The sequence below is a fragment of the Cervus elaphus genome, chromosome 20 (genome assembly GCF_910594005.1).
Source record: "Cervus elaphus chromosome 20, mCerEla1.1, whole genome shotgun sequence".
Classification (NCBI taxonomy): Eukaryota; Metazoa; Chordata; class Mammalia; order Artiodactyla; family Cervidae; genus Cervus; species Cervus elaphus.
Window position 1 is genome coordinate 39,782,052 of NC_057834.1, and position 135,304 is coordinate 39,917,355.

Genomic DNA, 135,304 nt, shown 5'->3' on the forward strand with positions numbered 1-135,304 from the left:
TCTTCAGCCACTTGTGTATCAAGGAGCGCTGTCCCCAAGGCAGACCTCCAAGCTCTCCCTGGACCATCCTGACCTCCAGTGCCGCTGGGCGTGGACTCCAGGAAGAGGCTTGGGGAGGTCGGAGGAGGGGCCTGTCTGCACTTGATGGATGGTACTGAAGAAATGTCTGGCACTTTCTTTCCCCATGGGGGAGGTGAAACTGCAGCCACCTCTCCCCCGCATTCACATTCCTGCCTGCCTGCTCAGGAAGGGGGTGGGGAGGGTGGCCAGAGCAGGGAAAGGAGGGCCCTTAGCCCCACTGAGAGTTGTAAACTATCACTCACATTTGTCTACACCGGCAGGGGAACGGATGGGCAGGTGGACAATTCCCACATTTCAACTGAGGTAAAAAGGGATCCCTATGTTCCCACCGCACCCTCCTTCTTGGCTCCCAGACCTCCTGGGGCAGGTGCCAGGACTGCCCATTCAGTCTGCACTCATTATATTTCTACTGTATGCTGGGCATTGGGTAATAGAGCAAGTAAATAGAGGTCTCAAAGCATAGTCCACAGATTCTGTGAATCCCTAAGATCCTTTCAGGGGATGTTGCTCAGTCAGTCAGTTCAGTCATGTCCAACTCTTTGCAACCCCATGGGCTGTAGCCTGCTTGGCTCCTCTGTCCATGGAATTCTCCAGGCAAGAATACTGGAGTGGGCTGCCATTTCCTTCTCCATTTCAGGGGATGGATGAGGTCAAAATGATTTTCATGATTATTCTCTGACAGTGCAGTGGTTAGGACTTGGTGTTTTCACTGCTGTGGCCTGGGTTCAATCCCTAGTTGAGGAAGTAGGATCCTGCAAACTGCGCAGCATTGCCAATTTAAAAAAAAGGTTTTTTTCCCCATAATCCTACTAATTATATATTATTTTCCCTTTTTTTGGCTGCACTGAGCAGCACATAGAATCTTAGTTCCCTGACCAGGGATCAAACCTGTGTCCCTGCATCAAGAGCGTGGAGTCTTAACCACTGGATTTCCGGGGAAGTTTTTTATTTACCTTATTGACTGTTGTTATGTGCCCTGATGGTGCAAAAACAATGGGGTTAAAAGGCTGGTGTCTTAGCATAAATCAAGGCAGTAGCACCAAACTAGTCATTGTAATCTTCAAAAACAAAACAAAACAAAAAAAAGCCAGTTTCTCTCAAGAATGTCTTTGATAAAGCAGTAAAAAATTAACATGTGATGGGTTTATTAAAGTTATTTTAAATGAGTTAATAAAGACTTGTTTTAATTTCTAATACAGAATATATCGATAGATATAACCCACATAAAAGCTCTTTGGGGCCCTCAGTAGTTCTAAAGGGTGTAAACAGATCCTGAGACCAACAGAGTAGCACTGCTGGGGTCACTCATAGGCTGTTACATTGGTTCCTCAAAGTTGAAGGGAACTTTCTCACATATTAAACTGCCAGCTTGAGAAACGTCTTATTTAAAGTTGAGGGTAGAGAATATGGTTGTGTTTCCTGGCAACCCTGGCTCGAGAAAAGACACTGTCACTGGAATAAAGATTTTAATGGTCTCCACTCACAGGAGAAGCAAGGCATACAAGCCCACAGCCCTCTGTACTTCCCTTTCTCCCCTATGTGCTGAATATCTTGTGTTGGGTCATGGGGGATTCGGGGTGTTTGTGGCCCATGTGGGCTAGGCCCAGATGTGGGCTCCCCCCAGCCCCTAGATTCATCTATAGTCCCTTCTATTCCCACTCAGGGGGCTCTTCCTGCCCCCCCCCCCAATAATAGTCACAGTGTAGCAAGGTTGAGGGGTAGGGCACAGGGAGGGGCAGGAGGATTCAGGAATTCACATCCCAGCCTGGCCTGGCGTGGGATAGGGTGAAGAGTGAGTGTGTGTGCCTATGTGTGTGTGTGTATGTGTGTGTGTGTGTGTGTGTGTGTGTGTGTTCCCTGGGCATGACTGTGAGTTTTGGTCCAGTCCTGTGGGCTCCAAGTTCTCCCCCATACAAGTCCTCTTTCAGAGGTAGTATCTGGTGTCACCACTGGGGTCAGCACATCTGAGTTGCTCAAGCCACTTCTTTGGCAATGCGGGGTTGCTGTGGGCGGGCTGACGCTGGCATCTCTCTGTCATCTCCGGCCCAGGGAAGGGGGGAGCGGAAGGCCAGGAGGGGAGCCAGGTCAGCCTCGGGTGCTACTCCCTCGCTCCCCCAGGAGCCAGTAGGTCCGAACTTTGCCTTTGCCCTGGAGGGAAAAAGAGGACATTGGGGTGGGGAGTGATACATCCACTTTCCCAAATGATGGGAATGGGGATGGTTGCTTGAGAAGGGGCTTGGGGGAAGGTGAGCCCTGCAGGGACCTCAAGGGGTCGTGAGGGCAGGGACTTTCTACCTTCATTTCTACATCCCCTCGAAGCTCCAGCTCGAAACCACCAAACTCTTCCAGAACAGCTTTGGTTTCAGAAGATAAGTGGATCTTCAGGGCTGGGTAGGATAAAGGAGGAGAAGGGAGACAAGAGATGCAAGAGTTGGGAGCAAGAGATTGGGGGCCATAGGGCTAGAAAGATGCTCTCCCACCTTCCTTTAGCCCTGAAAGCCTCCTAATTCAGAGTCCCACCCACTTCACGTGGTGTCTGACCACATAGGCCTCACCCTAAGAATTTCAGAGCTGTGCTGTCCACCATGATAGCCACTAGTCACATGTAGCTATTTAAATTGTAATTAAAATGAAATACAGTTAAAATGCAATAAATAAATAAAACGCAATGCCTCAGAGGCTACCATATTGGACAACACAGCTTATAGAACATTTCTATTACTGCAGAAAGTTCCATTGGACAGCACTTCAGAGCATCACCAGGCTCTAGACAGATAGTAGAGTGTAGAGGTCAAGGGCTCAGACACTGGAGCCTGCACTGCCTGGTACGAATCCCAGCTTGGACACTCGGCTGGGGAAGTAATATTAACTCTCCGTGCCTCATTTTCCTTGTCTACAAAATGCTGAGAGTGACAGGACCCATCTCAAAGCTTTCTTGTGTGGATTAAATTTAATGTTACTCAAAAAGTATTTTAAAAGAATCTGGCACTTAGGAGGCACTATACAATCGGTTGCTATCATCGTTTTTTAACTTAACACCCTCATTTTAGGGTTGAGGGAACCCAGGCCTTGGAGAGGAGATCTGTGCAGGCTGCTGAGGTCAGGCCCAGGCTTCCTGACTACTGTTCCCTGCAGCCCTTCCTTGAGTCCCTAGCAAACTGTGGTCTAGGTCATCTTAGTATTCCAGGGCCTGGTATTCAGTAGTTGCTCAATAAATGGTGACTGAATTGAATTGTGTTGACTACAGCAGGAAGCAGATCAACAGGAAGCAAGCCCAAGGGAAGAACTGGGAGCAAGCATTTATCAGGTACCCATTGTGTTCCAGGGGTTGTGCTGTGTTTTTTATAACCCAAGACATCACCATTTTAAAGATAAACAGCTGAAGCTCAGACAAGCTGAACAATTACTTGCTAGTCATGTTATACGACTTTCTCAAATAACTCTTCTGAGGTAGATGTTTCATTCTCATTTTCCAGATAAGGAAACAGGGGTTCAGGGAGGTGCAGCAAATTGACATGAAACATCAGTTGTAGAACTGAGATTCACACCCGAGTGGGCGGCTCTGAAGCCCTCTTGACCACACTCAAGAGGGCCCTAAAGGTAAGATTCCTGCTGGAAACTGCCAGACGTTGGTCTGGAAAGACTTCTCAGTCATTTGGCAAGAGGGGGCAGCTGGGACCTGCGTCTCTGATTAGACTCAAGGTGACCTGGCCAGGTTGAACCCTTATAAGAAGGCAACTCGGGAAGAGAGAGAACAGGGAATGGAAGGTATCCGCTGCCAGGCGGGCAACTACAACCCCCCTGCCCGCCCTGTCCCGCCCAGGGGACCCAGAGTACCTTCCCCATTAGACTCCATTCTTGAGGCAGTGTTGACTGTGTCCCCAAAGAGACAGTACCGGGGCATCTTCAGCCCCACCACGCCGGCACACACGGGTCCTGAAGGGAGTAGAAGCCCATCAGTTCAGAGAAGCAGGTGGGAGGAATGGAGGGTGACCTAGGTGGGGCCAGAGGGTGAGGCTAGGGTAGGGTGCCCCAGGAGAGGCAGCAGGTGGGGTCTCTGGTCGGTGGGAGCCCAGGGGTGTGTGTGGCGGGGGTAGGTGAATGCGCGCGTGTAGGTAGCGCTGGAGAGAGCTGGGGCTGGTCTCCGGTCTTTCGGCGGCCTCACCCGTGTGGATGCCGATGCGCAGGCGCAGCTGCTCCTGGGGCCGGTGGCGGATGCGGAAGGAACGCACCGCGTCCAGCAGCGCCAGGGCCATGCGGGCCACCTCGCGGGCGTGCAGCCGCCCGTTCCGCACCGGGAGCCCGGACACCACCATGTAGGCGTCACCAATGGTCTCCACCTACGAGGGTCGTGACAGAGTGCAGGACCTGAGGACTCCAACTTTCTCTTCCCAGTGTGGGCTGTCACCCAGAGGGCACTGTCTCCTAGTCTACCCGCCTACCAGCCATTGTGTTTGCTCATCCTCCATACTCCGCCCGGTTTTTCTGCCGGATCCTGGGTCTCCTTGTGACACCTCCTCGTGACACTGTCTTTGCCCATGTCCCTTAGTCTTCTTTCTCCTTTTTTTTAGTTCTACCTGTTTATTACCCATCTCCCTCCACCCACCTCATGCTTGCATGCTCAGTCATGGGGACCCCATGGACTGCATCCCACCAGGCTCCTCTGTCCATGGACTTTTCCAGGCAAGAATACTGGAGTGGGTTGCCATTTCCTTCTTCAGGCTAGTCTTCTCTCTTAAGGCTCTGTGTCATTCTACCCTTCACTTTTCTGTAACCCTGTCCACAACTGTCTGTCTGTCCCTTCCCATGTTTACTCACCTTGTATACATCAAAATTGTCTATGACAGCATCAAAACAAGTGTACAGGTCGTTGAGCAGGGTCACCACCTGGAAGAAAAGAGCATCCACAAGGGGTGAGGAGTAAGGGGCCCCACCTGGGCTCAGGTGGAAAATGCAGACCCAGAAGGCAGACCTGTGGGATGGAAATGAGAAGCCAAGCACACCTGGCTGCTCTCACCCCTGTAGCTGTGCCTGACTTACCTGCATGGGCGTGCTCTCTGCTGATAGGGCTGTGAAACCCACGATGTCACTGAAGTAGATGGTGACGCTGTCAAAGGCTTCGGCCTGGACCGTCTCCCCACGCTTCAGCTGCTCAGCCACTGAGCTGAGGGCCAGGGACAGGGGCAGGATCAGAAGATGAGCCGGGGCCAGGGCAGGGGTGGCGGGGGCACGAGGCGCAGGCACTCACTGAGGGAGAATCTGGTAGAGCAGGGCCTCGGCCTTGCGCTTCTCCTCCAGGTAGGCCTGGGTCCGCTCCTCCACCAGCTCCTCCAGGTTGTTGGCGTACTGCTCCATGCGTGACAGCAGGTTGTCCAGGATGTTGCTGCTGTTCTCCCTGAGGAGGGGGGTGGCGGAGGGGGTGGTGATCAGAGGGGAGCAGCATGCCCAACGCTGCAGTGCCCACCCCAGGCTCTCACCCTCCCCAGACTTAAGTTAGCTTATACTGCAGCAGAGTCCCTGGAGATGGTCAGGGTTGGGGGGCACAGCAGGATGGGAGTGCAGGGGAAGAGTGTAGGAAGAAAGTCCAACTCTTCCCTGAGTCCCCAGGGTCAAGTCTGAAGCTTCAGATGTATTGGCTCTTCTGCTCATTTTGTTGAACACAAGTAGGCTAGAAGGAGGTGGAGGAGATAGAGGGCTTCCCAGGTGGTGCTAGTGATAAAGAACCCACTTGCCAATGCAGGAGACCCAGGAGACGAGGGTTCGATCCCTGGGTCGGGAAGATCCCCTGGAGGAGGGCATGGCAACCCACTCCAGTATTCTTGCCTGGGAAATCCCATGGAGGGAGGAGCCTGGCAGGCTATACAGTCCATAGGATCTCAAAGAGTCAGACACGACTGGAGTGACTTAGCACACATGCACACAGAGGAGGTAGAAAGGAACAGGGATCAATTGAGAAGAGTGAGGGCACAGACTAGCTAAGGGGTGTGCCTGGAGGAACCGGCCCCCATAGAGCACACTGGGAAAGGGGATCAAAGGATGGGTGGGAGCTCCCATGGAGGACAGAGAGGCAAAGGGAGGAGGTGCAAGGCCATTTACTCTGCTTACCAGTGAAGACTGTGGAGCAGGGGCCAGGGAGGACACTGGTATGAAAAGTGGGTGGCTGTGGGGACAACTGGGTCCCACAGTATTCACAGAGGGGGCTGCGGGGCTGTGGTGGGCTGGAGCAGGCTATGTCTGGGGGGCTGTGCATGGGCTCTGCCACCCACCACAGGGATAAGACTTAAGCATGGGATACACAGTGGCTGCCGTGGGTGGAGGAGGCTGGGACAGCTCAGGACTAACGCCAGCGACCTGTTAAATTTTCGCAACATCAGGCGGATCTGCTGGAAGGGCGGCCGCTCCTGTGGGTCCTCAGCCCAGCAGCGCTGCATCAACTGCCCCAGTTCCTCCAGGTGACTCTGCAGGACCAGGGAGGGCCGGAAGGGGGGCTGCTCGCCCCGAGTCACACGCTCGATGATCTCTGTGTGGTTGCGGGGAGAGAGGATGAGGGATGGGTTCAGCCTGGGGTCTGTTGAGTAACGAGGTGGGGAAGCCCAGGACCAGAGCAAGGGCTGGGGAAGCCCCGCAGGGACCTGGGCCAGCCGTGCTTGGGGTCACTGGCCACAGTGGAGGAGAAGGGGGCAGTGTTTCCAGGGTTCCCTCTCTCTCAAGCTGGGGTCAGTGGAGTGTGGCGGCATTAGGGGAAAGTGTGGTCCTCTCACCTTTGGGACTGAGGTCCAAACCTTCCACGTGGAAGGCGCCACTCCTCAGGGCAATCTCCTGAAGGATGATCCCAAAGCTGTACACATCACCAGCCTGGGAGCCCCGGGCAGGGGGCGAGGCCATTCGCAGGAGCTCAGGGGCTGTCCACAACTTTTCTGTGGGTCAGAGGTCAGGAGTCACAGGGTGAAGGGCCCCAAAGCTAAGGGGTGACGGGAAATAAGGAAGTGGCTGGGCTGATCTGGAGACAAAACAGGGGGTGCTAGAGCTAGAAGCGGCTTGAGACAACTTCGTCTGACTCGGCTTTCTACTGATGATGAATTGAGCTGGGAGTCAGGAAAGGTGGGCCTGAGCCCATCGCAGGCCAGGGCATTGGTCTCCCCATCGGGATGTGCTGGCTGTAGGGGTTAGGGGTCAGAGTCATGCGGGGCTCACTGGCATAGAGGGTGTGTCCTTGCTCTGGCTCTGGATCCCTGAAGCTCTCCAGCCCGTAGTCGGTGATCTTGAGCACAAAGCGCCCATCTACCACGCAGTTGGATGACTTGAGGTTCCCATGGGAGCAAATGGCTCCATTGTGTAAGAACAGCATACCCTGGGAAGTTTGGGGAGGCAGGGGTCTGAGTGGGACCTCCAACCAGGGCCAGAGAAGAGGCCTGCCTGGCCCCTCACCCCACACCCAGTGGGCTATACCCGACCTACCTTGACAATGTCATTGGTGAGCGAGTACCGGAACATCCAGTCCAGGGTGATGCTCTCATTCTCCAGGATGTCCTGCAGGGCAGTGAGAGTCAGCCCCGTACCCTGCATGCGCCCCCAGGAGGAGGAGTGCAGGGGTCCCGCTGACATAAACTGGCAGAAGAGAACAAAGCTTCCTATTTACTCTGGTGCCACCACCCTCCCCCACTTCCATTTTACAGATGGGGAAAATAAAGGTCAGAAAAAAGGAGAGGCTTGCGCTTATAGTCAGTCAAGGGCGGACTCAGGGCTGGACCCAGGTGTCCTGACACTCCCTTGTCACCCTCACCTGCAGGCTCCCACGGGGACAGTACTCTGTGAGGATACAGATGTTGGGGGGATCAGTGCAGGCTCCCACAAACCTGGTCAAGTGTTCATTTTGTACATCCCGCATCTGCAGGCGAGAGCCACCATCAGAGCCTGGCAGAGACCTCACTCCGCACCAAATCGCCCCTACCCTCAGGGACCCCTCACTCATTCCTAAGTCCCGATGTATTCTCTCCAGACATTCTAGAGCTTCCCGTGATTCCCACTCTTGTTCGACAGAACCCGTCCCCATAATCCGCTCCCTATTCCCTCTGCCTCCTAAGCCCATCCAGCGGATCCCCTAGGAAATCTCCAGTAGCCCTTCTCCCACCTGTGATTCTACTCACAACGTCAAGGGCCCCCCCACGGCTCTAGTGCCCGCCCTTTCCTAGGATACGCTGTGGTCCCTCCATGCCGCTTCTGTTGGCCAACCTCCCCGTATCCCCAGATTCTTCCCCAGGCCACTGCCTCCCTCCCTCCCTCCGCACATTACATGCTTCAGCTCAAACAGGACTTCCCGTGTCAGCTCAATGCGTTTCCGGTTCACACGTTTCACAGCCACGAGGTTGCCCTGAAAAAGGAGTGGAGGTGGTCACTGTGAGGAAAGAGCCCAGCACTGGGAACCCCACCGCTCTGACAGCCCACCACTGCCCTAAGACCCTCCCCAGTCCTCCATCAGAGCACAACCCTGCCCCAGCCGGAGGACCAGTGGTCTTACGCAGACTTACCTTGTAATACGCTGTCTTGGCAAAGATTTGGAATTGGCCCTCTGTGGTCAGTAAGGAGCCATAATTGGAGCCTCTCTGAAGGGGTGGAGTGCAGGAGGGATGGTCAGCCAGTGGGCCTAGTTCTCCATCCCGGCTGGCTGAGCTCTGCTCTTCACTACCCTGCCTTATCTTTGTGTCACCCTGCCTCATCCTGTCATCCAGCTCAATGTGTGGAATTTCAGCTCATCCTGAAATCCTTTCCTCATTTACTTACTTTTTAAAAAACAAGATTTATTGGCGTGTAGTTGCTTTACAGTGTTGTGTCGGACCCTGTTGGACCGCAAAGTGAATCAAATGTATGTACACATCTATCCCTTCTTTTTCAGATTTCTTTCCCGTTTAGGTCACCACAGAGCATTGACTAGAAGTTCCCTGTGTTATTCAGTAGGTTCTCATTATTTACTTGTAAAAAAATGTATTTTCACATATGCTATCACTGACCTGTAAGGGAGGCTCTGTAGATGTCATCATTATCTGAGATGGTCTCAGAGAGGGTATGTGACTTGCCCAAGGTCACATAGCAAGTGAAGGCAGAGCTGGGACAAGAATCTTGCTTTCTACCCTAACTCGTCAGGTGCTAACCCCCATATCCGTACCTGGCTCAGCCCCCTTCTCCCCAGTAGTGGAGTCCTTACCCCGCTCAGGGTCAGCCGGCTGCCTGCACTCCGGAGATGCCTCTCAAGGCTACTGGGCTGCAGGTCCTCCCAGCGCACGCGCCACAGCTCTGAGGCCAGTTCCTTCTCCAGCTGCATCTTCCTGGGGCACGAAACCTGCACCTGAGCCCACGTCTGAGCTCCTGACCCAGGGCGGGGGTACTCAGCAGCCCCTCCTCAGAGCCCTGGGATCTCTGCAGGAGCTGAGAGATGGGTGGGGCAGTTACAGCCTCTCGGCTCGGAGTCAGGAGGCTTGGGTGAAATTCTGCCTCACTGGGGACCTTGAGGTAGTCATTTCACTTCTCTGAGGCTCATGTTCACGTCTAAATGTCCTCATGTGGAAACTGGGGATCTTGACATTTATTTCAAAGCATTGTTATAAGAATGAAAAGAAATGTGTGTGGAAGTGCCTGGCACACAATTTATGCTCAAACAGCCCTGATTTTCTTCTCTCCCTCCTTGCTTCCCTCTGTCATCAACTTTTCCTGCACCTGTCAGCCTCCCACCAGAAGGCAGGAGTGAGTCTTCCTTATCTCTCTTCTCTGCTCTGGGTTCAGCCCCTGGTACATGGCCGAGCCATCATCCTTGGTCAGCTAATATGGGTCCAACACATTGCTTCCCATCTGGTCTGTACAAACAGGAAGGGAGGATAGACCAGCCTCAGCTCAGAACCCACATCCTATGATGCTCCAAAAGATCTGCTCCTTCTTGGATCTCCCAGATCCTCCTTGGCCACTCCTATCTCTGGTGCCTCCTTAAGTCTCCTGCATTGGCAGGGGGGTTCTTTACCACTAGCACCACCTGGGAAGCCCTTTCCCCTCCTTCTTTGATGGAGGGCTTTTTAGTCTCTTTTCTCCCCCATATCCCTGGGCTTTGCTGTGCTGTCCCTTCACTCCTCCCTCTCCACTCCGGGCCCCTGCCACCTCCTCTGCTACTGGTTCTCCAGGCCTTCCAGCCTCAGTCACCACCCTCATCCCCAGGCTCACCTGTATATGAAGAAGGAGACGATCAGGATGCTGAGAAGGGAGAGGCTCCCCACCAAAGCCAGCACCTCCAGGGTGGAGAAGTGGTCTACAGAGGAGGACCGAGTTGCAGCAAGAGAGATATGAGACAGACATTGGACAGGAGAAAGAACTTTTTTATGTATAATTTTTTTTTTTTTTTGGCTGCCCTGCATGGCATGCAGGATCCTCTCCTGACTGAGATTTGAACCCATGCCTAAAGTGGAAGCATGGAGTCCTAATCACTAGACTGCCAGGGAAGTCCCAGCACTTTTTAATATTTAATCAGTGAACTCAGATGGTGGACGAAGGAACAAAAACGGCAGGCGGAGTCTCTGTGGGAAACCCTCAGTGCCAGAGAGCAGCACCTATTCGACCCCCTGAACAGGAAGCATGCAGTGTCTCCAGAATGGAGGCCAGGAAGGCAAGGGGCAGTCACCTTGGTTGCAGGCTGGGTCCTCATTGTCAAAGCCGCACTTGGGGACATCAGGAGGTGGATACCCCAGGGGCCAGTTCAGTTTGCGCCCTGACATGGTCACCAGTTCTTGGGAAGTCCCATTGAAGTTCAGAACAACCTATGAGAGGGCAGGAGTGGTGGGCGGGCAAGGGCCCTTGGTGAGGCCTCCTATCCGGGAAGCAGTCCTGCCCGCCACCTACCCCGCCTCCGCTGCCAGAGACTGAGTCTGCCCTGTCAGCAGTTCACTGAGCCCCTGGCGTGACTGGATACAGAGAGCCTCATACCCACGCCCCATGTTATCAGAATGGACAAACTTGACAATGACTTAAGCGCTTCTATATTCTGTATAGAATCACAGTCCCACACTCAGGAAGTTTGTAATCCAGGATTGAAGCACCCAGGAAATAGGAAAAGGCAGTGTTTTCAGTCCACATTCCCAGGCCTAAACCATATACTCCTCCTTCTGAGTATAGCCTGTCTCTGCTGGGAGGGGATCCTGCCTCCCTTCAGAGACATGGGGCTTGCTGAGGGCAGGGTTGTGTTCCCTACTTACACATGGGCTCCCCAAGGACAACACCCAAGTCCCTATCCCTCTGGTTGTTCCTCCAGATTGGCTGGATCGCTTTTATCCAGGGTTCGCTCTTATACACAGAGGTGGGAAGGTGAGATGTCACTCCCAGTTGGCACTGCCTTCTTGGGGGCACAACCTTACCCTGAAGGCGCCAGTGTGAGGATCCATATCCCAGAGGGAGAAGTCAGTCTCCCGGTCTCCATTGCTGTCCATTTTCAGGTATCCTGTCACACCTGGGGGTATGGAGGATGATGGCTGTGTTTTGAGAGTGAAAGTTCAAGGACTCCAGACCTCATCTCCACCTTTTGATCTTGTCTGTCTTGCCCTCCGAATACACACACACACACACACACACACATACACACACATAATAAAAGAGACAGACATGTCCTCAGCAGGAATGACTGGTGTTGGGACTTAAGAAGACTTGTAATGACACTAGGGAGATGGGGAAGAAAGCCTAAAGGCCGCTTGGAGGAGAGGAAGAGACTGGCGTGTGTAAGGACTACCTGCACTGCAGGCCCAGAGGCTTCTTGTTGCCTCCTGCCTGGGGCGCCCCAGGGTAGCCTATTCCTGCCACCTGCAGTCCCTGACCTTGGAAGCTTCGGTTCCACATCCGCTGAGTGATGCCCTCCCCATCGGTGACAGCTCCCCCGTGTGCTAGAGTCTCCGTCACCGCCTGGATGTAGAGCAGGAGCCCATCGTGGAAGGACGCTGGGATGGTGTTCACCTGCAGGGGCAGAGAGGGCTGGGCTGGTGGGGGGAAGTATGAGGGGTGCAGAATGGGGTGCTGCGGGGCAGGGAATGGGAGGGAATGGGAACTTGGAAGAGGATGGGCGAAAACAACCCTACCCATGTACGTACAGAGAGATTTCACTACTTATAAGACACATCTGTATACACCTGCTAGGCACATGGGGCAGGACGTATCATCCTCATTTTACTGATAAAGATTTGAGGTTCAGAGGTTGAACAATTGTCAGTGCCGCCCTCCATCATCAGGAGAGATGGGGAGCAAAGGGAAGGGAGAGAAGGGCAGATCGGGAATAGGGAGGCTGAGAAAGTGGGGTAGAGACCAGCAGAGGGCTGTGGAGTGGAGATTCGGGGTCCACATCACCCAGGACCGCCTCCTACCAGGCCATCCTCCATGGTGAAGTTGAACTGCTCAAGGGCCAAGCGTTTTAGCTTCTGTAGGAATTCCAAGTACTCGGGATTATCCGGCTCTTTATATGTAATGATTTTGGCAGCCTGAGGAGGAGTCAGTGGAGAGGGGAGAGCTGGTTGGATGCTGACTCTGGTCCTCCCTGTATCCTGAGTGCCCACCTCCCAGAGTTGCACCTCTGCTTAGCTCAAGGTCAGATTGGACCCCATGTCCTGCATGAGGTGCTGCCTGCATCAAAGCAGGGAATGAACTGGAATGGCATTTCTAAGTCCTAATGGTTGACAGGATGTGAACATTATCCCACCTCAAGGGCATTCTCTCATATTTTTAGCCTCCTAGTTCTGCAGTCTTCCGACCCTCTATGTACCCGTGGCCCCAGCCCCCTGTCCTTCTGTCACCTAACTCCCTACAAGCACCAATAACTTCTTTTCTGGAATCCTTTCAGACACTGAGGCACCCAGGACCCAGAAACGATGTGCCAGCAACCCAGAGCCCCACAGCCTGGGCTTCCAAGCTGGACCCTCACCTGAAAGGCCTGGTGGGCACTGACATCCTGCCCATCTCCTCTCTCCCAGGGCCTGCGGGGAGCAAGGCCGTGTGCACCTTGCAGGCTTTGCCCAAAGAGGTCCAGGTGGAAGAAAACATAGTTGTCCCCACTCAGGCCAGCTTCCAGGGCCAGAAGCATGAGGGCTCTGAAGGTATCCGGCGAGCTGCAGATGTAGATAACTGGGGGAGAGAGAGAAGCCAGGGAAGCCAGGGTGTCAGGGAATGGAGGAGAAACTGAAGCGGGGGCACCCAGGGGAGGAAGTTCAGAGACCCTGCGGTGGTTAAGTGGAACTCCCGGCTCAGTCTAGGCTAAGCAGGAGAAAGACAACAGAGAAGGCGGTGGGAGGGGGAGGAAGAGGGAGGCCAGACAGGGAGAGCAGGAATAGTGGAGCTGATGGTGGGGAAGGTGAGGGTGGCGCAGGGAGAGCAGGGGAGGGCCAGCTGGAGAGGGGCCTGGAAGACGAGAGGGCAGATGGAGCTCCGGGAGGAGAAGCTGGAGCAGGAAGGCGGCTGCTGGGAAAAGATGGGAAATGGGGGAGAAAAGAGGGCTAGGAACTAAGCCGGGGCCCCACTAGGTGTCAGGGTGGTAGCTGGAGGCTTTTTTACCTCTGTTAAATTAACTCCGGAGGAATCGGTGGGAAGGAGGCGAGGGAGTGGGGAGGTGAGAATCGAGGCGAGCCTAGGAAGAGAGGGGGCCATGGAGAAAGACAGGGAAATAGAAACTCAGAGGTGGACGGGGCGGAGGAGGCCGAGGCAGGAGTGAAGGGCCCAGAGGAGGAGACGTTTGGTGCAGCCAGGAGAGAGGTCACGTCCCGGGGAAGGCCCGGAGGCCGAGCGGCCAGACGGGTGTGCCCTGCCTATACCTCGGCCTTTACGCCGCACGGTGCGCAGCAGCATGGCGTAGTGGTCGCGGTCTCCCTCGGCGAATTCCAGGTGGTCCACCGTGATGTTGAGGCGGTCGCGAACCCGCATGTACAGACCCTCCACCACGAAGAAGCAGGGCTGGTCGCTCCCCGGCTGGTAGGCGTACAGCACAAGCGCCTGGCGCTCCCAGCCCAGCCGTCGGTGCAGCGCCGCCACGAAGTCGCCCAGCTTGGCGTGGCTGGGTCCCGCGCGGGTGGTCAGCGCGTACTCGTCCTTGGCTCCGAAGCCCACGGCGGGGGCGCCGGCGGTCAGCAGCGGCACCCGCCAGTGCGCGGTGAAGCGGCCCACGGGGGCGGCGGCGTACACGCAGCCGGGGCCCAGGAACACCGCGGGGCTGTGCTCCCACTTGAGGTCCACGGCGGCCAGGGGCGCGGCGGTGTCGGAGCAGACGCCCAGCGCGCTCTCGCTGCTGCCCAGCACCGTGCGGACTGTCCAACCCGGCAGCAGGTCCGGCCGCGCCTTCACCCGGGCCAGGGCCAGCTCCACCGCCGGTCCCACGCGCGCCCAAGACCACGGGTACGAGGTGTTGGTCAGAGGCAGCACCACGGCCACCGTCAGGTTGCCAGCGTAGCTGCCCGGGAGCAGTAGCAACGGCGGCAGGAGCAGAAGCAGGCGCAGGCGGGCGCCGGAGGGGCGCCCGGGGCGCGGCATGGCCTCAGCGGGCACCGTGGTGGGCGAGCGCTCCCACCATGGCCTCAAGCGTCCACTCCGGCTCAGCGGCCGGTACTGGGCACCGGGAGCGCCCCTGTGGGAGGGAAGAGGGGCGGAGCGGGGGCGCTCACCCGGAGCACGCTGCCCCCTCTAGCTGCGACAGTCCGCGCCGGGAGCGCCAGGGGCGCGCGACCTAGGGGTGTGCCCAGGGCTCTGCGGAGCAGGTGGGTGCGAGGAGAGCGCGGGGGCCGAGAGGACCCGAGTGTGAACCACAGGGGGTGTGTGTGTGTGCGTGCGTGTGTGTGTGTGTGTGCGTCTGTTAGGAGAGAGAAAGAGAGAGCGCGAGCGAGCGCTCGGTGGAGAAGGATGGGAGAGAGGGCGCCGGGGAGTTAAAGGGGAGTGTGAGTGTTTGTATGTGTGCCTGAGCGCTTGGCCCAGGGAGTGTGCCAGAAGGGGCGTCCGGCCGGCCCAAGTCTCCGACAGTCCGAGGGGAACTGGGGAGGACCCAAGCCAAGCTCCGAACCCTCCCTCCCGGCCGCTTCCCCTCCCAGACTCCGAGACCGTAGAACCGAGCCTGGATCTTTAACTCCTTCCTCCCCGCCCCGAAGTCGCGGACTCTCCCGAGCCTCTCAACCCGCGCGGTTTCCTCTAGATCCTCTTCCCCCTTCTCGGCGGGCCAAATGTGTTTCTCCTCCGAGAAGCGGTACCCGCAGAAGGGGCTCCCTCACGGGGATGGGAAGAACAGAGATGTAGGGAAGTAACAGCGTGCCTCTTGCGCCCCACCTTGTCCCTCTCCTCCTACCTGACTCCGTCCCGGGAAGAAAGAGGTGCAGGTTTGGGATCTTAGCCGGAAAAGGTGTGAGTGTTTGGTTGTGTGCTAGGTTGTGGGGCAGGAGAGTGACGGTTTCTGGAAAAGAAATTAAAGTAGTTGAATCCAGGGTCCCGTGACCACTCTATCTAGGATGTCACCCACCCCCCAGCTTCCAGACAGAGCGGCTGAGCGGAGAAAAAGGACCAGGTGGACGGCGGAGTTAACTCTTTAGTTCCCAAAAGGCCGTAGGAACGGGAGGGAGAGCTGGTGGGTGGCCGCTGAAGCGAAGAGGTGTGACCTCAGGGCCGCTGCCGGCGTGTGCGTTTGCTTTGTCTTAAAGAGGATTATTAAAGTGAGATTTGTCGGGACGGTGGCAGACAGTGTTGGAAATGACAAGCGGAGGCGTATATTGGGGAGTGTTTGGGGGGCCCTTGACGGCTGGGCCGGGGGCAGGACAGCTGTGAAATCAGTCTGCCCTCTAGTGGCCAGAAGAAGTCATTGGCGGTATTGCGCGCCAACCTCTGAAAACTGCCTCAGTTCAGTTCAGACCAGTCGCTCAGGACCAAAGATCTGCAAACTTGTACACTGTAGACTTTCAAAGGACCTAGTACATGTCAAGCACCAACTAGATGCTGAAGGCATAAATATGAAGATTCTGTGTGTGTATATTTGTCCTTGCTGTTGTTCTGTCACTAAGTCATGTCCGAATCTTTGCCACCCCAGGGACTAAAGCACACCAGACTCCTCTGTCCTTCACTATCTCCTGTCCATTCAGTCGGTGATGCTATCTAACCATCTCATCTTCTGCCACCTCCTTCTCCTTTTGCTTTCAGTCTTTCCCAGCAGTAGGCTCTTCACATCAGGTGGCCAAAGTACTGGAGCTTCAGCTTCAGTCCTTCCAATGAATATTCAGGGTTGATTTCCTTTAGAATTGACTGGCTTGATCTTCTTGCTGTCCAGTGGACTCTCAAGAGTCTTCTCAAGCATCACAGTCTGAAAGCATCAATTCTTCAGCGCTCAGCCTTCCTTATGCTCCAACTCTCACATCCATTCATGACTACTGGAAAAACCACAACTTTGACTATATGGACCTTTGTTGGCAAAGTAATGTCTCTGCTTTTTAATATGCTGTCTAGGTTTCATAGCTTTCCTTCCAAGGATCAAGTGTCTTTTAATTTCATGGCTGCAGTCATCGTCCATAGTGATTTTGGAGCCCAAGAAAGTAAAATCTGCCACTGTTTCCACTTTTCCCCATTCTACTTGCCATGACGTGATGGGACCAGATGCCATGATCTTAGTTTTAATCGTGTTGAGTTTTAAGCCAACTTTTTCACTCTCCTCTTTTACCCTCAGCAAGAGGTTCTTTAGTTCCTCTTCACTTCCTACCATTAGAATGGTAGTATCTGCATATCTGAGGTTATTGATATTTCTCCTGGCAATCTTGATTCCAACTTATGATTCCTCCAGCCTGGCATTTCACATGATGTGCTCTGCATAGAAGTTAAATAAGTAGAGTGACAATATGCAGGCTTGTTGTACCCCTTTCTCAATTTTGAACTGGTCTTCCCTGTCTGATTCTAACTGTTGCTTCTTGACCTGCATTCAAGTTTCTCAGGAGACAGGTGAGGTGGTCTGGTATTCCCATCTGTTGAAGAATTTTCCACAGTTTATTGTGATCCACACAGTCAAAGGTTTTAGTGTAGTCAATGAAGCCAAAATAGATGTTTTTCTGGAATTCTGTTGCTTTCTCTATGATCCAGTAAATGTTGGCAATTTGATCTTTGGTTCCTCTACCTTTTCTAAATCCAGTGTGTACATCTAGACTTCTCCGTTCACAGACTGCTGAAGCCTAGCTTGAAGGATTTTGAGCAAAACCTTGCTATCATGTTAAATGAGCCCAATTGTACAGTAGTTTGAACATTCTTTGGTGTTGGAATGAAAACTGATCTTTTCCAGTCCTGCGGCCACTGTTGAATTTCCCAAATTTGCTGACATCTTGAATCCAACACTTTCACAGCATCATCTTTTAGGATTTGAAATAGCACAGCTGGAATTCCATCACCTCCACTAGCTTTGTTTGTAGTGATGCTTTCTAAGGTTCACTTGACTTCACACTCTGAGAAGTCCAGCTCTTGGTGAGTGACCACATCATCGTGGTTATCCCAGTCATTAAGACCTTTTTTGTATAGTTCTTCTGTGTATTCTTGCCACCTCTTCATCTCTTCTGCTTCTGTTAGGTCTTTACTGTTTCTGTCCTTCATCATGCCCATCCTTGCATGGAAAGTTGGCTTGATATCTCCAATTTTCTTGAAGAGCTCTCTAGTCTTTCCCACTCTATTGTTCTGCTCTATTTCTTTGCACTGTTCATTTAAGAAGACTTTCTTATCTCTCCCTGCTATTCTCTGTAACTTTGCATTCAGTTGAGTTTATCTGTCCCTTTGTCCCTTGCTTTTTCGTGTCTCTTCTTTCTTCAGTCATTTATAAAGCCTCCCCAGACAACCACTTTGCCTTCTTGCATCTCTTTTCCTTTGGGATAGTTTTGGTCACTGCCTCAAGTACATGTTATGAACCTCTGTTCATAGTTCTTCAGGCACTCTGTCAGATCTAATCCCTTGAATCTATTTGTCACCTCCACTTTATAATCATAAGGGATTTGATTTAGCTCATACCCGAATGACCTAGTGGTGTTTCCTACTTTCTCCAATTCAAGTCTGAATTTTGCAATAGGGAGCTCATGATCTGAGCCACAGTCAGCTCCTGGTCTTGTTTTTGCTGACTGAATAGAGCTTCTCCATCTTTGGCCGCAAAGAATATAATCAATCTGATTTTGGTATTGACCATCCGGTGATGTCCATGTCCATCTCTTGTGTTGTTGGAAAAGGGTGTTTGCTATGACCAGCGTGTTCTCTTGACAAAACTCTGTTAGCCTTTGCCCTGCTTCATCTTGTACTCCAAGGCCAACTGAAAGTGAAAGTATTAGTAGCTCAGTTGTGTCCAACTCTTTACGACCCCATGGACCGTTAAAATGCCCACCAGGCTCCTCTGTCCATGGAATTCTACAGGCAAGAAAACTGGAGTGGGTAGCCATTCCATTCTCAAGGGGCTCTTCCCCACCCAGGACTCCTGCATTAAGGGCAGATTCTTTACCATCTGAGCAACCAGGGAAGCCACTCTGAGGCCAAACTTGCCTGTTATTCCCAGTATCTCTTGAATTCCTACTTTTACATTCCAATTCCTTATGATAAAAAGGACATCTTTTCTGGTGTTAGTTCTAGAAGTTCTTGTAGGTTTTCATAGAACCCGTTGACTTCAACTTCTTTGGTATCAGTGCATAGACTTGGATTACTGTGATACTGAATGGTTTGCCTTGAAAATGAACAGACATCATTCTGTTATTTTTGAGGTTGCACCCAAGTACTACATTTTGAACTCTTCTATTGACTATGAGGGTTACATACTTCCTTTCTTCTAAGGGTTTCTTGCCCACAGTAGTAGATATAATGATCATCTGAATTAAATTCGCCCATTCCCATCCATTTTACTTCACTGATTCCTAAGATGTCAATGTTCAGTCTTGCTGTCTCCTGTCATCTTGACATCCAATTTACCTTGATTCATGGACCTAACATTCCAGGTTCCTATACAGTATTGTTATTTACAGCATCAGACTTTACTTTTACCACCAGACACATCCATAACTGAGTGTTGTTTCCACTTTGGCCCCGTCGCTGCATTCCTTCTGGAGCAATTAGTAATTGCCCTCCACTCTTCCCCAGTGGCATACTGGACACCTTTGACCTAGGAAGCTCATCTTCCAGTGTCATATCTTTTTGCCTATTCATACTGTTCATGAGGTTCTTGCAACAAGAATACTGGAAGGGCTTGCCATGTCCTCCTCCGGGGGACCACATTTTGTCAGAACTCTTCACTATGCCCCATCTTTCTTGGGTGGCCCCGCACAGCATGTCTCATGGCTTCACCGAGTTACACAAGCCCCTTCACCACAACAAGCCTGTGATCCATGAAGGGGCTGGGAGGTTGAGAAAGTTATTCTGTACAGAGAGAGCAGAATACTGAAGTATGTTTCCTACATATTTAGGAGAATTTTGAATATTGTTATGGTCTAGAGCAAACAGTAGCCCACGGACCAACTTCAGATGGCAGGCATGTTTTATCTCACCTGTCCTCTCGCTCTCTCTTCCTCTCTTGGAATTGACCAAGAATGTGGGCAATTAAATTACACACACACACACACACACACAACTTGTGTGTGTGTAATTTAATTGCCCACATTTTTATATCAGCAGGTGGCACATGAATATTTGGACTTCTGACTTGTCTTAAAATATTGGAGAGCTGGTAATATAGATTCTGCATCTGTCTATGAACAGTCATCTGAAACCAAGGATCCAATATTTCTTTGAGATGAGTCTAGCTCATCACAGTCCCTATACATCGTGGTGACTCATTTGCATCACTGGCTGCAGCACTAGTGTATGTTTTCAACCCTGATCTAAGACGTAAGGTATTTGGGTGTAAGAGTGACTGAGGAGGAGAGGCAAGAAAAGGCAGTGGCGGGTGGATAATGTAAGCTTTGTGCGATAGGCGTGTCTTTATGCTAAAGGGAGGACTCCAGAAGCTATAGAGGTAGATAGGAGACAGGGAAATAAAAAAATAAAAAATAAAACAGTTTTACTGAAGTATATCTGTTATACCATAAACTGTACATTTGTAACATATATTACGATTTGATGAGCTTGGACATACACATATGCTGGTGAAACCATCACCACAACATCAAAGTAAAACACATTTTCATCACCTCCAAAAATTTCCTTGTGTCCTTTTGTGTGTGTGTGTGTAAGAACACCTAACATGAGATCTACCCTTTCAACAAAATTTAAAATGTATAATGTGGTCTTGTTCATTATAGGGTGATATTTTGTAAGTAGAACCAATTGGAATTCAGGAAAAGAAGGCAGCATACAAATAACTGAAGTCTAGGCAACGTTGACCCATTAGTTGAGAAGCTGAAAGGTTTTGGGGGGAAGATGACTATTTTAGTTTATTGGTTTTGAGATGCCTGTAGATACCCAAGTGGAGGTATCCAATAAGCCATTGAAATAGTGGAAGTGGAACTCAGGAGAACTAGACTAGAAATCTAACTTAGTAATTGAGCTTCCCTTTTATCCACGGTGGCTTAAATAATTTGTCCAACCCTCAAGCTGAGCTGAAGATAACTAAAAAATGGTAGATGAAATGCTTTTGAAAATCAACAATCTAGGAAGACAGTGAAAGCATGAAAGGACAGGAAAGCAGGAGACCAGAGGCCTTTTCCCCCTGGAGTCATTTGCTGATCCAAAATTGGTGGCAGACCATTATACAGAGTGAAGTAAGCCAGGAAGATAACATTGCAGCATACTAACACATATGGAATTTAGAAAGATGGTAACGATAACCCTATATGCAAAACAGAAAAAGAGACATAGAAGTACAGAACAGACTTTTGAACTCTGTGGGAGAAGGTGAGGGTGGGATGTTTCGAAAGAACAGCATGTATATTATCTATGGTGAAACAGATCACCAGCCCAGGTGGGATGCATGAGACAAGTGCTCGGGCCTGGTGCACTGGGAAGACCCAGAGGAATCGGGTGGAGAGGGAGGTGGGAGGGGGGATCGGGATGGGGAATACGTGTAACTCTATGGCTGATTCATATCAATGTATGACAAAACCCACTGAAAAAAGTAAATAAATAAATAAAGGAGAAATTGGAAAAAAAAAGAAAAGAAAAAACAAACAAACAAAAAAAAACAAAATTGGTGGCAGAAAATAGGCTACATGGGGCAAGTGAGACAGAAGGTTGGAGTCCAAATGTCCCCAAAGATGATCACCCGGGTAAACCATCTTCCTATTTAGGGTTAGGATCCTGAAAGGCTGCTCTCTTAGGGGAAACCCAGGAATAGGGGAAACCGGAAGTAAACAGAAAATCCAGTCTTGAAATAGTCAAAAGCCCAAACTTAAGAACCAACTGATGGGTTTAAGAGCAAGTTAGACTCAAGTGAGGAGTAAGTAATGAATTGGAAGAAAGCAAAGAAGAAACCACTCAGAATGAAGCATGGACAAAAAGGAATGAAAAATATAAAAGAGGAAGTTAGGGGGAAAAAAAGAGGAGGTTGCAGGTATAAACGATATCATGAGAAAGTCTGGCTCACCTTTATTTGGAGCTAAGGAGGGAGGGAAATAATAGGGTAGAAGCAATATTTAAAGAGACAGTGGCTGAGAAACTTAAAAAATATATACCTCAAGTCACAGATTCAAGAAGCTCAACAAATCTCAAGATTAAAAATAATAATCCAAAAAAAAAATAATAATAATCCATGCTCGCTTCGGTAGCACATATACTAAAATTGGAACGATACAGAGAAGATTAGCATGGCCCCTGCGCAAGGATGACACGCAGATTCGTGAAGCGTTCCATAAAAACAAATAAATAAATAAAAATAAAAAAATAAAAATAATAATCCATACCTGGAACCATCAGAGTGAAACTGCAGGAAATAAAAGATTTGTCTCTCAGTCATGTCTGACTCCTTGTGACCCCATAGACTGCAGCACGCCAGGTTTCCCTGTTTTTCTCTGTCTCCTGTAGTTTGCTCAGACTCATGTTCCTTGAGTCGATGATGCTATCCAACCATCTCATTCTCTGTCCCCACTTTCTCCTTCTGCCTTCAATCTTTCCCAGCATCAGGGTCTTTTCCAATGAGTCGACTCATGTCCGACTCTGTGACTCCATGGACTACAAACTCCAGGCTTCCTAGTCCTTCACTGATTATGGTATTAGGATCATAATTAAATCCATTAGTGAGTACCTGGCATCACTTATTTGTCATTGAAAATATTTACTGTATAATACAATTTGCTGGATGTGAGAGTGTAATTGAAAAAGTTTTGGTCTTACTTTTAAATCTAAAACAAATTAGTTACTGTGTGACACTATGATTGTTGTTCAGTCGCTAACTCATGTCCATCTCTTTGCAATCCTGTGAACTGCAGTGCTCCAGGCTTCCCTGTCCTTTACTATCTCCTGGAGTTTGCTCAAATTCATGTCTATTGAGTCGGTGATGCTATCTGACCACCTCATCCTTTGCTTCCCTCTTCTCCTTTTGCCTTCAATCTTTCCCAGCATCAGGGACTTTTCCAATGAGTCTGATCTCCACATCAGGAGGCTAAAATATTGGAACTTCAACTTCAGTTTCAGTCATTCCAATGAGTATTCAACGTTAATTTCCTTTAGCATTGACTGGCTTGATCCCCTTGCAGTCCAAATGGACTCTCAAGAGTCTTCTCCAGCACCACAATTTGAAAGCGTCTATTCTTCAGTGCTCAACCTTCCTTATGATCCAATTGTTAAATTTGTATGACTATTGGAAAAACCATAGCTTTGACTGTAGGGACATTTGTCAGCAGAGTGATGTCTCTGGTTTTAATATGTTGTCTGGGTTTGTCATAGCTTCCCTTCCAAGGAGCAAGTGTCTTTTAATTTCATGACTGCAGGCATCATCCCCAGTCATTTTGGAGCCCAAGAAAATAAAATCTGCCACTGTTTCCACTTTTCCCCCATCTATTGGCCATGAAAGGATGGGACCGGATGCCATGATCTTTGTTTTTTGAATGTTGAATTTTAAGCCAGTTTTTTCACTCTCCTCTTTCACCTTCATCAGGAGGCTCTTTAGTTCCTCTTCGTTTTCTGCCATTAGAGTGGGGTCATCTGCATATCTGAGGTTATTGATATTTCTCCTGGCAGTCTTTAAAATCTTTAAAGACAATCAGAAAAAAGAGGGTTGGTTACTCTCAGAAGAGCAATCATTTAACTAACAACTCTTTTTTCACAGCAAAAATGGAAGCCATAAATAATAAAATAATATTGTAAATGTGCTGAAAGAAAATGACTTCCAGTTTGGAATTACATATCTAGAGAAAATGTCCTTCAAAAACAAAGGTGAACTAAAGATGTATTCAGAGAAGCTGAAAACAAGAAAGTTAGCCACCAGCAGAAGGGCACTAATTCTGAAGAAGGAGTATTATTCCATAGTGTTGCGGATACAGGAAGAAATAAAGAGCTTTAAAAATGGTAAATCTCAGTGACCATTGCCTTAGTAAGCATTAATGTCCTATGGGATTGAAAATATATATGGAATTTAAATTCTGTAAACATATACATCTACACTTAGCCAACAGAAACAATTGCATCTCACAAGAATCTTGTACAAAAATGGTCGTTGCAGCTTTATTCATAAAGGCTTCAAACTGGAAACCACCCAAATGTATTAGCTTGTGTCTCAGCCAGTCAGAGGTCCTGTATTCAACACAGGAGAATGGGTAAACAAACTGTGGAATATTTATGCAATGGAATGCTACTCATAATAAAAGGGAACAAATTGCTGACAGACGCAAAACTTCAGAAGAATTTTTAAATGGATCAAACAAAAGAAGTTAGACAGAAAAAGAGTACATAGGATGTGAGTCCTTTTATGTGAACAACAGCAAAAGTAATCTCTGATAATAGAAATTAGAATAGTGATTGCCTCTAGGAGAAGGGCAAAGGAGTATCAGTGAATTTTTTGAGGTGATAAAAATGTTTTATGTTAATCTGTGTGGTGGTTACCTGGGCAAAATATATTACTCACAATTAATCGAGCTGTAGACTTAAGGTCTGTGCATTCTGCTGTAGTAAATAATACACCAATATAGTACTTAAAGGAGTTACACAACAATATATACAATTCTGGAGGGAGAGATGGTGGTAAATGGAATTAAATTATTCTTGCATTTTTCTCGAGAAGGGAAAAGATTTTATAAAGTTAGACTTTGACAATCAAGGAGGCGCGTCATAATTTTTAGGGTAACCACTAGAAATGTAGAAACAGAGTGGGAACTCTCAATTGACAGAAGGAGGGAAGGAATAGTAAATAGTAATCAATACAAAAGAAGGCAAGGAGGATAAGTAGGATTATAGGAAGGACAAAAAGCACATAGTAATATGAATTGATGTAAATGCAACCACAGTACATCCATATACGTGGCTGTGAAACTTTGCATAAAGGTGGAATCTGCCAGAGAGGTTGTAGAATGAGGAAAGGAGAAAGGAGAGGAAACTGGACAAAAAATGGCAGGGGGCTGGTCCTTCTCTCCTGTCGTTTCCCTTGCCCTCCTTTTCTGAGCTCTCTTTCCAAAGGCTGTCTCCCTGTCCCTTCTAGTCCCTCACCATCAGTACTTTCCCTCTCTGAGTCAATCAACACACATACATACTCATATCCGTTTCTCCTGCCTCAAGAGTTTCTATGAACCACATCCAGACATGTAGTGTTCACAGTCACCTAAAATCCCTTCCTACATGATTTCGCTTGCTTTTTCCATTTCACTCGCAGATGGCAAAAACAGCTTTTAAAGGCTGCATTTTTGAGGGAGAAAAAGTAGGATTACGGTAGTTACATTTACTGAAGAAATTTAAAACAGAAAAACTGTCCCTGTCCCAGGAGAAAAAGAAAAACACGGCTAGCAGAGGATGGTTTCGATCCATCGACCTCTGGGTTATGGGCCCAGCACGCTTCCGCTGCGCCACTCTGCTTCCACAATTTCGTCTCTCTCAAGAATTATATAGTCAGGTCTCTAGATGTCAGCCATCGTAACTTCTTTACACAGCGCTCCCTAGTGTCTGCAAAAGGGCGTTAATGTCTAACCCGTTCTTATTGGCTAGTTACTGACATAGCAGGCCCTTTTCATTGGCTCAATAAACCGGTTTGCCAAAGCAAACCAATAGGCACAGGCAGCGGAGTACGGCGGGAGCCAATCGCGCTGGAGTTTGTTGGGACACGCCGGCAAGCTGCCTCTCCAGTTCTCGGGTCCCCAGAGGAAAGGGGCGGTTGGTGTGGCCTCCATTGTTCGGGATCTAGGACGCCATGAGGTAAGGGCTGTGGGGTGCCCTGGAGAGGTTTCAGGTATTCGACCGAAAACTTTAGGAAGTTGGTCCGAAAGGAGTCGGCGGACTGGAAAGGGCCATGTACCTGGGGGTTGCACGGAAACCTGGGAACTCCGGGTCTAAGAGATTGGGGGAGGTCGGGGGCAGTGGAGGCGGGGAAACTTGGCCGGGGATGGGGGGTGGGGCCCAGGAGTCGGGAGGCGGTTTCGACTGTTCGATCTCTGGGGGGGTTCAGATGAGGGGGTGTCTTCAGGTTCCGGGAGGAGCACCTCCACACCCCCTATTTGGACTGAGAAGGCTGGAACGTGTCTCATTCATCCTCAATGTCAGGCGCTTGACATACAGATACGCCTGATAGATGCTTTTACTACATTTACTGCAATCACATTAGTCTCCGAAGTATTAGGGTTGGCGGGACCCGGCAGTTATGGGGTGTTTCTTGTAGGGCTCTCTGAGCCTCGTCAGTATTTAATGTGATTTGATGTGATTCAGTTATTCAGTCATGGGGAGTGAGCCTGGACATTTGGAAGGTGTAGAAGTGTAAGTGAGAATGGGATCGTTTGGCTTCCAAAGGGAAGCGCAGAGCGATAGAGGTAGGCTAACTTGAAATCATATGCCCGCTATCGAGGAGATTGCTTCAACGAGGTGAAAACAAAGTTAAAATGTGTTAATAATGCATTTCTAGGGGTGACAGAGGCCGAGGTCGTGGCGGGCGCTTTGGTTCCAGAGGAGGCCCAGGAGGAGGGTGAGTGCCAGTTTTTAGCATCTCTGTGCCCGTTGGTTTCCGTTTCAGTCATCTAAATAGGAGTTTGGAGTGGAGTAATCTTACCTGCCTTGTTGAGATCCAGCTGTAGTTTAAAAGTATTCTTCTCATGCTCTCTTGATAAATGAGTTTGGCCCCATGATGTGAAGTCAATTTGATTTATGTGGTGAGTAATCTGGAATTGTTTTTCTGCTTTTTAGGTTCAGGCCCTTTGTGCCACATATTCCGTTTGACTTCTATTTGGTGAGTACCTTGGCCACTATTCAGTTGTTGTTTCTTGGAACCTGGCATTTCCCTGTTAATGAAGTCATACGGTAGTTGAAGTAGAAAAAGGGAGGTTTTGAGTCATCTGTGTTGGTATACATACAGAAACAGTGTAACCTGGGTGGGGAAGATAGTTCCTTCATTACAATTGACAGTAACATGATTATAATCTTTGGTCTGAACAGTTAATTGTATCACTGCCTTATCTGTTAATATAAGGGTAGTGAGAGCATAAGTGTTGTAGAATTGTCTCTTTTTGTGTGTTGTGGCAACAGCAAAATCTGTTGTATATTATTTTTGGTAAGTAGTATATAGTAGTTTATTTCTTGTCTAGTGTGAAATGGCTTTTCCCCGGGTCAAGCCAGCACCTGATGAAACTTCCTTCAGTGAGGCCTTGTTGAAGAGGAATCAGGACCTCGCTCCTAATTCTGCTGAACAGGTATATTCTGTTGGTTTTCTTCCTGAGATTTCATGAAGGAAGCTAGAGAAGTAAACAGTTACTTGGTGAGGTTACTGTTATCAGAGCCTGAACTCCATAAGTTTAATTATTTTTCATTGTGGGTAATTTTTCATTGTGGGTGAGTGTATAAACAGGTTACATGTGCATTCATATTATCACTGGGGAATCTGTCTTTGGGATCAAAAAGTTTTCTCTTCTGGCATATTCAAGGCTGGGAGGGTCAGGGTGTTCTCAGAATCCTGTGTAGGTGTTGATTCATCTCATATTGAAGGAATTGGGGAAAACAGTCAAACTTGATGAAAAGTTGCTTAGTGTTTCACCTGAGGGTATTTTTGTTTCCTGCTATCTTTCAGGCCTCTATCCTTTCCCTGGTGACAAAAATAAACAATGTGATTGACAATTTGATTGTGGCTCCAGGGACATTTGAAGTGGTAAGTTTTTGAAGATTTAGTCCTAGGAAAGGGAAGCCATGGTAGTGTGAAAGTTTCCTTGGTTCCTGTCGCTTAATTCTTCAGATGCTTATTCAAAGCCACTCTTGGAATGGGAAAGTACAGTGGAATTCCTTTGTAGTGCTGGTCTTGGGGACCAGATTCATCGTGATGAATCAGGCTTTTCATTGCTCATTTTGGGATATGATTTGAACTCTGCTACTTCCAAATCTGGGTAATAAGCTTCTCACTTCTAAGTTTTGTTTTTTCTTTCTTAAATCCCTTTTCCAACAGCAAATTGAAGAAGTCCGACAAGTGGGATCATATAAAAAGGGAACAATGACTACAGGACACAATGTGGCTGACCTGGTGGTGATCCTAAAGATTTTGCCAACATGTGAGTGTGCCTCTCTGGCCACAGCAGCAGAACATAGCAGTTGGATTCGAGGCATAGGGATCTAAATGTGTGCTGTGTGTGAAAGAATGTATGACCAGTTACTGCAGGACAGACTTTGCTCCCCAGGGGACATTTGGCAGTGTCTGGAGATGTTTGAGGCTAATGTCTTCTGGTAGAGGCCAGGGCTGCTGCTAAGCATCCTACAATGGACAAGACAGACCCGACCTCCCAACCCCAAACAAAGAATTATCCAGGCCAAAATGGCATTAGTCCCACTGATAAAAATCCCTACTGTGGAAAAGAGGTGTGTGTAAAGGAGGAGGTGTCGCTGAGCCCTCAGTTTCTCTGTTTTTACAAACTTCCCCTTGTAAAAGTGTGTATTCAGTTGCTTATCCTTGCTCGGCGAAAATCAGAGTGCAGAGTTGCTTTGAGACATATAGAAAGTCTACTAAAATAATTATCTTTATTATCTCTTTTCCTCTCTCAATCTAGTGGAAGCTGTTGCTGCACTAGGAAACAAGGTCGTGGAGAGCCTGAGAGCACAAGATCCTTCTGAAGGTTTGAGTTTGTTGCTGAACATGTAACACAGTGGTCACAGCAGCCAGCTTTATAAGTACATCTTAACAGTCAGGTCAGGCTAGAAGGAAGAGTGAGTGCAGAGTTTTATGTTGGGGAAGTTTCTAGCAGAGATCACCAGCGTTCAAAATCTAATTGATTTCCCTTACTTTTAAAATTCTGTATTCTCAATTCTGACTCTGGACTGTTGCTGTTTTTAAAAACCTGGGACTTCCCTAGTTAGTGATCCAGTTGTTAAGATTCTGCACTACCAATGCAGGGGGCATGGGTTTGATCCCTGGTTGGGGAACTAAGATCCCGTAGCTGAGTAAATAACAAATAAACAATAACAGAGAGATAGATCTGTTAGATAAATCAATAGATAAATAAGTATCTGTTCCCCTACCCTCATCCTGGATTTACCTTTGGTCATCTAATGGAAATGTGAGTGCAACTTCTGATTTTTCTTATTTCAGTTTTGACCATGCTGACCAATGAAACTGGCTTTGAAATCAGCTCTTCTGATGCTACAGTGAAGATTCTCATTACAACAGTGCCACCAAACCTCCGAAAACTGGACCCAGAACTCCACTGTTAGTCCTTTATTATACTGCTGTGAAATTTGGGGGAAATTCAAAACATGGTATCAAATGCTGTTGAATTTACTTCATTTGTTGCTATTCCACATGATACCTTTTGGGGACCCAAGTTTTCCCCCAAACTTTGCTGTCTTCCTTTGTAATTTGGAAGCAGTTTTATCAGCTTGCTAATGAAGTTGTCAAAAACAGCCAGGCCAAGAAAGCAGTTTGAGGACTTAAGAAAAAGGACTGAGGAAATATTTATGGAGGGGGTAGACTTTTGGAGAAAATTGGGGCTCTCTCATGCTTCCAGATCTGGTTTAGGGAAGGAACAGTGATTTGGGGATTTGCTGATCTGAGGACATGGGGATTAGTTCAAGGAATTACTAAATCACCCTGTCCTCCTTCTGAGTTCTTGGAGCGTGGCAGTGGAATTGAATTGCTTGCTCAGTAATCGGAATGTTTCATCTTGGTGGATGCCATGCTTGTCTTCTAGTGGATATCAAGGTGTTACAGAGTGCCTTAGCAGCCATCCGACATGCCCGCTGGTTTGAGGAAAATGCTTCTCAGTCCACGTGAGTCCCTGTTTGAATGAAGATAGATCCTAATCCTTCTAACTACATTGAACAGCATGATAACCTCTGACAACTGTTTTTGACTGATTTTCTGTCTGGATTTTGATTTTTTTTTTACCTGAAGTACCTGGTAGCTCAACTGGTAAAGAATCCACCTGCAATGCAGGAGACCCCAGTTCAATTCCTGGGTTGGGAAGATCCCCTGGAGAAGGGATAGGCTACCTACTCCAGTATTCCTGGTCTTCCCTGGTGGCTCAGCTGGCAAAGAATCCACCCGCAATGTGGGAGACCTAGTGTTTGATCCCTGGGTGGGGAAGATCCCCTGGAGAAGGGAATGGCTACCCACTCCAGTATTCTGGCCTGGAGAATTCCATGGACTATATGGTCCATGGTGTTACAAAGAGTCGGATACAAGTGAGTGACTTTCACTTCACTTCAAACAACTTAGGTTGAGGGAAAGAAGGGAATAATTCTGGCAGTAGCTTCAGCTCTGTGCCTTAGGTATGGAAGTAAAATTTTATTGCTTTAATTTTTAAAGGTTATAAAATGCCCATCTTGTACAGTGTATCCTTGTAACATTTATTTTATATGTAGTAGTTTGTACCTCTTAATCCCATGACTCCTATTGTGCCCCTTCCCCTTCTCTCTCCCCATTCATAACCACTAGCTTGTTCTCTGTATCTGTAGGTCTGTTTCCTTTTTGTTATATTCTCTGATTTGTTTAATGATCTGTTACTGCTTTTAATTCCTGGTGCCTCTTACCTTCAGAGTTAAAGTTCTCATCAGACTGCTGAAGGACCTGAGGATTCGTTTTCCTGGCTTTGAGCCCCTCACTCCTTGGATACTTGACCTACTTGTAAGTAATGAAGGGCAACTGGAATTCCTGATCCACCCTATAAATCAGTAGTTAGTCTGAAACCTACCATAAAATGAAACTTGGTACAGATTAAAAGAAATCTTAAAGGAATGGGGGGACCAAAAAAAAAAGAAGAAATCTCATTAGTGGACAGGTAATCCAACAGATTCAATGTTGATTATTTCTTGGGCTTTTGGAGTATTCAGTTAAATGGGTCGTTATTACTGCTCCTTTATCTTTTTCATTACTATTGTCATTAATGTGGTAATGGAGAGAAATTACTGAATGAGCAGTCATTTCAAAGCTGCTTCTTGAACATGAAAGTTTTCTTCATGATGGTTTAAAGTTTTAATTTGTTTGAAGATAGAATTGCCACTTTATGGCACACTTACCGGCTTTTCTTGTAGGGACACTATGCCGTGATGAACAATCCTACCAGACAGCCTTTGGCCCTAAACGTGGCATACAGGTATAGCATGCTGCTTTGGGTTTGGGGTTTGACTGTACGTTGTCTTGTGTGTTCTTCTAATACCTCTCCATGTTTCAGACGATGCCTGCAGATTCTGGCTGCAGGACTGTTCCTGCCAGGGTCGGTGGGTATCACAGACCCCTGTGAGAGTGGCAACTTCAGAGTACACACAGTCATGACTCTGGAACAGCAGGTATATTGGTGCAGCTATGAAATGGTCCATTGTGCCCCCCTCTTGAACATCCTTTGTCAGAAAGCAAAGGAAATGTGATCTTAGTGGTCAGAGATTTGGGGGTTCTCACAAATTTTGGTTTTGAAGTTAAAAGTTTTCTTCATCTCAGTTGTCATGAAATGAGAAGGTATTTTGTTTCTCCTTGCTAATTTACTCTTACTTTGCCCTCCCTCAGGATATGGTCTGCTACACAGCTCAGACTCTGGTCCGGATCCTCTCACATGGTGGCTTTAGGAAGATCCTTGGCCAGGAGGGTGATGCCAGCTGTGAGTGACCACTGTGGGGCAGGGGTTCTTCATGATACTCTGTGATCTACAAAGTAACTGCACTCAGTGGTCTTCATGTATCCACTGTGTAGGTCATGACTTGGATGTTGGGCTACTTGTCTGAAGTCACCTTTTCTTCTCTTCTAGATCTTGCTTCTGAAATATCTACCTGGGATGGAGTGATAGTGACACCTTCAGAAAAGGCTTATGAGAAGCCACCAGAGAAGAAGGAAGGAGAGGAAGAGGAGGAGAATACAGAAGAGCCACCTCAAGGAGAGGAAGAGGAAAGCATGGAGACTCAGGAGTGACCTCCTTATCTCTTCACCACCCCCTTTCTTACCCAAGGGGAAGACTGGAGCCTAAGCTGACTGCTACTGGGCTTTATGTGGTGGCATTTCTGAGGGAGTAAGGGAGACAGGAAGGAAGATTTTTAAAGAAAGACTATAGAAGGAAGTATCATTCCACTGGGTTCTGAAACTGTCTTAGTAATCAGAAGTCTCCCGTTTATGACCTGTGCCATCCATCTACAGTGAAGCAAGATACCAACTTTTCTTCCTAATATTCTAGAATCCCCAGCTCCTGAAACCTCTCTAAGCCAGTACTTTGTTGAAATGTTGTGAACTGTTAGTGTTTGGATTTTTTTTTTCTAAGAAAAAAGATTAAAGTACTTCCTAGTAGGGCTCTTGGTACTGTTCTTCCTTGGCATCTGGCAATCATTTTGCTTCCATTTACTTTCTGTACTCTTCACTGAAAATGATACTTCAGTTTTTTTCATTGTTAATGCTTGATCTCAGTTTGAAGCTATATTTGAATTAATGTAGAAAACTCTTGGAACACTTCCATATACCAGAGTAAACTGGACTACCATTTAAGCATTTATTGAATGAAATATTTCTAGTAACACTGCTACAGTAGTCAAGCCAGTGCAGTCAACAAAAGGGAGTAGATGGGTCATTCACCTTGACTTTGCCTGTCCTTTCCTCTCAATCCTTAGTGTAAACAAAGGAAAACTGGAAGTCACAGAGGACATTCTGCCCAGGTCCAACCACCTGGCATGTAACAGGAAGCCCCTCCCTTGTTAATGAGGCTCAGAGATGGTACAGGAAGTGGGCCTTGACACAGCTTAGAAAAAAATGCAGAAGCTTCAACTCATTCCTGGAAGTAAGAGCCATAATAAATCCTTTGGGATCCTGAGTCCTGCTGTACACAGGTTTCTTTGGGCCCCGCATAAATGGGTAAGACTTTGAAGTGTTTCAAACAAACCACCGGGCTGCCTTTTTGATGTCCCAACACCTACAGGGCATCCTGGAGGAAACAGGCAGCTGGGGAATAGTAGTCGTGCTATACTGTGGCCATGGGCCATCTTCTGGCCTGTTACTTGCTTGGGGAACCAGAGGGGTAAACTCCTGAATCCAACATTGCTCTCCTTCGGGCTGTTTCCTTGGCCACGCTGTGGTTTAGCCGCCTCAGCCGTTCCTACAAAACAAGATTTGGAATCAGATAACTATCCTGTCAAAGGATTTAGAGCTCGCTGTCAACTAGGTGCTGGAAAATATCTTAGGCTTCATCTCAAGGTTAAGAACAGTAAGTTTTAGTTGACAGCTCTCTTTCCCCAAAGACTAAAAATGACGGTGACTTTCATTGTGCTGGGGACTTCATGACACCTTTTGAAAATCGGAAAGTTGGAGAAGGAGAAGGCAACCCACTCCAGTACTCTTGCCTGGAAAATCCCATGGACGGAGGAGCCTGGTGGGCTGCGGTCCATGGGGTCGCGAGAAGTTGGACACAACTGAGCGACTTCACTTCACTCACTTCATACTTTATCACTGGAGAAGGAAATGGCAACCCACTCCAGTATTCTTGCCTGGAGAATCCCAGGGACAGAGGAGCAAAAAAAAGAAAAAGAAAAAAAAAAAAAAAGAAAATCGGAAAGTACCTTGAATTACTGTTGGTAGGAAATTCCTTTACCTGGGCATTCTGTAGGATGTTATTGACCAAGACGACTCGTCGTCGGGCATTAAGGAGCTTCTTCACATAGGGGTCGAGATCCAGGGCCACTTTCTGATCCTCATTGATACGGCACAGTTCTGGGAAATGGAAGGAAGAGGCAACTAAACACCTAATGGCCTTGTTCTTGGGACAAGTAAGCTAGTAAATGTTATGGAAAACACTCTTTACCAAATGGATACTGTCACTAGAAACTTAGGAGTCAGCAGCCCTAGAAGCAAGTGAGAAAAACCCAGCCCAAGAGGTAAGCAAAACGGATAGGTACTGAAGTCAGTTGTAGGATCCAGGATACACAGGGATGCTTACTCACCGGTGGCTAGGTTGTCAATTTGTTCCCGGAGCTCTACTTGGCTCTCTCTGCAAAAAGGTACGAGGCCTACACGGTCAGACAGTTAATGGAATCAAAAACCTCCCCTGTGTGTTTCCCAAGTGCTTAGAGAAGCCAGCTTTTGCCTCCACCTGCACGCCCTCCCGCCAGTCGGCTCCGCTTCCAATGTTTCCCCACTTGTAGTCGCGCCAGAACGCCAGCGAACTCATCTTGTCTCCGCCCTTTCTTGGTCCCGCCCCTAAAAAGCCAAATCCAGGAGAGGCCCCGCCCCAACCTGCCCTCCAGGGCACCTGACGGCGTGGACGTGAGAGTCAAGCTGCTGCACAGCCGGTCTCAGGAACTCGAGGAGCCCCTCGGCGAAGAGGTCGCGGCCTGCGGGCCCCGCCACGGGCGTCCCTGCACCGGACACAGCGGCGGAACCAGCCCCCGCCATCACGAACTGCCCTTACGCCCGGAACCCGCCGCGAAGGCCGCCGGGAACTTAAGCCGCGCCAAAGTTCGCCGCCAGGGGGCGCGCGGGGAGTGCCGTCTCCGACCCTGCCAGGGGTTTCTGGGAAATGCAGTCTCTGGAGCCAGAGGGGCGGGGCGGGACTGAGAGAAGCGAAGGGACAGGACCTAGAGCTACTGGGAGTTGTAGTTCTCTTTAGGCTTTGAAGTGACTGGTTGAGAAAGTTTCGCTACTGGGAGTTGTAGTTCTTTGTAGGCTTTGAAGTGACTGGTTGAGAAAGTTTCCAGACTTCAAGAGCTGAAAGTGAAAGTGAAGTCGCGGAGTCGTGTCCAACTCTTTGCGAGTCAAAGGACTGTAGCCTACCAGGCAAGAATACTGGTGTGAGTTGCTATTTTCTTCTCCAGGAGATCTTCCCGACCCAGGGATTGAACCCGGGTCTCCTGTATTGTAGGCAGACGCTTTACCGTCTGAGCCACCAAGGAAGTCCAAAGGAACCGTTTTGGGAGTGGTACTTTTTGTTTTCTCCAATGTTGAAGAATAATTGCTTACATACCCTATTGTTCATAGCTTTCCCATGTTAATTTTGTGGGAAATCCAAATGATAGTCATAATATATTTCTAAATTTAAGTGTATTTTTAATGGCACTAAAATATATACAAAACTGAATCTGAATATCATTCAGCCTTAAGAAGGAATGAAATTCTGGTGTGTGCTATGATATGGGTTAAATGTGAAGATATTATGCTAAGTGAGATAAGCCAGACCCAGAAGATCAAATATTTAATAGTCCTGCTTATATGAAGTACCTATAGCAGTCAAATTTGTGGAGCTAAAATGTGGTTTTGTCTATCAGAACAGTGTTGTCAGGGGCTGAGGGGAATGGGGATTTGTTGCTCAACAGATACAGTTTCAGTATTTGTTGTTGTTGTTCAGCCGCTCAGCTGACTCTTTGAGACCCCATGGACTGCATCACGCCAGGCTTCCCTGTCCATCACCATCTCCCGGAGCTTGCTCAAAGTCATGTTCATTGAGTCAGTGATGCCACCCAACCATCTCCTCTGTTGACCCCTTCTCCTCCAGCTTCAATCTTTCCCAGCATCAGGGTCTTTTCTAGTGAGTCAACTCTTTGCATCAGGTGGCCAAGTATTGGAACTTCAGCATTAGTCCTTCCAATGAATGTTTAGGATTGATATCCTGTAAGACTGACTGTGTTGATCTTCTTGCTGTCTAAGGGACTCTCAAGAGTCTTCTCCAACACCGCAGTTCAAAAGCATCAGTTCTTTGGAGCCCAGCCTTCTTTATGGTCCAACCCTCGCATCCATCCTTGACTACTGGAAAAACCATAGCTTTGACTAGACAGACCTTTGTTGGCAAAGTAATGTCTCTGCTTTTTAATATGCTGTCTAGGTTTGTCATAGCTTTTAGTTCTAGAGATGAGCAGTGGTGATAGTTTCACAATAATGTGAGTTTACTCAATGCCACTGAACCTTACACTTAAAAATGATTAAAGTGCTAATTTTTATGTAATATAGATTTTGCCACAGGGAAAAAAATTTAACCTGCATGTTTCCATATTTGTATTTTTTTCTACCCTCAAAAAGTTTCCTTACTTTTGTTTTTCATGGCTTTCCAGAGAGTTTACATCTCTTGTTGAACTCTCAACAAGAGGCACAACCCTCTGTCTCTAAAATCCTAATGTGTTCCAGTGGCTCACAAAAAAATGGGCATCAAAATATTCAGTCTTGAGATCTGATGAAATAAAGTTCCTATTTTAAGACAAGAAAACTGCTTGGGAATTCCCCGATGGTACAGTGGTTAGGATTGTGTGCTTTCACTGCCAAGGACCTGGGTTTAATCCCTGGCCTAGGAACTAAGATCCTGAAAGTCTTTTTTTGTCCACATCTCATGGCTTGCCAGATTTTAGTTTCCTGTTAGTGTTGTTACTCAGTCATTCTTTGTGACCCCATGGTCTAAAGCACAGGCTCCTCTGTCCTTCACTATTTCCTGGAATTTGCTCAAATTCATGTCCATTGAGTTGGTGATGCTATTTAACCATCTCATCTTCTGCCGCCCCCTTCTCCTTTTGTCTTCAGTCTTTTTCAGCATCAGGATCCTGTCCAATGAGTTAGCTCTTTGCATCAGGCAGCCAAAGTATTGGAGCTTTGATTTTAGCATCAGTCCTTCCAATGAATATTCAAGGTTGATTTCCTTTAGGATGGACTGGTTTGATCTCTTTGCAGTCTAAAGGACTCTCAGGAGTCTTTTCCAGTACTACAATTCCAAAACATCTTTTCTTCAGCACTCAACCTTCTTTATGGTCCAACTCTTACAGCCATGTGCTTCCCATGTGCTGCTGCTGCTGCTGCTGCTGCTAAGTCGCTTCAGTCGTGTCTGACTCTGTGCGACACCATAGACGGCAGCCCACCAGGCTCCCCCGTCCCTGGGATTCTCCAGGCAAGAACACTGGAGTGAGTTGCCGTTTCCTTCTCCAATGCATGAAAGTGAAAAGTGAAAGTGAAGTTGCTCAGTTGTGTCCTACTCTTAGCGACCCCATGGACTGCAGCCTACCAAGCTCCTCCGTCCATGTGAGTACTGGAGTGGGGTGCCATTGCCTTCTCCCCCAGGTGGTGCTAGTGGTAAAGAATCTGCCTGCCAATACAGGAGATGTAGGATCCATGGGTTTGATCCCTGGGTCAAGAAGATCCCTGGAGGAGGGAATGACTACCCACTCCAGTATTCTTGACTGGAGAATTCCATGGACATAGAGGAGCCTGGCAGGCTACAGTCCATGGGGTTCTAAAGAGTTGGACATGACTGAGCAACTAACACTTTCACTTTAGTTCTCTGACCAGGGATCAAACCTGTACCCTCTGCAGTGGAAGCACAAAGTCTTAACTGCAGGACACCAGGGAAGTCCCGGGGGCCTCTTCTCTTCCCTCTTGTGTTCAGTGTGTGTCTGCATTATGAGTTAACCAGATCATTCCAATGTCAGAAATAGCTGCTCAACCATAAATTTTTCTTCCTCTGACACCAGCCTTGTAACTCCTTAGAAGATTACATTTCTTTCTCATTTCTGTAAGGCATCGGATGACTCACCACTCACCTTGTACGTGCAGATATCTTTGGTAAACTTTATGCACAATACCAATATATCATTCCCTTAAAGATAGCAATTGCTGCAGGACAGACTAAGTCAGAGACCTGTAGAGATACCTAATGAAAGTTCTTAGCTTAAATGCTTACTTATGACCTAATTAATATTACTAGCTATCTTACTTGTATTCTGCCTATTTTACAAGATTACTGTTTCTTCCATTACCAAATGTGTGACTAAGCTGCCAATAAAAATAGTGACAACTAAAAAAATAGTGACAACTAGGCAACTTGAAGCAATTGACCAAATGTATAGTTTTATAAGATTAAAAAATTGTAAAAAAATAAAAAATTGTATAGCATAACTCTAGATATGAAAGAAACAAGAGGGAAACATTATCCAGGCCATAACAGACTAGTAAGACAGATGGTCCAGAGGCTTTTGGATACTGTTAACAGGGGCCTAGTCCAGTAACAGCATCTTGAATGGCCCATCAATGAATTCCTTGCCTGACCTGGGAATGAACAGCCTTCTTTATGGTCTGACTCTAACATCCATACATGACTACTGAAAAAACCATAACTATACGCACCTTTGTAGAGGACTGGAAAATAAAGGATGTTGCCCACTACCCAGTTCTGTAAGAATCAAGTCATTAGCCACTGTGGTCAGTGATCTACAGTACATCCAGAAAGGAATTCAGGATAAGGATGAGGTATTTTGTGCTCTGGGAAAACTGGGAGAACTGGTCCTTAGTTCCATATTTTCAGGAGAAAATTTTATGAACTCAGTTTCTTGCATCTTCCCATAGTTAGACAAGCACTAAAACTGTACCTCTTTGTCAAAAATCACATAAGTTCAAGCCTTCCCCCTGAGCTTTTTGGAACAGTCCTCAGAGCTTTCTGAAAGACTGTCTCCAGCTTACAATTCCTAGATAGGTTCGAATAAAATTTTCCCGTTCTTTCTTGGATTGACCATTGATTAATTTTTTTCATTGACAACTTCGTCCTGAGGAATAAAGGTGTTTAAATCATTGTGGGAGAGTGGTGGTCAGCAGCTGCAAACCTGAGACCCAAACCATGGCAACTTTTAAAACCTAGTACACTTTTTGTTGTTCTTTGCGTTTGTTTCTCTGTATTGTTCCCTCTAGTGGTTAGAAGTAAAACTCTCAGGAGAGGCTGGGGTCTTATTTTGGGAGTAAGCGGCAAAGAAGTGGGTAGCTAGGGCAACAACAGCCGGCTTTCAGTAAAGGAAGCCCAGGGGATAAAGCAGTGTGTGTGTTGAAGAGGAAAGGAAAAAAGGTCAAGTCCTTGGGTCCTGTGCTGGGGACAGAGAACAGGGACTGGCCTTGGCTGGAAAAGAGGTGGATGGCCCATGTCTAGACAGGAAGCCCCCAGGTTAGACCACAGTCCTTTCAGCTACCTCTTCAAAGTAATGTCGCCAGATTTAGAAAACAGAACAAAAAACTCTGGGACACTAGGTAAATTAGAATTTCAGATAAACAACAAATAAATTTTTTAATATAACTATCTTATCTAGTAATTCTACTTCAAAGGCTGGTTCCCTGAGGAAAATCACTCTGTATTTTGTTTTTATGCTTTCTTTTTCACTCCTTATCACTTGAGTTAGCAATTTTTTTTTTTTTTTTTTTTTGAGTTAGCTCTTATATCTCATGAGGACATTGTATCAGCCTCCTGACTGATCTTCTTGCTCTCTCTATCTTCCAGGTCAGCCTGCATTCTAAAATATCAGTCAGATTACATAATAACCCTGCTCAGAGAAAATAAGTGCTGAAAGGGACTTGAGAATCCATGTTTTCTTGATTCCTTGGACAGCTCTGTGAAGGAGACTGGGCAAGGGTCTTCCAGAAACCCTGAAGTTTGATAACAGGTTGAAAGCTGGTGCTGGTTCAATTATTCATCCTCTAAACACTTGTCAAATTCCAGGGATAGTGGCACACAGCTCTCACCACAAACCCCACTCCTCCCCGCCTGTGCCCGTATCACATAGCGGTGATCTCCTAGTCCTTGGCTTTCCCCCAGAGGCTGAAGGAAATGAGAGTCATAAAAACTCCCTGTTTCTTCTGTTCCTGAGCTCCCCAGCCCCTTGTTGTTTTTCAGTTGCTTAGTCGTGTCTGACTCTTTGTGACCCCATGGACTGCAGCACACCAGGCTTCCTGTCCTTCACCATCTCCCGGAGCTTGCTCAGATTCATGTCCATTGAGTCAGTGATGCTATCTAACCATCTCATCATTTGTTGTCCCCTTCTCCTCCTGTCTTCAATCTTTCCCAGCATCAGGGTCTTTTCCAATGAGTCAGCTCTTTGCATCAGGTGGCCAAAGTATTGGAGTGTCCACTTCAGCATCAGTCCTTCCAGTGAATATTCAGGGTTGATTTCCTTTAGGATTGGCTTGAATCCTAAAGAACTGATTTTCCTTTAGGATTGGTTTGAACTTGCATCCCTGGACAGTGCTTAGGTTGACTTGTCCCCTCTTGCCGGATACCTGCAGATGGTTCTGGGGGTACATCCACGAGAAATCTCTGCACCGGGCTATGCTGGGTGCCGCTGCGGCTCAGGCAGCACAGCTGTGGTCAAATCCAAGTTTCTGTGCCTGATGAATAGTGAGGCTGAAACTTCACACATTTGGGAGCAGAGAAAGGTTTACTGCAGGGCCATGCAAGGAGAATGGGATGTTCATTTCAGTTCAGTTCAGTTGCTCAGCTGTGTCCGACTCTTTGCGATCCCATGAATCGCAGCACGCCGGGCCTCCCTGCCCATCACCAACTCTCGGAGTTCACTCAAACTCATGTCATTCTCAAAAGACCTGAACTCCCCAAAGGGTCTCAGGGAAGAGTTTTTAAGGAGAAAGTGAGTGAAGGGAGTTGCAGGTTGTGCACAGTTCTCTGACTGCTTGATCATAAGGTAATAGGGTAGTGTCTCAGGGGTTAACATATCAAGTCATCATGCTCTAGTTGGTCTGGCGACTACAGTCTCATAGTCATCAAGTAATGAATTTTTTCCATTTGGTGGGAATTTTGGCATCTGTAAAACAGCTCAGGAAATTTCCATCAGATACTTTTATCTAGGCATTTTTGGGGGAAACTTAAGATTCTGTGATTACCATATGGCTGATTTACTGTTTAAATTCTTACCAGTTCTCCTGGCCCAACTCCCGTATTTTGTCCCTACATGTTCACATCTTTTCACTCTTTTTTTTTTTAAATGTTTAGAGTTGTTGTACTGTTTATTTATTTACTTTGGCCATGCTACATGGATTGCAAGATCTTAGTTCCCTCACCAGGGATTGAACTTGTGCCCTTGTCATTAAAAGCACAGAGTCCTAAGGAATTGCCTGCCAGGAAATTCCTTCACTCAATTCTTGAGCCAGGATTTTGTGACCCAGGGGAGGCCTGGGAGACTACAACTTTTACAAGGAAGAGGCAGGCAGAGGAACTAGGGGGAGGGGTGTGTCAGGAGTAGGTCCTACAGGGTCTTGTTTTTTTGTTCAGTACAGTATCCTCTTCTGGCAGGCTCAGGCTTCAGTAGCTGTGGAACCTGGGCTATAGAACCCAGGACACCTGCATGTAAATCAGATGTTTTTCTATCATAGGCATTGTGGTATGCTAGTTTTAAAAATCAATCCAGTTGTTGGGTGTGTAGTCACTTACCTTCCCAGGTGGTTCAGTAGGTAGGGAATCTGCCTGCAATGCAGTAGACTTGGGTTCAATCCCTGGGTCAGGAAGATTCCCAGGAGGAGGGCATGGCAACCCATTCCAGTATTCTTGCCTGGAGAATCCCATGGAGCGAGGAGCCTGGCAGAATACAACCCAGAGGGATGCAAAGAATCACACATGACTGGTGACTGAGCACAAGCATGGGCTCCAGAGCACAGGCTCAGTAGCTGTCATCTGCACGGGCTTAGTTGCCCTGCAGCAGGTGGGATCTTCTTGGACCAGGGATCGAACCTGTGTCTCCTGCATTGGCAGGTGGATTCTTTACTACTGAGCCACCAGGGAAGCCCTAGCACTTTTCTATGTATGGGAAGAAGCAAGAGTCTGGGCTTATTGAAATAATTCCTTTGAGGGACTTCCCAGCAGTCCAGTGGTTAAGACTCTGCACTTCCACTGCGGGGAGCGTGGGTTCCATTCCTGGTGGGGAACTAACATACCACAGGGTAGGAGGGCAGTCAAAAAACAAAAAAAGGTGGAAACTATTCCCAGGCTCCTTAGTTATCAAAGGATAGGGCAAATATCCTGTTTCTCTCCATCCCGAATCCCCTCACGGTGCATCCTTGGGGCATCTGAAGTGGCTGAGAGATGGTTGATGGCTAGCCTCACCATCACTTGCTTCCTGAAAAGGCAGGGCATTCTTGGTCCACAGCAGGTTAAGGGCTGTCCTATAACTGCCACCAGCAACCTCCACCCAAATCTTTCCACTTTAGACACCAGCCTCTAGGCTAGCTCAGGTTTACCTGTACTTTTGACAGACTGGCTCTAAGAGATTCCCACGACCCCCTCCTGGCGGAACTCAGGTTTGGCTGCTTGCCACTCAAAAGCCAATATTGGAGACAAAGGATGGTAGGAACGGAAGGCTTGCTTTATTTTGGTGGCTGGCAGCATGGGGAGATGGTGAGCTCGCATCCAAAAACTAACTCTGAGGATTCTGGTTTGACCATGAAGGTTTTTAAAGGGAGAATCATTTGGGGAGGGGTTCGGAGTCTACATTCTGCTGTGTGCAGACTTTCTTCTAATCGCTTGTTGGTGATAGTGCGGTGTTCCTAGAATCTTGTGCTCAGCCTGAAGTCCCCATTCTCCACTTGGGTGGGGGCCTAAGTTCCTGCCGAAGAACTCAAGCGTATTTTGTTGGAAAGAGTGTGATGCTTCCATGCCCTCTTCAGGCATGACATTCTCCCCAAATCTCCATGTGCTCATCAGCTGTAAACTCTTAGAACCAAGAACACTTCTGGTTTTAAGGAAATTTTCAGTACATACACATGAATCATCGGCCTTTGGTTATGAATAAGCAACCTCCAGCCCTTCTCCCCTCCATGGAGGTTGGGGAGTGGGACTGAAAGTTCCATCCCTCTAATTACCAGGTTGGTTCTCCTGGCAACCAATCACTATCCTTTCGTTGTTGTTGTTCAGTCGCTCAGTTGTATCTGACTCTTTTCTACCTCATGGACTGCAGCATGTCTGGCTTCCCTGTCCAGTCCAAACCACTTCATTAACAAAACTCAACCTCCAGCCCCTCTCCCCTCCCTAGAGGTCTGGGGAAGGGAATGAGAGTTCCAAGGCTTTAATGATTTGATTGATTGCCCTGGCAACCAGCCCCAGTCCACCCCCTTAGATTACCTGGAGCTTTCAAAAAGCCACCTTATTCACATAAAAAAAGACATCTTTATTAGACTTTGTTGTTGTTGTTCAGTCCGTCAGTTGTGTCCAGCTTCCCTGTCCTTCACCATTTCCTGGAGCTTGCTCAAACTCATGTCCATCGAGTCAGTGATGCCATCCAGGCATCTCATCCTCTGTCCTCCCCTTTTCCTCCTGCCTTCAGTCTTTACCAGCATCAGGATCTCTTCTAATGGGTTGACTCTTCTCATCAGTTGGCCAAAGTATTGGAGCTTCAGCATCAGTCCTTCCAATGTATATTCAGGACTTATTTCATTTAGGATGAACTGATTTGATATCCTTGCTGTCCAAGGAACCCTCAAGAGTCTTCTCCAACACCATGATTCAAAAGCACCAGTTCTTCAGTGTTCAGCCTTCTTTATGGTCCAACTCTCACATCCATACATGACTACTGGAAAAACCATAGCTTTGACTAGATGGACCTTTGTCAGCAAAGTGATGTCTCTGCTTTTTAATAGGCTGTCTAGGTTGGCCATAGCTTTTCTTCCAAGGAGCAAGCGTCTTTTAATTTCATGGCTGCAGTCACCATCTGCAGTGATTTTGAAGCCCAAGAAAATATAGTCTCTCATTGTATCTATTGTTTCCCCATCTGTTGGCCATGAAGTGATGGGACCAGATGCCATGATCTTAGTTTTCTGAATGTTGAGTTTTAAGCCAACTTTTTCACTCTCCTCTTTCACTTTCATCAAAAGGCTCTTTAGTTCTTCTTTGCTTTTTGCCATAAGGGTGGTATCATCTGCATATCTGAGGTTATTGATATTTCTCCTGGCAATTTTGATTCCAGCTTGTGCTTCATCCAGCCCGGCATTTTGTATGATGTACTCTGCATATAAGTTAAATAAACATGGTGACAATATATAGCCTTGATGTACTCCAGAAAGGAGTATTTGGAACCAGTCCATTGTTCCGTGTCCAGTTCTAATTGTTGCTTCTTGCCCTGCATACAGGCTTCTCAGGAGGCAGGTAAGGTGGTCCGGTATTCCCATCTCTTTAAGAATTTTACACTATTTGTTGTGATCCACATAGTCAAAAGCTTTAGCATAGTCACAGGAAATTCTAAGGACTTTAGGACCTTGTGTCAGGAACTGGGACTGATGACCAAATATATAATATTTCTTGTGTAAGTCCCATCGTGGCACTCTTGTTTAGTTGCTAAGTCATGTATGACTCTTGCAGGACCAAATGGGCAAGAAGCAAAAGTTAGAACTGGACATGAAACAATGGACTAGTTCAAAATTGGCAAAGGAGTATGACAAAGCTTTTCATAATGTTCATGAGATTCTCGAGAATAGCTATGACAAACCTAGACAGCATATTAAAAAGCAGAGACATCACTTTGCTGACAAAGGTCCATCTAGTCAAAGCTATGGTTTTTTCCAGTGGTCATGTATGGATGTGAGAGTTGGACCATGAAGAAGGCTGAGCACTGAAGAATTGGTGCTTTTGAACTGTGGTGTTGGAGAAGACTCTTGAGGGTCTTTTGGACTGCAAGGAGATCAAACAGTCCATCCTAAAGGAAATCAGTCCTGAATATTCATTGGAAGGACTGATGCTGAAGTTGAAGCTCCAAAACTTTGGCCACCTGATGAGAAGAGCCAACTCATTAGAAGAGATCCTGATGCTGGTAAAGATTGAAGGCAGGAGAAGGGGAGGACAGAGGATGAGATGCCTGGATGGCATCACTGATTCAATGGACATGAGTTTGAGCAAGTTGCGGGAGTTGGTGATGGACACGAAAGCATGGCATGCTGCAGTCCATGGGGTCGAAAAGAGTAAGACAGGACTGAGCGGCCTAACACCTACTCCTACCCCCACTACCTGCATCCAAGCTCGTTCTGCTTGCTGATAAATCTGAGAGACGAGGGGTTAAGACAAGGAAGGGACTTTATTTGGGGAACTGACTGACAGAGAAGATGGGAGGCTAGCTAGCGCCTCAAAATAACCATCTTGTTGAGGTCTGGATGCCAGGATCTTTTGTAGACTTAGAGAGAAAGAAGCAAAGAGGAATGAAAGTCAAAGACAGAAGAGAGAGGGAGAGGCAGTGGGGAAGTAAGGTGAAAGAGTCTTCAGTCTTGCAAAATATCTTCAAGGGCATGACCAGTTTTTAGAAGGGGTGTGTTAATCTCTTCTATTCACAGGTGGGCAAGGTCAGAATAAGAAGAGGTGGCAAGAATACACAGAAGAACTATATAAAAAAGATCATAACCCAGATAACCACGATCACTCTAGGTGATCACTCACCTAGAGCCAGACATCCTGGAATGTGAAGTCAAGTGGGCCTTAGGAAGCATCACTATGAACAAAGCTAGTGGAGGTGATGGAATTCCGTTTGAGCTATTTCAAATCCTAAAAGATGATGCTGTGAAAGTGCTGCACTCAATATGCCAGCAAATTTGGAAAACTCAGCAGTGGCCACAGGATTGGAAAAGGTGTTTTCATTCCAATCCCAAAGAAAGGCAATGCCAAAGAATGTTCAAGCTACCTCACAATTGCACTCATCTCACATGCTAGGAAAGTAATGCTCAAAATTCTTCAAGCCAGGCTTCAATGGTACGCGAACCGTGAACTTCCAGATGTTCAAGCTGCTTTTAGAAAAGGCAGAGGATCCAGAGACCAAATTGCCAACGTCCGTTGGATCATGGAAAAAGCAAGAGAGTTCCAGAAAAACATCTACTTCTGCTTTACTGACTATGCCAAAGTCTTTGATTGGGTAGATCACAACAAACTCTGAAAAATTCTGAAAGAGATGGGAATACCAGACCACCTTACCTACCTCCTGAGAAACCTGTATGCAGGTCAAGAGCCAACAGTTATAATGAAGAAGGAATTCATAGGGCCTGGACTCCATCTCAGGCCTGTCTGTGCTGATCCTGCAAGGCCACCTCTCCAGTGAACTCTGAACTCTGTGCTTAGCGCCTGTGGGAATGACAATGGAAGGATAAGACCCCCCTCTGGGCAGGGGAATCTTGAAGAAGAGAAAACAGACACTAATCACCCCTGCCTCCGGACACTATCTATCAGAATGTAAGCACAGGCGTATCGGTTATTAACTATTTGGAATGTAACTGCGGGCTTATTGATTATTGACTGTTTCAACACATAACACGTGAATGATGGGGTTATTGTAGTTGTATTTACCCTTCCTTTGTTTATGTAAGTCTCAAGGGAATTGGGGTAGTGGGTTTGGACACGTACACATGGGGTATAAAAGATTTTCACAAATGCTGGTCGGGGTCCTTGGCTAAGAGGAGACTCTGCCTTGGGCCCGCCGGTGTAATAAACTGCACTCCACTATCTGCATTGTCCTTCTGAGTGAGTTTGTTTCCCGGAAAGCGTGGCTATAACAATAACTGGACATGAAACAACAGACTGGTTCCAAATCGGGAAAGAAGTACATCAAGGCTGTATATTGTCACCCTGTTTATTTAACTTACATGCAGAGTACATCATGTGAAATGCTGGGCTGGATGAAGCACAAGCTGGAATCAAGATTGCTTGGAAAAATATCAATAACCTCAGATATACAGGGGGCTTCCCTGGTAGCTCAGATGGTAAAGCATCTGCCTACAATGAGGGAGACCCAGGTTCGATCCCTGCGTCGGGAACATCCCCTGGAGAAGGAAATGGCAACCCACTCCAGTATTCTTGCCTGGAGAACCCCATGGGCTGAGGAGCCTTGCAGGCTACAGTCCATGGGGTCACAAAGAGTCGGACTCGACTGAGCAACTTCACTTCACTTCACTTCAGATATGCAGATAACACCACCCTTAGGGCAGAAATTGAAGAAGAACTAAAGAACCTCTTGATGAAAGTGAAAGAGGAGAGTGAAAAAGTTGGCTTAAAACTCAATATTTAAAAAAATGAAGATCATGGCCTCTGGTTCATGGCTAATAGATGTGGAAACAATAGAAACAGTGAGAGACTTTATTTTCTTAGGCTCCAAAATCACTGCAGATGGTTAACTGCAGCCATGAAATTAAAAGATGCTTGCTCCTTGGAAGAAAAGCTGTGACCTACCTAGACAGCCTATTAAAAAGCAGAGACATCACTTTGCTGACAAAGGTCCATCTAGTCAAAGCTATGGTTTTTCCAGTAGTCATGTATGGATGTGAGATTTGGACTATACTTGAGAGTCCATTGGACAGCAAGGAGATCCAACCAGTCAATTCTAAAGGAAATCAGTCCTGAATATTCATTGGAAGGACTGATGCTGAAGCTGAAACTCCAATACTTTGACCACCTGTTGTGAAGAACTGACTCATTGGAAAAGACGCTGATGCTGGGATAAGATTGAAGGCAGGAGAAGGGGATGACAGAGGAAGAGATGTTTGGATGGTATCACTGATTCAATAGACATGAGTTTGAGCAAGCTCCAGGAGTTGGTGATGGACAAGGGAGGCCTGGCGTGCTGCAGTCCGTGGGGTCGCAGAGTCAGACAGGACTAAGCGACTGAACTGAAGGTCAAATTATTTCTCTAGGAGCCGAACAAAGGCCCTTTAGTACAGTCAGGCAGAAGGGCAGGGTCCTTTGAGGCAAGCTATCACGTATGATTGTAACAACAAAAGCAATGGCAAGGAAGTCAAAGAAGCACTTCCCAACTTGGAGTCAGAATTGGCTTTCTCTCTGCAGCACCCCCTACCATACCACCTGTTTCAAAGGATCAATTCTGACTCTATGTTGGAACTATTTCTTTGACTTGCTTTTTGTTTCTGTCGTCGTTATAGTCATACACAGGGTCATGCCTCAGAGGATCCTGCTCCTCTGCCTGTTAAAAGTGCCTTTGTTCAGCTCAGAGAGAGATAATCTGACCCTGCTCACCTGTGAATGGCTAAAAAAAGAAGAGATTAACACACCCCTTCCAAAGCCTGGCCCTTCTGGGAGATGTTTTGCAAGACTGAAGACCTGTCTTACTTTACTTCCTCAGTGTCTCTCCCTCTCTATTCTGCCTTTTGACTTTAGCTCCTCACAACTTCCATCTTTGGTTCTGTAAAAGCCTGGCATCCAGACCCTGACAAGATGATCATTTTGAGACATTAATCTACCATTTTCTTGGTCGGCCAACTTTCTGATTGAAGTAATACTCCTTGCCTCAACACCTTGTCTCTTGGATTTGTTGGCCTGTTGTGTGGCGAGCAGAGTGAGTTTGGACTTGGTAACACATAGATGTTTTTAAGTCTTAAACTGATAATCACCTTACACTAAAAGGTAAAGAAATCAAACCAAGACTAAATGGGGAATCAAGAGAATCCTTTAAAGAGGTTTCGTGGTGCCATAGATACCCCAGGTCTACTGGTCTGCTCACACAGTAAGAGGCCCTGTCTGGTGGTTGGTGGTAGATTGCTGCCACCATCACAGGTCCCAGAACCATCCTGGGTCTCAGACTCTACCCTTGGCGGGGGGTGCGGGGGATCATCCTGCCTGGGTGAGTCACTAGAATGGGTGTGGTGAGGTCAGAAAGCCCTTTTAGGCAAGAGTGTAGGGCATCCAGCAGCCCCTGGAACACCTCTCCCCTTGGCACTACCAGCTAAAAGTCAGAAACAGAACATGAGTTTAGAGATATGGAGATTTCTTAATTAAGAGGCTGGAGGTGTTGCCTGGAGAAGGTCCAGGATTAGAAAGATGATATGCCCCTACTGTGACACCTGTGTCTATAGGTGAGTGTTTGGGGGGAAGGGGAGGGAGCAAGAGGTGACTTCTTAAAGGTCCCCAGGGATCTGGAAGATTGGGTGCCCTTGGCCTTCTTCACATTGCCTGGAGAATCAGTGGGAGAGGTAGTGGGAGGCCTGGGGTTACAAGGGGGGTGGACAGGAGAGGGGACACAGAGGCCAGGCCAGGCCAGACAAGGTCTCCTCCCAGGTCCCAGCCTCTCTGGGCCCCTTGCCCCCTTCTAGGAGTCGCCCACCAGGCCTGCCCCACTTACAGAGCTGGTCTGGGTGCTATTCACTGCTGATGGGTGAGTATTGTTGCCAAAAGCTCGGCCTCCCTCTACACTGGTGCCAGTGAATCAAATCCCAGTGTTTTGGGTGAAGCAGAAAAGGATAGCTTTATTGCTTTGCCAGGTAAAGTGGCCAGTGGGCTTCTGTGTCTCCCCTTGAGAGACCTTGATGAGGGGTTTAATAACTGGTTCAAAGGTAGGGCCTCTGACAAGATTAGAGTGTGTGTAGGGCTTGTACTCTCAGGTGCTCGTCTAATCTTGAGTTTTTCTGGTCCCTTTAATCTTGTGCGCGCTCAGTCGGGCTCGGTCTCTTTTTGTGACCCCATGGACTATAGCCTGCTAGGCTCTTTCTAGCCATTGGATTATTCCAGCAAGAATACTGGAGTGGGTTGCCATGTCCTCCTCCAGGTCTTCCTGACCCAGGGATTGAACTCGCATCTCCTGCCTTGGCAGGTGGATCCTTTACCACTGAGCCACCTGGAAAGCCCCTCTCCCCTCAACTTTAATTACGACTCAGGTGATTTCTTGGCTGTTCCTCCCTTCGTTAACTGTTCGAATATGCCCTTTGGAACACAAGGGAGGTCATGGAGTCTTGTCTGTGGAATGGACAGAAACGCCTCCATGCCTGGGAGCCCCACAGGTCCCTACTTCAGTACACCTGATAAGGCTCCAGGGGACCTGGGGACGGGAGAAAGGGGCTGCCACTTGGGCTTATGGGGGCTGGAGCCCTGTCCTCTGCTAGCCCCTCTTGCCTGAATGCTTAGTTCTTTCCAGGGTATGAGGCCAAGGGGAGTGGGTACCTGTGGTGAAGCTTGGGTTGGGCAGCAGCGCTTCCACTGGCTTTAGATCAGGCATGGTGTCACCACATGAGGGCGCTAGGGAGACAGAGCAAGAGCAGGCCAGGGAGACGAGTTATGTCTCATTCCTTCCCTCTGTGGTAGCTCAGGTCACCCCTGACTCCTCTCTCACGTGACAGGAATCCCAGACATCAGATGGCGAGATAACTGCTGAGGATAACTGCTGGTCCAGCTTCAGGCCAGCTTTTTTTTTTCTGACTAACCCATCAGTTCCCTAGACTTCATGGTCTTCCTCCCTTTAGCCCATTTTCCTGTTCCACCATTCTGTGTAAATCACCCCATGGCACTCTCCTGCTTAAACTCAATGACTCCCCATCACCCAAATCATAAAGCCAAAGGTATTTAGCAAGACAATTAGGCTCCAAGCTACTCAATCTGGTCAGTTGTGTCTCCCATCCTAATATGAAGGACTGCTGAATGCTTTCCCCGGCATACATCTGAGACCTCTGTACATTTTTGTATTGTTCTCTCCTTCAAATATTCTTCCCCCTTCTCTGTAAAACTTTCCCTTGACTTTAATGATCCATCATCAATCTCTTCTCTGTACTCCCAATGCCTGACAAATGATGTGTTTGTGTCTGTAAGTCCTTGGCAGATGGTGGATGAATGAGTAAAAGGCTGACCCGGGAGCTAGGCTGACTCTTTATCACACTCCACTCCACCTAGGCACTCTAATTATTAAAGACTGAGTTTGGCAGAAGTGGGACGAAGTCTCAAGGAGATTTGGAACTGCAGAGAGCAACAGGTGGGACTGCAGGGCCCATGACTGGTGGGGAAGTTCCTTTGCTCACACTGGAAATTCTTTCAAGGGGTAAGAGAAAAAATGGGGTGGTGGTGGTCAGAGGGATATAGAGGAAGAGAGAAAGGGGGCTTAAGATCCAGTGGTCACCTCACTGCCCAGCTTCACTGGGACCCACAAAGCAGCCCTTCACCCCCCGGATGCCTCCGTGCCTCTTTCACCCCTTTTCTTACAGAAAATCTCAGTGGCTCACAGAGGACGGCACCCAAGATACACACTTAAAAATATCCTGAAGAACACATACTTGTTAGTCATCTTCTGCTAAGTTCAAAGTATTTGGGAAGGACAGTGGTGAGGGATCTCAGAGACTGGGTCATACCAAACTGTGTGGCTGAAGAGGGTAAAGGAACCCACTCACCCTGCAGCTCCCTCCCTTTCTCCCAAACATGTCCAGGAAGCCCTGAATGTGAAGATCTCAAAGGGTAGCCTGCCCACTGCCAATCAGTACCTCTGCAACAAAACAGTCTTGGGGGAGTCAGAGTTCTAATGAGCTATCTTTAAGATTAGCCTTGCCCAGACAAACATCTTTTTTACTCTTTCCAATTTAAGGTTATTAACATTTGTCTGGGCTAAATATCTTTAGTCCCACGTTCCATTTAGTTGTAACACAGGAACTTCAAAACTGGGTCAGGTTGGTTATGTCAACATGACTCTCTCCCAACCCTATGTGGTCTTTAAAAACTCTCCCTTTCTACCACTAGACTACTTGCTTCCCCACCTAGAGGTTAAATAGGCAAGGTCATATAGAAAGGATTCAAATTCAGGACTTCCCAAACAAAATTTCCTTCCCAGTCTGCAAGGACACACTAGCTCCCCAACAGCTTAGGGTACTAAGTAGCTCAAAGGTAACTGGTTTGGTTGGAGGTGGTTAGGTTCTTCTTTTCCCTTAAACAGCACTGGGGAAAGGGGAAACCAGTTCTGGAGAACCAGATATTGCCTTTTGAGACTTTAATGCCTTTGAGCTTTCTATGCACCAAATGAGTTAGTACTTTACTTCATATGGTTAATCTTGCCTTGGGGATTATTCAAAAGAGGAGAAATTGTTCACTTTCTGCCCCAAACTCACACCCTCCCCACCCTGAATTTTAGTACAACTATGAAAGACTCACAACTCTACAGGGGTATATTGAAATATTGTTATAGTGGCCATAGCATTTCAAAGAGCCCAACAAATAAAGAGAAAGTCCTGGCTGGATTTGAGAGAACAATTTCTTGTTATGATGAACCAGAAACAAAAGATTCTACTGAAACTGAAGAGCTGACAGACTATGGTTGAACTTAAACCTTCATAGCGAGTAAGAAGAGGGTCAACAAAGTCAACGAATGGAGAAGCCCAAGATTGGTCTGGGGTAAACAAAAGGATAACAGCACTTTAGCAAGGTTATCTTCTGACCTCTTCCACCAGGTATCGGTCATCAATTTTCAGCCCTTTCCCTTCTGAGGCATCTGCCAAACCAAAAGGCTTTCTCCTCTTTTGTAGGATGTTAAGCCAACCCAAAAACATCCCTTAGAGCAGGATGAAAAACCAAGAGGAAAAGTTTATAAATCTCATTCCAGGGTAGAAAGTGCACATATCCAACTCAGCACGATGGTTATGTGGTACAAATGTACACGGTAATAACTTTAATTAAATCAGAACTGCTAGCACGTGTAACGTGTTAAGTGGCCCTGTAGCTATGTCAATGTTCCCAATTTACTAAAACATCAATGTGGCAGAATGCATTTATGAGCTCCAGATTTTCCGAACATTTTAAAGAGGCTATTAAAAATGACGTAAAACAGAATTCTACCTCAGAAACTTAAGACATTAAGGTGAACACTGGTGGGCTTTCTGGGACTTTTTCATGGGGCACCAAAATGAGCAGAGGAAATGTTGAGACTGTCAAAGCGTATGACAGATGAGTGGAGGCAGATGGGGGAAGAAGGTGTACTAGCCACAAGGCCAACACATTCATGTTCAAAGAAAAGTCTGGGTGAAGGAAACCCCTCCCCACCAAATAACAAAACAAAACCCCACTCAGAGGGGAAAAAAAGGGTTTCATACAACATAGTATCAAAAAGTAAAAGGAACACACTAAACGCACAAACTTGTGGCAAGTCAGTCCACAGCCTATTATGATAGGTCCTTTCAGTATCCGTCAGCTTTCTTCTCATCTGTTATCTTAAGGTTATTTACAGATGTGTGACTTGAACAAGAGTCTTACAGGAGGGTGGGCAGGCTTCAATCATTGGTTTCTGGATCTGTCTGAGCCATGTAAGCATCCAACTCAGCATCCAGGTGTCCTTTTGTTTTCGACATGTACGCATCCAACTGGTTGTCCAGCTGCTCCTTGGTCAGTACCGGGCGAGCAAGGGCACCTCTCCCTCGTCCACGGCCTCGGCCTCTGCCGCCAAAGCCCCCTCTTCCCCGACCTATCATACCCCGACCTGGCCCAAAGGAAAAAGAAGAAAACAGTTACAAGTATGTTTAATGGGTACTATGGTAAATGCCCCTCAGAGCAGCGGGGCCTAGCTGAGAAAGGCTGAAGGGCAGGGCAAAGAGGAGAAATCTGGAAAAACAGGAAACACACTGGGTAGAAAGCAACACATGGAAAGCACACATAATGAATCCCTTCTTACATGCTCATTTCTAAATGCTAATTTTTTTTATTCTATCAAAGGGAAAATAACTGATAATTAAAAAATTTTTTAATCTCTCTCAAAATGGAGAAACTAAAAAATTTGAGACTCACTATAAGTTTATAATTAAAATGCAAATAATTATAGATAACTCCATTTAGTAAGATAGGGAGGAAGTAAAAAGGGCACAGAGAAACAGGGATGTGAAGCTAGACAGTTTTAAAATTAAACTTTATTGGCGATCCTTCAGAAAAATTAGCTCATCTCTCCTCAAATTTATCAAACCTAAGGAGCTGGCTGATCCTATGTCAGGAGACTGAGGAGTTATTCTGACATAGGAACAATTAAGGGAGTTGGGAAAAAACACTTGGAGTAGTTCCAGCCATTTCTGTCTCCTGATTCTATTCACATTGTAACAATTATGGTTATCTGAGAGGTGGTTTCAATTCACTTAACAAAACATACCCAGCTTTCTGAAAAGCTACTTTAGACTCCTCCCCACAAAATCCTTGTGATGTCTCTCTCAGAAACCAAGTCAAGATAATTTGAACATGCTATTTCATCCTGAAACCCAAACTAGCTTGCACTTCACTCAATAAGCCAAGCAACATATAATGCGAGAGAAGAAAACAAGCCATCAAGTTATCAAATGTCCTTTCTCAACAGTTATTATCCCCTGGCTACTTCAAGGTCATAAATTATGGAAGACCCACCACACACTTTAAAAGGACCAAAGCAAATATACACAGGGGCTACAAGAATGTATGTATTTTTTCCTGGACAGGTGTTGTTGGGAGTTTTCCACTAAGCTCTAAGCCAGAAATCTCCCATGAGATTTGTTATTAACAGCAGCAACACCATTAAAAATTATTTTCCAATCTGGGCCATGAGGTCACAAGACAAGTATCACTAAGTCTGGAGGTAAGATTATCAACAAGAGTCAGTTAATTAACTGACACAATAACATCTTGCTTTTTCTACTTTAATGGAAAAATCTCTGGTTTTGCATAGACACAAACTGAGTCAATACCTAGCTTCAAGTCTACCATCTTCTTTAACTCTGCTTTACTTTTGTTCATCCCCCTCTTCTCAATTATTAGACTCAAAGTGGGGTTTTGAGCTATGAGGTGGGCTGTGTGGTGGTGGGGTAGGGACAGAAAAAGATAAACCCTTAACTGACCATCTTGTCATTTTAATAATACAATTTAAATTTGCAAGAGCCTGAAAGAAGACTGCATATGATCTGGTTCTGTAACACATACCTGACTATTCTTGGAAAACCCATGACAGACTTTCACACTACCAGCATGTGTATTTAGAAAATAAGCCAGTTTCATAAAACAAACAAGACAAACAAATAAGCCTGCCTATGACTTGAAGCTGTGCAGAAAGGTGGCTCTGAGTTTTGAAGGGAGAGAAATAAGGGGAAGCTAGTCTCTGAAGTTGGTAGCTGACTAACCTCTACCACCGATTCCGCCACGACCCATAGCTCCACGCCCTAGGCCCCCTCTCCCAGGACCTCCACGACCTCGAACACCACCTCTTCTTAAGCCCATTCGGGGAGCTACGGCTCGTCCACCTCGGAGCAGGTTTTGACCTTGGAGAGGAGGCATACAATGTATATGCAGGTAAATCCAAGAGAGACAAAGTAGATTCTAACCAAAGGAAGGCGGTGAGGGTTAAATGAGAGTTAATTCAGTTAATTTTTAGGTTGGGTGGGGCAAGCTGCACACTGAGTATGAACAGATTAAGCTGCTCTTTATTCAATCAATGCAACAAGTCTGACCACAAATCCATTTTTGGAAGAAGTTGGCAGTTAAGTCAATTAGTAAGTATACACATTAATAAGTATCTACTGAATAATCACAGAGAGGTGCCTAGCATTATGGTAAGATTTAAAAATAAATGATATGATTCCTGCTCTCAGTACATTTTTGCAGGGGACAAGAACTATACAGGGAACAGTATAACAGTGCCCAAAATGTAACAATCATAAGACCTATGGGTCAACTTGCCCTCTTTTTTTTTTCCCAGGTTTAACAGTGTTTCACTAGAATAGAACCAGGAACAAATGATTAGTTAAGATATAGGCCAAAAGACCCATAGACTTCTTAATTTGACTTATTTCTAGAACTTGAATGTGCTCTGATTCAAGCAGCAGCAGGGTGTTTTAAGATGGAATGGAGATGACATGAATTACCTGTTGTTACGCAGGTCATAGCCTCTCACCATTGCACATTATCAGAAAAGGAATGGTATCGATAAAAGACATGCAGCACTATTAAAAATACGTGATTTCAAAAGTTATTAATTATATTAATACAAATTCAGGCTTAAAGATGTTAAACAAATGTGTCCATAGCAGCCCAAGAGAAAAGGGAAGGGGGTGGGTCCCGAACAATTGTCAGGTACTCAGCACTGACCTCGGAGCGACATCCCGCCCCTAAGCAGGGTTCTTGTGGCACGTCCCCCACGAAGTCCTCCTCTGGGCAAGCCTCTCTGGATAATGGGCAGGCCTCTTCCTCCGATTGCTCCCCTGGCCAAGGCCCCTATGGGTCGGCCTAACCGTGCCTGGATGTTACTCTTACCCAGGCGCTGCTTTAAGCTCTTCTGGAAGAAAAGGTGTTAGGGAATTGAGATCAAAAAAGCAATCCAATGGGATTTAGCAACTAAAAGTGCAGAGAAAAAGAAGCGAGATGTCTGTGTGGTGGGAAATAAACCTGCACTTGCTGTCAAGGATCCCAAACCAGAAGCAAGCCTTTGCCTCAGAACACAGTGTAAGAAAAGCAGAATTTTGATCCAGAGCTTCTAAGAAGCTTGAGTATGGTTCCATGAAATTGGCATCACCACAAATTATCTCACTAGTTTGACTATAGAAGTCATATACCACTACTTGGAATGTAAATTTTCATAAGAACACTACATTTCAGATCGTGGATTCTGCAGATTTTGAATCACCAGTTGACAATGATATGACTTGATTCATACCTGCCCAAGGACTACCACTCTCTTCAAAGGCTTACTCAAACACCAAAGAAGTTCATCACACTCTGGGCAAAATTTAAATTATAAGTTCATTTGAATTCTTGTGACACAAGAACAAGTTTGATTTCTCAGTCAAAGAGGCCAGTGTGTCCATTTTTCCTCTGAGTATCTATCTCCAGACGGTCCACTTTTTACCTTAAGATGTAAATAAACACAAAAAAGTCAAATCTCCTTTCCTTACATATCTTAAATAGTGATAATTCCTTTGCAAACAGCTCCGTTAAGTCAGTATAATGACCTTTAATTTATAATAAACATATAACTCAAATATATCTCCATAGAAATCCAGCCAAACCTGCATTAGAATTGAGTTGAGCTATAATCATAAAACTCAGGGTCACATGTGAGAACAAGGATAGACCATAGAGATTTTTCAATAATCTGTCCCTCAAAGAGAAACCATGAAAACGAGATCTCAATTAAATTCCTTCAAAGGAATGGGTGACTGTGTAGCCGTGAACACCAAAGCCCTAGCAAACCTGCTCTCCTAAAAAGCCATAATATGAATGAAAATAAATTATGTATTCTCAGGCTTCACACACAAGTTACTACAAATGATTTTCACTGCAACCATGTGCTGTGAATTATTATTATTAGCATAAGATTATAAACTGCTTATCAGAGGGACAGGCTCTGAATGACACAAGGTCAAGACTTCATTCTACATGTCTGCTGTGTTTGGTCATTCCAAGTATATCCTCTCAAGATCTGTGCTTTAAGGGGAGACTATACAGTACTTAGAAGTTCTTCTCCCTTCCCAGTCCTGACTTGCCACCAACCCTATTCTCTAACTTAACAAGAGGCTGAAGTATGTCAGCTGTACCATCCAGTTTCCACTCTAGAGCTGTGCTTGCTATAGGCTAAGGTATCCACTAGCCACATGTGGCTATTAAATTACAAGTAAAAAAAAGTTAATAAATAAATAAAAAATTTAAGCCCCTCAATCACACTAGTCATATTTTGAGTGCTCAACAGTCATGTGGCTACTGTACTGGAGAGCACAGATATAGATAGAGCATTTCCGTCATCGCAGAAAGTTCTACGGGATACCACTGCTCTAGAGGCTACTTTCTGCATGGACTGTATTTAAAGCTTGTTAAAATGTCCTTTGGAATATGTCAGACTTGTCTTCAGCAATTTTTAATATTTACTCTTAGAGAACAGTGGTGCCTTGTACTGCTTTCCTGAGTCAGGGATGAATGCAGCCACTCCAAGGCTTAAGGTAGCTGAAGCAGAAGGCCTTGTTTATTTTTGGTCAATGAGCCCAATGGTTCAGGGTGGGGGTGGAAGGGTGTTATATTTAACTGCTGATTTTATGCACAGCCATGCAGTGCTTCCAGTTAAAGTCCTTACAGTTGCATGGCACCGCCCTCCAGACGCCCAGCCACAGCTTGGACATATCCTTCCACAGCCACTGTCCGGACTTGCATATAAAGTCTATGAATAATAAAGAGCAGGTTTTATTTCAGATCTGAATAGGATTATTTCTTAATGGAAATTTGAAAGAGAACCCACTAACTCTTACTCAGTGCTGTTCTATTTTACTGACAAGACTTTAGGTGCTGTGGAGATGAGGGTCACCCTACTCTTTCCACTGTTTAGCACTGAAAACCTCTGACTAAGAGGACTTTCAGATTCCCTGTACTAGGGAAGAAAGAATATAGTCATTTTCCTAAATTGTAAATAATTTAATGGGGACTATAGGACTTTTGAAGATCATCTAACACAGAAACTAAAATTCTCTGTGGAAAAGCCAGTGAATCTATTCTTAAGGGCAAAGGATCAGAAAACAAGAGATTAATACTCATTGATAACATAGAAACAGGCCACATTGATGGCAAACTCCCTAAAAGAGAAAGACAACAAAAAGTTACTTATTGGTACCTGCCCAAATGGGAATCCTCTGAGCTTCTCTCTCCTCCAGAGAAGTTCAGCTTTTGCCCTGAGCCACCTCATCATTATCCATCAAGTCCTGACAGCCTCAGTGGACTGCCTGACAGAGATCAGCTGCTTCTGGAGCATTAAGACCCATTCTCTCACCTGCTTAAGTTTTAATGCTGCCTGGACAGAGGGTCTATTCTCCATCTGCTGGGCCAGTCTTCTGTTTCTGGCACTGGCTAGCTGCTGCTGTTGCTGCATCGAAGCCCGAATATTCACTGGCATCGGCTGTTTGTTCTTCAGCATATTAGTAAAGCTTCAAGGTCGAACAAAATGGATGTTTAAATAAAAGCTTTATTACAAAACATTTATTGGCATTTTCATGGCTTGCTAGACCAGGAGCTCCAGATCCCACGAACTTAAAGTGGTACACTTAGATCAATGCTGATGTGGGTTCAAGACTCCTCTGCTTCCACAAACTTGCAAGAATCAGAAACTCAGAAATGCAGCTAAGTGTAGCACATTCAATCAAAAGTGATAACAAGGGCTCAGGTAACTGCTTTTAGAGGTGGAAAGCATGAGAAACACGCAATAAGCAGATATGATGACAAGAGACAGAAGATGTAGTTTCAAAGACGGACAAAGCAAGCCAAAACCTCAGGAGACCGGAGGGTGCTATTTTACGGGCAAATACATGGAAGGACAAGAGCACCTTCAAAGCCCATGGAAATGATATATCCACATAAACTGTAAAAGCATATCACATTTTCTCATGTATTTGGTCACTTAGTAATATGCAAATATGGAGAATCAGAGTAACACACCCTAAGAGATAAAGAGAAGTACATATGCTTCAGAAAAGACAAACAAACATAAGTAAATCATTTAGTGGTCTAATACCAACTTAATAAAGTCACTAGTCAAAGGCACTCAATGAACAAAGCTCTCAGACAAAAAGTGCCTTTAAATACTGTAACTTTTTTTAGTATCAAATGATTTTTTTCTGATTCCAAGTGATAACTTCTGAAAAGGTTAGTTCAATCATCTAAGAGCTTGTGAAGACACTCTTCTATTACTCCTGTCAAGTTAAGTTTAATGGGATGAAAGAGAACACTCAAACTGTAAAAGAACTGAAAACAAAAACAAACTAAAAGCAGAATGGAAAGAAAGTGAAATGGAGCAAAGCAAGTGCCTCTTACAAGGCCCAAGAATGACATTCAAGGGCCTTTGGACATATTCTTAGCTTGCTACCTGCCTCTTACAGGCCAGACACAACACTGCTGGCCTTGGACTGGGCAGCAAGCCTACTGCAGCCAGGGTCATGCTACCGAGCTGCACCACCCCTGTATCAACGTAAAAATATGTGAAGAAAAGGGAGGGTGTGAGGAGTCTTTTTAAAATACATCCCACCAGACAAATATTTCAGATAGCATAATATAAAAATCTACTGATAAGGGGTTTTGAAACAACCGCCCAATTTGTTTTGTGTACCACATACGATGCAACTAAGAACAGAGGTCTGTAGCCTTCTGTTGGTATTTAGTTTAAAACAGACTTTTGTGCATTGGACCCCAGCGCCAATTTAAGTAATGTTTTCTTATGAACGAGCTGAAGTTGCTGTTGGCTGCCTCACCGCTCATTTAGAGACATCTTGGTGGTGCTTTTTAGCACAACTTTCGGCGCAGACTGTGCAGCCATCTTCAAATCCCGAGAATCTACAAAGGACAATGGGCAGAATGAGCAAACCAGAATGACGACTATCTCTTTTCAACAAAACCCAAAGACCCAAAAATGAATGAAGAGGCTTCTATCGATGATTCTCAACCATCACACCAAAACTCATTTCAGGTACTTAAACAGAAGGTAGTTACTTCAGACTAATAAACTCTTGGGTCTTCCCAAATGGCGCAGTAGTAGAGAATTCTCCTGCCAATGCAGGAGACACGGGTTCTATCCCAGGGTCGGGAGAATCTCCTAAAGTAGGAAAATGGCAACCCTCTCCAGTATTCTTGCCTGAAAAATTCCATGGACAGAGGAGCCTGGCCGGCTACAGTCTATGGGGTCGCCAAGAGTAGGACACAACTGAGCACATACACGGTTAAGTTTCAAGGCCGCAGGACAGAAAATACCTGCCCAAGCCTCCAAAATGGCAGACCCAAAGCAAGTGTTGTTAAGAGTCTGGTTTTTCATCTACAGCCGTCCTTCTCAACCTTGGCGGCAAGGAGCTTTAAAAAACAACAAAAAGCACTCAGAAGCCTGGGCCCACCCCATTTGAAGCACAATCTCTGATGGTGAGGTCTGGGGATGAGCCATTTATAGCAGGGGAAAATAGGTCTGCCTCGCTGCTTCTCACGTGCAGCTAAAACTGAGAACTACTGATCTAAAGAGATGACACAGGTATACCAATTTCGCAATCAAGTAGGGGCATTAGCAAGGGCCTGGCGACCTGGGGGAAGGAGGGAATAGGAAAGATTTCCTACACCGGCATTCCCTTGGGAGTGCGCTCTCAGAGAGCGCGCCACAAAATTTAACCCTAAAATCGCCATTACTTTCCAACGTTCCTTGAAGTCGTGTAATCCTCCTTTCATCTCAAATCTCTGTCAGGACCGCCAACGTAGCTCAACTCGCCAACGTTCCTTTTTCATCCCTATCAAATTCCAATCTTTTCCATCCATCCCGCGAGTTTTCCAGTTCGGGGTCTCCCCCGCCTCCCTCTCATGGGCTCCGCCCCCTTCGGGGCCTCCGGCTCCCTATTTGCTTCCACATCCCACCAGCTCCGGTTCCGCGTCCGCCGGGCCCCTCGGTTCCCCCAAACTCTTGCCCTCCTCACCACAGACACGTACCGAAGGAAACGGACGCCAGTGCTCCTCCCGGGGCTGCCACCACGGCTGCGGCAGGTGGGCCGGGGACCGGCCGAACCTGAGTTGACGGTGGAGGGGCTCGGGTTAACTTGGTGGGCGGTTGGTTAGATGTGTTAAGCGGTAGATTGCTAAGTTGGTTCGTGGCTCTTGGCTGGTCGTCCGGTCGGCCGGTCCGCCTGCTCACCCGGCCTGCCCTTTCCTTCCTTTCACCACGGCCGCTGCCGTCAACTCCCGCTCCGTGTGGAAAACAAAATGGCCGCCACGCCCAGGGCGGAATGGGACCGGCTAAAATGGCGTCGACGCAGTTACGTCAGACGTCAGATCCGCCGCATCCCTAGAGGGGCGGGAAAATTTGTGCCTCGCCCGTGCGGAGATTAGGGCGGAGCCCCAGGGAGAAGGCGGGACTTTAGCAAAGGCCTCGTCTGTATTACGCGCAGCGCCCCGCCCGGGGAAGGGCGTGGCCAAATGGTTTTGCTCTTGGGTTTTAAGGGGGCTGCGGATGATTAAATGATTTGCGTCTCGGGGGCTGATTTGGTCTCCGTGAAGGAGTTGCCCGTATTTCTTCGCGCGTTCCTCTACCCCTGAAACTAAGACAGACCAACTAAAATTCTTTATGCGGATGTGCCTCGGTCTCTTGCGGACCACCGGGCTCGGGTAGTTTGCACTCGAGTAGTTGCACTCCCCTTATTTACACCCCGGGCCCCTGTCAGAGAATCGTGGATTATAGCAAAAGCCCCAACGGAGGCCAGAGGGCCAGTGCTCAGGCTGGGTTCTGCGCCAGTCACCACCGTCCGTCCATATTTTCCTTTTCACTTCTCTCCCCAGCTTGGCCTGAATATTGTTAAATCCGTATTTTGTGGGGCGTTTGCGTCTCCCCTCCCGTTTTCGTGTCCGCTCTCGCCATTTTCCATTCATGTGGATTTTGATGCAGATCTGTACGAGATTTTTATTATGCCTTGCCACACAATAAAGGGCTCAAATGTTTGAAGAATGAGTGAATGAACACATCTTCACCCCTGCCCCCAATATAGGCGCATCAGATCCTTTCATTTTCCTTCCTAGCATGTATCTGTGAGTTTAATGTTTTGGTATCCTTGCTGGGCTTTACCTATGTGACGTTGAGGGTTGTGTGTTGTTAGGCTCACTGCTCTGTCCCCAGCTCCCATACGATGTCTAGCACATGGTAGGTCTTCAGTAAATATTCTTTGAAGGTTGAAGGGAAATTCTTCTGCCTTTATAGCTGAGATGCTGGTACACGTATCAGCTTCATACATCCTCCACTTCTAGCTGGAATCTAGAATCCCAGCCTTCCTGGGCCTTCAGCATTCCTTAAATAGGAAGATGCAACAGTCCCTTGACCTATCGCCAAAAACATCTCTCCTCAAATAAGGCAAGTTGTGAGTGAGCAGCCTTCATTTCCCCACCTACTCTATACTGCCCACCTACTCTATACCTTACCAAAGGAGACAGACAGCAACTGGCAGCTGGTGAGACAGAAGCCTTTAATGAAAGAGGAGTTGCAAGCCTGGCCCACTAATCTTGCACCCTTGTTGGTGGGGAGGGAAAATTAAAGTGATGGGGAAGCAGGGTGAAGGAGCAGGTATGGCAGGGTAGAGGGGAAGGGCGCTGCCCGCTGGGGCCGTCTCCTCAACTGTTCTCCCAGAAGAAGTTGTTGCACGCCACTGTGAGGGCAGCCACCAGTACCACATACTCCTGGAAGTCCACCTCTCCATCTCCATTCTCATCTAGCTCCTTCATCACCTTGTCCACAGCATCTGCATCCTTCTGGGCCTGTGGAGGGAGGAGATGGAGAGATAGGTATATAGGGAGATGAATAGCACTGGATCAGGGGCATGGGGGGGAGGGGTGATTGGGGAGAAAAAGGCAGAGATGAGCAAGAGGAAAACTACTTATAATTATGGGACTCTTGTTTCCCTCCTTAAAACTAACAAAACATTTGTGGCTTCCGTTTGCCTACAGAATTAGCTCCCTAACAAGGCAGAATAATAAAAACAATTACCATATGTTGAGTGCCTACAATGTGACAAGCTCTATACTAGGAGCTTTACAAGCATTCTCATTTAATTCTAGCACAGTTAGTATGAAGTGGGTTTCATTATTCCCATTCTAGAGAAGAAACAAATTGACAGTGGTTAAAGAATATGCCCAGTCACACAGCTAGAAAGTAGTAGCATCAGAATTTGACCCCAGGTCTCATAAAATCTAAAAGCTGGTACACTTTCTACTGACTTATTTTCTGCATCCTTCAGTTCAGTCAGAACTGCTGAACATATTCCATCTTCTTTCTCCCGTCTTCTTGTTCAGATACTGTGCGTGTGAGGTTGCTTCTGTCGTGTCCAACTTTTTGTGACCCTATGGACTGTAGCCTGTCAGGCTGCTCTGTCCATGGGATTCTCCAGGCAAGAATACTAGAGTGCGTTTCCGTGCCCTCCTCCAGGGGATCTTCCTGACCCAGGGATGTCTCCTGCGGCTCCTGTATTGAAGTGGATTCTGAGGCTGAGCCACCTGGGAAAGCTTCAGATACTGTACCTCCTCCTCAAATGTCTTTACTTACTCTAATAATCTTCCAGGGGCTTGAGTGCCACCTCTTTGGAGAGGCTCTCCCGCTTCAGTTAGGTTAATATTTTCCCATAATCCTTTCTGACACCTCTGTTAAGGCCCTGGGTGCTTCCTGGGGTTCAAGGTTTGCTTTCAAGTGTCAGTCTTTTCCTTCTAGACTGTGTGTTTTGTTATTGATGCCTAGCCCTTAACAGGTGATCAGTAAATCAGGGCATTTTGACTTGAACCCAGAGGGGTGGGGGTGGGGGTGGGGGTGGAGGAGACGGAAGGTTGGGCTGAGCTGGGGTGGGGAGCTGGCAGAGAGGTGCCTCCTTTGCCCCCCACCCCCCCCCCCCCGGTCCCTCCCACACTCCACCCTGCGCCCCAGCCCACGCTCACGTCCAGGAAGCCGGAGAGCTCCGTCTGCAGCAGCTCCTTCAGCTCCTTCTTGCTCAGCTTGTACTTGTCGCCCTCTTTGCCCGAGTGGGCGTGGAACACATTGATGAGCGTCTCCATCGCTGTCTCCAGCTCAGAGCCCATCGCGAAGCTCACCTACCCACGTCCCGTCATGGAAGTGAGCTTGGGACCATGCTTAGGGTACTTGGGGTTGGGGTAGGGTTCCACAGCTCAAAGAGCCATGAGATTGGCTCCCCACCACAATTCATCCTTCCTGAGATTTTACACAAGCAGAACTTCTAGACTCATTCTCTGTGCCCTTCAATCCATACCCTAGCCAGAGGGAGTCAGGGCTTTGGGCATGGAGGTAGAGCTCCTGGAGCTGGGCTGACTCTCAAGGCCTGCGGTGGACTCTGCTTGGCTCCTGGCTGCCTGGACAGACGCTGAGGAGGATGGGGCAGGCGGGCAGGCGGGCAGGCGGGGGTGGTCACAGGACCCAGTCTGGCTTCCTCTGACTCTATTTTTACCCTTGGATTGCCTGCCTCGCACAGCCAGGCTCTGCTATTGGGGATGGTGGGCTGGGCTCCCGTCTATAACCTTGACTCTGCGGCCCACCCGTAAACCAGGAGTCAGCCTGGAGCCCTTGGTCAGCTTGGTGGAGAGGGTGGCGGTCCGAGTGGGTGGTCCAAGACTCATGGGGAGGGAGCCTGAACATGTCACTTGGCTTCCCTCTGTTACCTCTAGTTTGGTTCCTCTTACTTCTCTGCAGAATCAGCCCTTCTACTGGGTAGTAGTGGGAAGGGAAAGAGGGATGTCTGAGTCTCTTCCCTGGAGCCAGGGCTCCCAAGGAAGGGGAGAAGATACCTGTGGGATCTTGTCTCTGCTGTTGGCCACTCCTGCCCCCAGGCCAACTTGGGTGATGTTGGGACAGTGGCGGCAGGGAGGATGGGGCTGGTATGTGTTTGGGGAGATAAAGGCTGAACGCATGAGGTTTTCTGAATTCAAGGGGCTGGGAGAGAGGAAGGGAAAAATGGAGGGGTCTGTTGATGAGGGGACTACCAAGCCAGGGGGCCTCTTTCCCTTGGCCTTGGGACAGTTGGCCCCTCCACCACCTCCGGGGGCAGCTCAGGTATCTCAGATCAGGTATCCCCATCCTTCCCCAGGCCTGAGGGGTCAGACAATGGGCCCTGATCAGGTGACATCCTAGCTCTTCAATGGAGCCCTTGTATGTGTCATCTGAACTCCGGACATGAGAAGCGGTTGTCACAGAGACCTGGGGGAGATGGAACCCAAGCTGGGGCTGATAGAGGGGATAAGGAGGAGGAGGGAGGGGTGCTGGTGGCTTAGTTACCAGCCCCATCCAGGAAGGGCACCTAGAGGTTGCCTGGAGACCTCGAGCAGCCTGGGATTGTGAAGAGGGGCCATTCTGAAAGGACCTTGGCAGGGAGGGAGTAGACAGAAAAACAAAGGGAAAGAATGAGAGGAAAGAGGAGCCGAGCAATGGGACAAGAGGAGGAGGAGAGAGGGAGGTCATATGAAAGGATGGTGGGAGTGGGTATAGTTCCCTAGTGCCCCCTCTTCTTGGTATCACATGGTCCATGCTCTGGGAGGGAACCCGGGCAAGGCTGGGTGGGGGTGGGGCAGATAGACCAAGGCTGCCAGTGGGTGGGTGGGCAGAAGGAGCGGTTCCATCTGCTTTCTTATTCTTATGCCACTGGAAGCAAGGCAAGAGCTGAGTCTGTCCCCCAGCACCTGGGAGATGGAGGGAGCTTTGTGGGGGCTCTTGAGGGCTCTGTGGTAGGAGGGCAGGGTCTCCTGGAAGCTCAGTGGCTGGGATTCCCACTGGCTTCCTCATTCCCCGAGCTCCCAGATTTCTCTCGGACCTTCACTTGCCTCCCCGCCAGCACCTTCCAAACAATGTCTCCCCCAAATCCCAAACTCCTCTCAGACCCCCAGGGCACTGCAGTGCCATCCTCCTCAGTCTCCTGGAGCCCTGCTGAAGTCCCCCCTTCCCCAGGCTGGCCAGGGCAGGGAGCAGGGCAGATGGGGCAGGATACTCACTGTCAGCCTGGGAGCGGGTTCTGGACAGGCAGACGAGGCTGCAAATGTGGCTCCCGGAGCTGTGCGGGGAGACCTGTCTTCAGTTGTCCTTCCCCCACGACCCCCCCCCTCTGCACCGGCTCCACCCCTTCACAGACAGACACCCAGTGGGGCGAGGGGCCAGGAGTGGACAGAGGCGCCCTCTGTCTCCTGGGCTGAAACAGGCTGCCCTGTGTCCTCTTCTCCAGCCTTGGATGCCACCCCCACGCGGGGGCCCCAAAAGGCAGGGCCCAGGAGGAAGGGAGGTGGGAAAGGTCCTGGGAAGAAGGAACGCTGAGAGGCCTTCTGGGATCGTCCTCCCACGCTCCCCCCCTCCCCCCCAGTAATGATGGGTGTGCAGCCGGGCAGAGAGGAGGTGCGTGCACCTGACTGAGGGGGCCCATCTTGGAGGGGACTCCTCAGTGAATAATTTAGTCTTGGGAGTCTCCATGAGGGGTTTCAGCCTGACAACCCCACTGAGAGATTTCAATCCAGGGTCTCCTCTGTGTGGGGCACTCAGCCTGGGTCCCCCTCTGTTTGTCGGGCCTCAGTCTGGATCCTCTGTGGAGGTCTTGGGCTGCAGGGTCCTTAGTGGGGGTCTCATTTTGAGAGGCCCTCTGGGGTGTTTCTTAGATGGGCGCTTTCAGTGCTGAGCTCCCCCGGTTGGTTTTTTCAATCTGCAGTGCCTTCTCCCAATGGCAATATGCTGCTGCTGCTGCTAAGTCGCTTTAGTCGTGTCTGACTCTATGCGACCCCATAGACGGCAGCCCACCAGGCTCCCCCGTCCCTGGGATTCTCCAGGCAAGAACACTGGAGTGAGTTGCCGTTTCCTTCTCCAATGCATGAAAGTGAAAAGTGAAAGTGAAGTCTCCCAGTCGTGTCCGACTCCCAGAGACCCCATGGACTGCAGCCCACCAGGCTCCTCCATCCATGGGATTTTCCAGGCAAGAGTACTGGAGTGGGGTGCCATTGCCTTCTCCCCAGTGGCAGTGTAATACACCTGATTAGAGAAGGGGGTATGGTGGGCCAGCAGGCTCCCTGTATTGGGAGTGATGGGACGCCAGAATGCCTGCTGAGTGGGATCTGGCCAGGCAGCTCCAGGCGAGTCCCCTCCCTCACCAATTGGAGGCAGGTGGGCTGGGTTGGGGGGGCCAGGGTTCCTGGCCAGATTGCTGGAGTGGGGGTGGGATGCAGTAGGCGTGATTGGGCGGGTCTCCTCTCCACAATCTACGACGGAAACTTGACACCTCCAGGCTTGGGAGGGGCTCTCTCCTCCCTCCTGGACATTTATAAACCACAGCCCTGGGGCTCCTGCTTGCTGCACCCCATCTCCTTGCCCCGGTGAGTCTTTGCCTTTAACCCTGGAGGGAGCCTGGGGAGCATTTTTTTCTGCCTTGGGCTCCCAAGTCCCTCCCCTGGACCTGGCTTAGACTGGGATTCAGGAAATGGCTTTGGGAAATCCAGCAACAATCCTCGCAGAGGGGAGGGGGTGGGCTGGAAAAGGGAGAATGAGTGGGCATGGCCCCAGCCGTCACCCCCCCTTGCCCCCCTCCACCACTGCCTCCGGCTGTGAGTGCCAGTACCAAGCCCAGACTGCCGTTTCTGGGAGACGAGGGCGGGGAGGGCTCTGAGGTCCTGAGCTCCACACTCTGCCCAGCTGCCCCCGAGGGGAGATGCGAGTGGGGCGACAGAGAGGCGGGTTCTGTCCAGACTGAGCCAGCCCTGACCACAGCTGGGCATCTGCCAGACCCCGGCTTCTCTGCTGGGAAGAGCGGCCAGTGTGTGTGTGTGTGTGGGGGCGGGTGCAGTGCAGGCGGGTGGAGACCCAGGTCCTTGCACAAACAAGCTTTGGAGACAAACAACCCCATGACCCTTTGAGGCTGGTGAAACTCCAAGAAAGGGTCCTTGGAACTAAACTCCACAGGGGGGCCACACGGGACTGAGAGGAGTCCAAAGAAAGACCCCAGTCCGAGCGCCTCCTCCCAGACAGAGGGGTCTCCAGATTGAGGGACCAACACACAGGGGTCCCTGAGACACGGACACAGCAAAAGGATCCCCAGACTTGTGAGACCTAGAGAGGAAGGGGTTTCTGGAAGGGAACATTCCTGCCTCCTCACACTGAGGTACAGTTGCCTGGTCCCTTGCCCCAAGCTCCATCCCCTCATCCCTGTCCCTTCTCTTCTTCCCTGTGAGGCTTCCTCAGGCAGAGGCTTGAGGTGGCCGCGCCAGGGCAGGGGTCCTCTGGCCTGCCCTGACTCCCCCTTCCTCTCCTTCCCCCTCCTGCAGGCCAGCCCCGTGAGCACGTCAGCTCCAGCTGCGGGGTCCTGATGGCGGCCGAGCCACTCACGGAGCTGGAGGCGGCCATTGAGACAGTGGTCACCACCTTCTTCACCTTTGCAGGGCGGGAAGGCCGGAAGGGCAGCCTCAGCGTCAACGAGTTTAAGGAACTGGTCACTCAGCAGTTGCCTCACCTGCTCAAGGTAGGTGGGGGTCTCTGGGCATGCCAGGGACTGTGGGACACTGTGTCTGTGAGGAGATGTTGCTGAGCGTAAGGTGACCACGGGTGTACTGAGAAGGAGGACGTGGCAGCTGCACGTGTAAATGGTTCTGGGTATTCTTGCCTGGCGTGTGTGTGTGTGTGTGTGTGTGTGTGTGCGTAACTAGGTAATACTATAAGTGCATGTGTGTTGCTGCAAAGGGCTTTGTGCTCCTGTCAGACCATGCTGTTTGGTTCTTGTTGGGTCTCTCTGTGCCTCTCTGGTTTCATCTTCCCAGCACAGGACTGAACCCAGAGCTGGTTTCCGGAAGATTCATAGTCCATCAGAGCTGAAAGGAGATCAAGGGAAAATATGGTCCCAAGTCCTCACTTCACGTGTATAGAAACCGAGGCCCAGCTATGGGAAAGGGTTTGTTAAAAATAAAAACACAGCCAAACTCATAGAGTCGCAGAATCTCAAAGCAGGAGGTTCCTGTAAATGGTTTGTGGTTATTCCCCACACTCTTTGGGACTCCCCTCCGTAATGCAACTGACCGCATCATTCTTTCTGTCCGACTTACAGGATGGGGTAGGGATTTACGTTTCATCTGCATTGGGTTGGCACATCATCCCAGGCTGTTCACAGTTTCATTTACATCCATTCTGAAAATTCACAGGCACACGAAAGTGTGTGAATATGGATTAAAAAAAAAATCCCTACAAACTAGTCTCTGAAATTCATAGTCTATCATTTGCAATATCTCCTACATCCTTAAACTTCTCCCTTCCTCTTCTCACAGGAAACGTCAGGCTCTCCCTGAAAATACAGCATTCCCTGTAGCCCTGTCAGATAATGACTGGTTTTTCTTCCAAATCTAATTCCTTCTGGGGCTGGAGATGCTTTTCCTTACAACTTCCAAATGATAGTTTCTTCTCCTTCTCCTCCCCCACTCTCCTTCTCCCATCCCTGCTCTCCCCATCTCTTCTTCTTTTTGGCTGCACCTGTGCATCTTGTGGGATTTTTTTTAGTTCCCTGACCAGGGGTCAAACCCAGGCCCTTGGCAGTGAGAGCACAGAGTCCTAACCATTGCACTGCCAGGAAATTCCATCTTCATCAGGAGACACTCAACTCCTTGGAAGCTCATACATAGGCCTGCCATTCTTCTAATTGTACACCTTATAGCTCTCCAGCTTCTGGCTTACTGTTTTTCTTCTCATCATTGCCACTGTCAGAATCCACACAGACAACTCATTCAACACCTGGGCCTTTCGATTTCTTGAATTCCTTACTTTCACAGATGCTGTCTTCCTGCATCTCAGCGTTCTTGCCTCTCTGCCCCACTGCCCTGTTCAAGATCTTCAGATCTTGTCATTACCAGTGCATCATCTCCACAACCTCAGTCTCAGGCCTCTCTTCATCTACCACCTCCTGTCCTTCCAGTTCTATTCCTCTATCTCATTCCTCCACTCCACCATTCTGACTCCACTGGGACCTTCAGTCTCTTGACCTTAATTAACACTTTTCCATCTTCCATCACCATCCCTCGAGACCTCATTTCCCTTCTTATTCTGCTGGGTTCTAAGGCTCACCACTATAATCACTTGCTCAACTCCCCTTGATTCTCTTTCTTTCTGTCCTAGTTATTTGGTAAAATCTCAACCCAGGTTGGAGAAGGCAATGGCACCCCACTCCAGTACTCTCGCCTGGAAAATCCCATGGACGGAGGAGCCTGATAGGCTGCAGTCCATGGGGTTGCTAAGAGTCAGACACGACTGAGTGACTTCACTTTCACTTTTCCTTTCATGCATCAGAGAAGGAAATGGCAACCCACTCCAATGTTCTTGCCTGGAGAATCCCAGGGACGGGGAAGCCTGGTGGGCTGCTGTCTATGGGGTCGCACAGAGTCGGACACGACTGAAGCAACTTAGCAGCAGCAGCAACCCAAGTTAAATCCAACATTTCAGCTCCATTAGCTTGCTGGTGAAACCCACCATTCTGAGTCCACACAGCTGAATTTGGCTGAAGAAAAACATACTTCCATGTTGACTTGTCTCACTTTAAATCTATGACCGTTGGCAATGCCTGGTCATTCTCCATTTCCCTACTTGATTCATTTACCAGCCCTTTCAGATGATTATTTCACAACTTTTCCTTTCTCCTCAAACTCCAGTACCTCTTCTCATAGTCTCCTTGTCACTGAGAACTTTTCTCACTGAGAAAATAAAAGCCATCAGGAAACTTCTATGTGCTTCCTCCCCCAAATTTACTAACTGATCAGCACATTTCCTGTCTTCCTTCCTGTTACGGGAATGATCCATCTCTGCTGCTAAGGCCAGTACCTCTGCTAGTGCGCTAAGTCCTATCCCTTCCCACCTTCCGAAAGACGTTACTCTCCCAATTCTTCCTCTCTTCTCTTGCATCATCAAAACTTCCCTCTGTAGGGACTTCCCTGGTGGTCCAGTGGTTAAGACTGCCTTTCAATGCAGGGGACATGGGTTTGATCCCTTGTCAGGGGGCTAAGATCCCATATACCTTGTGGCCAAAAAATCAAAACATAAAGCAGAAGCAATACTGTAACAAATTTAATAAAGCCTTTTAAAATGGTCCACATAAAAAAATCTTAAAACTTCCCTCTCTACTAGATTGTTCTAATCAGTTTGCGAACCCACTGTGCTACCTCCCTTCTTAAAAGAAAACCGCCCTTGACCGTGTAATTCCCTCCAGCTATGCCTTACACCTCTGCTCCCCTTTGTAGTAAAACTCCTCAGAAGCAGTGAGTTTTTTATACTTACCTTCTCTGCTTTTCCTCTCCTGGTTCAGAATGCTCATCCCCCAGGTATCTGCTCGGCTTATTCCTCATTTGACTCCATGGCAAATCCTCAGTGTGACCTTCCTTCAGCACTGAGTACAGAGATCACCTCTTGGGCTCTGTTCCTTTGTTGTTGTTGAGTCACTCAGCTGTGTTGACTCTTTTGTGACCTCATGGACTGTGTCCTTCCAGGTTCCTTTGTCCATGGAATTTTCTAGGCAAGAATACTGGAGTGGGTTGCCATTTCCTTCTCCAGGGGAATCTTCCCGACCCAGGGATTGAGCTGTCATCTCTGCATCTTCTGCATTGCAGGTGGGCTCTTTACCGCTGAGATACCAGGGAAGCCTAAGACATTAGGACCTATGTGTGCTTAGTCGCTCAGTCGTGTCTGACTCTTTGTGACCCCATGGACTGTAGCCTGCCAGGCTCCTCTGTCCATGGGATTTCCCAGGCAAGAATACTGGAGCCGGTTGCCATTTCCTGCTCCGGGGGATCTTCCCAACCCAGAGATCCAACCTTCGTCTCTTGCGTCTTCTGCATTGGCAGGCGGATTCTTTACCACTGCGCCACTGGGATAGCCTTCGGTCCCTTTACCCTAGAGCTGTTTCCTTTCAGGACAGTTTCTTCACAACAGCCTCCATTACATAATTTTATTTTATTTATTTTTAAGATGTTTATTTACTTATTTGACGGCGCCAAGTCTTAGTTGCAGCATGTGGGATCTAGTTCTCTGCCCAGGGATTGAATCCAGGCCTCCTGCATTGCGGGTGTGGAGTCTTAGCCGTTGGACCACCGGGGAAGTTCCTCCATTATATAATTTTATGTTACCAAGAAGTAACATGTAATTTCCTTCCTTTCCATTGTAGGAAACATTCTTATTTTCATAAAGGTAAGGGATCTGCTCACTGTTTTATTTTCAGCACTTAGAGTAGTGTCTCACTCTTAGTTGTTGTTTAGTTGCTCAGTCTTGTCTGACTCTTTGTGACTTTATAGACTGCAGCACGCCAGGCTTCCCTGCCCGTCACTGTCTCCTCGAGTTTGCTCAAACTCATGTTCATTGAGTAAATGATGCCATCCAACCATCTCTTCATCCTCTGTTGCCCCCTTCTCCTCCTGCCCTCAATCTTATCCATGTTTTCTTTCATATCCTTCAGTTCAGTTTTCTTCATAAAAGTTTAATATAGTTCTACATTTTTCCTGAGTGCTTTATATTTTACTATTTTAAGTGGAACCTTTCATATGACATTTCCAAAATGGTGTTTGTTTTTGAGTATTAATGTTGTCACCAGATACTTTATCATTTCTAATAGTTTTTTGGGGGAAAGAAATACAGAATTGTGGCTAAGAGCATAAGCTCGGAGTTAGACAACCTAGGTTCAAATACAGGGTCTAGTTTGTCGTCTGTGGTTAGTACTTTAATCTTTCTGAGCCTTAATTTCTCATCTGTGAACTGGACTCATAGTAATACCGTTCTTGTTGGATTGGTCTTGCATTTATTCAGTCAGTATTTATTGAGTGCCTACTACGTTCTGTTCTGACATTGTCCTAGACTTTGGGTTATAGTAGTGAACAAGCCTCTGCTATGTGCCAAACACTTTCCCAGGCATTGGTATTATGGTGGTGGACAAGATGGACAAGGTCCCTGTGCTTGTGGAGCCTTTCATTCTAGCAGGTTATGAAGATTAAATGATGTAAAGCATGTAATATGTTCAGCACAGTGCTTGGAACAGTCAGCACTATTAAATGCTTACACTTGTTGAAATGTTAGCTTTTATTGCTCTTTTGGTTTTTCCTAGGTATACAATTATATGATTGCTAATATAATAAGGGGCGAATTTACATCTTCTTTCTTAACAATTTTACCTTTTATTTCTTTCTCTTGACTCACTGTATGTTTCCCCTTTCCCTCCCAGTGTTACGCTGGACATCTTTGCTTTGCACTGGCAATGCTTTTGGTATTTGACAGTTAAGCGTGATTGTGGCCTTTAAAAAAGTCTGTTGAGCTCTTCTATGAATGAGTTTCGTGCCATCTATAGATCTGGAAAGCCTTCTTAGCCTTCATCCAAAGGTTGATTCAAATGTTGGGCATGCGCGGTGCCTGAGGCATCCTTGTCTGGTTTGACATGGATCCATTGTTCAACAGTCAACTTTTCTGTTGTGATTATTCATCTGGCAACAGATCCTTTGATCACGGTGGTCCGACTTAGAATATCCTTAGTTTTCACAGGTCTGCTGGGAGAGACTTTGTCAAGGACCCCCTAGGAAACCGATACCATGTGTCCTTGCCATTCCCCTGATCTACCAGGCTAGTGACCCGGCTGGAAGAATGAGAAGGCAAGCAGGTTATGCAAGCAGGCGGCCAAGTGATGTGAACTCTTCCACCTTTCTGTGGAGGAGGAGGGTAGCCTGAGAAGGCTCTGATGGTGGTCAGAGGGAGTCCATGCCTACAAGGGCTCCCCAAGTGTCCTTGCGCTTATCCTAGGGCTGGTGCAGTGATGTGCTGAAGCCTATAGGTACCTGCAGTTGAAGGCCCATTGTGAGCATCTCTTCCCCACTCTGCGTACAGCGACATCACGTTTATGGTTCACAATCCCCCATGGTGGGTGTATTTAGACCACAGCACACCCTGTAACCAGGTTCCCCACTTCCATCCTTTGCTTCCCCCTGGACTTGGGCACCAGGCAGTGCCATGTTGGTGCTGCAGCTTCGTCCAGAAGGTGTTGGGGTCGTCCTAGTGCTCTTTGAGGGAAGGGAATAGTGACTGGCAAGTCTTCCCTGTCTCCCTGTGTCAAAGCAGTCATTTCTAACTCCCTGTTTGCTGTGGTGTCTCCTCAGGATGTGGGCTCCTTAGATGAGAAGATGAAGAGCTTGGATGTGAATCAAGACTCAGAACTCAAGTTCAGCGAGTACTGGCGACTGATTGGGGAGCTGGCAAAGGAGATTAGGAAGGAGAAGGCCCTGGAGGTCCGGAAGAAGTGAAGCCAGCTGGCTGGGATGGGGGCGGGCATGGCATGGCTGGGTTGAACCCCACTCCCCACAAATAAAGCTTTCTCCTTGAAACATGGTTGTTCCTTATTGACACCCATCCTGATTTCTTCTCTTGAGACCAGTGGATGGGAAAGCTCTGCCCCAACCTGAGGGCAAGTCCAAAAATTGTGAGCACCAACATAATTCGTCTTCAAATATTCTGCACCGTCAGTTCTTGAATGGGTAGGTGCTCAGGAATACATGGTTGATGAGTGAATATATGAAAGGTAGAGTGAGATCTCTGGGACATGTGAGGGGACTTATATCCTGCCAGCTGCTCTGGGGCTTGGTCTTGGCTTTCACTTTCTTATTCCTGGGGTTTGTGTCCTCGGACGGTAAGGATAGCAGTGAACATGTGTTGAGGGCTTGGTCTGTGCCAGGAATGGTGCTGAGCGTTTTCCTGTATTAGTTAATTCTCACAGGCTGTTGAGGTAAGTACTATTTTTAAGTCCTGTATCAAAGATGAGGAAACAGATTTTGGAGAGGTTAAGTCACAAAGACAAGAATAGGTGAAAGTGGAACTTCCCTGGTGGAGTGGCCAAGACTCCGCGCTTCCAATGTGGAGAAATTGGGTTTCATCTCTGGTCAGGGAAGTAGATCCCATATGCTGTAACTAAAGATCCTGCACAGTGAAGATCGAAGATCCCGCGTACCATGACTGAGACCCGGTGCAGCAAAATAAATTAAAAAAAAAAAAGAATAGATGAAACTGGGTTGAAATTCCAGAGCCTCTGTGATGAACTGGGATCGTCTCTGAAGGGGTGTTGGGAACACTGGACCCTGTTCTGCTTCTTGGCTGGAGAGGCATGCGGTTTACACTGTCCGCCACCAGGGGGCGCAGGGGTGGGGCGACTCGGCAGGTGCTGCCTTCCAGGGCCTGGCACTGCTCTGCTGTCAGGAGGTTATCATCTGAGGCAGCTGAGTCCAGAGGAACGTTTAGTTTAAGACCATCTCCTCATCACACATCATAAAAGGGTCCTAGATTGAGATATGCCCTGTAAGTACCCCTGGACAGAGACACCTCAGAGGGAACCCCAGGCTGGGACTCTGAGGGTCCACTGGAGACATTCCAGAGTGGCTCCCCCAAGACAGATACCCTAAGAGGGATGCCCAGACTGAGATATTAAAGACCTCAGGCTGAGGCACTCTTGGAGAAACACTGCAACTGAAATACCCTCAGAGGGGTCCCCAGATTGAGACTCTTTCAGAAGAATTCTCAGAATAAGACAACTTTGGGGACTTCCCTGGTGGTCCAGTGGTTAAAACTTCACCTTCCAATGCAGGGGATGTGGGTTCAATACCTGGTTGGGGAACTAAGGTCCCATATACCTTGGAGTGCGGCCAAAAAAGAATAAGACACTTCTGGAAGGGTCCTGTCATTTGACACAGACACCCCTGTGTGCTTAGTCACTCAGTCATGTCCGGCTCTTTGCAATCCCGTGGACTGTAGCCCACCAAGACTCCTCTGTCCATGAGATTCTCTGGACAAGAATACTGGAGTGGGTTGCCATGTCTTCCCCCAGGGGATCTTCCCAACCTAGGGATGGAACCCAGGTCTCCTGCATTGCAGTCAGATTCTTTGCTGTCTGAGCCACTGGGGAAGCCCGAGGGCATTGGAGTGGGCAGCCTATCCCTTCTTCAGGGGATCTTCCTAACCCAGGAATTGAACCAGGGTCTCCTGCGTTGTAGGCAGATTCTTTACCAGCTGAGCTACCAGGGAAGCCCAATTGAGGGCAAAAGTACAGAGGAACCCTGGAAGGAGACCAGGGCGGGACACTGAGAGGTATGCCTGGATCTCAGAATTTAGGAAAGGAGCCTAGAGACTCTGGCTCTGAGCTTCGCCTGACCACACTGACTCCCCTGCCTTCTCCCTTCTTCCTCCCCATCAGCTGAGGAGGGCCCCTGGGGTTGAGGTGAGTCCCCCCACCTCAGACTACTGTCCAGGCTCCCTGGATGTCGTTGTAGGTGCTGGATTGTGTGTTTGGGGGAAGGGGGGTGCATTGCAGTCTCTGGTTAGGGAAGATATGGAATTCTGAGGGAGGGAGGAGCAGCTAGCCCAACCAGTTTGGAGAGGTTGTTAGCTGACAGATACCCTGCACGCTAGCTGCTGCAGGGAACTGAAAGGAAGTCCCGGACAACACTCAGTCTGCTCCCTCTGCCAGGCTGCCCTTCTCTGGCTCCTTTCTCCTGACCCAAGTCTCTTCCCTCAGGACTGGGGAAGGCTGGGGTCTGGGACCTCAGCAGGCTGGAACGTCACTATCTAAATTGGCCTTGAGGGGAAAGGAGTGTGTGTGTGTGACACATTAAAGGACAGAGAGGTCCCTGGGGACATATTTCAAGCCACGTGTCCTTCATTCCCTCTAGGCCACAAAACCCGGCCTGACCGGCCTCTGCTTCTCCTTCTTTCCTGGTGGTTGACACAGAGCCTCTCAGAGCCCCTCTGCTTCTCTGTCTTACTTTTCCTCCAGGCCTCTCCTCCCAGGCTTCACGCCACTGTGTGTCCAAGTCCTCCCTCTCCCCTTCTGCAGCCTCTCCCCTCCTTTCTTCCCTGGCCTCTGCCTGCTGGTCTGGGGCCAGGGGGATCCCAGACTCAGCTCTCCACGATTCCCTCTTCTTGGCCAGGACGGGGCGGGCTCCCGGAACTGTGGCCAATGGAGGTGGGGCTCTAGGAGGTGGAGCCCCCGCTGCAGGCTCACCGTCCTGGCGGCGGCTAGAGCTGGGTGGCTTTTCGAGGAGGCCCAGCCCCTGCCTCCCCTCCCTCCCGCCAGGTATAAGAGCTGAGCTCAGGTGAGCGGGCTCCTCCAGTCCTGTCTCAGCAGCTGCCAGCGGGTAAGGAGACCCAGGGCTTTTCACCCAAATGGACTGAACCAGGTTCAGAGGGCATGCTTAGCCTGTCCTAGCTTAGTCTGGCAGGGGAAGGTCCGGGGGACCAGGCCGTGGAGGCTGGGGTGTGTGTGTGTGTCTGTCTGTCTGTGTGTGTGTGTATGTACAGAACAGGGATGGGGGGCTAAGTAGGCCTAGGGGCTGTGACCTTAGCTCCTGGAGCCTGGGCAGGGAAGGGCAGGAAGGGTGTTGGCTCTGACCCCCTGGGTGAGGCACAGAATATGTGGGGTGTAGTCAAAGGGGATAGCTGAGCAAGAAATGCTGAGTTCTCCCCTTAGCTCAGCCGCCCCTCCCCTCTGAGCAGATCATGAGCCATCAGCTCCTCTGGGGCCGGCTGTAGGACGACAAAACTCTCACCACAGGACCAAACGTTTCGAGCACCATGGGACAGTGTCGGTCAGCCAATGCTGAGGTGGGCCCATTCATTCCTGACCTTTCTGTTCCCGCTCCTCTCCTTCACCCTGAGGGTCTGTGTCCCCCCATTGACTTCTGTTCCCTCACCTTGGCCTTGCTCTGCACTCCATGCCCTGCCTGTGAGGTCTGAAGCTCCTCTCTGGTGCCCACACAGGGTGATGAAGACGGGCCCCCCTGAAGAGGATGCTTGGGCCTCATGCTGGGACCTGCCCTGCCTGGTGGCTGGGGGGAGGCGGGGAGGAAGCCTTGCCCAACCCGTGGCTCAGGGCAGAGGACTGTGGGGGCAAAGGGTGCTGGATGCTGGGTTTTGGGGTGGGCGAGGGCCCATGGGCCTGTCAGCTGTCTTCTACTGTGTGGGTCTGTCGGGCTCCTGGGGAAGCAGGCTGTCATAGGGTGGGTGAGGCCTCCCTAACATGGGCGATGTCCCTTGTCCTCAGGATGCCCAGGAATTCAGTGATGTGGAAAAGGCCATTGAGACCCTGATCAAGAATTTCCACCAGTATTCGGTGGAGGGTGGGAAGGAGACGCTGACTCCCTCCGAGCTCCGGGACCTGGTCACCCAGCAGCTGCCGCACCTCATGCCGGTACTGAGAGAGTGAACCCCACCCTGGGCACTACCCTGACTTCCCAAGCAAGTGCTCCAAGACCCCACCCACGCTGCCACGGCCCCTGGCACTGGCAACCCCTTGCTCTTCCCCTGTCAGTGCCAGGCAGGCTCAGGTCCTGCTTCCTGCCCCTGGGCAGGGTGGGGTGGGAAGGTTGGAAGGTACTGCCTGTCTGAGCTGTGGTGTCTTCCCTCCTTGCAGAGCAACTGTGGGCTGGAAGAGAAAATCGCCAACTTGGGCAACTGTAACGACTCTAAACTGGAGTTCGGGAGCTTCTGGGAGCTGATTGGAGAAGCAGCCAAGAGTGTGAAGATGGAGAATGCTGTCCAGGGGAGCTGAAAACCTCCCCCTGGAATTCTGGATGGGTTGGGTGGGATGCTGGGGAAAGGGGACCTTAAACACCTCTCTCCACCACCCCCACACTATTCCCCAGCCCTTCCTGCCTCACCTCTGCAGGGTTCAGGTTCATAATGGCCCTTCTGGGGCCTCTTCGTACCCCATCCCTGTGGAGCTTATGGATCCAGGGGTCCCCACCAAGGGGGAGGCTCGGGGAGCCGTTGGGGCCTGGGACATATATGGAAGGCTGCTGGAGGGTTGAGGATGGTGTAAGGGCCACGTCATTTAGTAGTGGGGAAGGGCAGAGAGGAGCTGAGCTGTGGGAAATGATTTGGAGGGGGTGGCAATAGGGATGGACATTTGGTACTAAGAAGGGTCTCTATGAAACTACCCCTCCTAATCTCTTCCCCAACCCAAACTGTCCCGTGCTGTCCCTCCCTGTCCCCAGTTCTGCCTCAGCCTCCTCTCAGGACTCTGTCTCCCTGGCTTAGGGCAGGGGAAGAAAGACAGAGCAGGGTCGGGGAGAGGTTGAGGAGGGTGACTTTTGGGAGTGAGAGGACCAGCTGGGTGCTTGGGTATTTACAGGATGCTGGTTGTTTTGTATCATTTGATTAATAAAAAAAATGGAAAAAAATGAAAGACGTTGTCTTGATTGGTCTACCTCCCATCCCAAGGGTCCATGGGTAAGAAGGAGTGGGGGTGAATGGCAGAGTCGTTGGGTGGTGTGGTACATGTGGAGGTGCAGTGGTCGGCAGCGGAAGTGACTGGGGGGGACTCACACTCTCCCGTGGATTTGGGTTGAGGAGGGCACCAGGCCTAAAAGGTGGGAGACCCGGTCCTTTCTGAGGGACAAGCTATAGTTTGCCAGTGGCCTGGCCCTCTGGCAGGAGAGCGGGGCATGTATGCACACGTGGGGAAAAGGATGTGAACCCAGGTGTGCTAGAGCCTGCGTGACTAGCAGCAAGGGAACCGTGAGGCTGAGAAACAGGCTGACCGACCTGGGGTTTAATCTCAGCTCTGCCACTTACTATCTTTGGAACTTGGGGGCATCATCTCAGAGTATCAGTTTACTCATCTGTAAAATGGGATCGGACATGTGATGTAACTACTCAGCAGAGAGGCTGACGCAGAGTGAGGAGAGCCCAGGCAGCTGAAGTCTCTGGAATGGGGGATGGGGCCCTTCTGGAGCCAGCTGTTGCCTCTGGGACATCCATGGCCAGCTTCCTATGGTATTTCCCAGAAAGGGATGCAGGGGTTGTTTCCAGAATTCTCTGTTGCACATGAGGTCCTAGGGATGCCTGCCCTGAATGGGGAAGACTAGGAGCCACACTCTGGGTCCTTCTGACTGGAGCCGACAGAAATGGGCATTACTCTTGAAATCCCAAACAGTCATAGTTTCTGTGGCCAGCCAGGCTGGCCTGGAATGCTAACTGAACCTGTCTGTTAGGGGCTGCTGAAACTGGGCTCCCAATGACCCCAGGTGAGTAGGGCAGGTGACTGTCCTTCCCTTCCTTTCTCAAAGTTGTAAATTCTGCTCAGAGCCTGTGGGACTAGGAGGGTGGGGTTGGGGGAGCGCCACCTCTACCACTCCCTCCGGGGTGGGGGCGGAAGGGTGTTAAAAAAGGTGTGTATCCCTTTAACAAGGGCCCAACCCCAGGGCCCAGTCGAGAGGGAGCTCAGTCACTACCTCCCCACCGAGCCAGCTCCGCCGGGCAGGGCCGGGAGGGAGTGGGACAGAATCTGGGAGTGCAGCGGGGAGGAGTCCTGGCTGGGCTGAGCGCGGGGAGCTGCTTGGCAGTGCCAGAGCCCAGGCCCCAGAGCCCCACAGGAGAGGAAGTGGACCGAGAAGGCAGGTGAGCACCCCAGGCCCGTCCTGGGAGGTCTGGGGCTGCCGGAGGGGCCCCCGCAGGCTTGGGAGGCCAGGACAAGGGGCGGCGAAGGGGGCCTGAGGAGGGGGGCCCTGCAGAGACTGAGCAGGAAGGTCTCGTTAATTGTTAACTTTCCCCAAAGGCCAGTTTGGGAATGAAGGTTTCTGGTGAGGTCGGGGGCTGGAGAGGCCTTCAGAAGGAGTGGATGCAGTGGTGAGACCCCCTTCCCCAGCCCAGCAGCTGCCTGGGATCCTCTCCCCGGGTTGGGCCACCGGGCAAAGTGTTGAGGAGCTTTGCTCTGATTTCCCCCCACAGTTCAGGGCAGATGTGTGTTGGCGGGGGCTGGGGAGAAGCCAGACCCTGGACACAGGCCTCTCTGGGCTCTGAGGGCCGTGTCCTGGGACAGGTGATGAGGTCCAGGAGGAGCCAGCAAGGGCCCAGGGGGTCTGAGAGCAGCCCGCGGAGGAGAGGCAGCACCTGGGTGGCTTCTCTCTACCTCTGACTCCGGCAGGTCCCAGACGCTGGCCCCACGTGCTCTGGGAGCTGTTCCTTGGGAGGGGCCGTGAGACTAGGAGAAACCTGGGTGAGGCCCCCTGCAGCCCTAGTTCTAGGAGAGGGGCTGGGAAACTGGGCAGCTTCTCCTCTACCTCAGGACCCAGGCAGGTTCTGGCTTGACTCACTTTGCTCGGTGGAGCCACCTGCCCTACGGAGCATTCCCCTCCCTGCCCTGTCCAAGAGGGTGGGGGTGAGGGCAGGGATGCTGGGAGATGGAGCCCTGGAGTGCTGGGGAGTGGGGCTCACACTTTCCCCATGTCGACTAGAGAGGCGCCGTCTGGGTGTTGGTGAGGCCAAGTGCAGTAGGGTGTGTGTGTGTCCACACCAAACTCCTCCAGCGTTACTTGTCTGGAAAAAAAAAATTCAGATGAACAGGTTTCTTCCTCCAGCTACACACTCTGAAAGCAGAAGCGTTCGGAAGGTAGATGGGTCACCCAAGCAGAGAGGATCAGAAATGGCAGAATTCCTTGCTTATTATGATTGTGTATATTTGTGTATTAGATGGCTGTGAGTTCTGTGAGGGTGAGGAGGGGTGAGGCAGGGACACTTGTTTGAGATATTAGCCTCTGGGACTAGGGAAAGAGCTAGAGGAGGGGGAGCAGAGAGTGGAGTTGTAGAGGTTGGAGAAGTAGTTTGGAACAGCCTTGCATATAGAATAAAGCATTACCAGCTTGGTGTTAGATTGTACCTTCCTGTGCTTTGCAGAGAGCTGGGGCAAATGAGTGAATTAAGAAAGAAATGAATGAGTGAATGAATGAATGAGTAAGCAAATGAATGGTGGATACAGGAGTGAGGTCAATGGAAGGGATGCAGAGAATGCCAAATTTAGGCTTGGGGGTGGACCAGGCTCTAGAAGGGAGATGACTAGGAGAGATAGGAGTCTAGGGACATATCCCAATACTTGGGAACAATTTAAGACTCCAGAAGTATGTGTGGAGTAGGGAAGAAAAGCTGAGTTTTAGAGGGCGTGGGCTCCATGTGGAAGGGGACTGGGGAGTTAAAAAGATGAGGGGGTGAAGAAGAGGCCCTTGGAGGGGTGGGGCCCAGGGCCTGGGGGTGAGAGGGTGGGGCTGAAGTGACTGAGACCCAGGAAGGTGGTGTCAGGGCAATTTGAGCTTCTGGAGAAGTCAGCAAGCTGGGCTGAGGTGGGCGGGGTGGGGGTGGGGGCCTCTCGGTTGCTCAATGATGAATCAGCCAAGGTGAAGACAATGAGAACTTTGCCGGCGGGTTGGGGGCCCCAGCTGAGAGGGTCCTTTGGAGGATGAGTCCTTCTATTCCTGCTTTTTTGGAAGGCTGTATTGTCCTGTCCACCTCCTCCATCACTCTCAGGATCTGCTTAGAGGAAAGTCAGTGCAGGAGTTATCTCCTGCACCTCCTCCCTTCCCCCCAGCCCCTCGTCTGGGGACCCTCTGGCCTGGTTGGTGGGAGGACTGGGTAGGCAGGTGGGGCAGGTGACCTTGGCAGGGGTGTAGTGACGGAGCCTGTCTCCTGGCCCCCAGGGGAGGGAGGTGTGATGACACCTGACCAGTAGCCTCTGATATCTTTCCTTCAGAAAAACTTCAGAAGAGCATTTTTTAACTCCAGCATTGTCCAGTTGACTAAAAGGTGGGGTAGGGCATTTTGGGAAGCCTGGGATCTGAAGCCCACCTCTCTGGGTGACTGTGTCCTTGACAGTAGGTGCTGAGATGTCTCCTGGGAGCTCACCTATGTCTTGCCAGGAAGAGGCTGAGACATGGTAAAAAGGAAGGGCAGGCCTGGGCTCCAAGAAGGCAGGTGGTGGGAGGGGAGTGGGTGACCAGTGCGGGGAGGGACAGAGGCACATTGCCCCAAACCCATTTCTTTCGCTTTGCTCTCCTTTTTTTTTGAAAAAAATTATTTATTTACTTATGGTTGCACTGGGTCTTTGTTGAAGTGCATGGGCTTTCTCTAGTTGGGGTGAGTGCAAACTACTTTCTAGTTGCGCTGTTCAGGTTTCCCATTGTGGGGACTTCTCTTGTTATGGAGCTCAGCCTCGAGGCCCGAGAGCTTCCGTAGTTGCGGCTGTCAGGCTCTAGGGCATGCAGGCTCAGTAGTTGTGCTCTCTGAGCTTACTTGTTCTGCTACAGGTGGAATCTTCTTGGAAGAGTGATCGGACCCATGTCGCTGCATTGGTGGGCGGATTCTCATCCATCCTACCGCCAGGGGAGTCCCTCCCTTTCCTATTCTTATTTCCCACAGGATTCCTCACTTGGGGAACAAGGTCTGGGATGGGTAAAGCTGGGGGTTCTCTGAACTTTCTCCCCACTCCCAAGGCTAGTTGGAAGTAGTTGATAAAATTCTTGCTGACATGAGTGCAGCTTCAGGAATCCTCAGGAATACTGGTCAGAGGCCTGGGCCATTTCCCATCCAGGGGCAGGAAGGCAGACGGTTCATGGACTGAAACATTTTTGTCTTCATTTGTGAATGTTAGAGCATTTGTATGAAAGTCTCACAAAGGTGTAAACATTGAACCACACAATTACACACAATAAATAAGGAGGACTTCCCTGGTGGCTCAGATAGAAAAGAACCTGCCTGCAGTGTGGGAGACCTGGGTCAGGAAGATCCCCTGGAGAAAGGAATGTCAATCCACTCCAGTATTCTTATTTGGAGAATTCCTTGGACAGAGGAGCCTGGAGGGCTATATATGGTCCAAGGGGGTCGCAAAGAGTTGCATACAGCTGAACGACTAACACTTTCACTTTTCACTTTCACTGGAAAAAGAGTATGGTTTCCTACAGTTCTGGTTCCATTTTTCACCCTCTGGCCACAGACCAGATGGTCAGGTAGATGAGGCAGGGGAGAGAAGGGGGGAATTCCTGGTCAGAGTTGCCTCAGCCTGACCCCTCTCCCTCTCAACTCTCCTTCCTTCCTGCATCCTGGCTTTGTCCTTCTGAATCTCACCCTTCCTTTAGAAGCAGTTTCATAGAAGAGAGACATCTTAGAAGGATGGTCAGGGACCTTGGATACCTGGTGTCAGGGCTGGAAGAAGGTGGAATATTTATAGAACCTCTACCTTGAGCAAGGCATTGACCAGGTCACGTGGGCGAGGGGAGATGCAGAGATTAAAAGCAGGGTGGTTGTATATCTTGAATTTTAAAAAGTGGTCCCAAAGTCTCCGTGCCCTACTGTTTGGTTCAGGAAACACAATGACTGCATGTAAGAAACACCATCCTTGCTTCAAGGAATGTCTGGTGTCTGAGGAGAGAAGATCCTAGAAGAGATTGCAGCCGCACTAGCTTGTGGGCCCAGCCAACTTCGGCTGAGAGTCTGTGGGAGTCAGGGGAGGGGAGTACTGAGGGCAAGGTTCAGGGCAACCTTCCCCAGGAGGTGCGGTTTGGGCAGGCTTCAGCTAGGTGGAGAGGGCAGGATAAAGGGCACAGGAAGAGGGATGGATGGCCAAGAGGAGATTAGAAAGCAGGTGGCAGGGGTAAGGAGCTGTGGTGGGGCCCGGGGAAGCAGACCTCCCTTCCAAAGCGAACCATGGGATGCCCCGATAACGGTGTCCACCTTCCAGAGCCCGGACCAATGGGCAAGGCGGCTGCAACTCATCCTTGGGCTTGGGGGTGGGAGGGAAGGCTCATTTGCCAGGGTTCACTTGGGGGGGCTCTGGGCATGGGCGGTGACTCACAGAGTAGATCCGCCTGCTCCCCTCATATCCTGTTATTCTGTTGGCTGTATCCGCTCGGAATGTGAGTGCCTTTTGTCCTGGGGCGAGGGGGGTGACGTGTGTAGCCTCTGGCTGGCTGCGGAGGCTCCATCTCCAGCTGTCTCCAGCTGGGGCAGGACCAGGCCTGGCTCCTCCTTAGGTAAAGGGGTGGGGGGGGGGGACGTCCTTGGATCCTGCTGTATATTTCGAGGTGGGTATGAGGGAGGTTAGGCTAGCCGGAGGTGGCTGGGGGCCTGCACAAAACCTGACCTGGTGGATCAGGACCTTGTTTAACCAGAGAAGGACAGCCATGGCCTGAGACCCTGAACGTACTATCCTGGAGCCTGGCTGAAGGGTTAGGGAGATCCTAGGTCCACGCCTCCTGCTTTGTTGCCTGGGGCCAGGTCTCGGGCCACCCGGGGAGTGGCGGACATGGCTCCTGTCCCTCCCCAGCCCCCTTGGCCTATCCTACCAATTTCTGCCTGTACTTGTTCCCGGGGCAGGGACCCTGGGTAGGCCGGGTATGGATAGGGCAGAGGGGTGGGCGCTGGCACTCACTGTCTTCCCACGGATCCTCTCTTCTCTCTGGGGCTCTGACAAGCCCAGTGCCTGGGGCTGGGGAAGGGCCTGGAAAACCTGCTGAGGCGGTTGAGCCGGAGATCACCTGGATGAGAGGAGACACATAGTTCTCATTCCAGGCCCACCTCCACGTCCACCCTGGGTTCTTGGGTTCTCCTTTCTCTGCCTCCTCCCTCCTCCAGAGGTCCGGGGTCTGGCTGGCCAGCATGGGGGGCCAGGGTCTCAGGGTGTGGGCCCAGCGGGAGGACAGGGGCTGGGAGACCTAGGCAGAGCTGTGGTCTGTGAGGTGTCCTCACTCCCCCTCATCCTGGCGCCCAGGCCCTGTGAGGCGTGAGGCAGTGAGATGGCAGACTCATACACGGAGCTGGAGAAGGCGGTGGTCATCCTGGTGGAAAACTTCTACAAATACGTCTCCAAGCACAGCCTGGTCAAGAACAAGATCAGCAAGAGCAGCTTCCGGAAGATGCTTCAGAAAGAGCTCAACCATATGCTGACGGTGAGGTTCCCCCCACCCAAGGGCCTGGCCTTCCTCACCCCCACCCCTCATCAGCCCCCAAAGCCCTGTCCTCTCTGGGTGTCCTTCCCCACTGCTTTCTCGGTCCTTTCAGAGTTACCCCCCACCACAAACCAGGGTCTCAACTCCACCCAGGCCTCTGCCTTTAGCGTGCCCAGGCCTGAGCCAGTGAGGGCTCCGTTCCCATTTTCCAAAGGCCTGGGGTCCTTCCTGGGGCTGCTGTAGAGCGGCCACATTAGCACTGCTGATCCTTGATTCTCCCCCAGGACACGGGGAACCGAAAGGCTGCTGACAAGCTCATCCAGAACCTGGATGCCAACCACGACGGACGCATCAGCTTTGACGAGTACTGGACCTTGATAGGCGGCATCACTAGTCCTATCGCCAACCTTATCCGCCAGCAGGAGCAGCAGAACAGCAGCTAGAAGGCCCGTCCCGCCGTCCCTGCCCCCCATGCCCTTCCTACACTCCCTCCTTAGGCTCCTCTGCCCACCCAGGCCCCCGTCCTCTCTTCTCCCTCTAGACCCTCTTCGGACCTTAGCCGAACAGGGTAAGGGGAAACGTCAGGGCCCCTCTGTGAGTGTCTCAGCCTGGGGGTGCCTCTCTGTGGGTCTCAGTCCCTGGAGCCAGCAGACCCTGGGGCCCCTCTGTGACAATGCTGTATGGGGACCCATGAGTTTCCCTACCTGTTCAGTCCGTCTACCCTTCTGACTTCCGATGTTCCTGCCTGATTCCGGGCCTCTCCTGACCTCAGAGGTCAGCTTGCTGCTTCAGGTCTCTGGGTTCCTGGCAGCACCAGCAAGGACTTCTCTCTTGCTCTCCCCTCAGCCCCTCTTCTGGGTAGAGGAGACTTCCAGGGATTGTCCTCCAGCTGCCTCTGCGTCTGGGAACAGGGTCGAGCCCCCTCCCTCCTCTTCAGCCACTGAAATGGGAAAAAGGCTGGATCTAGAGTTTTCCTCCCCCTCACCCAGTCCCTTTGTCATGTTTATTAAAGCCTTTCTACTCCTTGGAACCTCCTTCTGTTTTGGTGATCTTTGCCATGGGGCCCTAAGGCAAGGGAGCAGCAAGGGGGAATCTCATGAGAAACCCCAAGGGCAGAGGAAGAAAGAAGGACTCTGGGATCCTGCAGGTGCTGTCAGCAATAGGTCAGCAACTTCTTCCCTCCTCCAAGAAGGGCCAAGGTCACATGTCAATACCTCTGGGCCCTCACAGCTGGAACTCAACTCACATTCAACTTCTGGGCACACAGTGCATCCCATTTAGTCCTCACTGCAATTCCAGGAGAGAGGGGCCACAACTCTCATGTTGAGTCATGAGTAGGACTGAGATACTGAATTCTCATCAATAGATTATTCTAATACACAGAGAAGTTTGTGGGATGAGGAAGTGGGGTGCAAAGAAAGAGGGGTGTGGGAGGCCAGAGTTAGGTCTTAACCTGATGTGGGGGACAATGACAGCTTCTGTGTTTCTTCCCTGCCATGGAAAGACAGCACATGCCCCCAGGAGAAATAGGGCAGGAGGTCCAGCCTGCAGGGCTCTGGATCAGTGGTTTTCAACCCCAGGAAGTGTACCCCAAGGTTTAAGATTTTTTAAAAGATGCACAGTCATAAACAGTTTTACAGTTTTATTGGAATCCATTACAGATCCTCAACCTCCTAAAAGTGACCTGCCTCATATGAGCTTGAGGTCAAACTATATGTTTAATATGGTGCCATTTGTCTATTTGTTACTTGTTTTTCTTTTTTTGCTTTTTGTTACTTTTTTTGGTGTCATCAGTTCAGTTCAATTTAGTCACTTGGTTGTGTCTGACTCTTTGCGACCCCATGGACTGCAGCATGCCAGACTTACCTGTCCATCACCAACTCTCTGAGCTTGCTCAAACTCACGTCCATGGAGTCGGTGATGCCATTCAACCATCTCATCCTCTGTCGTCCCCTTCTCCTCCTGCCTTCAATCTTTCTCAGCATCAGAGTCTTTTTCAATGAGTCAGTTCTTTCTATCAGGTGGCCAAAGTATTTGATGTCAAGGAATATTTGCTTGTTACAATGTCATGAGGCTGTCTCCCTAAGTTTTCTTCTATGAGTTTTATAGTTTCAGATCTATGTTTAGGTTCCCATTTGAGTTAATTTTTGTATATGGTGTAAGGTAAGGGTCCAAATTCATTCCTTTGTGTATGAATATCCAGTTTTCCTAGTACCATTTGTTGAAGAGACTATCACTTTCCCATTGTGTGGTGTTGATATCCTTAATGAAAATCATTCAATCAAACATGTGAGGGTGTAGTTTTGGGCTCTCCATTCCGGCCCATTGGGCTGTATGTCTGTCTTTTTGCCAGTTCATACTGTTTGGATTACTGTAGCTTTGTAATGTGTTCTGAAATCAGGATGTATGAGGCCTCCAGCTTTATTCTTCTTTCTCAAGGTTGTTTTGACTACTTGGGGTCCTTTGAGATTCCATATGAATTTTAGGATAGTTTTTTTTCTATTTCCGAAAAAAATGCCATTGGGATTTTGATAGGGATTTCATTTAATCTCTAGTTCACTTTGGATAGTATGAACATTAAGCTATATTAAGTCTTCCAATCCATGAATTTGGGATGTCTTTCCCTTTATTTGTGACTTCCTTAATTTCTTTCAGCAATCTTTTGTAGTTTTCTGTGTACAAGATTTTGCCAAGGACTTGATGTGGTAGTTCCTTAAAGCCTAAGGTGAGAGGATGCCACCATGAAAGATCCCAGAGGCAACTCAGAATAGAGCTCCCTTCACTGCCCCTGGTTTGTGCCTGGGGACCAACACTTTACCCATCAAGAGTTTAGAACAGCAGGTGGGAAATGAGCAGATGTGTGACCCCAGTTAGTGGCTTATTTCTAGAGGGTTCTAAGTGTAACCCTAGAGGACTGGAGATGATGCTGAGCTTCAGTGGAGGTCAGAGAAACTTACCAACAGTCACTGCTTGGGCTCCAGGGCCTGGAGCCAGAAAGGCCCCAAAGGAACAAAAGCAGCCGCTTCGAGGTCAGGCAGCTCAGCTGGAGGCCTCCCTGGGGAGTGTTGGGTCAGCAAAGGGCCAGGCTTTCTCCCTCACCCAGGAGTCCAGGGACCAGACGGCCTGAGCAGGGCCTGAGCAGAGCAGGAGGACGGGGGCCAGAAACAGGTCCCTGTGGGGGTCCCCCAGTGGAGCTGAGAAGGGTCCCTCTGTCTGGGGTCTCACACTGGCCTGGCCTAGTGTCTAAACTATTGGGACTAAGGAGGTGGGTACCCAATACATTGTGCCCATCAAATCCATCTGACACCAGGTTTGTCATTCTACAGGGTGAGAACCTGGCTTGTCTTGCCACATTAGGGGAAGAACACCAAACTCACCTGGGTCAGCTTTTGTATTTCCTATACATTTTGGTTTTCCTTTCCATTTCTATTCCTAGTAAAGTCCCTTTCAGAAAACAAAACAATCCTTTCTGTAAGTCCAGTGTTAAAAGTTTAAAAAAACTTTTCTCATCCAAGGCTCTTGTGGTCCTCCTGGCAGCCCTATGAGACAGGAATCATAATCCATGTTTTACAGATGAAGATATCGAGGCTCAGAGAAGTGACGTGACTTAGTTAAAGACACACTGCTGATCTGACCAGTGGACCTGCCGCTCAGGCCCCTGCTATTACTAACTCTGTGTGGCCTGCCCAAAGGGCAGAGGCTCTGGTCTGTGTCTTGACCCCAGTGATTATGAAGCATTTAAGCCCCTTACAGGCCCTGGATGGTGGTCGTGGTTGCTTCTGCTGAGGACACATTCATTTATTTATTCATTCACTCATTCAGAGCATAGTACTTTGGGGTCTTCCCTGGTCCAGCTGTTAAGAATTCGAGCTTCCCGCTTCAGCAGCACATATACTAATATTGGAACAATACAGAGAGGATTAGCATGGCCCCTGCGCAAGGATGACATGCAAATTCGTGAAGCGTTCCATATTTTTAAGAAAAAAGACAGAAGAAAGAAGAAAGAAAAAAAAAAGAATTCGAGCTTCCACTGTAAGGAGGGTAAGGAAAGTGTGTTCCATCCTGGCAATGTGGCCAAAAAAAAATTAAAAAAAATAATATAGTACTTGTATGTGCCAGGCACAGTAGATAGTGCAGTAAAAAGAGAAGGAAAAATATGTTTCTTGATTTTATGGGACTTTCAGTTTAGAGAAGACAACAAATAACCATGTAATCACACAAACAAGTGGATGATTACAAACTGGGGTCAACTGCCAAAGGATCATATTTACAGCAAATTTTTTTTTTCCTACATCAGACCTCTTGTGGGATCTTAGTTCCTCGATCAGGGATCAAACCTGGGTCATGATAGTGAAAGCACTGAGTCCTAAACACTGGACCACTAGGGAATTCCCTGTAGTATTTTTAAACAAAGAAACCTGATTTAGTCTGGAAGTGGGGAGTGTCCTTATGGAAGTGACTCTTGTGATTTAAAAGATGAGCAAAAGTTATCCAGGCAAGGGGAACATTGTGAGAATAAAGTTGAGGGGAAGAAGTGCTACCCAAATAGAAAGACCATCATATGCAAAGGTTCTGTGGCAGGAGGCTCCTTTTTACTGAGGGGAAGTGAGTGTGGCTAAAGCCCAATAACAAGATGAGGCTGGAGAGTTCCCTCAGGGACATGTTAAGGATTGGCAGCCACTGAATGGTTTTTTTCAGCAATGTGCGCGCGTGTGTGTGTGTGTGTTTGTGTGCACTTGGGTGTGTGATGTGCTCAGATTTGCATTTTGAAAAATTTCACATATTTTGCCACATGGAAAAGATTAAGAGGGGGTAAAGTAGGGGCAGGGAGACCAGTGAAGAGATATTTTAACAAATAATAGTTAATTGTTACCGAGTACTTTCTCTATATGAGGTTTCTCTGGTGGCTGTCTGGTTTTCTCCAGTGAAGGACAAGAAAGCCTGGCATGATGCAGTTCATGGGGTCACAAAGAGTCAGACACAACTGAACGACTGAACAACAGCGGGTGACTCAGTGGTTAAGAATCCGTCTGCTAATGTAACAGATGCGGGTTTGATCCCTGGGTCAGAAAGAGCCCCTGGAGAGTGAAATAGCAACTAATTCCCCTGAAATCCCATGGACAGAGGAACCTGGTGGGCTGTAATCCATAGCATCGCAAAGAGTTGGATCAGACATGACTTAGTAACTAAACAAACAAACCTACTCTATAGAGGCACTGTTCTGAGTATTTTGCACATATTAAATCCTTAATCCACAGAACCCAATGAAGTAAATACTTCTGTTATCCCCATTTTACAGGTGAGGAAACCGAGGCACAGAGAAGTTACATAACTTACCAGAGATCATACAACTGATAAGTGGTGGAACCCAGGCAGTCTGATTTGGGAGCTGCGGCTCTTAACTACGCTTGTCTCCTGAACTCCGGTAGAGAGAGTTAGAGCGCAGGCTCACTTATCCCAATCAGCATGTGCTTATATTGTGCTCACTACGGTATTCTATATCTGCGGAGCTTGGAGTCTAGTCAGGTGGAGATACCTGAGCAGCAAGTGAACAAGGAAATCATATTGGTGTGTAAAGAACAATAAAGCAGAGATGAAGAACAGTGAGTTGGGGAGAGGGGTGGTGGGGAGATGTGAGAAGCAGATGCATTTGTGAGAGACTTAGGGGGTAAAATCATCAGGTCTTGATGGATTGGACATAATGGACCAGGGAGAGGCAGGTGTCCAGGAGACTGATATTTCTGACTGGTGGAGCCAGATGGGTGGTGGTGCCATTTACTGCCACAGGGAAACCTGGAGGAGGCCTGGATTTGGGGGAGCAGGTGTGTGGATATGGCAAGTTTAGTTTTACTTAGTAATGTCAAAGGAGTTGTGGGATATACATATCCAGAGTTCAGAGGAGAGGGCTGGATTGGCAGGTTGGGAAGCAGAAACATACAGACAGAAACCTAAGCATTGGGCATGGATGAGCTTGCCAAGGGATAGAGTGTGAAATGAGAAGAGAAGAGGTTCTGTCTAAAGAGCATCTGCAATCTGACACCAATTCCAATTTTAGAGTGTGAAGTTTTCCCCCCACGTCACCAAGCAGGGATTCCTAAACTCAGCTCAATTCTGACACTTTTATCTACCAGGAGACAGCATCAGACCTACCAGTTAAGGGCTCAGTTCGACAAAACGTCCCCCCAAGCCCTCACACTTCAGTTACCAATCAAAAGTCTGCCTGTAAAAAGAGGGTTTTACAACCCCTTCTTTCAGTTCAGTTCAGTTCAGTTGCTCAGTCGAGTCCAACTCTTTGTGACCCCACGAACCCCAGCATGCCAGGCCTCCCTGTCCATCACCAACTCCCGGAGTTTACCCAAACCTGTGTCCATTGAGTCGGTGATGCCATCCAACCATCTCATCCTCTGTCATCCCCCTTCTCCTCCTGCCCTCAATCTTTCCCAGCATCAGGGTCTTTTCCAATGAGGCAGCTCTTCTCTTCAGGTGGCCATAGTATTGGAGTTTCAGCTTCAACATCAGTCCTTCCAATGAATACCCAGGACTGATCTCCTTTAGGATGGACTGGTTGGAGCTCCTTGCAGTCCAAGGGACTCTCAAGAGTCTTCTCCAAAACCACAGGTCAAAAGCATCAATTCTGCAGTGCTCAGCTTTCTTTATGGTCCAATTCTCACATCCATACATGACTACTGGAAAAACCATAGCCTTGACTAGATGGACATTTGTTGACAAATTAATGTCTCTGCTTTTTAATATGCTGTCTAGGTTGGTCATAACTTTCCTTCCAAGGAACAAGCATCTTTTAATTTCATGGCTGCAATCACCATATGCAGTGATTTTGGAGCCCAGAAAAATAAAGTCAGCCACTGTTTCCACTGTTCCCCATTTGCCATGAAGTGATGGGACCGGATGCCATGATCTTAGTTTTCTGAATGTTGAGCTTTAAGCCAACTTTTTCATTCTCTTTCACTTTCATCAAGAGGCTCTTTAGTTCTTCTTCACTTTCTGCCATAAGGGCGGTGTCATCTGCATATCTGAGGTTATTGATATTTCTCCCGGCAATCTTGATTCCAGCTTGTGCTTCATCCAGCCCAGCGTTTCTCATGATGTACTCTGCATATAAGTTAAATAAGCAGGGTGACAATATACAGCCTTGATGTACTCCTTTTCCTATTTGGAACCAGTCTGTTGTTCCATGTCCAGTTCTAACTGTTGCTTCTTGACCTGCATACAGGTTTCTCAAGAGGCAGGTCAGGTGGTCTGGTATTCCCATCTCTTTCAGAATTTTCCACAGTTTATTGTGATCCACCCAGTCAAAGGCTTTGGCATAGTCAATAAAGCAGAAATAGACGTTTTTCTGGAACTCTCTTGCTTTTTCAATGATCCAGCGGATGTTGGCAATTTGATCTCTGGTTCCTCTCCCTTTTCTAAAACCAGCTTGAACATCTGGAAGTTCACAGTTCGCGTATTGCTGAAGCCTGGCTTGGAGAATTTTGAGCATTACTTTACTAGCGAGTGAGATGGGTGCAATTGTGCGGTAGTTTGAGCATTCTTTGGCATTGCTTTTCTTTGGGATTGGAATGAAAACTGACCTTTTCCAGTCCTGTGGCCACTGCTGAGTTTTCCAAATTTGCTGGCATATTGAGTGCAGCACTTCCACAGCATCATCCTTTAGGATTTGAAATAGCTCAACTGGAATTCCATCACCTCCACTAGCTTTGTTTGTAGTGATGCTTCCTAAGGCCCACTTGACTTCACATTCCAGGATGTCTGGCTCTAGGTGAGTGACCACACCATCATGATTATCTGGGTTGTGAAGATCTTTTCAGTACTAGAGCACCATTCTCTTCCCCAGATAGTCATGTGGCATCTCCCTCATCTACTTAAGGTCTTTGATCAAATGTCACTCTCTCCATAGAACCTTCCTGATCACTTTATCTAAAATTGAACCTTTCCACAGGCTGGTATACCCTATTCCCACTTCCTGCTTTATTTTTCCTCATGGCACTCATGACCCCTAAAATTCCATGTGTTTTTACTTTTTCTTCATGTTCAAGTCAAATCCAGGAGTCTTCCTGGGTTCTTCCTTATGTCTCACTCCCCACACCTAACTGATCAGCAAGTTCTATTGGTTCTACCTCAAAAATAAATCTCAAAATATTCACTTCTTTCTCTCTATAATGCCCTTCCCATCACCTCATTAATTTTTCAATTAAAAATTAAAAAAAAAAATTTTTCTTTTGGCCATGTGACATGCAGGATCTTTGTTCCTCAACCAGGGATCAAACCTGTGTCCCATGCAATGAAAGCACAGAGTCTTAACCATTGAACCACCAGGACCACCCTTCCCATCATTTCAAAGCCATCACTATCTCCCTGTCACTGCAAGGGCCAGTTCTCTCTGCTTCCCACAAATCCTGCTTCAATTCATTCTTGAAATAACTGCCAAGGTCATCTTTTGTCCTTCTAAAGGAATGCCCATGACCCATATCCGTCAGTAGCAGCAATAAGAACAATAAATTAAGCAGCAAGATACAGAGAAGAAAGAAAAAAATTAATCACTATCCCACTGCCCAGAAATAAGCATTAACCATTTCTTGAATACCATTTGGCTCTCTATCAGTACAGACAGCTAGAGAGACTGATAGATTACAGAAGAAAAAGTTATAAAAATGGAACCACAGTACATGTTATATATAATAAAAGAAGCTATTTAAGTTTTGTTTGTAGATAAAAGGGAAAAATAGCAGAGGGAAAATGAACAAATTACTGAATTTCAAGTAATTTATTTTTCATCATGAGAAATATTAATGTGTAAAAGAGTCAGAGATAAAAAAACAACTCCTCATCACCTACCAGAAGGATGAGGAAAACAGTATCTTTATGCTTACTTCCATTTCCCCTCTCCCAATCTACCAATTGCTGAGAGTTATATTAGTTAATTTTAAAATGTTGACATATACAATATTTACATTCTGTTTTGTAACCACAATTTCCAAGGCAAGTTTAGTTTTAGTTCTATGAATTCAGCACTCACAAACAGACCTTTTAGCCTGGCTTCATTTCAGCATCCTTTATATGAGTAATTATTTGGTTGATTGGATTTCAAAGGGCTCTTGGCTTCTGTATTTCCTGAGATCTTTGAGCTTGAGACTTGCTGCTTGGCAGCGCATAAAATTCTCAGGTCCTACATTCTTTTTCTCTGTACCCTGTAGACATGGCTCCTCCATTTGCTGCCAATGCGAATTCCATGGGAAAATCTCAGGCTAAACAATTTTTCCTACCTTGTCTATGGCTTACTTTCCCTTCGTGGACGCTCTCTCCTTTCATATTCTTTTTCTACTATTTTAATGATGAAATATTTCATGTATATAGAAAAGTACAGAAAATAGCACATCATCCAATCATAATCTTTTCTGAATTTAAACATTAAAAAGTATTTGCTTTAGGTCCCTTAAAACAAATAAAACTTACAGATCTAGGTGAAGGCCTCCACGTGCAAACCTTTATTGCCCTGACCTTCTCCACAGCTGTAGCCAGTGTTGGGGAGGAAGAAATTTTCCTCTGCCCTCCTAGGTTCTTCTGGCTGGTCTAAGAATTAAATTGACATGAGACCAATTAACAGGAGAAAATAAAATAAAAGTTTAATAATATGTATATGTGGGAGAGACCCAGGAAAACTGCATATTAGTATCTCACCAGAATGGTCAAAACCCTCACTTTAAGTACCATCTTCAGCTAAAGACAAAAGAGGAATTTGGGGAGCAGTGGTTTGGAACTTCAGAGGGAAGGAAGATAATTCAGTTGGAGATGGAAAAGCAAATATTTGGTAAATAAATGTTTGCTGGGCCATGACGGGACAATGGGACACTAGTGGACTCTGATCTTGCCCTACCACACCTAGCCTAGATTCTTTGCAGGTATCTTTGGTGATAGCTTTGTTTTGGCTTTTATCTAAATTCTTTAGGCAGGGCTTCCCTGATGGGGCACTGGATAAGAATCCACCTGCCAATGCAGGGGGACATGGATTTGATCCTTGGTTCCAGAAGATTCCACATGCTGTGGAGCAGCTAAGCCCATGCGCCACAACTACTGAGTCTCTGTGCCGAAACTGCTGCAGCCCAGGCACCTAAAGCCTGTTCTCTGCAACAGGAAAAGCCAGGGCACTGCGAGGAGGAGTCGACCCCTCCCTCCTTGCTCCCCCACAACTGCTGGCTGCAGCTAGAGAAAACCCACGCAAAGCGACAAATATCCAGCTCAACCAAAATAGAAATATATATATTTTTTGGCAGCTAAGGGGGAGGTAAAGAGATGCAAAGATCTGGTTCATTGGAAAAGACCCTGATGCTGGGAAATATTGAAGGCAAAAGGAGAAGGGGGGTGGCACAGGATGAGATGGTTAGGTAGTATCATTGACTCAATGGACATGAATTTTGAACAAACTAAAGGAGATAGTGGAGGACAGAGGAGCCTGGCGTGCTGCAGATCATGGGATCTCAAGGAGTTGAACACGACCTAGTGACTGAAGAACAACAACAAAAAAGAAAGACTTACTGAATCTTATGTTTCTTAAAGTTAAATGAATCTTCAAGCCAAAGGGACACATTTTGGGGTGGCAAAGTTTGCTCTCATACATCACCATCCCCAATTATGTGTTTATGATTCTCTCCGCTAAAAAAGATAATTTTGATCACATATGTACATATTCCTAAGCAATATGTTATTTAGTATTGCATGTTCTTGCACTTTAAATAAATAGTACCATAATGCGGAGATTCTTTTGGGACTTCCTCTTTTGTTTTATCCATATTGATGGAGTTGATTTGTTTTCATTACTGTATCATATTTCGTTGTTTAAATATGCTCTAATTTATTTATCTATACTGTTGATGAACACTAGGGCCCTTTTCATTTTTTTCTATTTCTTTTAAAACTATTTTATTATGTATTAATTAAAATTTTTGTTGTATTATAACAAGGAAACATAATTATAACCTGTGTAATAATGATTCTTTGGAACTTATTGAGACTTCTTTTGCATCCTAGAGTTTATTCAATATTACATGATCCACATGTGCTAGAAAAAAATGTTTATTTTCTTTTTGTTGAGTGTAGAATTTATATATATATATATATATATATATATATATATAGACTAATAGTATGAATTTACCAATAACATCATTCAGCTATTTTATATTTCTGTTTATTTTTTGTCTCCTTAATCAGTTTCTGAGAAGAGTGTATTACAATTTCTAACCATAATTTGTTTATTTATTTCTTCCAGAAGTTTTGTTAGCTGTTGCTTTATATAGTTTGAAGCTATATTACTGGTATATTACTGTTCATGATGTTTGTATTTTCTTGTATTATGTTCCTCTTGTTTCTTATATTTTTTTCAACTTGAATTCTCTTTTATCAAACATCAAAATTACTTCCCTGATATTTCTTAAAAAAAAACAACAGCAACTATTTATTTATTTATTTGGCTGCAGTCAGTCTTAGTTGCAGCATGTTGGACCTAGTTCCCTGACTGGGGATGGAACCTGGGCGCCCTGCATTGGGAGCACAGAGTCCTAGCCATTGGACAACCAGAGAAGTCCCCCTGATATTTCTTATGCTTTATATTTACCTGGTATATTTTCACCTGTTTTTTAAAATTTTATTTTGTTGTTGTTGTTCAGTCACTAAGTCGTGTCTGACTCTGCAACCCCATGAACTGCAGCATGGCAGTCTTCCCTGTCCTTTACTATCTCCCGGAGTTTGCTCGAACTCATGTCCATTGAGTTGGTGATGCCATCCAACCATCTCATCCTCTGTCCTTCCCTTCTCCTTCTGCCCTCAATCTATCCCAGCAACAAGGTCTTTTCCAATGAGTCAGCTCTTCGCATCAGGTGACCAAAGTATTGGAACTTCAGCTTTAGTGTCAGTCCTTCCAATGAATATTTGGGGTTGATTTCCTTTAAGATTGACTGGTTTTATTTCCTTGCTGTCCAAGGGAAGGGACTCTGAAGCATCTTCCCCAGCACCACATTCTGTTTTTTTTTTTTTAATATTTTAAATTTAATGTTTTTTTTTTTTTAACATAAAAACATTTTGTATTGGGGTATAGCTGATGAACAATGTTGTGATGTTGTGGTAGTTGCAAGTGAACAGCAAAAGGACTCAGCCATATATATATACATGTAAATATTTAAAACATTTCTTTTAAATGTTTCTCTGGTATGCAACATATTGCTGAAAATAATTTTAAACCCAATCTGAGAATCTTTTAAGAGGTATGTTTCTTTTGTTCGTCTTTATTACAGACACTGGAACTTCCCTGATGGCTCAGACGGTAAAGAATCTGCCTGCAATGCAGGAGACTCAGGTTCTATCTCTGGGTCAGGGAGATTCCCTGGAGAAGGGCATGGCAACCCACTCCAGTATCCTTGCCTGGAGAATTCCATGGACAGGGGAGCCTGGCAGGCTACAGTCCATGGGGTCTCAAAGACTCATACAGGACTGAGCTGATAACACACATTACAGATATCTATATAGTATTAAGACTTATGCTGCCATTTTATTTTGATTTTTCATATAGTGTGCTTTTTTGGTCATTTCCCCGCACTTTTTTCTTTCTTGCTTTCCAAAGGATAAAGCCAACTTTCTTCTTACATTTCAAAAGTTATACCTTCTCTATTTAAAAAATGTTGTGATTGCTTTAACTTGACCCCGTGTTCCTCCTTGGAATAATTTCTAAGTGTATCATTCATTTTATATTTCCCTTAACAGGAAAAGTACTTTTTCACACCCTCATATTCTTTCAGTCTTGTCCTTTCCTCTCTCTCATATCCCATCATCTTGACAGTCCCTAAAATTCAGGTTGATTCTTCTTTTGCTTAAGTCCCCAACCAAATGCTAGCTGTCTTGTCCTTCAAGTGCTTTCCCTCAGGCTAATAATAAAATTCTATGCCAAGTCCCTTGTCTTTTTCTTTTTGCAAATATAACCTGCAGCAACTGGAGATTCTGCTCTCCAACTAACCATTTCATTCTCTCTCTCCCCATTGCCCTTTGGCTGTTTAAAATAATCAGATTTTATTTTATTTTTTTGCCACACTACACAGCCTGTGGGATCTTAGTTCTCTGGAGTTGTCCCCTTTCCCCCCTTCTCCCCTGAAGTGGAATTACAGAGTTCTAACCACTGGACAGCCCTAAGGATATTTTTTTAATACCCTCACATTTGATTGACTATTTGGCTCTTTGCAAGATTCCTCTGAATATTCTAAAACTTTGTGGGAACCTGCTATAAAGCACAGGAAGCTCAGCTGGCACTCTGTGATGACCTAGATGGGTGGGAAGGAGGTTCAAGAGGGAGGGGATATATGTATACATATAGCTGATTCACTTCATTGCATAGCAGAAGCTAACACAACATTGTAAAGCAATTATATTCCAATAAAAAAACAAAACTAGGGAAAAAATTGCTATTTTATCTTCTTGCATTTAGTGTTTCTGTTGAGGAGTCTGATGTCACTTTGATTTTTATTCCTTTTTATTTCTTTTGAAGATATTTAGAATTTTATCTGATTTGATGTTCTTAAATTTCGATATGAGTTTGAATGTGTTTTCCCCCTCCCCCTCCTTAGTTACCCCAATTACCACTTAGCAAATGTGTTCAACTTGAGACCTTTCACCTTTCTCTAATTCTCAGAAATCTATTACCATGTTTCTTCAGCTATATCTGCCCCTTTTTTTTCTTCCGCTCTTTGGGGAATCCTATTATCCTGATCTCACACTTTTTATGTCGTTTAGCATCTTTTGAAATATTCTGTCTCTTTAATCTTTTCTTCTGCCCTCTGGGAGACTTTATTTTCTTGGGTTCCAAAATCACTGCAGATGGTGACTACAGGCATAAAGTTAAAAGATGCTTGCTCCTTGGAAGAAAAGCTATGACAAACCTAAATACCATATTAAAAAGCAGAGACATTACTTTCCTGACAAAGGTCCGTATAGTCAAAGCTATGGTTTTTCCAGTAGTCATGGATGGATGTGAGTTGGACCATAAAGAAGGCTGGGCTCGGGAATTCCCTGGTGGTCCAGTGGCTAAGACTCTGCGCTCCTGATACAGGGGGGCTGGGTTCGATCCCTGGTCAGGGAACTAGATCCCACATGCCACAACTAAGACTCTATGCAGCCAAATGAATAAAAATAAATGTTTAAAAAAAAAAAAAAAAGAAGGCTGGGCTCCAAAGAATTGATGCTTTTGAACTGTAGTGTTGGAGAAGACTCCTGAGAGTCCCTTGGACTGCAAGGCGAACCAAACAGTCAATCCTAAAGGAAATCAGTCCTGAATATCCATTTGAAGGACTGATGCTGAAGCCAAAACTCCAATACTTTGGCCTCCTGATGCGAAGAACTGACTCACTGGAAAAGACCCTGATGCTGGGAAAGATTGAAGGCAGGACAAGGGGACAACAGAAGATGAGATGGTTGGATGACATCACCAACTCAGTGAACATGAGTTTGAGCAAGCTCTGGGAGTTGGTGATGGACAGGGAGGCCTGGCGTGCTACAGTTCATGGGGTCACAAAGAGCTGGACATGACTGAGCAACTGAACTGAACTGAACTGGGAGATTTCCTCAGCCTGATCTCCCAGTTCACCCATTTGTTCTCCAGCTGTGTCTATCCTTTATTTTTTCCCCAATTGTTGTGCTTTTAATGTCAATGAATATGTCTTTTATATTCGATAAGTCTACTCAGTTCTCTTTTTATGGCTTCTTGTTTTTTATTTCTATCATTTGTTCTTTATATTTTGAGGATATTTATGATCTTATTTTAACTTCTTGGTTCATCAAGTTCAACATTTCTGTTCCAAACAGTTTAGGTTGCTCTTTTATCTATGTCATTATAATAGTTAATCACTTCAGGTTCTGATTATTTTGGCTTGCAAGTTTCCTGGGCTGGGGTGGGATTTGTTCTCACTTGGTTCAGAGGGTAAAGTGTCTGCCTGCAATGCGGGAGACCTGGGTTTGACCCCTGGGTCGGGAAGATCCCCCCTGGAGAAGGAAATGGCAACCCGCTCCAGTATTCTTGCCTGGAGAATCCCATGGATGAAGGAGCCTGGTAGGCTACAGTCCACGGGGTCGCAGAGTCGGACACAACTGAGTGACTTCACTTCACTGTGTCTGGTGATGGTGTTGGGCCCCTCAGCCAAAGACACCAGAGAACTAGGGTCACTATTCTCTCTGCTGCCACTCTACTAGGCAGCATTGTGGGGAGGGATATACCTTCAAACTTTAATTTAAAACTCTGGGAAGAGGCAGTCTCTTTAGTCCTTCAGCTCTGGGGATTTACAGAAGGAGGAGGCTTGGCTGCCTTAGGTCAGTCCACACCTATTTTCATCAGCTTCTTATCTTGACAAGGCTTTTATGTTGTCCTGTTTGTAGTCCGCTGTCAAGAGTTCTTATCTTTCCATGGAGGCAATCATCTTGTTATTCTTTTTCTAATCCTTACACCTTAAGAAAAATGGTCATAATCTTCAATTTAATGTTGAGTAAGGTGGTAATAGTGGGAATCCTTTCCTTGTTCTTGACTTTTATAATAATTTAAAGCATTCATTTACTATTGAGAATGAAATTCCAGTAGGTTTTTGATAGATACTCTTTGTTAGTTAAGATACTTTTTTCCATTCCTGGATCACTAAGAGTTTTTACTATGAATGGGTATTGAATTTATTCTGGCATCTGTTGAAATAATCATATAATTTTAATTTTTAACCTGTTAATGAGGTGACTTACATTAATACAGTTAAAACCATCTCTGCATTCATGGCATTGACCCAACTTAATCATGATGCATCTTTCCTGACTGTAATGCTGGATTCCATTTGCTAATAGCTTATTTAGGCTTCTGCATCTGTAAGCATAATTGAGATGGATTTCTAATTTTCCTGTCTCATATGGTACATTTCTGGTGCTAGCATCGAGGGTGAGCTACTTAGTCCACAGATTTGGCTGTGTGTAACGAATACCAAAAATAGCAGAGGCAAGGAGGAGGCAGAAATTGATTTCTTTATCTTGTACTATCTGGAGGTTTGTGGTGTAGGGCTGGTTTGGTGGTTCTGCCTAGCTGTCTCTGGTTTGTATGGTTCAAATGGCTCATCTTTATTTTAAGCAGCAGTGAAGGAACGATGGCATGTTCTCTGCCATTCAGGGCATGAATCAGAACTTGCATGTATCAAACAAACCAACAAAAGTTGCGTATATCACTGCTACTGGCCGGAGTTGGGACCAAATCCAGGTTCAGCTCAGAAGTCAATGTTTGAGAGACAAGGGTTGATGGGAAAAGACAGATGCTTTATTCAGGAAGTCGGCAACCTAGGAAGATGGATCAGTGTTACCCAAACCATCTCTCAGCTGCCAGTTAGATGGAAAAGGATTTAATAGGGAAAAACTGGGAACTTTCAGGGTGTGCAGGCAGGGGCTACATGCAGAACAGCACAGTCAGCTCTGACAAGCATCTCAAAACCGGCCATGCAGTGACCTGGTCAGTATCAGCATGTTTTAAACGTAATCTACAGCTCCAGGGTTGATTTGTTCACATTTCCTTGAGGCCCATTTCTGATGTTAGGCAAGCTGTAGATATCAGTACTGCTCAAGATGGAATAGCTTATATCAAGGTTACAGTTTGGTCATCATGCAGCTAGCCTTTTCCTTCTGGTGATGGTTTTAGTATTCACAAAACAACTCAGGAATTTGTATTGGACACTGGTTTCCATGTCCTTCAGGAGAAGCTAAGATTTCTGGGACTGCCAGATGGTTGACCTGTTGTTTAAATTGTTACTGGTTCTCCTGGCCCAGCTTCTTCTATCTTTTGTTATTATATATTCACATTCTTTCAATCCCTGACTCTTGAGCTGGCTTTTTGTGACTCACGGAATGCCTGGGAGACCAAAGGTTTTCTATGAATTAGCAGCAAGTGGAGGGCATGGATGGTGGGGTGCGGTTTGCCCCGGGAAGGCCCCATAGTTTCCTGCTCTGTTCCATCACTTTTATCTACTTCTCTTGGCCAGAGCTTAGTCATGTGGCAAGGAAGACTGGGGACTGTGGCCTTTACTTGAACTTAAAAGTAACCATTCTTTTGCTACGAGAGATAAGAGGAGAATAGGTAATGGGACAACCAGCAGTCTTTACCTCAAAGATTATTGCATATCTGCCTCATAAAGTAAGCTATGCACTGTTTTCTCTTTTTCTGTTTTCTGGAAATATAAATTTTGCATAAGATTTTTTTTCTTGGCTATTTGGTAAACGTTGGCAAAAATCATCAGGATCTGTTTTATTTTTAATTTTTATCTTTGTTGTGTGGATTTATACTACTAATCAATTTCTTTAATAGTTACAGGGCTTCAGTCTTCTTAGTCCATGTTGATGAGTTTTATATACAGATATATATTTCTCCCCTGCAAAACTGCCTATTTTATGTAATTTTTCAAATGTCACTCTCAGTTTTATCTGGGGAAATCCTGGTTAATCTGTTTTAAGAGTTTGGGCCTTCAAAATCATTTTGCTTTTGTTGAGAACCCCAGGCCATTACCAGTTTAGCACCACTTTTTATGCTAACTTTTTATCTCCAGATTTTCTGAACCATGCCAGCCCCGTAAACTAAAACCCCAAATCTGCACAAAGGCAGACCCAAGGTTAAAATTTCTCTAGGAAGACTATTTTTCCCCATCCAGAGTCCAGATCAAGCTATAGGAGCTTCCTTGTAATCTCATTTTGCTGGTGGGAGATTTTCCTTTCAGGCCATTCTTTCACTATGGAAGCAGTCCTTTGAGGGTCTTTGCTTCGTGTAAAGGGCTTTCCAATTCCCAGCTACTTGCAGATAAAAGACTCATTTCTTCTCAACTGATCCCTAAAAACTGAAGCCCTTTGTTTCTGAGACTAGAAACCACCCCTTCCCAAGGACAGCTGTAGCATTAACTCACGCTCACTCCTTAGTTTTTAGCTTCTCCTTTGCTTTGGGCCTCTGAAAATTTCCTTTCTTGTGAGCTTAGCTATGAATTAGAAAAAGTATGAAAGTTACATCTCAATCAGAGAGAAATAGAAGTCTAATTCTTTTTTATTTCTTCCTTTTTTAAGTTGAAGTATAGTTAATGTACAATGTTATGTTAGTTTCAAGTGTCAGCAGTGATTCAGTTACACATACACATTCCACATACTCTTTTTCAGATTCTTTACCATCAATATAGACATTACAAGACATTGAGTGTAGCTCTTGGTGCCATACAGTAGGTCCTTGTTTTTACTTCTTTTGTGTACAGTAGTGTGTATATACTAATTTGAGATTTTTCTTGTTTCTCGAGGTCAGATTATATCGCTATAAACTGCTCTCTCAGAACTGCTTTTGCCGTGCCCCATGAGTTTTGGACTGCTGTGCTTCCATTGTCATTTGCCTCTACTTACTTTTTGATTGCCTCTCTGATTTCTTCAGAGGTCCATTGGTTATTTGGTAACATACTGTTTAGCCTCTACGTATTTGTGTTTTTTCCAGTTTTTTTTTTTTCCTGTAATTGATTTCTAAGCTCATAGCCTTGTGCTTGGAAAAGATGCTTGATATCATTTCAATTTTCTTGAATTTACCGAGGCTTGATTTATGGCCCAATATGTGATCTATCCCGGAGAATATTTCTTATGCACCGAGAAGAAAGTGTATTCTGCTGCTTTTGGGTGCAATGTCCTGTAAGTAGTGCGTATATGTTAATCCCAACCTCTTAATTTATCATCCCCCATCCCGTTTGGTAACCATAAGTTTGTTTCCTATGTCTGAGTCTATTTCTGTTTTGTAAATAAGTTCACTTTTATCATTTTTTAATTTTATTAAACACTTTTGATTAATTAGTTAATGTTTTGGCCTCACTGTGCGGCATGTGGGATCTCAGTTCCCAGATGAGGGATTGAAACCATAGGCCCTGCACTGGAAGCTCAGAGTCTTAACTACTGGACTGCCAAGGAAGTCCCCGTATCATTTTTTGAGATTCCACGTATTAAGTGATATCATATAATATTTGTTTTAACCTGACTTACTTCACTTAGTTTAATTATCTCTGGTGTTTCCATATTGCTGTATACTCCGCCATTTTTCGTGGAGAGTGCCCCAGAGTCATGTTTAAGACTGAAATTAAATTTTACCATCCTATTACTTAAAATCCTTCCCCGGTTTCCTATTGTGCTTAGAATAAAATCCATAACACCGGCCTACAAGGCTCTGCATGACTCAACCCCCTTCTGACTTCTGCAGCTCTATCTTACGCTATTCTTTCCCTCGCCATCCACGCCCCATCCACACTGGTCTTCATTTGCTTCTTTCACACCCCAAATTCCCTCCCATCTCTGGGTCAATGCCTGGAATGCTCATCCTCCACACCCTTTGGGGGAACTCCTCACCCCTCAGGAGGCCCTTCCTGACCACCCTGCCCAGGTGATGATTCTCTCTCATTGCACCCATTGGTTTTCATGCATAGCTCTTACTACAACTTGTTATTTACATTTACTTGCTGTCATCCTCACTTGATTACATGCCCCACCAGTGTAAGGAATGTGTCTGTTTTTTTTTCACCAGTGTATCCCCAGGGACTGCTGCAATGTTACTACTTAATTAACATTTGTTGAGTGTATGAATCAGGAATGAAATGGAGAGCTGTACCCTTGAGAGCCACACTGAGGAGTTTATTTATTTATTAAAAAAAAAAACCTTTTAATTTTATATTGGAGTATAGCAAATTCACAATGTTTTGACAGGTTCAGGTGCATAGCAAAGCAATTCAGCCACACATATACTTGTATCCATTCTTCCCCAAACTCCCCTCCTATTGAGGCTGCCACATAACATTGCACAGAGTTTCCTACGCTGTACAGTGGGTCTTTGTTGATTATCCATTTTCAATACAGCAGTGTGTGCATGTAGGTCCCAAACTCCCTAACTATCCCTTCCCCCATCCTTCTTCCCTGTTAACCGTAGGATTGTTCTCTAAGTCTGTGAGTCTGTCTCTGTTTTGTAAATAAGTTCATTTATATAATTTCTTTTTAGATTCTCCATACACACTGAAGAGTTTAAATGATGTGATGGTCAGTGAAGAGCTCCAGAAGTTTCTTGAGTAAGTGAGGGATAGAATGGATAGCTATGATCAGAATGAATGAAGGGAGGGGCTGTGGTCCAGGAAGAGACTGGTGAGGCTGCTCTCCCAGGGCAGCTGGGGTGAGGCTGTAGCTACAGGCACAGAGAGGAAGAGCTGGCCAGGTGAGGTTCCCCGGGAAACCCGGCAGCACTTGGTCTCGGCTCAGTGAGGACCTGGGCTGGTGAGGCTGCCTGGCTGGGCCTGGGGTTTCTACAGAAGAAGGCAGGATGATGGCCATCGGATGACCAGGGGAGCAGAGAGAGGCTGAGACTCTCAGGGGAGGGTGGGGCAGCCTGAATGCAGAGTCACGCTCTTTCAAGCTGGTAAAGAATCTGCCTGCAATGCGGGAGACCTGGGTTTGATTCCTGGGTCGGGAAGATCCCCTGGAGAAGGAAACGGCAACCCACTCCAATATTGTTGCCTGGAGAATCCCACGGACAGAGGAGCCTGGCAGGCTACAGTCCATGGGGTCACAAGAATCGGACACGACTTAGTGACTAAACCACCACCAAAGTGAAAGGATGATGATGCTGTGAGAAAGAGGGGGAGAAAGAAAGGAGATGGAGGGAAGCAAGCAAGAGAGAAAAGGATAGAACACTAATGTCAGCCACCAGCAGAGATAGGGAGAAGAGCAACCAGGGAAGTGACTAGAGAAGAAACTAGGGTGAAGGAGAGGCAGGCAGTGGGGGTGATTGAGGAGTGGTGCTCTGCAGCCAGGCCAAGCTGCGTTTCAGTCCTGGCTCTACGCTTAATCCCCTGAGCTTCTGTTTCCTGATCTATTAATCACAGACATTCCCCACATTACAGGGTGGTTGGGAGGATTAAATTAGATAATGTAGGTATAGTACTTGAAACAGTGTTTACACAGAGTAAACACTCAGTACATTTGCGTTTCTCCCCTCCTACTTGACTGCTGCCCTCTTTCTGTTTTAGAAGCAGATGTTTATCAAGCCAGAAGCTGGGCAGGTTTAAAAAGTCTTTATTACTTAACTCAAGGATGAGCTTGTTCTGAGAGACTAATTCTTGTGAATTCTTATAACTGTGTGATAAACATAAACATTCCAGAAGCCAGCTCGATTTCTTACCAGAAGGAAAGTTTCTGTGAGAATCCAAATAAAGACCAGAGGTTAGTTGCTAAATAAACAGCCAGGAGAACTAGAGGTGGATGATCTTAACATCCTGAGTAACCTGGGATGATGACGTGTGTTTCCCCTCTTGTAGGGAATCAATTTCCTTATCCATGACATGGGGCTCAGGGAGGCATTGAACGAGATCAGCCTCGGTTGTCACCAAACTGCTATACGTGAAGCTGGTCCTAGATGTTTTACCAATTATTTGGAGAAAATATGTTCATTTCCAAGCTAGGAGAATGAATGAAGGAAACAAGCAGATTTTCCTCAATTTTAAGATTTTCTTTATTATTTTTATATTAAAAACTGTTAAAAAAAAAAAAAAAAAAAACTGTTAACACCTGATACTGTGGGTGTATGCTCAGTCATGTCTGACTCTTGCTGCCAGGCTTCTCTGTCCATGGGGATTCTCCAGGCAAGAATACTGGAGTGGGTTGCCATTTCCTCCTCCAGGGGATCTTTCTGACCCAGGGATCAAACCCACGTCTTCTGTGTCTCCTGCATTGACAGGCGGATTCTTTACCGTTGAGCCACCTGGGAAATCCCTGAGATTAGCAGAAGACAAGCTAAGAGCTCAAAAAAGTGTATAAATGTTGACAGGGAAACTAGAAATAGACTACGGTCCTTGAGTTTCAGTGGATGTGTGGGGCTTGATCCTGGTTTCATGTTGCTGACATGTCAGACGACCCCATCCGGGCAGTGACATTGTTTCTGAGTGCATATCCTGGCTTCTTTTACTGGTGTATCTGTAACGTTCACTGAGGGCTCTCTGGGGCTCTACATGTGTTATCTCGTTTGATCTGGGTGGTAGATGGCGGTGTGCTCATGTTACAGGGGTGAGAGGAACCTCCTGATTCTCAGCGGGGGTTAAGTCATGTTTGTAAGGTCACAGGTGAGCGTCGTGACTGTGGTAACTTGCTTCCTCCATTTGCAAAGAGATCCTTGATGGTAGGCTGGGTACCTTACCCACGCTGGCCATTGATAATACCCTGCGACCCTGGAAACAGGGATTGGTCAACAGCTGAACCATATGGGACCATATGGTGAACCATTATGAACCATATGGGACCAATCAAGGCTCTTCCTGGGATATGTGAACCCTGGGTTTATGAAGCTGGAACAGTCTGCGGCTACATTCTTTGATATACAGAGAGACCTTGGTACAGTAAGAGTGAAGCCAGCACGCAGAGAAACAGTGATGAGAGAAGGATGGACAGATAGATGGATGGTCTTAAGACCCCTGTTCTGGGCCCCAGGGCTGTGGCTCATGGACCTGTGAATTATCACAGTGACCTTACCAGTTATGTAACACAGTATATCCCCCTTTTTCTTCAGTGAGTTTGCCTTGAACTGCCATCTCTTATGGCTGAAAGATCTTGATCAATGGAGCTCGAATACAGTGGAGTTAAGATTCAATCTCAGACTCCAATGTCTTAACTTCTTTGCTACAACCATTTCCTAGTATTATACATTGATCTCTTAGCACATCTCTCTTTAAACCACTTCCTCATGAGCAATACCCTATGCTTTTAAAAATCACTGCTCACCTTCCTGAGTCACCTTTCTTTTTCTGAAACTGCTTTTAGCTCCTTTCTGAGATTTGGGAAGTTCCTAGATGTATCAGAACACATCAGAATGCACCTCTCAAGCTGAACGTTTCTGGGAAGAATGTTAATCACTCCCCTTTGTGTTGATTCCGGTTGGCACTAGTTTCACCAAGTGATATTCTCCATCTGTGGCCCCATATTCTGGCAAACGGCAGAACCCCACTTCAGACCTAGGTCTGTCTGACACCCAGGCCTGAGTGCTTGGCAGCAGGACAGCCAGAATCTAGGCCCCTGAGTCAGGCATCAGACTGTAGCAACTCACAGGCCCCTGTACTCTGACCTTGTAAGGAGCTGCGGGCTGGAGAGGCAAGTCCCCAAACCTGAAGTCCAGCAGTGCGGGGGAATGGCCCAGAAGGTGCCTGTGCCCCTGGGAGCCCACTCTCATGAGGACACAAATGAGGGTGAGGGCGGCTGGAGGTGGGCAGGTACAAAGAGTGGTTTGTTCCTGGCCAGACCCCTGAGGAATGACCCTGGTTAAAAGGTGTAGATAGCAGTAGAAGGGCCAAGAAGGAGGAGACCTAAGTACTGGGGTTTCTGAGGGTACTCATTGTTCACACTCCACCTCCTTTTTGAGTTTGGAGAAAGTGGACCAGAGAATATAATTTAGAACTGGAGGCCAAAGCCCTTTAAGTTCCTCTCCTGCTGCTTCTTGAGTTGACCATCCCCGTCTCATCACAGAGGGCAGCTGCCCTCCTGCCCCTGCCCCTGGGGGCAGTGTGGTCACCAGGGAGGTGAGGACAGGATAGGGCTGGCTGGTGGAAAAAGAGAGCAGCAGGCTAGGAGTGCGGCCTCTTCTATCAGAGCCGGGAGGGAGTGCTGGGGGGAGGCGTGGACCGGCCCCTCCCTCTGAAGAGCCCTTCTGAGGAGTGGGCTGTTAAGTTGCCCCCTCCCCCAAACTGGCGTCGGTAAGAAGGCTGCTTCTGGTGACACTGGAGATAGCTGGATTTGCAGGATTGTAGAAAATCAGCTTTTATTTGTTTATTTGCCTGCGCCTTGCAGCTTGTAGTATCTTAGTTCCCTGACCAGGGATCAAACCCAGGCCCCTGACAGTGAGAGTGCTGAGTCCTAAACAGTGGACCACCAGGGAACCTGCAAGTCAGCTTTTAGAAGGTTCAGGGATGGGGGTAGAGGATTTAGAGTCTTGGAAATGTGGGGTCAAAGGGAGGAGAAAGGGTGGTGGCAATGAGGGACTGTGCTTGTGCCTGCTTCTGGCCATTCACGGGACACTTGCTCCGTGTCAAACACCGGGGATCCTAGGAGTTGACCATACTCAGCATCCATGTCCCAGCAGCCTGAGCTAGTTGGGGAAGACATATAAATAAATGGCTACAACTACACGTAAAATGTGCTGTTACAGGGAGATTGGCAAAGGGCTGCAGAAGTACGTAGGAGGGACACCTAACTTAGCCCAAAACCCCACTCTGTGTGTGTACACATGAACACACATGTACACCCATGTGCTCTAGTATGTGAGGAGGCTGGGGAGTAGATCCAGGGATGCTGCACAGAGGAGTTGCTCTTTGAGCTAAATTTAAAGGGTGAGTAGGAAGAACTATATAAAAAAGATCTGCACGACCCAGATAACTACGATGGTGTGATCACTCACCCACAGCCAGACATCCTGGAGTGTGAAGTCAAGTGGGCCTTAGGAAGCATCACTACAAACAAAGCTAGTGGAGGTGATGGAATTCCAGTTGGGCTATTTCAAATTCTAAAAGATGATGCTGTGAAAGTGTTGCACTTAATATGCCAGCAAATTTGGAAAACTCAGCAGTGGCCATAGGACTGGAAAAGATCAGTTTTCATTCCAGTCCCAAAGAAAGGCAATGCCAAAGAATGTTCAAGCTACCACACATTTGTACTCATCTCACACGTTAGCAAAGTAATGCTCAAAATTCTCCAGCCAGGGTTCAACAGTACATGAATTATGAACTTGCAGATGTTCAAGCTGGGTTTATAAAAGGCAGAGGAACCAGAGATCAAATTGCCAACATCCGTTGGATTATCAAAAGAGAGTTCCAGAAAAACATCTATTTCTGCTTTATTGACTATGCCAAAGCCTTTGACTGGGTGGATCACAGCAAACTGTGGAAAATTGTTCAAGAAGCAGGAGTACCGGATTACCTTACCTGCCTCCTGAGAAATCTGTATGCAGGTCAAGAAGCAACAGGTAGAACTGGATATGGAACAACAGACTGGTTCCAAATCTGGAAAGGAGTATGTCAAGGCTACATATTGTCACCCTGTTTATTTAACTTCTATGCAGAATACATTGTGTGAAATGCTGGGCTGGAAGAAGCACAAGCTGGAATCAAGATTGCCGGGAGAAATATCAATAACCTCAGATATGCAGATGACACCACCTTTATGCAGAAAGTGAAAAAGAACTAAAGAGCCTCTTGATGAAAGTGAAAGTGGAGAGTGAAAAAGTTGGCTTAAAACTCAACATTCAGAAAACTAGGATAATGACATCTGGTCCCATCACTTCATGGCAAGTAGATGGGAAAACAATAGAAACAGTGACAGACTATTTTTTTTGAGCTCCAAAATAACTGCAGATGTGACTGTAGCCATGAAATTAAAAGATGCTTGTTCCTTGGAAGGAAAGCTATGACCAACCTAGACAGCATATTAAAAAGCAGAGACATTACTTTGCCAACAAAAGTCTATCTAGTCAAAGCTATGGTTTTTCCAGTGGTCATGTATGGATGTGAGAGTTGGACTATAAAGAAAGTTGAGCACCGAAGAATTGATGCTTCTGAACTGTGGTGTTGGAGAAGACTCTTGAGAGTCCCTTGGACTGCAAGGAGATCCAACCAGTCCATCCTAAAGGAGATGAGTCCTGGGTGTTCATTGGAAGGATTGATGCTGAAGTGAAACTCCAATACTTTGGCCACCTGATGAGAAGAACTGACTCACTGGAAAAGACCCTGATGCTGGGAAAGATTGAAGGCGGGAGGAGAAGGGGGATGACAGAGGATGAGATGGTTGGATGGCATTACCGGCTCGATGGACATAAGTTTGAGGAAGCTCCGGGAGTTGGTGATGGACAGGGAAGCCTGGTGTGCTGCAATCCATGGGGTTGCAAAGAGTTGGACACAACTGAGCGACTGAACTGAACTGAGGAGGAAATTCCCCGGCGGTCCAGTGGTTAAGACTCCGAGCTGCCAGTGCAGGGGCACTTGTTTGATCCCTGGCCAGGGAACTGAAATTCCACATACTTTGCAGTGTGGCTAAAAAAATAAATAAATAAAATAAAGGATGAGTAGGAGATTGACGACTAAGGTCCATATAGTCAAACCTATGGTTTTTTCAGTAGTCATGTATGGATGTGAGAATTGGACCAAAAAGAAGGCTGATTGTCAAAGAATTGATGCTTTAGAGCTGTGGTCCTTGAGAAGACTCTTGAGAGTCCCTTGGCCTTCAAGGAGATCAAACCAGTCAATCCTAAAGGAAATCAACCCTGAATGTTCATTGGAAGGACTGATGCTGAAGCTGAAGTTCCAATACTCTGGCCACCTAATGTCAAGAGCCGACTCATTGGAAAAGACCTTGATGCTGGGAAAGATTGAGGGCAAGAGGAGAAGGGGGTGACAAAGGATGAGATGGTTGGATGGCATCATCGACCTGATGGTTTAAGCAAACTCTGGGAGACAGTGAAGGACAGGGAAGTCTGGCGTGCTGCAGTCCATGGGGTCACAAGGAGTCTGACGTGACTGAGTCACTGAACAACAGGAGATTGACAGGGGGACAAAGCAAGAAGAAGCTTCCTGAGAGAATGAATGGCTTGGGCAAGGGCTCAGAGGTACGGAAGGGCATGGCATGTGCCTCAACGCAGTTGGGTACCTAGGGAGGTGTGCCACGCTGGGTAGCCTTCTTCTAAAGTTAAGGGAGATCACTCAGTGTTTTTACTTCTGGAGTGACATGGTCAGATCTGAATTTTAGAAGATCACCCTGGTGGCAGAACTGAGAATGGGTCAGAGTGGGGGACAAGGTTTGAGGTGGGGGAAAAGGCCAGATGTACTTGCAATAGCCTAGGAACCAGGTGATACAGTGGGATCTCAGGCGGTGTAGACAGAACTGAGCAGTATTTAGAAGGTCAGGTTGCCTGACTGGGTAACTGGAGGGCAGTAAGGGGAGGATAGGAAGACAGCCACGTTTTTGATTTGGGTCACTGTGTGAATAGAGGTATTATTTGTTGCAACAATAAGAGTCAAGGGAGGTGGCAGATCTGAGGAAGGTTTTTTTTGTTTTGTTTTGTTTTAAGCTTATTTTAGATTCAAGCCAGAGTGCATTTGGAGGGAAAGGAAGAGGGATCACTGAAGATGTCAGACCAGAGCAGGCAGAGAGATGAGCTCCTGGATACTGGGTGAGGTCCAGAAATAAGACTCAGAGGTTGGGTATAATGTGAGGGGATGGATGGTGGATGGTTGGTCTGTGTAGGAATCAGAGGTTAGGATTCTATGGGATTCTTTTTTTGATGTGGACTATTAAAAAAAAAAGTCTATATTGAATTTGTTACAAAAATGCTTTGATTTCATGTTTTGGCGTTTTGGCCACAAGGCATATAGAATCTTAGCTCCCTGACCAAGGATTGAACCCATATCCCTCACATTGGAAGGTGAGGTCTTAACCAATGGACCATGAGGGAAGTCCCTAGGGGATTCTTGATGATTGGCTCTTCTAGGGAGGTTTACCATTGTGACCACCTGTATTTAAGCCATGCCTCATTAATTGTGTGAACTTGGGAAAACTTCTCTGAGCCTCAATTTTCTCCTCTGCAAAGTGGTGGTAAGACTGTACCAACTTTCTGGGATTTTTGTGTAAATTAAATGGGCTGATATATGGACATCACTCAGCACACAGCAGGTGCCTCATAATGTCAGTCTGGACTCCTCCAGTAAAGGATATGACAAATTCATTACACATGGAAATCCAGAATGACCCAAACCCAGTGTGATAATTGCAGGTTCTCTCATGCCGAGTAGGCTGTCAGGGGATGTGCTGTGCTGGGCTCACTCAGTCGTGTCCAACTCTTTGTGACCTCATGGACTGTAGCCCGCCAGGATCCTCTGTCCATGGGATTTCCCAGGCAATAATACTGGAGTGGGTTGGCATTTTCTCCTCCAGGGAATCTTCCTGACCCAGGGATGAAACCCTCGTCCCCTGTGTCTCCTGGATTGGCAGATGGATTCTTTGCCACCGGGCCACCGGGGAAACCCCATCAGGGGATTGCTAGATAAACTATTTCGTGCAGTTTGTTAAGAGAAAATATCTCAGCAGATTTGGGGAGGGCAGAGAAATAATAAAAAGGATCCTTGTGGTGAAAAATTTTGAGTTCAGAGGTTGGTGCAACTTCCCCAAGTCGCATGCTTAAGTCAGGGGAAAGCAAGGGCCCTAGGGCCCCAACAGCGAGACCATTTCTCTTTCCCTGGAAATGCCCCAGGGATGGTGGGGAGGTTGACAGAGCTTGACAGTGTTCAGCCCCTCACTTCTGCTACCTAGGTCCTTCCTGCCTCCTCCCTATGGCTTTTAAACTGTTTACAGGCATCCAACTTCCATTTCAGAAGTCCACCTGGGCGTCTCAGCAGGACCTGTCCTGGAAACACTTCATACGTCATGCAGGTGTGAGAGGTGTGGGTGTGGGAAGGCTTGCTGGAGATGAATCAGCATTGTCTTCTCCTGCCTGAGTCAGGAGCAGGGCTGGGCAAGTGCTGGCCGACCCAGACCGGAGGGAGGGAAAGAAGAGTAGGGAGACCAGCCTGCAATGACACGTCTCAACCACCAGGGGGCATGAACAAGACGGGGAAAACCCAGGAGTTGCTGATGGGAAACCTTTGGCGCCTGGAACCACGCCTAGGGGAAAGAGGACACCCAGCTTCCCAAGCCGGGCATGGACTCAGTCACTGCCAGGATGTGCCCACTGCCTGCTTGCGTCCTGGCTTCTCTGCCTTCATGAAGAAGTGGAGAGAGTAGAATGGAATTGGACTTTGAGGGGTCAGCCTGTCCAACCCTCCTGTTCTGCAAGGGGGAAGGAATTACTCTAGATTACCCAGCAAGTTAGTGGCAAATTACTGTGATTTTCATTCAGTTTCAGGAATATGGCTCCTTGATGGGCACAGCCCTGGTCTCAATTCAGGGACAGGTGTCCTGATGCTACTCCTAGCATCAGAGGCGCTCTCTCTCCTCTCTGGTCTTCCCTTTTCCCTCACACTTTCTGTGACTCTGTTTTTCTTTGACTTTTTCTCCCAGTTTCCGTCTGACTGCCTCTTCGTCTCTTCCTCTGTCTGCCTCCTGTCTCCATCCCTGCCCGCTGGGGACTTTGCTGTGCTCCTTCCCTCAATGGGTCCCCAGAGCAAGATATTTCCCGCAGTCACTCCTCAGGGACTCATAGCTCTCTGAAGCTCTGTTTTCCAACCCAGAGTCTCAGTTCCACTCCTGGGAGCAGGCAGAGAAGTTATGATTTGGTAGCATAATCAGTGATGTGATTTCGGGAGGTGGGAAGGCTCCCTGGTACTGTCCCCAGCACCCCACCCCCTACGGTGCCAACCGTAAACTTGGGATGGCACCTGGTGTGGACAAGACCCTTTGCTCACGCGCTCCCTGCCCGGTGAGCTCACCACGTGGGAGTGAGGGCGAGAGAAGACAGGCGCACGAGTGATTCAGTTGAGATCAGAATGCTCTGAGCACAAAAGGAGTGCTTGATGTGGGACAGAGCAGGTGGAGGCAGACTCTGGTTAGCCCTGGGGCGGCTCCGTGAGGCGAGGGCATTGAACTGGCCTTTGAAGGATATGTGGGACTCCGGGAGGCAGGGATGTGGTGAGTGGGCACATTTTGAGCAGAAGGATGGGCATAGGCAGCCTTGGCCACTCCAGGTGCTCAGGCACAGTGAGCAGGCAGTTACTCCTAACTGCAGGAGTGCAGGAGAGGTTGGATATGCAGGTAGGGGTTGGATATGCAGGTATGGGCCAGAGCCCGAGCACCTCACTTCCAGCAAGGGCCATGGGGACGCCACCGCAGAAGTACCATCTGCCTAAGTCCATCAGTTAAAATGGAAGAAGTGTTGTAAAAAGCAATGCATTGCACCCCACTGATCCTTACCCTCAGGGAGAACAATTTTTATTCCAAGCTCGATCTGAAATAGGTTTTGACAGAGAAGAGCAGTAGCACAAGGGGGCCAAGTGCCTTGGGGAGGAAGGACACTGGGTGGCTTTGCAGAGGTGTAGGTGGGGGTACTGGGGGCCCCCGAGGCCTGATTTCATCTATGCTGCTCAGGCTGCCCCCAAGTCCCACTGCGAGTGACCTCCAGGGAAAGAGCAGCCTGGCTTGATGTCTGATCCTCTGTGGGTTCTCAGGCTGAGTTTCTCTGTGGTGTCATGACCCAAAACTCCCCAGAGTGGGCCTGATGAGGGGGTCTCTGTTCCAGGGCCCTGTCTGCCAGAGCTGGGTTGGGGTTTCCGCCTGCTGCCTCGTGACTTCGGCTGCCCTAGCCCTGGGGGAGGAGGGCGGTGCCGCTGAGTCACTGCCTGAGCCTCTGGGCCTGGAACCGAGGGTGAGTCACCTCGGACTCGGGCCGCCGGAGGAGGGAAAGAAGCTGGTGGACATCTGGAGGGGGGAGGGGAGCTGGCACACAGGAAGGGCGGTGCCCGGACTGGATTGAGGCAGTAGGCAAGGGGGCCTGGGAAGGGGCCGTGTGAAGTCTGCTCTTCTCTGAAAGGCCCTCCCCTGGGCTGGGTCCTAAGAGGCCTCAGTGTTTGCCTTTCTCTGGGGAGGGGCCTGGACGAGCGGGTGAGCGAGGCCGAGGCTGTGGCCTCGTCCCCGGCCTGGCCTCCTGGCTTGGGAAGCTGTGCGGGCCCCCTCCTCACCTGCCCACCTCCCGACCTGGAGGAGACTCTCGTTTTCTCCTCCCTGCAGCCCTCCTGGGCCTTCCTTACACACAGAGACTGCTGCTCACCCCAGCTCACTATAGCAGAGCCATCTCCCACCTCACTGTCTCCCTGTCTCCTGCCAGACCCCTTCCTACCCGAAGGGGGCCTTTCCAGGTCTTTTAAAGCACACCCACTTGCCTTGGTTCATCACTGAAAGTTATTCTGGGGCCGGCTATTAAAAGTCACTGTTTCCCTCGTTCCCTGCGGTCACCCCTGCCCTCTTCTTCCTGATAGCCCCCAGCTGCCTGCTGGTTCCCAGCACACACACAGGCCCGTGAAGTCCCAGCACACACCGGCAACTTCTGGCCCGACAGTGAACTGTGACTCGCAGGCATTTGTCATGAGAATAAGGCTGGGCCTGAATCTCCAGGCCCCTGTGAACAGGGGCGGCCTCCCCTCGCCCAGGGCCCAGAATACCTTTTCCCCGTGACACCTCCCGCTCCCGCTGTGGCCAGGGTGGGGCCGGGGGAGGCGCTGCCCTTGGCTGCCCAGAAAGGGAGGGACTGGGAGGGGATGTGAGGGGGTGGCAGGAGGCCAGGCTTTGGCGGGATCAGGTTAGGGCAGGTTTGGTTTCCTTAAAATGCAAAGTTGGGGGCCAGTGGGGCTAGCATATAAATTCCAACTCCGGGCATCTGGCCCTTTGCTTTCCTTCCCGAGTCTCTCTCTGCTCTCTGGTCTGGTGAGTACCTCTGTCCTGGGCAGGGCCGGGTGGGCAAGACCCCCATGGGTTTCTGCCTTTGTCCCTTTGGCATTTTTGTTTTTTTAATGGATTTTTATGGGAGCAGAGCTGATTTACAGTGTTCTGTTAGTTTCTGCGGTATGTCCCCTTAGGTTGCTCTTGTCTCCTGGTTCTCTTGGTGGAAGGCCCGGGGCCTCTGTGGGTCTCTGCATTTGGGGGGACCTCCTCCCCAAATGTGTCAGATAGAGGCTTTTTCCCAGTTCCTCTGTGAGGTTTAGGGGTTACTCTTGTGCTGTGTCTGCATCTTTCAGCCTGAGTGTCGGTCTAGAGGTACTTCCTGGGGGTTTGGGCCTAGGCATATGAAGTGTGTGTGGTGGTGGGAGGATTGGGGGGGGGGCGGTGCTTTAAGGAGAATCCTGGTTTTTTTTTTTTTTTGAAAAGTCCTGGATTCCAGCAGGACGAAGAGCCAAGGATCTCAAGCGAATGGGCCTGCCGGTGTCCCTGCCCTGAGCAGCGGCATAGCTCTACCGCGTCGGTCTTCTCCCACCTCCTGAGGGCAGGGCTGGAAGGATGGGCCCAGGGTGCTTCTTGCCTCTGGCGCCTGCTCCTCCGGCCTCACCCTGGGACCTGCCTAATCCTCCCAGGGTGGTGTGACCGCTCTGAGAGGCAGGGCCTTGGAAAGGATGACCTCCAAGTTCTGCCCTTGGTCTCAGATTCTGTCCTGATCCTGGGGTACTGGGCTTTTGATTTCTTGAATTCCCGTCCCGGGAGAATCCTTCCTGTTAGGGAGAGTGTTCAGTTGCCAGCACCCCTGCCCCGGTGCCTCCAGCGTGAGGGGAGACACAGTCCCTAGCTGGTGAGAGCCCCTGGTCTGACGGAGGATACAACCTTCCCAAGGGAGCTTTCAGTTAGATGGGGAAGTCACTCCTCAGGGAACCTTGTACCCCTGGGCTGTAGCCAAGGACACTTCCAGAGCCCAGTGAGCCCCACTAACTAGCACGTGCAGACTCCTGTCTCTGCAGCCCTGGCACAGAGCCCACTGGCCTATGATAGAAGCTGACAGAAAGGATCCCCAATGGGACTCTGGCCACCCTGCTGCTTTTTGTTTTTTTTTATCCCCCATAGACGCTCTGGGTCCCAAGTATGATGGGAGGAGACATGGAGCCCTTCCAAATACAGGGAAAGGTCTAGCCTCTGCCTCACCCACCTAGTGTGAGATGGAGGTATGGCTTCTGGCCAGGGAGCCACAGGCTGAGGAGGAGACACAGCCCTGCCTGCCCATTCAGAGAGGGACTTGGAAAAGCAGCTTGGGGCTCAAGGGCAGCAGACGGTCCTGCAGGCTGGGCTGAGGCATCTCCCTCACTTGCCATCCCTGTAGCCTTGGATCCAAGATGTCCAGTCCCCTGGAGCAGGCGCTGGCTGTGATGGTCGCCACCTTCCACAAGTACTCTGGCCAAGAGGGAGACAAATTCAAGCTGAGTAAGGGGGAGATGAAGGAGCTTCTGCACAAGGAGCTGCCCAGCTTTGTGGGGGTGAGTGGGGCTGGCCGGGGGTGAGAGGGGCCTGGTATACGGGGTGGGGGCCCAGGACGAATCTCTTCTCCCTCCCTGGGCGGGGGTGAGTGGGGCTGGCCGGGGGTGAGAGGGGCCTGGTATACGGGGTGGGGGCCCAGGGTGAATATCTTCTCCCTTCCTGTGTGTGTGGGGGGTGGTGCTGGGGACGCAGACACTAGGGTGGGGTCAAGCCTTTTATGACCTCACCAGAGTGAGAGTGAAGCCTTCGTGTGAATGCCTGAGGGGGTGCTCCACTGCCGGCTCCTCCCTGCAGCTTTCCAGAGAACGGATGTGCTGTCGGAGCCCAGAGAGGGGAAGTGACTAGCTCAAGGTCACACAGCTCTCATTTGTGATCTCCTTCTCTCTCTTCCTCCTTCCATCCTCTCCCTCTTTTGTTTTTCATATTTACTTGCCAAACTAAGAAGGTGTCTAGGGAGAGAGAAGCTCAGCGCAGACACACCCTGAGATGTTTCGTAGAGAAATGCCATCAGTTTTCAATTTGCCACTTGCCCTCCCTTTAATCAGCTCCTCATATCTGCTCGTGCTCAGTCGTGTCCAACTCTTTGGAACCCTGTGGACTATCGTCCGCCAGGCTCCTCTGTCCATGGAACTCTCCAGGCCAGAATACTGGAGCAGGTTGCCATTTCCTACTCCAGGGGATCTTCCTGACCCAGGGATCAAACCTGAGTCTCTTATGTCTCCTGCATTGGCAGACGGATTGTTTTCCACGAGTGCCACCCGAGAGGTGCTCCACTCCCCCTCCGCCCACCAAAAAAATATTTATTTATTTGGCTGCACTGGAGTGAGGACAGAGGGAGGTGCATGGGCAGGAAGGTCCAGCTCTCCACCTCCTTCCACAGGCCAGTGGGCTCTGTGCCAGTGCTGCGGAGATGAGCATCTCCCTGGGCTGGTTAGTGGGGCTCACTGGGCTCCGGCAGCGGACTTGGGTACAGCCCAGGGGTACAAGGTTCCTTGAGAGTGCATGGGCGGGAGTCCTAGTTGCGGCATGTGGGATCTAGTTCCCCGACCAGGGATCGAATCCAGGGCTGCTGCACTGGGAGTGTGGAGTCTTAGCCATTGGACCAAATCCCAGTGGAGTCTTAGCCACTGGAACAAATCCCAAAGTCAGATCTCAGGCTTTGGACATACGAGGCATGTCTTTTTTTCTTAAAAAAATTTTTTTGATCATACTTTCCTAATTTGGTTTCATTTTATCTGGTATGGGAAAGAGTCTGCCTTTTTGGAATTCATTTTTCTGGTGATGAGGCATGGTGGTGGCTTCAGAAAGCTTGAGTTTCCTCATCAGCAGGATGTGGGTAATGCCCATCTCGCTGGGCCCTTGTGGGGAGCAGAGCTGATCCTATGAAGGGAGGGTCTGGAGATCCCCCAGCAGGGAGAGCTGGAGACTCTGGCTCATGCACTTCGCTATGTCCCCACTCACAGGGCACCCTAGTGCTCCCAGGGCCTCCCTGCTCACCATCAGCCCCAGGTGCTCCCTGCTTACCACGTACCTGCTGCCCAGGGAGGAGGGGAGAGCTGGGTTCCGCCCCATGAGAGCAGATGGCCTGACTGTCTCTTGCTTTCAGGACAAGGTGGATGAGGAGGGCCTGAAGAAGCTGATGGGTGATCTGGATGAGAACAGTGACCAGCAGGTGGACTTCCAGGAGTACGCCGTCTTCCTGGCCCTCATCACCATCATGTGCAATGATTTCTTCCAGGGCTCCCCAGCGCGCTCCTGATGCAGAGCTTGTGGCTCCCTGCTGTGGGTCTCTTCGGCCGGGGAGGACTCTCTATCTTTTTTAGTTTTACTCAATAAACTGTTTTTGCCGGTTGACAGTATTTTCATTGCTCAGTGCTGCCCTGTCACCTGGCTGGCCCAGGTGCTGTGCTGAAAGTTAAAGACCCAAAGCTGCTTTTCCTTGTGAGCTGTCTTAATCCCTTTCAGTGCAAGATGATACAATTCCTTTAAAAATGTTGTGGGTTTCCTGTGTATCGACTTACAAGGTCAGTTAGCCCAAAGCCACATTTATAAATCTCTTTGAGACTGGCCCTTTCCACCTTAGAGTCAGGGTGCTGGGAGAAAATGTCCTTATGATTCTTAAAGACCCTCTTGTCTGAAAGGGTCAAGAAGACACACTGTTAAAATTATTAGAAGACATATGATGTATCTGAGATCTGAGACTTGCCCTTAAATCTTTTTGAAGTCCACATGAAATTTCTCCTCTTTGACTTTATCTTACTCTGAGGCCCGTTTCCTTGGCAGGGCCAAGGATTTGATCTTGGCCCCAAGGCCATTTATTACTTTGAGAGCCATTTGTTGTCTGGGAAGACTGTCTGGGGTGCCCCTGGTGGCTCAGAATGTAAAGAATCTGGCTGTAGTGTGGGAGACCCAGGTTCAATCCCTGGGTCAGGAAGACCCCTGGAAGAAAGGAATGGACACCCACTGCAGTATTCTTGCCTGTAGAATCCTATGGACAGGGGAGCTGGTGGGCTACAGTCCATGCGGTCGCAAAGAGTCGGACACAGCTGAGCAACTAACATGATCTTGTACTACAACTGCCCTGGGCCCTCTATATTTTCTCTAAATTCTACTCAAATTGAAGAGCTCCTTTTTTTTTTGGCTGAACCATGAAGCATGCAGGATCTTAGTTTTTCCACCAGGGATCCAACCCATGCCCCCTGCAGTGGAAGCAAGGAGTCAAAAAGAGTTTTAATGATAAGGAAAGGGGGGATGGAGAGTAGGCAAGTCATAGACAATATTTTTGTGAATTACTTCCTTACTTTTCTCACTTCCCTGGGAAGCTCTGATGCTTGGGAACTGCTTACAGAGTAGCTCAGACAAAAAGCTCCCCCAAAATAAGGAGTGAGAAGGTTCTGGGACATCCTGCTTATTCTCACTGTTCTGCTTTAACTACACATCTGGGGCTGGTGCTGGGCAAGGTTGGGGAGGCTGAGCAATGAAAAAAGGGGAGCCCATTTCCTAATACCCTGTAGGAAAAGGAACCAGTGGTATTCACCTGTATTAGGTCAGGGATGTAAATGTATGATAATGGTAATTAACATTTCCACAGCAGTTCCCAAAGCTGCTTTCATGCACACTGTTTCTTCAGCCCCATGGTAACCACCAGAGAACTATCATTAGGCCTCTTTTACAGATAAGGAAATCGAGAGGAGGAGGCGTCTGCCATTCAAGGCGCTCTCGTTTTGGCCAGGCTCTCTGATAGGGCTATGCGGGCAGCACCCCACTGACTCTTCACAGCAGTTGTGTGAGGGCTGTATTACTAGTTTCCACATTTCAAAGAGGAGGACACAGGGGCTGGGAGAGGTTAAATATGGGCTTCCCCGCTGGCCCAGTGGTAAAGGATCTGCCTGCAATTCAGGAGACATGGGTTTGATCCCGGTGTCACGAAGATTCCCTGGAGTAGGGAATGGCTACCCACCCCAGTATTCTTGCCTGGGAAATCTCATGGACAGAAGAGCTACAGTCCTTGGGATTGCAAAAGAGTCAGACATGACTTAGCGACTGGACAGCAACAACAGAACGTATACAGGGAGTGGTTCTGGAATTTGCCCCAGGTCTGCGAGAAAGGGTCTCCTGCTTATGGGACATGCAGGCAACAGCCTGGGCCTTCCTCTCCTTCCTCTTGGGCTTTGTGTGAGACGAAGGGGACCTGGATGGGCAGAGTCCAGATGCTCTTGGTCTCTCGATCCTGAAGACATGGGGAAGTGGGTCCACTTGTTGGTGATTGCATGACTGTAGTGTGAATGTTTTCAGTGTATCCTGGTTTCTGCTGGTGCTCTGTCCCAGATTCTGGGGCTGTTTGGGCTGGTGGAGACTGGCCATGGTTGGCTGCCTCTGGAGCTGTCCCCCGACTGGTTAGGCCCTGAATGGGACAAATTTCTTTCTGTGTATTTGACAAACTAACAAACACACGAGTTTCCTAGCTGGTCTCAGTAATCTTCCCTCATCCCACTGCTCCCTGCAAACCTCTGTGCCAAGGCAGAGAGCAGGAGGGTCTGGAAAACCGTGCTTGCTGTTCAGGGGCCTGCTGGCCAGATTCTCTCTCACTTTCTCCTGGAATTAGGGCAGGGAGCAGAAGCTCAGGGAAACATATCTCCCCTTCCACTGTGTCTCACTGCGACTCTGCTCTTTGCTCTTCAAGGTCTGTCCTGCAAGAAAAGAGGGACAGAACGCAAAGGTCGATTCTGAGACAGAGTTCAATTCAGTTCAGTCGCTCAGTCACGTCTGACTCTGCAACTCAATGGACTGTAGCACTCCAGGCTTCCCTGTCCATCACCAATCCCCAGAGCTTGCTCAAACTCATGTCCATCGAGTCGGTGATACCATCCAACCATCTCACCTTCTGTTGTTCCCTTCTCCTGCCTTCAATAGGAGTGACCCAAATAAGGCTCCCCATGCTCCTTTAGGTCACTTGAACTCTTCACCAACTCAGGGCTCCCATCCAGGAAATGGGCACAGTCAGGCATTGACTAGGCACTCAAAAGAGGTAGTAGGTCTAAACTCTACAGATTCTCGATCCCAGTTCAGATTCTCTCCCCACCCCCTTTCCCTAATTCTGTAGCTGGCTCTGTACCCTGGCTCCAGCCTTGGTAAATCAGATATCCCTTTCCACACTCTCTCTGCACTGGGCTCAGATGATGAGAGAGAGGAGACGGGTCAGTTTGAGGAGGTTCATTGAACCCCACCAGGCTATGAGACTGGGGGGGTGGTCACCCTGTCCCTTGGGCCCAGGTCCTTGTGGCACAAGCACAAGAATGTTCGGATGCTCCAGGACATTTCATCTTATTTCTCCCTGAGATGCGGAACCAGACACTGATCTTCAGGGGGCAAGGGGGTTTCCCAGAGGCCTTTGTAAGGTGAAGGTGGTGATAGTGGGGGACCGAGGCAAGGAGGGAGGAGAGATGGAGAGGAGGGGCAGTCCTGCCGGGTCAGAGAGCATCTGCGTCTCTTCCTGCCACCTCCATCGAGTGGGGGATTTTGCGTGCGGTTGCTGAGTTAGACGCAGGGCCCTCCGCTCTCAGACACTCCACAGGACCGTCAAATGATATGAAGAACTTTCACACTGAAGTCTCAGGGCAGGAATCTTCCAGATCAAAAAAAAAAAAAAAAAATCAAGACCCAAACAAGGTAAAGGACAGGCTCAAGGTGGAGGGAGGCGGGTGGAGGAGCTCAGAGTGAGGGCTCAGTGAAGCGGTCTTCTCTTGACGGTGCTCCAGCCCCAAAGCACCTCCTCCCAGACCTTCCTGTCCACCCGCCCTCCCCTCAGCTGTCACCTCCTAGGGCGAGCTCCTGCCTGCCTCCTTCTGGGCAAACAAAGGGGCGGAGCCCCGGGGAGGTGCAGCCAGGCTGAGAAACAGGAAGGGCTGGGGGATGAGGGCTCAGACTGGGAGCAGGTTACCCGGCTCTTCCTTGACCGCTCACATGAAGTACCCCAGGCCCCGCCACTGTAGCCCTGCTTTCTTGCTCTTCCTTGCATTTACGTTACCCATCTATCATACACATGTTTGTTACTGTCTGTTGCCTGCGTTGGAGGGTCCTTTCCACAGAACTTGGATTTTGTCTGTTTTGTTTATGGCTATACCTCCAATGCCTAGGAGAGGTGCTTCTATATATTCACATGAGGACTTCTTGGTGGTGCAGTGGATAGGAATCCACCTGCCAATGCAGGGGACACAGGTTTGATCCCTGGGCTGGGAAGATTCCACATGCTATGGCGCAACCCAGCCTGCGTGTGCCTAGAGCTCATACTCTGCAACAAGAAAAGCCACCGCAATGAGAAGCCTCACACTGCAATGAAGAGCAGCCTTTGATCCTCACAGCTAGAGAAAGCCCACTGTGCAGCAACGAAGACCCAGCGCAGCCAAAAATAAGTATACTTTAAAAAAATAAAATAATTATTGACATGAGTGACGAATGGCTCTTACCCCATCACTAATTAGTTGTGTGACTTGGGCAAGTTACCTACCTCTCAGTTAACATTTACATCTTTACCAGGTGCCAGCGTGCCAGCGCTATTTGTCTATGAGCTGTGTACCTGTTAACTCATTTATGCCTCACAGCAATCCTATGAAATCGTGACCATTATTTTCCTTGGTCATCCACAGATGATGAAAGTGAGGCCCGGAGAGGTGAGGTGATCTGCTTAAGGAAGGTGGCTGCTCGTGGCATACCTGGGATGCCACAGGTGGGAACAAGTGCTTGACCCAGAACTGAATTAATCGCTGGTCCCCACTGGGCCCCTGCTTCTGTCCCCTACTCCCCATAACTCCTTGCCTATAAAACAGAGATAATCACAGCCCTCCCTTCCCTGCCCTCCCACTGCCTGCTTCCCTCATCTAAAGGGGCTGAGTCTTCAGGGAGCTGATGGCAAGGTTGAGCTTCAGGTGCAGGGGGGTTCAAGGGAGGCCAAGGTGTCATGAACTCTCTGGCTGCCCCATAGTAAGCATTAGGATTTCTTCCCCATTCCACACTCTTCTGGATCTTGAGTTCTTTTCTGAGAAATGAGGAGGGGTCTCTCGGGCCCAGGAATCAGGGGCGGGAGGAGAGAAGTGATATAAAGGGATTTCCATTTCTGGTAATATGGTGATCTGTGCTGGTTCTAGCTAAAAACAACAAAAAGTGCTGGAGAGAATAAAAACAGCTTTTCAAAGCCTTAAAGAGCTCACAAGGCGGTAAAGAATGAGATCAAAATCTAAGTGAAAGCAGATTCCAGGAAGAAAGCCCGTCGCCAGGCCCCTCATGTCCTGAGGACATAACTAACCTGAGCCAAAGTGACCTTTGGCTTTGTTTGTGGAAACAGGAAGGGTTCATTTGAGGAGCAGAGGCAAAGGGGAGACCCCACATACTGCTGAGACCCCAAAGGGCTATACCCTTAAGCCCCAAACCAGAGGAAACCTATCCCCACCCCATGGGAGTGCAGGGAACTCGGCCTTGGTGCCATGTGGAGCCAGGAGGACAGGAAACCAGAGCTCTAGCTCCAGGCTGCCCTGGGGTGAGTCTGTGCTTGGTGGGGTGGGGTGAGGGGGGACCAGGAAAACACAGCCTAGACTTCTGGAAGGGCCCCTAGGAGCAGCACACCTTCCTCCCGGGTCTCAAAGACATTCTACTGATGATCCCCCCCAGGGAAGCAAGCGTGTCCAAGCAAAATCCTTAGGTGCTGTCTCAGGGGCTCCAAAGAGCTCCAGTACCGCAGTTCTTTATGTCTCAGCACAGAAAAGAATTCAGGGACAGGTGAAGTGATGTAGTGAAGAAATGATTTACTGGAATAGGACGCTTGTGAGACTTACAAGCGGGAGGACGAGTGATGCCACACCGTGAGAACTTACTGGGCTCCAGTTTTATAATCAGGAAAAGTGGGGAGAGGGAGAAGACCTTCTTTGTCTTTCTTGAGTAGACGTCAACGCTTCTATCATCAGCTCCTCCTCCAGGTTGAGCAAGGGAGTTTTCTTGTCTTTACACAGACAAGCTAGGTTCACAAATTATTGTTTTTTCATGTGTACAGACAGCATGTCCGAGGGATCATCAACTTACTGAGCTCACTGTGCAGTATGTGGGTCTCAATGTTTCATTGTTTTGGGGGATGTCTTGTGCTTCTGTTGTGTGGTTTTGTTGCTAAGGAAGCCTGCTTGCTTTTGTGGTTAAGCAAACCTGCTTTCAGGCTTCCCTGGTGACTCAGTGGTTAAAAAATACACCTGCCAATGATGTGGGCTCGACCTCCGGGTCAGGAAGATCTCCTGGAGAAGGAACTGGTAACCCACTCCAGTATTCTTGCCCGGGAAATTCCATGGACAGAGGAGCCTGGCAGGGTACAGTCCATGGGGTTGCAAAGAGTCGGACATGACTTAACGACTAAACAACAACAAACCCGCTTTCTTGAGTAATCATTAACATTCAGGAGTCTTCCATATTTTTTCTACCTACCATCCCCTAGTGGGATTACCTATTCAATCACCTGTTTTGTCCCTTTGAAAGTGAAAATGTTAGTAGCTCAGTTGTATCTGACTCTTTGTGAACTCATGGACTGTACCCCCAGGCTCCTCTGTCTATGGAATTCTCCAGGCAAGAATATGGGAGTGGAAAAAAAAAAAAAAAAAAGAATATGGGAGTGGGTAGCCATTCCCTACTCCAGGGGATCTTCCCGATCCAGGCATTGAACCCCAGTCTCCTGCATTGCAAGCAGATTCTTTACCGTCTGAGCCACCAGGACTATGCCCCCATCACAAAGACTGTCGGTCTGGGGATCCAGCAGGGAGAGTGATGGGCTCAGTGGTCTCACCATAAATGGGGGTCTGAACCAGAGGCTCACCAAGATCCTCTCTGACGCAGGGATTCTCTGGGGGTGAGGCAAAAGTGTGTCCTCATTTTGTCTTCTGTGGATGCCTCTTCAGCATGAAGAGGTAGGGGGCGGCTGTGGAATGACCTGTCTCCTCTAACCATGCAGGCAGGAGGTGGACAGGAGGCCGTGCCCTGTTCCCAACGCTGGGGAGGGCAGAGGGAAAATGAAGAGGTGGTGGTGTCTGCAGCCTTTGATGTGTGCATGGCTAGGTGTGTGAGTGGGGCTTGTAGTAGGGGTTGGCAGGGGAGGAGGCAGGGGAGCCCCTGGGGGGCATCCTGAGCTTGACCTACTTGGATCTCCCCATAATTACTCCCTTCCTTCATCGGGAGGCTACAAATAGGGATGTCCTGTCTCTAGGTTCCTCCACTTGAAACGTCAACATCAGAGGTGAGTGCCAGCTGCTTGGGTCCTGCCCTGGGCTGGGTGTTGGTCAGCCCGAGTTCTGTCTCCTGGCTCACGGTCTGAGCTTGGGGCCAGAGGGGTGACCACAGCAGGGACTGGGGAGGTGAGGGGAGTCTGATGATAGACTCAGGGGTTTCAGGCACAGTAAGGCGATGCTGAGGAGCTTGGGTTTAGGGGTGTGCAGAGCTGAGGTCTAGCCGAGGGATGGACAGATGGGCTTAAACCACTGCTGTTGCCCATAGTTAACTCCCCCCTTAACCCGCTCTCTTCATTCCTGCCAGGGGGTGAAATGGGCCAGGGAGGCGGGCAAGAGAGGATTCCCTCTAGTCCCCAGGCACCAAGATCCTGAAAAAGCCACAGTGGTGGCGCCAGGCAGGCTGGCAGGAGCCCAGAAGGGCAGGTCAGCTCCTCGGCATTTCCCTATTCCCTGCCATCACGGCCCTTTCATCTCCTGGGAACCCGGAACTCCGCTCCAATCCTGGGCTGTCGCAAAGCGTTAAACCCCAGGCAGCACTTAACCCCATTCTCTCTCCCTACTCTTGACCATCTGCAGGGCCCAGCAGAGGACAAATCATTAGGGAGGGAGAGAGCCTTGGCCCAGGCTGCCACATGGTGCAGGACTCCTGTCCCCTGGGGGAACCAGGAATGAGTCACTCAGCTCACGTGGAAACAACACATGCCTTCCTGGCTGCCTTAGGGTTTCCCCAGGCTGGAGGCATCTCCCAGGAGGGCGGTGGGAGGGGCCAGTGGAATGGGGGTGGGTGGGCAATGCTGGGGAGGGCTTCCCGTCTAACAGAACGGGGTGATTGCAGAGCCTTCTGTCTCAAGACCCTTAGGGGTCAGGGGGATGGCCATAGTTGGGGCAGATCATGTATTGGTCCCTACTGGAGCTGGCTGTCTCCAGAGACCATCTGATTCAGGTCCCTGATTAGGTCTGTGAGGTGGGATTAACCCCATTTCACAGATAAGGCACCTGAGACCCAGACTGGGTAAATGCTCATCCTCACCTGCATAGCTAGTCAGAGGCATAGTGGATCTTTGGATGCAGCTTCCCTGGATTCAGGGCAGAAGGGATGGTGAGGGGGTGGTTGTGAGACTGTAGGGGTTCCTCTGAGACCTGACTCTCTCTAAGGATGCTCAGCTTTGCCAAGGGCCTGAGGCCGGGAGCCCAGAGCAAGGATCTCCATGCAGGTTCCTATGGAAGGGGCTCTGGGGTCCTGAAGGGGAGGAAGATTCTAGGGTCAGGGGGCTGTGTCTCAGAGGGTGAGGCAGAGCCGGACTGAGCCATTGTTGGGTGTCAGATGAGAAAAGATGGAGAAAATAGGTGGGGGTTTCCCTGGTGGCTCAGACGGCAAAGAACCCTCCTGCAAGGCAGGAGACCCAGGGTTTGATCCCTGGATCGGGAAGATCCTCTGGAGAAGGAAATAGCAACCCAGTATTCTTGCCTGGCGAATCCCACGGACAGAGGAGCCTGTCTGGCTACAGTTCATGGGGCCACAAAAGAGTCCAACATGACTTAGCGGCTAAACTACCACCACTGTGGGGGAGTGAGGTAACGGGGTCGGGGGGGGGGGGGGGGGAGAGCACTCTCCCTGAGGGGTTTGCAGTGATGTTGGGCAATTAAGGCCTCTGTCCAGAAATAGAACGAGTGATGGTGGTGGGAGAGGGTGGGGGCGGTCAGAAAACAAATGAGGAGGAGCTGGTGTGGTCAAGGAGGGCTGCTCAGAGGAGGGGGAGCTTGTGGGTCCGGAAGTGTGTAGGGGGTTAATCCAGGTCTGGGCGCAGTCCCTGGGACACTCAAAATGCAGAGATGAGAAGAGGGGCTGACTTGGCTTCTGCCATGAGTCCCACCTTTGTTCCATGACAGTCAGTATGGCCAGTCTTCTGGAGCAGGCGTTGGCTACTATCGTGAGCACCTTTCAGGAATATTCACAGCTGTCTGGAAACCCGCTCTGCCAGGCGAAGTTCAAGGAACTCCTGGAGAAGGAGCTGCCTACCTGGACCCCGGTGAGCGCCTGGGCTGAGCCCGCGAGGGAAGCGCTGCTTGCAGTCTGCGAAGAGACCCTGCTCTGAGTCTGGGGCACAAGGGGGTGGAGGTTAGACTGTGGGGAGAGGTGCTGGGAGGGAAATGGGCACAACCGTTTCTTCATCTGTAAAGTGGGAGAAAGTCACCTCCCAGACTGTCTGGCAGGGCAGTTGGGAAGGCTGAGTGAGAGCTCTGTGAAGAACGCCTGACACGCAGTCGGCAGTCGGTGAATGAGCTGAGAAAGAGGATTTGGGAGGGGAACTGACACGGTGAATCCTCAGAACAGGGAGGCTGAGGTTGACCCCAGGGGGCATGGGTTGCTGATGGCTGGGACCACTGCGGGGAGGAGGCGTGGAGGCGAGGGAAGCTGGCTGTGTGCACCAGGCTGCCCTGCCCTCCTCAGCCTGCCTTCTCATCCCTGCCCGCCCCACCCCACACAGACGACGCTTCGGGAGTGTGAGTACAAGCAGTTCATCAGTGTCCTGGACACCAACAAGGATTGCCAGGTGGATTTTGTGGAGTACATGCGCTTGCTCGCCTGCCTCTGCGTCTACTGCCACGAGTCCTTCAAGGACAGCCCCCTGAAGCCCTCCTGCTCCCAGTAATGGGCAGGGCAGCTGTCGGAGGGCAGAGGTCAGGGTCCTCTCGGGACCCGCTCCGTCTCTGCCCCGAGGTCATCCTGGGCACATCAGCTCTCCCCTTCCCAGCCCCCCGGGCCCCTCCTTCTAGAATCTCCCAGGCTTGCCCCTGGTGTGCCAACCCATGAGTCCAGGAGACATGAGGGGACCATCCCCAGAATCACAGCTAGTGATCTGAAGAGGAGCCAGCCGCTGCCTCCCCCCACCAGCCACAGCGGTGGTGGCTGTCAAGGCCCAGAAGAGCATGTCTGGGGGAGAGATTGTGGCAGCAAAGGCCTCTTTTGTTCCTAATAAAGAACTGGCATCACTTGGCTTCGTTTGGTTCTTCTGAGACGACGGCCTGGGATCAGAGTCCCACTGAGGCATCACTCCGCCCTGGACTTTTCCACGGGAGGACAGGAGGTTGAGGGCAGTTTCAGACCCTGCGGAAATGAAATGGTCCCAATGTCCAACAGGAAGGCATGGGGGCAACTCGGGGACAATGTCCATGGGAGGATGGTGGGGTGGGGGGCTCTCTTGTCTGTCTGTGTCGGGCGGGTCTCTGAAGACGAAGCTTCCTTGGGCTGTGAAGGTGAGGGGGGGGGTCAAACTCAGTCCCCCAGACCGGCTGTTCCGGGAGGAGGGTGGGGCTGTAGGGGAGAGGGCGGGTCTGTTCCCCCGCCCTGGGCTATGAGAACCCAGAATGCAGCACTAATCAGATTAGGGGTTGGACCAGGGTGTTTGCTCCCTGATCATCTGGGGATGGGTGCTCTGCTGTTGGAGGGGGAAGGAGAGAGACCTTTAGGCAGACCCCTCTCCTTGAAGCCACAGCCACCTGAGGGGTTTAACCCCTGACTCCTGACCCTCCCTCGACCCCTGAGCTCATACCTTACCTCGGGAGGGTCCCCTGATCCCTGCCTCCCCTCATTTTGTGCTGCATCACCTCTAAATTTCCTCTGCTACCTGCCGTCTTCATCCCTGACACCCAGCCCAAATCCAAGCCCCCTCCCAAAGCCCTCTGCCACCCTACTGCTCTAGGTCTCTTCAGTCCCTCCCTGAGCCCCAGGGCATACCCCTCCTTCCCCATTCCATCACTCCTGCATCCAGTGCCTTTCTCCAAGGATGTGCCTGGGGTGTCCCCAAGCCTCCTTTGGGTGTTAGCCTGTTCCTCCTCCCAGACCCCCAGCTCCCGTCCCTGTGCTCACTCAACACAGTAGGAAGCTCTTTGGGGAGGGGCGCAAGGCAGCATGAGCCGCCCCCAGCACCGATCCTGAGGTGCCCTCCCTGTGTTCTGGGCTGCCACGTTCCAGGGCAGTTTCCCACCTGCCACCTTCCACCCCTCTATGCTGGCTGCCTGGTGGGACCACGTCCTCCTTGTCCCTCATACCCCAGGCACAACCTGTCCCTTGCCCCAGCTCCCTAAAACTCAAGCTGAGCTGTGCACACCCACCCCCCAGGCCCCCGCCTGTGCCCCTGGGGCTCTCCCGTGTCTGTCTGTGCCTGCTGGGGCAGGAAGCTGGCTTTCCAGGCTGGGCGGGTGGAGGGGGGTGGAGGGGGGCCGTGGCGTTCACCACATCAGCCCACGATAGGAGGGCTGGGTCCCGTTCTCCCCCATCCCTTGCCATGGGCAGGGCCTGGCCCGGGTATAAATAGGTCAGACTGCTGGGTTCTCCCCATTCTTCCTCTCTCCCCATCATCTCTCCCCAGCACTTCCTCTCTCTCGGTGAGTTGTGGTCGCCAGACTGGCATGCAAGGGGGGTCAGGCTGAGGCTGGGGCCAGGAGAAAGGGAGGTAGGTGGGGGCCAGAGGTGCTAAACAGGTCCAGATGTGAGATTCTGATGTGGAGGCTCTGGGGTGGGTGGTGTGCACAAGTGCGTGTGCATTCAAGGAAGAACAACAAGGGTGCAGGTGGCTGGATGGGAGCTGTCTGGGGGGTTCTGTGATGCTGGGGCTTGCGTGTGTTGTCGCTGCTGATGTTTTGTGGTGCATGTGACTGGTGGGTGTGCACAACGGCTGGTGTCTGCTGGGGGGCGCACTTGGGTGTGGAAAGCACAGTGAAGGCGGAAGGCGACTGTGGGCTCTGGCTGGTTATGTCCTAGGAGCCTCGGTCTTGCACACAGCAGCCCGGCCCAAGGGAGGGTGGCCTCCCTGTCCCTCCCCTGCATCCGTGCTGCTGCCACCTCACCCTGCCCCTCCCTATGCACTGGTTTTTTCCGCTAGGCCCCTGGGCAATCCTCCAGCAGCCTCGCCCAGCCCAGTGCTGGGAGGGGGAAAGAATGGGCTGGGGTGGGGCTGCTGTGGGCTGAGCCCGTAGGATTGAGTGAATGGACCAAGTGAGGGTGGAGAAAGTGCTTCTGGGGAGCTGGCTGCCTGGAACCCAGAGCCTGAGCACCAGGCCCTGCAGGAGTTTGTTGCCTCAAGCATAAATTTCCCACCCCCGCTAGGAGCTGAACCCCTTTCTGGATGGGAGCAGTGTCACCAATGTGCTCCCCGAGGGATGGGAGTGGGGGGCATTTCCAAATACATAGCTGGGGGTGGGGTGGGGAAAACAAGGTTGTCTCTGTGACCCTGCCCCTAGCTCCTGACTGCTGCCATGGCATATCCCCTGGAGAAGGCCCTCGATGTGATGGTGTCCACCTTCCACAAGTACTCGGGCAAGGAGGGTGACAAGTTCAAACTCAACAAGTCTGAGCTAAAGGAGCTGCTGACCCGGGAGCTGCCCAGCTTCCTGGGGGTGAGTGACACTGCCTGGGAGGCACCCGTCCTCTGCTCAGCACTACCTACAGCTGGCATCTGCTGCTGACATGGGCAATTTCCGGGCAGAGAGCTTACCCTGGCTGCCTGGGGCCAAAGCACAGTGGGCACCCACCGCTCACTTGCTAGCACCCTCAGAGAGAGGGCAGAGTGAGCAGACAGGGTACGGTGCTCTGTACAACTTCCCTGGAGGGAAACGGATGCTCAGAGAGGCTAGGTAACTTCCCAAGGTACCCAGTGTTTAAAGCTGAGATCATGAACTAGGATGGTTGAGCTCTTGCCGTCACTCCAGCAATGAACATCTTGTTTTTTTTTTAAGATTCTGTGAAAGTTGTATGCCTTCCTTTTTTAGTTGAAATATCGTTGATTTACAGTGTGTTCATTTCAAGTGTACAGCAAAGTGATTTAGCTACATATACACATATCTGTTTTTTCAGAGTCTTCTCCATGCTAAGTTATTACAATATTGAATACAGTTCCCTGTGCTATACAGTAAATCCTTATTGCTTATCTCTTTTATATACAGTAGTGTATATCTGTTAGTCTCATATTCCTATTTTATCACCATCCCCCTGCCCCATAAACCATTTTTGAATTTCTATTTGGCTTGTAGACGTGAAGACATAGTTCTCTGGAGACACTCACACACCTACAGAATTCTCCTGAGCAATTCCAGATGCCGTCTGTATCAACCTTTATGCTGTTTATACATTACTTTCATGACCATTGTATAATTGGACTCTTAAAATGACCTTGGCAGAAGATGCTGTGGTCTCCTTTGTCCAGTTGTACCGGGGTCCTCAGACTTCATCTGAGGGGTAGCTTAGCCCCTAGGGCTGGAGGTCCAAAGCCAGGCCCGCCAAGGGGTGCTGGTGCCTTCCTGAGCGCCCATCTGGAGGGGCCAACCTCGTCCAGTCCTAGCTCTGCCCCACTCCCCCACCCCGACTTCACTTCTGGTTTTCACCCGTAGCCTCTTCCTCCTGCAGAAAAGGACGGATGAAGCTGCGTTCCAGAAACTGATGAGCAACCTGGACTGCAACAAGGACAACGAGGTGGACTTCCAGGAGTACTGCGTCTTCCTGTCCTGCATCGCCATGATGTGCAATGAGTTCTTCGAAGGTTTCCCTGATAAGCAGCCCCGGAAAAAATGAAGGGTCCTCAGGTGTGGGTGGGTGGGGGGGCTGGAGCTGGGGTCTTCCCTGTTGGCGGTGGGCACATCACCTCACCCTGGCTCCTCCAGACGTGAGCACAATACTGAACAAGTTCAATAAAGATTCTTGAAAGCGATGAGGCTGATGGTCTGAGAAACTCTGGGGGCGTGGGGTGGGGCCTGAGGGGTACGATGTGGGGGCAGTGGGGAGGGGGTAACGGAAGATGCTGGAGTTGAGTTGTAGTGTTGTGGGGAGTGGAGAGCAGACGAGTGAGGGTGGGAGAGGGATGCGGGTGACTGTGTGTGTGTGTGGCGGAAAGAATCGACTCTGGATGGGGCCAAAGGCAGGGCAAGGGACCCCAGAGGCTTGGAACATCCCAGCTGTAGGATCTTAGCCAGTGTTCTCACCCATCTCACCTCCCCAGCCTTGCCTCTGGCAGGACCTCTGACTGAGGCTGGGATGAATTTGAAGGTCACATCTGCTCCTGGTTGGAGTCTGGAATGGAGTGTGGGTGCCCTGGGGTGGTGGGGAAAGGGCTGAGTCATGGGGAGGAAGTAGTGAGGCCAGAGTGGAATGGGGAGGAAGGCTCAATCCTGACACTTACAGCTTGGACCCTGCCTGCCACCTGTCCCAGCGCCCTGGCTTCAGACCCCAGGAAAGATGAATCCTTCCTGTCCAGGGTCAGATCAGGGAGGTGACATGGAGGAAGGGTAGGTTGATGGCCACAGCATGAGAATATCATCCTTCTCTAACCTCATCTCTCCAGGAGGCCCTAGGATGAGATTTGTTACCAGTTAACAGTCATGCTCCATCAGAGGTAGACAAAGGACTTTGGAACTGATGAGTGGAGGACAGTAACTGGGTTGGGAGGGAGGGAGATAGTGGGAGGTGACCAGAGTTTTGGAGACAAAATTCCAGGCATGAGATCTGATAAGTGGATTGAGATTCCCCTCCCCTTCTCCCCCACCCTCCTGAACGTATCAGGCATGATAGTGCTTCTCTTTAGGTTAAAGACCAGCGGCTCCAGCCTGCAGTGGGTGGGGGTTAGATTTCCAGGCCGTGCTTGGGTGGTACAGGGACCTTCAATGAAGACGTGCGTAGAAGGCAGGTCCAGAGACAGAGAAGATCTGGTTCCCGTGACCTTTCAAGCTTTCCCCTTTTCTTCTCATCACATTGTTTTTCTCTCAAGTTGCAGAGGAGTGGGGTAGGTGACTCAGATGTTCCTTCAGCGTGTGACTACAGAGACTTGGATAGAATTTTGATCCAGGAAAAAGTTTGCCACTTCTTCCTTCTCCCCCCTCATCCCCCGCCCCGGTCTGCCCATCTTCCATTGGAGTGCCCTCCCCTGAGTCTCCCTTCTGCATCACTCTCTACTTTGGAAACTCCTGTTGCTTAGCGACCAGTCCCTGCTGCCTCTTTACCTTTGGCAGCTGAGGGTGGGAGTGGAATTGGGGGCAGCAGGGAGCATCTAGGCAGGCTAGGGTGAGACGGCATCAGCCACAGGCACTAAGCCCCTAACTCTGTTCTCTTCTCATTCTTGAACTGGTTGGTGGTAGAACAATGTCTGGGCTTCCCTGGTAGTTCAGTTGGTTAAAAATTTGCCTGCAATTCAGGAGACCCCGACATGGTTCCTGGGTTGGGAAGATCCCCTGGAGAAGGGATAGGCTACC

At 48.6% G+C, this 135,304-nt stretch overlaps 11 protein-coding genes and 3 non-coding genes across 28 annotated transcripts; 9 read left to right on the forward strand and 5 right to left on the reverse strand.

Annotated features, from left to right (window-relative positions):
• Positions 1-1,168: 1,168 nt before the first annotated feature.
• On the reverse strand, positions 1,169-15,433 carry NPR1 (natriuretic peptide receptor 1). The gene is made up of 22 exons (XM_043877769.1): positions 13,902-15,433; positions 13,019-13,218; positions 12,465-12,578; positions 11,925-12,060; positions 11,472-11,563; positions 10,742-10,877; positions 10,288-10,372; positions 9,284-9,404; positions 8,610-8,684; positions 8,375-8,452; positions 7,865-7,969; positions 7,540-7,611; positions 7,276-7,432; positions 6,843-6,998; positions 6,433-6,601; positions 5,330-5,476; positions 5,122-5,245; positions 4,900-4,968; positions 4,247-4,421; positions 3,919-4,017; positions 2,377-2,468; positions 1,169-2,229 (listed from the first exon to the last, which is right to left on the reverse strand). The coding sequence occupies exons 1-22, from the start codon at positions 14,611-14,613 to the stop codon at positions 2,167-2,169; spliced, it is 3,177 nt and encodes a 1,058-aa protein (XP_043733704.1). The 5' UTR covers positions 14,614-15,433; the 3' UTR covers positions 1,169-2,166.
• Positions 15,434-21,802: 6,369 nt separating this feature from the next.
• On the forward strand, positions 21,803-21,909 carry LOC122678479. Its single transcript, XR_006336149.1, has one exon. It is a non-coding gene; the product is annotated as a U6 spliceosomal RNA (small nuclear RNA).
• Positions 21,910-24,981: 3,072 nt separating this feature from the next.
• On the reverse strand, positions 24,982-25,053 carry TRNAM-CAU. The gene has a single exon. It is a non-coding gene; the product is annotated as a tRNA-Met (tRNA).
• Positions 25,054-25,288: 235 nt separating this feature from the next.
• ILF2 (interleukin enhancer binding factor 2) lies at positions 25,289-31,926 on the forward strand. Its single transcript, XM_043877530.1, has 14 exons — positions 25,289-25,389; positions 26,090-26,149; positions 26,368-26,410; positions 26,766-26,870; positions 27,245-27,322; positions 27,614-27,716; positions 28,209-28,274; positions 28,748-28,864; positions 29,346-29,424; positions 30,193-30,280; positions 30,688-30,749; positions 30,828-30,942; positions 31,157-31,247; positions 31,395-31,926. The coding sequence occupies exons 1-14, from the start codon at positions 25,385-25,387 to the stop codon at positions 31,553-31,555; spliced, it is 1,173 nt and encodes a 390-aa protein (XP_043733465.1). The 5' UTR covers positions 25,289-25,384; the 3' UTR covers positions 31,556-31,926.
• A 183-nt stretch (positions 31,927-32,109) lies between these two features.
• On the reverse strand, positions 32,110-34,101 carry SNAPIN (SNAP associated protein). Its single transcript, XM_043877531.1, has 4 exons — positions 33,873-34,101; positions 33,565-33,611; positions 33,216-33,334; positions 32,110-32,723 (listed from the first exon to the last, which is right to left on the reverse strand). The coding sequence occupies exons 1-4, from the start codon at positions 34,013-34,015 to the stop codon at positions 32,622-32,624; spliced, it is 411 nt and encodes a 136-aa protein (XP_043733466.1). The 5' UTR covers positions 34,016-34,101; the 3' UTR covers positions 32,110-32,621.
• Positions 34,102-51,314: 17,213 nt separating this feature from the next.
• LOC122676494 (chromatin target of PRMT1) lies at positions 51,315-60,806 on the reverse strand. Of its 3 annotated transcripts, none has more exons than XM_043875747.1 (6): positions 60,510-60,794; positions 59,300-59,381; positions 57,829-57,982; positions 55,167-55,350; positions 54,203-54,340; positions 51,315-52,551 (listed from the first exon to the last, which is right to left on the reverse strand). In XM_043875747.1, the coding sequence occupies exons 2-6, from the start codon at positions 59,362-59,364 to the stop codon at positions 52,346-52,348; spliced, it is 747 nt and encodes a 248-aa protein (XP_043731682.1). In that variant the 5' UTR covers positions 59,365-59,381; positions 60,510-60,794; the 3' UTR covers positions 51,315-52,345. The 3 variants fall into 3 exon arrangements, with proteins under 3 accessions (XP_043731682.1, XP_043731681.1, XP_043731683.1); XM_043875746.1 differs by having other exon boundaries at positions 55,167-55,353; XM_043875748.1 differs by lacking the exons at positions 51,315-52,551; positions 54,203-54,340; positions 55,167-55,350 and adding an exon at positions 55,360-57,225 and having other exon boundaries at positions 60,510-60,806.
• Positions 60,420-73,907, forward strand: S100A13 (S100 calcium binding protein A13). 4 transcript variants are annotated; one of them, XM_043875749.1, is made up of 4 exons: positions 67,000-67,130; positions 67,848-68,041; positions 73,066-73,181; positions 73,683-73,786. In XM_043875749.1, exons 1-4 carry the CDS (start codon positions 67,007-67,009, stop codon positions 73,696-73,698), a joined length of 450 nt encoding a protein of 149 aa, XP_043731684.1. In that variant the 5' UTR covers positions 67,000-67,006; the 3' UTR covers positions 73,699-73,786. The 4 variants fall into 4 exon arrangements, with proteins under 4 accessions (XP_043731687.1, XP_043731685.1, XP_043731684.1 ...); XM_043875752.1 differs by lacking the exons at positions 67,000-67,130; positions 73,066-73,181 and adding an exon at positions 60,420-60,563 and having other exon boundaries at positions 73,683-73,907; XM_043875750.1 differs by lacking the exons at positions 67,000-67,130; positions 73,066-73,181 and adding an exon at positions 66,754-66,902 and having other exon boundaries at positions 73,683-73,907.
• S100A1 (S100 calcium binding protein A1) lies at positions 62,011-65,818 on the reverse strand. Of its 3 annotated transcripts, none has more exons than XM_043875754.1 (3): positions 65,544-65,818; positions 63,486-63,638; positions 62,011-62,318 (listed from the first exon to the last, which is right to left on the reverse strand). In XM_043875754.1, the coding sequence occupies exons 2-3, from the start codon at positions 63,624-63,626 to the stop codon at positions 62,175-62,177; spliced, it is 285 nt and encodes a 94-aa protein (XP_043731689.1). In that variant the 5' UTR covers positions 63,627-63,638; positions 65,544-65,818; the 3' UTR covers positions 62,011-62,174. The 3 variants fall into 3 exon arrangements, with proteins under 3 accessions (XP_043731689.1, XP_043731690.1, XP_043731691.1); XM_043875755.1 differs by having other exon boundaries at positions 63,486-63,687; positions 65,544-65,688; XM_043875756.1 differs by having other exon boundaries at positions 63,486-63,649; positions 65,544-65,669.
• Positions 73,908-76,315: 2,408 nt separating the features above from the next.
• S100A14 (S100 calcium binding protein A14) lies at positions 76,316-78,751 on the forward strand. The gene is made up of 4 exons (XM_043878000.1): positions 76,316-76,703; positions 77,062-77,169; positions 77,609-77,755; positions 77,978-78,751. The coding sequence occupies exons 2-4, from the start codon at positions 77,140-77,142 to the stop codon at positions 78,113-78,115; spliced, it is 315 nt and encodes a 104-aa protein (XP_043733935.1). The 5' UTR covers positions 76,316-76,703; positions 77,062-77,139; the 3' UTR covers positions 78,116-78,751.
• A 1,040-nt stretch (positions 78,752-79,791) lies between these two features.
• Positions 79,792-86,307, forward strand: S100A16 (S100 calcium binding protein A16). Of its 3 annotated transcripts, none has more exons than XM_043877365.1 (3): positions 79,792-79,965; positions 85,100-85,277; positions 85,562-86,307. In XM_043877365.1, exons 2-3 carry the CDS (start codon positions 85,125-85,127, stop codon positions 85,718-85,720), a joined length of 312 nt encoding a protein of 103 aa, XP_043733300.1. In that variant the 5' UTR covers positions 79,792-79,965; positions 85,100-85,124; the 3' UTR covers positions 85,721-86,307. The 3 variants fall into 3 exon arrangements, with proteins under 3 accessions (XP_043733300.1, XP_043733302.1, XP_043733301.1); XM_043877367.1 differs by lacking the exon at positions 79,792-79,965 and adding an exon at positions 80,123-80,193; XM_043877366.1 differs by lacking the exon at positions 79,792-79,965 and adding an exon at positions 84,213-84,362.
• A 2,837-nt stretch (positions 86,308-89,144) lies between these two features.
• Positions 89,145-89,254, forward strand: LOC122678473. Its single transcript, XR_006336143.1, has one exon. It is a non-coding gene; the product is annotated as a U6 spliceosomal RNA (small nuclear RNA).
• Positions 89,255-90,855: 1,601 nt separating this feature from the next.
• Positions 90,856-120,158, forward strand: S100A2 (S100 calcium binding protein A2). Of its 5 annotated transcripts, none has more exons than XM_043877360.1 (4): positions 90,856-90,880; positions 105,343-105,409; positions 118,153-118,306; positions 119,914-120,158. In XM_043877360.1, exons 1-4 carry the CDS (start codon positions 90,871-90,873, stop codon positions 120,064-120,066), a joined length of 384 nt encoding a protein of 127 aa, XP_043733295.1. In that variant the 5' UTR covers positions 90,856-90,870; the 3' UTR covers positions 120,067-120,158. The 5 variants fall into 5 exon arrangements, with proteins under 5 accessions (XP_043733295.1, XP_043733297.1, XP_043733296.1 ...); XM_043877362.1 differs by lacking the exons at positions 90,856-90,880; positions 118,153-118,306; positions 119,914-120,158 and adding exons at positions 103,373-103,994; positions 113,735-113,792; positions 115,594-116,774; XM_043877361.1 differs by lacking the exon at positions 90,856-90,880 and adding an exon at positions 103,973-103,994.
• Positions 120,159-127,040: 6,882 nt separating this feature from the next.
• Positions 127,041-130,059, forward strand: S100A3 (S100 calcium binding protein A3). 2 transcript variants are annotated; one of them, XM_043877921.1, is made up of 3 exons: positions 127,041-127,071; positions 128,954-129,093; positions 129,553-130,059. In XM_043877921.1, the coding sequence occupies exons 2-3, from the start codon at positions 128,959-128,961 to the stop codon at positions 129,715-129,717; spliced, it is 300 nt and encodes a 99-aa protein (XP_043733856.1). In that variant the 5' UTR covers positions 127,041-127,071; positions 128,954-128,958; the 3' UTR covers positions 129,718-130,059. The 2 variants fall into 2 exon arrangements, with proteins under 2 accessions (XP_043733856.1, XP_043733855.1); XM_043877920.1 differs by lacking the exon at positions 127,041-127,071 and adding an exon at positions 128,545-128,638.
• Positions 130,060-131,303: 1,244 nt separating this feature from the next.
• On the forward strand, positions 131,304-133,768 carry S100A4 (S100 calcium binding protein A4). The gene is made up of 3 exons (XM_043877919.1): positions 131,304-131,452; positions 132,308-132,463; positions 133,470-133,768. The coding sequence occupies exons 2-3, from the start codon at positions 132,323-132,325 to the stop codon at positions 133,632-133,634; spliced, it is 306 nt and encodes a 101-aa protein (XP_043733854.1). The 5' UTR covers positions 131,304-131,452; positions 132,308-132,322; the 3' UTR covers positions 133,635-133,768.
• Positions 133,769-135,304: the final 1,536 nt, after the last annotated feature.

Bases quoted from the DNA above. Each gene is read 5' to 3' on its own strand.
- S100A16 (XM_043877365.1), top strand. From the start codon at position 85,125: ATGGCAGACTCATACACGGAGCTGGAGAAGGCGGTGGTCATCCTGGTG. The intron at 85,278-85,561 runs GTGAGGTTCCCC...ATTCTCCCCCAG, and splicing joins AGCTCAACCATATGCTGACG to GACACGGGGAACCGAAAGGC.
- S100A1 (XM_043875754.1), bottom strand. From the start codon at position 63,626: ATGGGCTCTGAGCTGGAGACAGCGATGGAGACGCTCATCAATGTGTTC. The intron at 62,319-63,485 runs GTGAGCGTGGGC...CTCCCTCCACAG, and splicing joins AGCTCTCCGGCTTCCTGGAC to GCCCAGAAGGATGCAGATGC.
- S100A2 (XM_043877360.1), top strand. The intron at 105,410-118,152 runs GTAAGTGAGGGA...CCATCCCTGTAG, and splicing joins GAGCTCCAGAAGTTTCTTGA to CCTTGGATCCAAGATGTCCA. The intron at 118,307-119,913 runs GTGAGTGGGGCT...TCTTGCTTTCAG, and splicing joins AGCTGCCCAGCTTTGTGGGG to GACAAGGTGGATGAGGAGGG.
- NPR1 (XM_043877769.1), bottom strand. From the start codon at position 14,613: ATGCCGCGCCCCGGGCGCCCCTCCGGCGCCCGCCTGCGCCTGCTTCTG. The intron at 7,433-7,539 runs GTAGGTCGGGTA...CAAACTTCCCAG, and splicing joins TCACCAATGACATTGTCAAG to GGTATGCTGTTCTTACACAA. The intron at 5,246-5,329 runs GTGAGTGCCTGC...CCTGGCCCTCAG, and splicing joins CTCTACCAGATTCTCCCTCA to CTCAGTGGCTGAGCAGCTGA.
- ILF2 (XM_043877530.1), top strand. The intron at 26,411-26,765 runs GTGAGTACCTTG...TTTCTTGTCTAG, and splicing joins TTCCGTTTGACTTCTATTTG to TGTGAAATGGCTTTTCCCCG. The intron at 31,248-31,394 runs GTGAGTGACCAC...CTTCTCTTCTAG, and splicing joins CCAGGAGGGTGATGCCAGCT to ATCTTGCTTCTGAAATATCT.
- SNAPIN (XM_043877531.1), bottom strand. From the start codon at position 34,015: ATGGCGGGGGCTGGTTCCGCCGCTGTGTCCGGTGCAGGGACGCCCGTG. The intron at 33,612-33,872 runs GTGCCCTGGAGG...ACCTTTTTGCAG, and splicing joins TCTCACGTCCACGCCGTCAG to AGAGAGCCAAGTAGAGCTCC. The intron at 33,335-33,564 runs GTGAGTAAGCAT...TCCATTTCCCAG, and splicing joins AATTGACAACCTAGCCACCG to AACTGTGCCGTATCAATGAG.
- S100A3 (XM_043877921.1), top strand. From the start codon at position 128,959: ATGGCCAGTCTTCTGGAGCAGGCGTTGGCTACTATCGTGAGCACCTTT. The intron at 129,094-129,552 runs GTGAGCGCCTGG...CACCCCACACAG, and splicing joins AGCTGCCTACCTGGACCCCG to ACGACGCTTCGGGAGTGTGA.
- LOC122676494 (XM_043875746.1), bottom strand. From the start codon at position 59,364: ATGGCTGCACAGTCTGCGCCGAAAGTTGTGCTAAAAAGCACCACCAAG. The intron at 54,341-55,166 runs GTCAGTGCTGAG...CTCCTCTCCAAG, and splicing joins GGGCGGGATGTCGCTCCGAG to GTCAAAACCTGCTCCGAGGT. The intron at 52,552-54,202 runs GTTAGTCAGCTA...CCTTTGGGCCAG, and splicing joins TGGCGGAATCGGTGGTAGAG to GTCGGGGTATGATAGGTCGG.
- S100A14 (XM_043878000.1), top strand. From the start codon at position 77,140: ATGGGACAGTGTCGGTCAGCCAATGCTGAG. The intron at 77,170-77,608 runs GTGGGCCCATTC...CCTTGTCCTCAG, and splicing joins GTCGGTCAGCCAATGCTGAG to GATGCCCAGGAATTCAGTGA. The intron at 77,756-77,977 runs GTACTGAGAGAG...CCCTCCTTGCAG, and splicing joins AGCTGCCGCACCTCATGCCG to AGCAACTGTGGGCTGGAAGA.
- S100A13 (XM_043875749.1), top strand. From the start codon at position 67,007: ATGGCTTTGGGAAATCCAGCAACAATCCTCGCAGAGGGGAGGGGGTGG. The intron at 67,131-67,847 runs GTGAGTGCCAGT...CCCCTCCTGCAG, and splicing joins CTCCACCACTGCCTCCGGCT to GCCAGCCCCGTGAGCACGTC. The intron at 68,042-73,065 runs GTAGGTGGGGGT...GAATATCCTTAG, and splicing joins AGTTGCCTCACCTGCTCAAG to TTTTCACAGGTCTGCTGGGA.
- S100A4 (XM_043877919.1), top strand. From the start codon at position 132,323: ATGGCATATCCCCTGGAGAAGGCCCTCGATGTGATGGTGTCCACCTTC. The intron at 132,464-133,469 runs GTGAGTGACACT...TTCCTCCTGCAG, and splicing joins AGCTGCCCAGCTTCCTGGGG to AAAAGGACGGATGAAGCTGC.